This window comes from Pelobates fuscus, chromosome 5 (genome assembly GCF_036172605.1).
Source record: "Pelobates fuscus isolate aPelFus1 chromosome 5, aPelFus1.pri, whole genome shotgun sequence".
Taxonomy (NCBI): domain Eukaryota; kingdom Metazoa; phylum Chordata; class Amphibia; order Anura; family Pelobatidae; genus Pelobates; species Pelobates fuscus.
The window spans coordinates 101,124,637-101,252,602 of NC_086321.1; the positions used below are offsets into that span (position 1 = coordinate 101,124,637).

At 42.3% G+C, this 127,966-nt stretch overlaps 1 protein-coding gene across 2 annotated transcripts; it reads left to right on the top strand.

The window, feature by feature from the left end:
• The first annotated feature begins 479 nt into the window (after positions 1-479).
• AP3S1 (adaptor related protein complex 3 subunit sigma 1) lies at positions 480-54,805 on the top strand. Of its 2 annotated transcripts, XM_063454108.1 has the most exons (7): positions 480-772; positions 5,857-5,948; positions 8,845-8,956; positions 18,283-18,354; positions 31,482-31,589; positions 42,437-42,478; positions 53,779-53,835. In XM_063454108.1, exons 1-6 carry the CDS (start codon positions 704-706, stop codon positions 42,470-42,472), a joined length of 489 nt encoding a protein of 162 aa, XP_063310178.1. In that variant the 5' UTR covers positions 480-703; the 3' UTR covers positions 42,473-42,478; positions 53,779-53,835. The 2 variants fall into 2 exon arrangements, with proteins under 2 accessions (XP_063310178.1, XP_063310177.1); XM_063454107.1 differs by lacking the exon at positions 42,437-42,478 and having other exon boundaries at positions 485-772; positions 53,779-54,805.
• Positions 54,806-127,966: the final 73,161 nt, after the last annotated feature.

Below are 127,966 nucleotides of genomic sequence, written 5' to 3' on the forward strand. Positions count from 1 at the left end.
ATTAGCTGGAGGTATACAGATCCTTTTGCTGGATAGAAACTAGATGTATCACCGTGAGCCCTCTAGTTCCGATCACGGTAAAGGACCATGGCTAGCTGGAGGGGTAAAGGTCATTATGCTGAATGGGAAATAGAGTTCTCACTGTGAGCTGGCTAGTTCCTATCCTTTAAGAGGACCTGAACACTATGGAGCAATAGGTCCTTTATTAGGACAGGAACTAGCTCTCTCAGTGTGAGCTGGATAGTTCCTATCCCTTTACAGGACCTGACCACTAGGGGCAAAAAGGTCCTTCTACTGGATAGCAACTAGACTCAACCGAATGCGAACAGCACCAATAGTCGCACTGCAATGACGCCCAAATCTTCAGAGCTCTAAACGCCTTAATTCTGGAGTTCTTTTGAATCGTGCAATTATGGTTCAATAAGCACTGAGCTTCTTTAGTGTTTAGAACTCTAAAAGACAGAGCAAGGAATGGCCGCTCTAGGCTGCATGACGTCCCAGCAGCTCGCGGATTGGCTAGGGCCGGCGCTGGTCATGTGATCTCCGTGACGTGTCCAGGGAAGTGTCCACTGCAGGTGCTATACTGTGTGAGACCGAAGCGCGCAGACCCCCGGAGGCCGGCATAGTAACAGAGCTCGGACCCGCTGCAAGCTCAGTGAGCGTCGCCGTGTTGGGTCACCAGCTGCGGTCTGGCGGCGTCACCATGATCAAAGCCATACTGATCTTCAATAACCATGGCAAGCCCCGGCTCTGCAAGTTCTACCAGCACTACGTGAGTGACGTCACCATGCACCTTATAGACAGCCCAGCTATCAGTCAGCATCCTATGATACCCAGTATACAGCAACTGGAGTGCCAGAGGTTATCCTGTGATACCCAGTATATAGCAACTGGAGTGCCAGAGGTTATCCTGTGATACCCAGTATATAGCAACTGGAGTGCCAGAGGTTATCCTGTGATACCCAGTATATAGCAACTGGAGTGCCAGAGGTTATCCTGTGATACCCAGTATATAGCAACTGGAGTGCCAGAGGTTATCCTGTGATACCCAGTATATAGCAACTGGAGTGCCAGAGGTTATCCTGTGATACCCAATATACAGTGACTGGAAAGCTAGAGGTTATTCTGGGATACCCAGTACACAGCAGCTGGAGTGTTTGAGGTTGTTCTGGGATGCTCAGGGCACAGTGGCTTTAGTGCCAGAGGTTATCCTGGCATACCTTGTATCTTTGGTGCCCAGTTCATAGCAACTAGAGTACCACTGGCTACACTGTGATGCCTAATATGCAGCAACTGAAGTGCCAGAGGTTTTTCTGTGATACCGTTTACATAGCAGCTAGTAATCCAGAGGTTATCCTGTGATAGCAAATACACAGAAGCGATGCCAGAGGTTGCCATCTCTATATTATGCTAAAGTGACTGGCTAAAATACAGTCACCTGTAAAGTAAAATGAGATTATATTGTGTATATCATAGTAAAATAAAACTCTTTACATTTAAGTAGGGTTCATCTCGTACTGTGCATGTACAGGTATTGTTATTTTATAATCCATTTTCACATGTTCGGTTGAAGCAGTTGGAAATATAGATGTTTATTGTTAGTGGTTCTGTTGATACCAGAGCAAAATGATTCAATCAGGCAACCTACACACATCCAACATTGTGCTAACTTTTTGAAATTGGCAGTAATAAATGTGCATTAACAATTTGTACATTTGTAAGGTTTTCAAAAAAAATCTTGAAGACCATTTTGTTTTCTTCAGCGTTTGTTACTACATTAGCAAAATAGAACATGTATCCGAGCATTTTATACACTGTGCAAGAATCCAACATAGCCCAAAGATATTCATTTTGTTTGCTTCATTCACAAAGTTGTTTTGGGTTCCATGAGCAGTAGTATTATTTCTTCAGTTAAGCTGCATTGACCTAAAATCCAGACTCATTCATTAGAAATGTGTGAAAATCAGTGGTTGAGAATTGAATTTGTACCAAATAATTTCACATTACAGTATATTATTGAGAGTTTTAAGAGTGGAATCATGTGTTAAAGATAATGGTTTCTCCCTGTCTGCTGTTTATCACATGACTGTAATGTGAATCATTAAGTAGGACTCTGTAAGTTCTTTCATGGGCTGAATATGGTTTCTTTCATTTTTCTTCAATTTGTTTTATTTTGAGCTGTAATGACGAGCCACTGTAGGCACTATCATACCTCCCAAGTGTCCGTATTTAGGAGGGACAGTCCCCATTTCCCTCAAATCCCTCTGTCCCCTCTTTTCTATCCTAATGTACCTAATTTCTAGTAGCTCTGTATAGTTGGTGTGTCTGAGTGTATGACAGAGCTCAACATCAATAATACTTGCATTAATGAGTCTTTAAAAACTCCTATAAACATGTTTAGAATCAGTTTGTGTAAATAAGATACTCTATTCTTGTTCTAAATAACATTTTAGTTCCAGAATTATTAGTCGTAACCTACCTAAAGCTTCTCTAAACAGCTCACCCCTGGCTACAACTCTAATATTAAAGTGTCCTTCTTTATCCATTTGACATGTTGTGAGGTAGTCACCATACCCACTTCAACTGACTGAAGTAGTTAAGGTGCCTGCAGTCTATGGGGGCCAGATCCTGCATCACTGCTAAATAGTTTACTCACAGTTTAGTAGAGATGCTCAGTCCCAGGCTCCAATTATGATGCTGAAGGTGGAGCTACGCTGGCCACTTTGTCCATACCAATGTATACCAAGGATTGGGTCGGTGGATGTCCGAGAGTACTTAGTTGACACTCTCAACCTATCACTGCTTGCTACCCTTGGTACGACCTGAAGTAGAGCATAGCTCCGCCTACAATGGAGGTAGCAGAGCTGTAATTGAGAGTGAGTAAAAGTGTTTAGTATGGCTATGATCTTCTAATGATGTATTCCTTACTGCTTGTAAAATTTGCCACTGTTGGATAAAAATATCATAAGCTGTTTTTTTTTTTTTTTTTTTTAGTAGTTCCGTCGCAAACAGTGCACTTAAGTTCAAGAACATCATTTTACTATATCTTTATGGAGTCTATGACCAATACAGAAGATCCCAGTAAACATAATTGCTTGAATACTGTGTGATAACTGTGTGACCGTTATAACTGACCTTTTTGATCAAACCATAAAAGTATGAGCTAAATATTAAAGGAACACTATAGGGTCATGAACACAAACGTGTATTCCTAACCCTATAGTGTTACAATTAGCATAAAGCCCCGCTGGCCCCCCCTTGCCATCCGAAATATAAATATAGTAAAATCTTGCCTTTATTCCCATCTGCTGGTGCTGGCTCTGCCCCTGATCTGCCTCCTTGGCCAACATCATCAGTAGTGGTGATCTCAGCCAATCATAATGCTTTCTTATAGAAAAACATTGGATTGGCTGAGCTTGTCAAGGAGGCAGATCAGAGGCAGAGCCAGCACAGCCATGGTCAGTCTGCATCTCTATGATGAAAGTTCAATGTCTCCATGCAGTGGCCCCAGGAAGCACCTCTAGTAGCTATCCGAGGAGCGGCCAGTGAAGGTATCCCTAGGTTACAATGTAAACACTGCATTTTCTTCTAAAAGTTTTTGCGATGTTGTACATTTGCAACCAGGCCTCTTTTTACACTTTTGTGGTGTTTGTGTTTAGCTGTAATTTTCCGCTCTCTCATTTACTGTTCCTATACAAATTATATATTGTTTTTTTCAGGACAAAAAAGGCTTTCTTTACATACCATTATTTATATAATCTCATGTAATTCAATTTAAAAAAGAAAAAAAAATGACTTTTTTTTTAAAAATACATGTTTTTTGACTTTTACTTGAAAAATCTTTTACTCATCTACAAAAGTGAATAAAAAAAAAACTGCTAAATAGATTCAAATTTTGTCCTGAGTTTTAAAATACCCAGTGATTACATGCTTTTTTGATTATTTTTTTTTTGCAAGTTATAGGGCTATAGGTACAAGTAGGATATTGCGGTTTCAAGACATAACTTTTTTTCAAATTTATCAATAGTGAAATTGTAACACTATTATCTGTCAAAAGTCTCTGAATAACACTCCACATGTACATATTTTTTTTAAAGTAGACAACCCAGGGTATTCAATATAGGGTATGTCCAGTCTTTTTTAGTAGTCACCTAGTCGCAAACACTGGCCAAAGTTAGCGTTCATATTTGTTTGTGTGTGAAAAAAGTAAAAAACTAAATTGAATGCTAATTTTGGCCAGTGTTTGTGACCAAGTGGTTACTAAAAAAGACTGGACATACCCCATTTGCAATACCTTGGGTTGTCTTCTTTTGCAAATGGTATGCCATCATGGGGGTAATTCTCATTCCCGGGCTACCATACGCTCTCAAAGGCAACGTAACCAACCTGGCCATTTTCAATGTAAAAATATTTGACCCATATATTTGACCCTGTAACTTTCAAAAACGCTATAAAATCTGTACATGGGGGGTACTGTTATACTCGGGAGACTTTGCTGAACACAAATATTAGTGTTTCAAAACAGGAAAACTTATCACAACAATTATATCATCATTAAAAGTGCTGTTTGTGTGTGGAAAAATGCGAAATAAAGTCACTTTCACTGACAATATCATCGCTGTGATAGGTTTTACTGTTTTGAATCACTAATATTTGTGTTCAGTGAAGTCTCCCGAGTAAAACGGTACCCACATGTACAGGTTTTAGGGTGTCATAGAAAGTTACAGGGTAAAATACAGTGCTTGCAAATTAAATTCTCTGGAATTTCGGCGTGGGTTGGCAGGCAGGTCCCTCAAATTGCAATTAATAAAATTACTTAATTATGTAAAAATATGACATAAATACACACGTAGAATTTAAATATATATGCATATTTATATATTTGAAGTCTACGTGCATATTTATATAATTATTTATGTAATTTTGTATATATAAAAATATGTATATTTCATATTTTTATTTATTTATATATGCATAGATATATATACAATTTCATTCTAAGTGTATTTTGATATAAATATATATATTTTAATATCAAAATACAGTTAGAATAAAGTTTCATATAGATATGTAATTTCTTTTGAATTTTTATTATGTAACATTTTTTTATTTAATTTACTTATTATTTGTATTTTATAATAATATATATATACAATATATATATTTATTATATATATATATATGTGTGTGTGTGTAATTTAATTATAAATGTATGTACATATTAATATAAAAATACACTTAGCATGACTATATATATATATATATATATATATATATATATATATATATATATATATATATACACACACACACACATATAATTATTTTTTTATTAACATTAACAGTTATTTTTAATTTTTATTTTACACTTGCAGGAAGACTGCCTGCAGGCAGATACTTGGACACCTATTGTGACCATATGACCGCTCTGTTGAGCGATCACATGGCCCCAGGGGTCCTAATCCGCCGCGGGGAGACTGTCTGGGCTGTAGGCAGTCTCCCCACACCTGGAGCACCGCCGATCGCCGCCAGGGGAACAACGGCGATCGGGTAAGTGCATAAGACCGTTATGACGGTTCCAGGACCGTCATTGGTCGGTAATGCAAAAATGCCAATGACGGTCCTGAACCGTCCTCTGTCGCCAAGTGGTTAATGCAAAAAGTCTTCATTGAATGATTATACTCACCAGAACAAATTCAATAAGCTGTAGTTGTTCTAGTGACTTTAGTGTCCCTTTAATCACCAAGTGCACTGGAACCAACACACTGTTGTCAGATCGAAGATACTCCATCTTGGTCTTCTTTTTGTTCTTTTGTCAATGTTGTTTATATATGCATATTTTCTCCTTACTTGCAGAGTGAAGATACACAACAACAAATCATCAGAGAAACATTCCATTTAGTGTCCAAAAGAGATGAAAATGTTTGCAATTTCTTAGAAGGCGGCTTGTAAGTATTTAACTTCAAAGATATAAAGAGATTATAATCCTAAAAGTGACCACTTGAAGCTAGTATATGTCACTTGACTACCCAAATACAAAAGTACTTTGTAGCTCTAAATGGTTAATCTTTTAGAACTAATACTCTCAGTAGCAGTAGAGCATGACTATCAGTAGAGCATCTGCTCAGGTTACTTGCTTCTAGTCTCATAGTCTATATGCTTGTGAGGTTTAGATGCAATCTGCTTGAGGAGTGCTTTGTCTGATGTGTTGTATTTTTTAACATAAAAACCAAAACACATTGAAATAATGTGGTAAAATTTGTCAGAAAATTCATAGGCACACTTATTGTTGATCTGTCAATGACAATATTCGTTAATACCTTGTCAATAAATGGTATGTTATAAGATTATGTAATATTTACAGCCTTTATTAAAGCTTTACTGTCATGGCCGAATCCAGTTACAAAAGGGGGGGGACGGGGGGACCTATTGTCCTCCGGCCCGCACCCATGAGCTGTGGGTGGGGGCCCTAAATTACAATAAGGGGGGGACATATTGTCCTACCCCCCCCCCTCCCCTGCTCATAGGTGGGGGGAGTACAATAGGTCCCTCCCCCTTATTGTAATTTAGGACGGGTGGGGAGGACAATAGGTGTGTGTGTCGTCCCCCCCCCCCTTATTGTAATATAGGGGCCCAATGGGGGCCCCATGTCCCCTGTTTACTTGAATAGCCCCCTCGCTGGGCACGGGTGGGGGCTTGTTGGGGGGACACTGTTACCCCCAGGCTAGTTAAAAGATGCCCCACCATGGGCCCATTTATTTGGGGGGGTGGGGGGGTTATTTATTTTAATTTTGTTTTTACAACCGTGAGCAGCCACTGGCTGGTCACTGTTTACTAGACATGCCCCTACTCGCGATATAGCAAGTAGGGGCTGTATTTACTAATACTAAGTAATTTTTACTTAGTATTAGTAAATTTGGCTGAAAGACCAATTTAGGTCTTTCAGCATTTTGGTAGCTCCCTAATACCGTGGGAATTAGGGAGTTATCTACTAAGCGGCTGCAAGATGCAGCCGCAGCAATGAATAGGATCGGAGTTTCATTCATTCGAATTAAATTCCGATACGAACAAAGTCCCGAATTGCGTCCTAACACGAATGGAGAAACTGTTCTCATTCTGTTAGGACGCAATTCGGTAGTTTTGCCGGCGTTCTGTCTAAGTGACAGGACGTTCGGCAATACTGACAGGAAGCATTGCGAGTACATGGAGGAAAGCGAAGGATTGTGGGAAAATTTCTCTGACCACCAGAAATGAAGCACACTTTGCTCCTCCGCTGGTCAGGCGTAGGAAACCTCCATAAGACAAGTAGTCCCTACTTTGTCTTATGTTATAAAGAAAACTAGAGCAGACAGGAAGAAATGAAGAACAGATCCTGACAGAGGGAGAGAAGAGGAATCGATTAAAGAAAGGTAAGTTCGGCATGACAGTGCCGCTTTAAGCAAGTAATGAGCAATACTAGCTCTTCAGCATTGTATGATATACTCTCGACACTTATTATAATGTAGATAATGATAACCTAGTACACTGGGGCACCAACATATAGGGATTTGTAATCCATACTCCACTTATCCCAAGTATTCGTGCACCCCCTTTTCTCTACCCACAAGTTTTTCCTTTTGTTTTTATTGGTTTTATTTTCACGTTTCAGATTTGTAATGTGTGGTTTTTTTTTTTTTTTGATTTTTTTTTTTTGGTTATACTGTGTACCTTGTATATACAATTGTATACAGTGTATTTTTGTACGATCCAAAACTTAAAATTAAGTAATAATAATAAAGTACAGCAACGAGACAGAAGAGATAAAATGCATCTAGGATAGGTAATTGTCAGTATTTGCTGCTTCATTATTCTCTGTTATAATTGCTTTACAGATGTTCAGCTAATATGTTACATAGTCCTTTTACATAAAAAACTTTAACATTAACACAAAAAAATGCTTTATTGTGAGTATCCATCATTTGCAGCAAATTCCCAGATCCTGGTGCTTTTCTTGTGATCTCTCCATCAATGTACAAGTACCTGTACAGTTTTTAAATAGACACATGCTGTTCAATAATCTGAATAAAGAGTCTGAAATATTTAGTCTTTTTACTTGTGTATTTCAGATTTTGAATCTACAATTTATATTTCTCTAAATAAAGGAACACTGTAGGGACTGTAACTGTGTTATCTCATTTGAAGTGGTTATAGTGTCTGGAGGTGCCTGGCACTGTCCTTCAATGTTAAACTATTTTTAATGCTATCATCCTAAACAAGACTTCACTGCAGCCCATACCTTCTATGCTGTTTGAGCTAATCAGGAAGCATTAGTTTGAGCAGCAATGGGCGGCTGAGAGTGTCTGCTGAACGCTTTCAGCCAGTCACAGTGCCCATTGCTGGTATGAATTGGTATGGCTAGAATGAAGTGTGTAATCTCTGCCTCCAGTAGGGCCAGGGACCCTTATTTAGTGTTAAACTGCTTGAAAATGGTTTCACACTGAATGGAGGGCCAAGGCCAGTCTTTGATGGTCCAATTATTTTGTGAAAATGACGCATATATGCTCTTTGATTTAAAACCACGGAACACTGATGTTCAAAGTAAATTGAAATCATTTTCACATGTTCCGTCGTGAATCTTTCCATGTATCTACCAAGCTTACTTTTTAAGGCTCTAAATATATATATATATATATATATATATATATATAGCAAAACATATAACCGAAAAAAAGTTTTTTTTTTTTTTAATGGTAAAGTTACTTTGCCAACCCTGTACTTTATTGGGAAGGTAGAGTTTTACTGATATCTCATGATGCATCAAACAATCGTATGATAAATATACTAATGTATTCTTCTGTTTCATAGGCTAATAGGGGGCTCTGACAACAAGCTCATATATCGTCATTATGCAACATTATATTTTGTGTTTTGTGTGGATTCGTCAGAGAGTGAGCTTGGCATTTTAGATCTGATACAAGTAAGTCTCACATTTATTTTCATGGTATTCTGTTTTAATATTTTAAGGGTAAAGGTATTCTACAAGTATATATCCTTTATTTGTTTTATCGCAATTTCTGTCTTGCTAGCATAAATATACACAATTAGATTTTTTTAATTTCTTTTTATATATTTTATGGGAAAGTAGAGCTTTGCATTGGTATTCTATATAGCACTTTTAGTATTGGCAAACATGTTTACTGTTTTGTGTGCAACAATTAATGGCATAGATTTTAATATATTTTTGATAAACTTTTTAAATTATTTCATATTTTTGGATAAACTGTTTAAATAACTAATATTTGAAAAAAATATTTAAATATTTTAACTTTTTTTTTATATATAGACTTTTTTTTCTTTTATATGCAATACATAGTGTCATATTTTTAATTTTTTTTTTTTTTTGTTATCCTTTTGTATCACAACCAATTTGAAAGTTTATAAGCAAACATTGTCCAAAAAGGACATTTATATAAATGGACTCAAATTTAATTACCGTATATACTCGAGTATAAGCCGAGTTTTTCAGCACATTTTTTGTGCTGAAAAACCCCAACTCGGCTTATACTCGAGTCAGTCTGTATTATGGCAATTTGCATTGCCATAATACAGACTGGGGCTGTGGGGGCTGCAGAGAGATGTTACTTACCTTTCCTGCAGCTCCTGTCAGCTCTCTCCTCCTCCGCCGGTCCGTTCAGCTCTTCTGTCAGCTCACAGTGTAAATCTCGCGAGAGCCGCGGCTCTCGCGAGATTTACACTGGGAGCTGACCGAGGTGCTGAACGGACCAGCGGAGGAGGAGAGAGCTGACAGGAGCTGCAGGACAGGTAAGTAACATCTCTCTGCAGCCCCCACAGCCCCCTCCTACACAGTGCCCATCCACTGGACCACCAGGGAAGGAGAGCCCCCCTCCCTGGCCAGCTAGCAAGCAGGGAGGGGGGACGAAAAAATGTATTTATAGCAATAATAATAAAAATAAAAATAATAATAAAATAATAATAATAATAATAATAAAATAAAAATAATAATAAAATAAAAAAATAATAATAAAAAAATGTAATGAAGCAAAAAAAATATTAAAATAATAATTAAAAAATAAAAATGCCCACCCCCCACCAAGGCTCTGCATCACACTCTGCATTACACACACACTGCATTCATACACACACACACACTGCATTCATACACACACACACACTGCATTCATACACACACACACACTGCATTCATACACACACACTGCATTCATACACACACACTGCATTCATACACACACACTGCATTCATACACACACACTGCACTCATACACACAGCATTCATATACACACACACTGCATTCATACACACACACTGCATTCATACACACACACTGCATTCATACACACACTGCATTCATACACACACTGCATTCATACACACACTGCATTCATACACACACTGCATTCATACACACACTGCACTCATACACACACTGCACTCATACACACACTGCATTCATACACACACACACACTGCACTCATACACACACACACACTGCACTCATACACACAGCATTCTCATACATACACACACACTGCATTCATACACACACTGCATTCATACACACACTCTGCACTCATACACACACTCTGCACTCATACACACACACTGCACTCATACACACACTGCACTCATACACACACACTGCACTCATACACACACACTGCACTCATACACACACACTGCACTCATACACACACACTGCACTCATACACACACACTGCACTCATACACACACACTGCACTCATACACACACACTGCACTCATACACACACACTGCACTCATACACACACACTGCACTCATACACACACACTGCACTCATACACACACACTGCACTCATACACACACACTGCACTCATACACACACACTGCACTCATACACACACACTGCACTCATATACACACTGCATTCACATACACACACACTGCATTCACATACACACACACTGCATTCATATACACACACTGCACTCTCATACACACACACTGCATTCTCATACACACACACACTGCATTCTCATACACACACTGCATTCATTATATACACACACTGTAAATAAATATTCAATTAATATAATTTTTTTAAGGATCTAATTTTATTTAGAAATTTACCAGCAGCTGCTGCATTTCCCACCCTAGTCTTATACTCGAGTCAATAAGTTTTCCTAGTTTTTTGGGGTAAAATTAGGGGCCTCGGCTTATATTCGGGTCGGCTTATACTCGAGTATATACGGTAGATGGGGTATAAGTTTCAAAGTGCTTGCTTTAAGGGAGATATTTTCTACTCATTTAAAAGAAGCACATGTTGTGTAAATGCCATTCACAAACCTGTAACTGATCCTCACTATCCTGTTACTTCAGTCGGAGCTGTTGAAATATTCATAGAATACGGAAGGCTACCGTGAAATATTCATGTAGTGCTGACCTAGATACTTTTATTTTATCATTGCAGAGTTTCACTTCCTCAATATTAGTGTTACCTAGAATCTAACTAAACTTTAGCAGTAGGTTATGCAATTTTACTTCTTAGATTGTCTATAGATTTTTTTATTTTAACCCATAGGGTGTACTCACAGTGCATGCATTCGGACAGCACAACTGAGTTATATGCCAGGTGTGCCTGATTTGTCCAGGGCTTTTTAACTTGCCTCCACTGTTCTGTTCACCCTAGTAAGTGCTGGAGTAGCATTTTTGGGAGGCAAGGATCAAGGAACTGTCAAAGTGACAGTTCCTCTTTACTAAAGAGTACATTATCTCTAGAATCATTAAAACGAATGTATGCGGAAGATTAAATTATTGTTCGTTTACCTTTATTTTACTATTACTCCATAGCTTAGGGCAATAGCTAAACAAAATAGAAGCATATCTAGCCATGTTCAGGCAAAAATAGAAGGGTGGTGATAGACCATGCTTATGTTATCATAGAATAGCTATGTTTTCATTGAAACGCTACTTTATCTTATTTGGTAATCACCACTTTAAAGGCTGGCGGTGTTTGCTTGCTTTTATAACTTTGTGGATTGGCTGAGCCACTGCCTGGTAAAGACTGGTAATTTGCTGGAAATGCAGGGTCTTCATAGTAAAGTATCCTATTTTTATTTTTTTTAAAAGCACTCTAAGCACCATAACTACTACAGCATATACTTCATTGTCTGAGGTTTGTCAACTGACACACTCGGCATATTAATGCAGTTCAATAAAGAACAGATTTAATAACATATATTGTGGCAGTAGAATTATTCACCATAGCAATATCTTTAACCCCTTAAGGACACATGACATGTGTGACACGTCATGATTCCCTTTTATTCCAGAAGTTTGGTCCTTAAGGGGTTAAAGAGGGGTGTGACGAAACTGAACCTCATCTCGGGTTCTTGGAGAGCCCTGCTGGCCCACCTCTTGCCTCAGGACTATGGGCCCTGCAATGTACCTTGCTCTGTTCATGTGAGTTATGTACTTTTGTACTCCAGACATAGAGACCGACCGTTAGCCCTGATTCCCTGATACTGTTTTGGGCATAGGAACATGTGCACGCTCGGTCAAAAATAAGACTTCCAGGGAATTCCTGAACTAATCTGGGTGATTTTTAGATATGTTGGTCACCCAGATCAGGGCTATCGGGGGATGTAATGTTTGTGTGGGTTTTGTGCGTTTTAACGTATTTTGGGGGGTTTGTAAAAATTTGGGGGGGGTTTCTGTGCTTGGAGATAATTGGATTAGATTAGTACAGTTCCTGATTCAATTATCTCCCAGGCACAGGGGTGGGATTATCTGATTTTGTATGGGAGTGTCCTGGACCTGAGAGCAAATGAGATTGTGTATTTATTTTTACTGTTGTTTACTCTCAGGTCCAGGGGGTGAGTGCCCCTTGCATGAGGACTGTCATAAAAGGACAGTTGTGGCTACCATTAAAGTGAGATTTGTTTTACCCTTCATGAAGTCTAGGCTCACGTTTGGGGGATTGGAGAGCTATATTCACACTCTGGGGATTTCTATAATCACTATACTCCCTTGGATTACAACACTTGTTCTTATAAGAGCAGCCTGCTACGTTCTCTGAATTAGGAGAGGTCTACCCACTGGAAGCTGGATCCTGGTCTTGGGTCCAGGGTGGGTGGAGGAGAGCGAGACCCCAACCAAGCTGCGGCGGTTTGTGGAGTTTACGGTGGTTATGGTGTTCTAGTGCAGTGCTTATGGTGCTAGGAAGCAGCAATTGACGCAGGTACCCGGTTGGGGGGCCAAGCGGTCCTCCACAAGGGGCCAGACCACTGTTGCTTAGGGAACCCAGATAAGCATCCAACCATTTGAAAACGGTTTGACTCTTAAAAGTGGGACAGCACAGAGAAACTCCTGCATAATGACCACAACAGCATGTTGTAGTGGTTATTGTGCTTAGAAATCTACTTTTTTATTTTTATAATGAGTTAAATTGTGGGTCATCTCTACCCTTTTAGAACTACTTGCAGTTCTGAAATTTGATTTTTATAATTTTTAGAACATGAATTTTTATTTATTTATTTATTTATTTATTATTGCCATTTATATAGCGCCAACAGATTCCGTAGCGCTTTACAATATTATGAGAGGGGGATTTAACTATAAATAGGACAATTACAAATAAACTTACAGGAACAATAGGTTGAAGAGGACCCTGCTCAAACGAGCTTACATTCTATAGGAGGTGGGGTGTAAAACACATTAGGACAGGAATTTACAATCAAATAAGGTGGGCTGCCCTTTAGGAGAGGGAAAGAGACAGGTATGTGAGGTAAGGGTTAGTCTTGGAGGCCATAAGCTTTCCTAAAGAGATGGGTTTTAAGGCACTTCTTAAAAGATGCAAGACTAGGGGAGAGTCTGATGGCGGTAGGCAGGCTATTCCATAGGAAGGGAGCCGCCCGTGAGAAGTCCTGCAAGCGCGAGTTGGCCGTACGAGTGCGGACAACGGACAGGAGGTGGTCACGGGCAGAACGGAGAGACCGAGAAGGGACATACCTATGGATCTGTGAGGAGATATAAGAGGGGCTAGAGTTGTTCAGTGCTTTATAGGTGTGAGTTAGTACCTTGAATTGACTCCTATAGCATACAGGAAGCCAATGTAAGGACTGGCAGAGGGGTGAGGTGTGAGAGAAACGACTAGAGAGGAAAATCAATCTAGCAGCAGCATTCATTACGGACTGTAAGGGTGCAGTACGGCTATTGGGGAGACCAATCAGGAGAGGGTTACAATAATCCATGCGGGAAATTACTAGAGCATGGACAAGCTCCTTGGTAGTATCTGGTGCAAGAAAGGGGCGGATGCGGGCTATGTTTTTAAGATGGAATCTACAGGATTTGGCAACATGCTGGATGTGAGGCTCAAAGGTGAGACCAGAGTCAAGTATGACGCCAAGACAGCGTGCTTGCAAGGATGGACTGATGTTGGTACCACAAACTTGGAGGGAGAGCGAAAGAGGAGGATCAGTATTAGGAGGAGGAAAGACAAGGAGCTCAGTTTTTGAGAGATTGAGTTTCAGAAAGCGGGAGGACATCCAGTCAGAGATGGAAGAAAGGCAAGCAGTGACACGTTGCAGGACGGCAGGGGAGAGGTCCGGGGAGGAGAGATATAGTTGGGTGTCATCAGCGTACAGGTGGTAGTGAAATCCAAAAGAGGTAATAAGTTTGCCAAGAGAGGCAGTATAAAGAGAAAATAGAAGGGGACCAAGGACGGAGCCTTGGGGAACTCCAACTGAGACAGGGCAAGGGGAGGAGGTATCATTAGAAAAGGAGACACTGAATGAGCGTTGGGAGAGATAAGAGGAAAACCATGAGAGGACAGAGTCACAGAGACCAAGCGATTGAAGAGTTTGAAGAAGGAGAGCATGATCAACGGTGTCAAAGGCCGTTGAGAGGTCAAGAAGAATTAGTATGGAGTAGTGGCCTTTGGATTTAGCTGCGATTAGGTCGTTAGTAACTTTGATAAGGGCAGTCTCTGTAGAGTGGAGAGGGCGGAAGCCAGATTGAAGAGGGTCAAGGAGGAAATTTTTAATTTATGTATATCCATAACAATCTTGTAGGGCTTTTCTCTTGCCTGCCTTATTATGCGCATCAAGTGTCTTTAATTTTAATATTAGAAGTATATAATTTTTACATTAGATTTATTGCATTTTATTGAAATTTCTTGACCCAATTTTTATATGCTGAGGTTGGAATTTGTAAATGTTGTTTTGCTAAGGACACTTCCATGCTGTGAACAGTAGATGGCACCATACCGCCTCTGCAGAAAATAATCCCTGTAATTTGTCATTAGCAAAACACATCAAACCCATGTTTTTCTTTTTTCTGTGATGGAAAAGCAGGATTTTTGTTGTTGTCAGTCATTACTTATTTGATCTACTGCGTTGATGACATGTACCTTAAGGAATATCTAACACTTCTCAAAAATGTTCTTTATTTCTACTATAATATAGTATAAAAGGGCTTCACAAATGTGTTTAGAATCTAGGAGCCAATTTTTTTTTTAATTTTTTATTTTATTTAAGTTTAAATTTCAACGAGAAAAATGCAGTTCTTAAGGGACACTAAAGACACCAGAACCAGCTTAATGTGGTCTGGTGTCTAAATCCTGTACTTGCAGACCTTTCAATGTAAACACTGCCTTTTCAGAGAAAGGCAGTGTTCATTACTGCCTAGTAATAGTAACTCAGATAGTCACTAGAGAGTCCTTGGTCAATGCTGCATAGAATGCAGCACCTACGTTCAGCGTCTCCACGCTCTGTATGGAGGGTCTAAATGTTCCCCACAGAGTTGCATTGATTCAGTGCATCTCTATGAGGAGATGCTGATTGGCACATTGTTTTGATGCGCATGCGCAATATCCACCCTTAGCTGAGATCATAAAGACTGACCCTTTCAGCCATGGAGGCAGGACCAACCATGGCGAAACTGGCACTGAGGGGGGAAAAAGGTGAGTAAAACCACCTTTCTCGTGCGATTTGGAAGGGGGCAGGTACCTGAACAGACCCACACACCCTGACAGAGACTGCACTCACACAGAGACACACACAAACACATTTTCTCCCTCATAAACTGCGATTTTTATTTTAATTAAAATCTACCCAGCCTTCATACGTTTGGGAGATTTGAGTAGAGCTTTCCCTGGGGTCCAGTGGGCTCTCTCTACCTGTGTGCGAGGGAGCAGTAATCTACCTGCAGCTATGGGAAAGCATTGCGATTGACTGAGATCATCACTTTCGATTATGTCAGCCAAGGAGTTAGATCAGGGGCTGAGCAGCACCAGCAGACTGGAATAATGGTACAATTTTACTATATTTAGGTGGGTCAGGAGCTAGATGGTGTTTTTACATTCTAGGGAGATAAATACATGTTTGTGGTCCTTTAAGGAGAAATATTTTTACACAGCCTTTTGAAATTCTGAGCATTCAATTAATATACTTTAGAAGCATTAGGCAATTGCTTTGTTAGTATATTAAGATATGAATAATGTTATTCTTGCTTGTGCAATATGAGAATGCTGTTCTGTTCTCTTTGTGTTTTCTACGAGATTAATGATGATATTGTCCCAAGTGAGAAGATTCTTACAAGAACAGGGTGTTGTCCATTCTGAAAATAAATCTTTGAAAGAGAGAGAAAAATAAAACTGAATGTTATCTTTTTTTTGCTTAAAACTGCCCAAAATGTAATAAGCATGCATTCTTACAACTGCCAAACACTACTAGAACCATGCCCCTTGATATATGGAAACCCATTATACACTTCAAATCATGGGATTTTTTAACATGTGTTTTTAAAGGGTTATATCGGAGTTATTTGAACTATTTGTAATTCTGTCTGACTGCTATTAGCATGTTTTAAATAATTTGTGTGCACATACTTGTAAACATTGTGAATTGGGACTAGGTAGGGCTCATATTGTACTAGCTATTCCCATTGTGATGTCTCGGAGTTCAACAAGAGTTTGTATGTCGAAAACTATTGCTGCACTCTTCCTATTCGTATGGTGCATCCACAGTGAATGCCTTTGGGGAGGGTATTTACATATGCTCAATAATTATTTTTTTTGACAGGGTTTCTTTTTTTTTTTAAATGGAATATTTAGCCATGTAATATTGAGCTGCGGGTTTTGGTGCCACACGGTGTAATGTAAAAATAGTTTAGCATTATTATTACCATACCACCTAGAAATATTACCTCTAGGAGCGATTTGACAAAAATCAGAGCTCTCTTAGGCACCCAAAGACATCCACATCAGCTGCTTAAATATTGTCCAGGCTCAATGGAATTAATATTGATAATATAGATGTATTAATTCCATGGTATCTCTGCAGGAGGAGGGCATTGTCTGAGTGTGATTAGATATGATTTTTGTATTTTTATTTTTTTTTGGTTTTGTCAGACTGCTTCTAAATGGTTTGACAACCTTGGGGCAGCTCCCAGAGACGGAGACTTTTGGCAACATACTAAGCTGCAGTGGTATTGGAACTTGGAGTACCCCTTTACATATTTATATTTAAATTTTTCGAATTTTAGCTGTAAAGAGTTTGCCTTAAAATCAACAGTATCTGACAATTTAATATTTTAGCTGGTAACACTATTGTACAGAAAATGTATTGACAAATACATAAAATAAAGTGTAGATAGGTAAAATGCATTGCTTGGTGAGTCTGTGTGCACATCCCTACCATAAGTATCTTATTCTGTACTGAGGTGACAGGTCTTATCCACATAAACCTCTGTCCAAAGGGGGTTTATGGGACACGTTGCTTATCAATTCAAGTATACCACACATCATCCGTACTTGATGATCAGTGTCCCGGGCAAGATAATAGACACAGTATGGCCTGCTATCCGTTTATTCCCAGCTCTATTTACTGTTTTGTAACCAGGGCTGTGTTTTTACTATCGATACTCGCAGTCCGGAGCTCTGCTTTCTCCAAGGGAAGTGAGCCTTCAAATTGTGCATGCATACACAGTTTATGGTGCATTACTTATTTACTTGATAAGTGTGATTTAAGTCTAATTTTAACAAACCTGCTCTTTTTAAATTCAGCTAGTAGATTATTTTCCCCTGCCAATTACAAATAAACAGTTTGTAAATAAACTCAGTATTCCTTTGGTCACTTTTCTAGCACTCCTAAAGGTTATTGTACCGTATGTTGTTTGTTGATGTGGTTGTTTTTTTTTCTTTTCTTTTTTTCGCTACAGGACGCTGTTCCTTTTTGTGTTACATATTTATTTTTCACATAACCTGTTTGCTATTTTCACAGGTCTTTGTGGAAACCTTGGACAAGTGCTTTGAAAATGTCTGTGAACTGGATTTAATTTTCCACGTAGACAAGGTACAGTAATTACATAACCTGGGGGGAAAAAAGCATTCGTGTTCAGCCTTTTTCACATCTGCTTCCACTGTTGATGCAAAAGAAGGCAACAAATCTAGTCTGACGTTCTTTCCAATTTTGCGACACACTAGGAAAATATCCTTTTCATCCCCAGAATGGTAGTCAGATCTTTCCTTGGATCAAGAAGCTTTAACACACATTAAATATATCTCTGAATATTGTGCTTTTGCAAGTATTCAGTTGCTATTTAAAAACCTGTACAGGCACTGATCAAGCCATCTCTTCTTGTTCTTACTGTAAAGAACTCTTTCCTTTGTCTTAGACTAAATCTCCTTCTTTCCAGTCTAAATGTGTGACCTTGTGTCCTGTGTATAGTACTGTTTATAAAGATGTTTCCAGACGGTTTATGCGCCCTGAAAATATTTGTATAATGTTATCATATCAACTGTGGTTTTTCTAAACTAAACACATTTAGATTTATTAGCTTCCTCCCCCCTAAAATCTTTGTTTCTTTTAATTTTCTAGCTCCCCTCTGCACTTTTTCTAGTGACTTAAAGGGGCACTATAGTCACCTGAACAACTTTAGCTTAATGAAGCAGTGTTGGTGTATAGAACATGCCCCTGCAGCCTCACTGCTCAATTATCTGCCATTTAGGAGTTAAATCCCTTTGTTTATGAGCCCTAGTCACACCTCCCTGCATGTGACTTGCACAGCCTTCCATAAACACTTCCTGTAAAGAGAGCCCTATTTAGGCTTTCTTTATTGCAAGTTCTGTTTAATTAAGATTTTCTTATCCCCTGCTATGTTAATAGCTTGCTAGACCATGCAAGAGCCTCCTGTATGTGTAAGTTCAATTTAGAGATTGAGATACATTTATTTAAGGTAAATTGAAAGTGAAACCAGTTTTTTTTTCATGCAGGCTCTGTCAATCATAGCCAGGGGAGGTGTGGCTAGGGCTGCATAAACAGAAACAAAGTGATTTAACTCCTAAATGACAGTGAATTGAGCAGTGAAATTGCAGGGGAATGATCTATACACTAAAACTGCTTTATTTAGCTAAAGTAATTTAGCTGACTATAGTGTTCCTTTAACCCCTTAAGGACCAAACTTCTGGAATAAAAGGGAATCATGACATGTCACACATGTCATGTGTCCTTAAGGGGTTAAAGGACCACTATAGGCACCCAGACCACTTCAGCTTAGTGAAGTGGTCTGGGTGCCTGGTCCAGCTAGGGTTAACCCTTTTTTCTATAAACATAGCAGTTTCAGAGAAATGAGACACTAGAGGGCTTCCGCGCTTCTCACTGTGAAAATCACAGTGAGAAGACGCCAACGTCCATAGGAAAGCATTGTGAATGCTTTCCTATGAGACTGGCTGAATGCGCGCGCGGCTCTGGCTGCGCATGCGCATTCAGCCGAAGAGGAGGAGAGCTCCCCGCCCGGCGCTGGAGAAAGAGGTAAGTTTAACCCCTTCCTCTCCATCCAGCCCGGCGGGTGGGGGCACCCTCAGGGCACTATAGTGCCAGGAAAACGAGTGTTTTCCTGGCACTATAGTGGTCCTTTAACATCTTTCCAGAACAGGTGCTCAAATTTGTGTGACATATTTAAGGTGTGGTCTTACCATTGATTTATATATATATATTTTTTTATATATATATATATATATATTGAAAATGAATGCCCTTTTTTATACATGACACTATCTTAATCTCTTAAAATCCCTCTGCAGCAACATAATATCCTGCTCACCATGTATTCCCTCGCCTAGTTTTCTATCAACTGCAAACACTGACACATGACTTTCATTAAAATATTAAATCCTCTGCTTCCCCTCAATTGACTGCTGAATGAAAAGGATTTTCAATAAGGGACAAGGTAATAAATCTCAAAAAGGTGTCTGTGTACACTTTTGTCCAGCTGGAAAATGTACCATTAATGACAACTCTCTGTACTATTAACTTTAAGCCAGTGTTCTGCCGAAGAACATGAGTTTTTGAGTCTATTGTGTGGAACCGTATCGAACACCTTTGCAAAATCCAAGTAGATCACATCTACTGCAAACTTGCATCTGTTTTAATGTGCTATCAGCAGGGGTGTATTAGCCGCGAGGCAAACAAGGCATTTGCCTTGGGCGGCATTTTCCAGAGGGCGGCAAAAAAAGCCGCCCCCCATATGCCCAAGGCAAATGTCTTGTTAGCCTTGCGGCTAACAGACATGCTGGGCAGCTTCTGGGCGGTCGGGCGGCGCTGCTGGGCGGGCGGCGAGGGAGCACTCCCCCTGAGCTGTCTGCTCAGCTCCCTCGCGCGCCGCAGAGTGAGGCTGGGAGCCGGAATATGACGTCATATTCCGGCTCCGCCTCCCAGCCTCACTGTGCGGCGCGCGAGGGAGCTGAGCAGACAGCTCAGGGGGAGTGCTCCCTCGCCGCCCGCCCAGCAGCGCCGCCCGACCGCCCAGCAGCCACTGGACCACCAGGGAGAAAGATGACCCCCCCCAGCATTCCCAAAGGTAAGGAGGCTGGGGGGGTTAAAGTAAAAAAAAAAAAAAAAGAAAAGTGTTAATGTGAGTGTGAGTGTGTGCCTAGGGCAGCACAAAACCAGGATACACCACTGGCTATCAGGATTTCTGCTTTGTAGAGATGGTCGATGTGGATCTGTTTATTAGATATATTTACCTTAAAATGTTCTTCCTACGTGCCACCAAACTGCTTCAGCTTCTTGCAGCTCCCGTCAAAGCCACCTGCCAGGAGCCATCTGTACTCTTTGTGCTGGAGAGTACAAAATAGTCTATGGAGAATCCATATCACAGTATCTTAGATAATTTTGCATATGTGCTGTAAAGAACCATGCGCATTTATTGCATATCCCTTAACATAATGCCTGTTCCTGTAAGCCATTGCATTTGGCGGCTGATGGGAAATGGTAGCAGAAACCCTTCCTTTTTTACCACAAACTGTGACGTGAGTTAAAATAGTACTTGTTTTGTCTCATGTATATATATTTTTGTAACTGTTTTAACAGTGTGACAAAATGTATTCTACAGATGTCACATGGCACAAGAGGCAGAGCCTCTACCCTCCAGCTGGGACCAAAAAGATATTGTGATACAGATTGTCATGCTAAGATATCTGCCTAGACGATCTAGATAGCGCTTTGTTGTCAGGATGGACATGCACAAAGGGGGAAAATAACTAAAATTAATAATATAGTTGTATATTGTGTGCTGAGTATTTAAAAACCCTGGTTCCTGTAAAATAAAGTTGGTGCTGTTGTTTAAACCAAGAAGAAGCTTGTTTGTCTCTTCCTTGAGGTCTCACAGGTATATTGCAATTTATTGTCCTCTACAGAGTAGTTACTCATAGAGTATTAAAAAGTAAAGTGCACTGTGTCTTTAAGACTTTAAATAAATACCCTATACCCAAAGTGCCAGCGTGCACTGTGCTAAAACACCCTAATATGTGTATTATTGTGAAAAAAATATGAATATAATAAAACCACAATAATGATGTAAACGCGTTACTCTATTTTACTCACTGAAGAGTATCCTACTCTGCTTGTCTCAAGGTTCCAATATGATATCTCAGAAAAGAGAAAAAGGACAAGCACATAGGGCAATATGTTATGTAAAAAGGAATAGGTAAAATACACAAACACTCACAAATGTAGAGCAGTAAAGTCTGCTCTGAACTGTGATGGCATCTTTTGCAATTATGGAGACTTGAAGCTGTGGTGAAGGCAAACAATGCTTTATTCACAATCTGGATAAAAACAGGCAGATAAGTCCCCTTTCATGTCCTCTTTCCTCTCCACCAATTTGTGTCTTAACCAGTACTTAGGTTGAGTGCCAGTTTTCTATCATTCTGCTATACCAGTCAGATTTCTATACCCTCGTCACTTCCGGGGAGGGGAATCAGCTGGATCCTGTGCTGCACATGCGTGCTAGCACTCCTGCTACTCACACCGGATTCAGTGGGCTGGATTCGTACCACACTTCTTCTGGGACGTGGGGCTTATGGCCGTCAAGCGTAATGACCTAATGATGTCAGAGACTGACGCGTTTCGCCAATGCACTCGGCTTCATCAGATCGGCCCTTCGATCAGTCTCAATTTAAATCTCAATGGTGGACGTGGCTGCCTAAAAAATCCGCAAATAACACCATGTAATTGGCTAAAATGGAAAACCTTATTTTCATAAGCATATGCAAGCACCCAAATCTTAATGCATACTAAAAGGGAATATTCACTAAAATATTAGGTCCTGTATGAAAAAAGAGTAATAAAAATATCCACAATGCTAATAAAAGCTTCTATGTATAGATAATTCTCATAAAAACATATTGAAATGCAGCATATTGGTAATAGCTCCACAAACAAATAAAAATAAAACCGCATACCATTTTTTTTTTATTATTTTATTATTTTTTTTTTTTTGTATGTTTGTTGAGCTATTTCCAATATGCAGCATTTTGATGTGTGTTTATAAGAATTCTTTATAATTAGAAGCGTTTTTTTTAGCATTGTGGATATTTTTAAAACACTGTTTTTTTCATATAGAACTTTTAACATTTTAGTGAATATTCCCTTTTAGTATGTATTAAGATTTGGGTGCTTACATATGCTTATGAAAATAAGGTTTTCTATTTTAGCCAATTACATAGCGTTATTTGCTGACTTTTTGGGCAGTCACGCCCACCACTGAGATTTAAGCTGAGACTGTGGTCGAAGTTAGGGCGGATCTGATGAAGCCTAGTGCATCGGCGAAACGCGTCATCACGATCTGACATTACGCTCAACGGCGGTAAGCCCCGCCTCACAGAAGTGTGGGACGAATCCGGCCCTCTGAGTCCTGTGAAGCCAGCAGTCGACCCAAGGACTGGTTAAGACACAAATCGGAGGAGACAATAGTACAAGAAAGGGTCCTTACCTGCCTGGAAGCTGTTTTTATCCAGATTGTAAATAAAGCATTGTTTGCCTTCACCGCAGCTTCAAGTCTCCATACTTGCAAAAGATGCCATCACAGTTCAGAGCAGACTTTACTGCTCTACATTTGCGAGTGTTTGTGTATTTTACCTATTCCTTTTTACATAACATTGCCCTATGTGCTTGTGCTTTTTCTCTTTTCTGAGATATCATATTGGAACCTTGAGACAAGCAGAGTAGGATACTCCTCGGCGAGTAAAATAGAGTAAGACGTTTACATCACTATTGTGGTTTTATTATATTCATAATACACATATTAGTGTGTTTTAGAACAGTGCACACTGGCACTTTGGGTATAAGCATACTGTTACACCAATTGTTTTATGTAAAGTTACACTTTAACTATAAGGTATTTATTTAACCCCTTAAGGACCAAACTTCTGGAATAAAAGAGAATCATGACATGTCACACATGTCATGTGTCCTTAAGGGGTTAAAGTCTTAAAATCAAAGCGCGGGGGTGGGGTGGGGCCGGACCGCCAAGCTGGATGGCCGCAAGACAGACCAGCTCCGGCAACTTATCTAAATTTAAGCCCTGCAACCATGATTCCCTAAGGATGTACTAACTAGCAGCGGCGGCCCTCAATGGGCTGGGGGCACTGGGTCCGAGGAGAGGCTGGCTCCTTGAGCTGCAGTCCCTTGGAGGATAGGCATTCATTATCCCAGCAGAGGCCTACTCCGGCGGTGAGTGGGACAGACGGGCGCTGCCCCGCTATCCCGCCTAACTGTGCCCACACAGGTACCTAGGCCCGAGAGGAACTACCCTCCCTGTGCCGGGGGAGTGATCCCGGCCCTCACCCCGGGGCCCCGACCGCTATAAAGCGCCAGTGCCGGTGAAGAGGGACTGCAAACTGTCTCCCCGCACCACTTGTAACCTGCGCTGCTCACAGACATCGCCGGACTTAACACCTGCAACAACCAGCCTAGCACACAAATTACAGTGCCCCCAGCATGAAGCTCACCTTATGACACTCACCATAAGACACTGGCGGAGGAGACAGAGACACAGCCAAGCGACACCACACAAACCAGCCTCCCACGCTAGATGCCGCAAATCACTCTGACTGCCACACAGCATCTCCCGACTAAAGCTGCAGGAACCGAGATATACAGACGGGCTGCGGGGAGCAAAGCTCACAGGGGACATCTGCCATTCAGGGACTGATGTGGACACTCTGATAAAGCGCACCACTGATTTGAAACAGCATAATATTTTTGAACCCAAGGATTCAAGACAGAGCGCAGTCAAGAGGAACCCTGGTTCATGGACCGGAAAACCTTGAGACTCACTGTGGCTGAACTCTCTGCTGTGACCCACCTGTGGCATTGGGTGCCATTCAGATACCATGACTCCTGCTAACACGGGGCAAGACCATCACCAGCAATGTAATGACTTTTGTTATCCTCAGTCTATACATTACTTTTTCCCTAACGTTTTTAGGACCCTGTGGTGTTGATAGTTTATCTACTTTCCTAATACTTGGCAAGCGACTATCTTAACTAATTAACTTAATCTCCTGATGGCCTGACATGTCTCCTAGCACTGTTTTAATTTCTTTTGTTGTTATATGACAAGCATTTAACTTCTCGAGTTCACTTGTTTTCTAGTGCTACATGTTAGGCTGGCAGGTCCAGGTACACAGATCCTAGCCTATAATTTGACACACTCCTGTACCTCACTTGTGATGTATACTAAGCATAGACAGCTAGCATCTCATATTCAATGTGCCCACCAGTTAAATATGCCTGCCTAGCCTGTTCATTAACGTTGAATCCCCGTGCAGTCTGTGCCATTGCTAATCTAGACGCATGTAACCACACTACAACTACACTAGCAAAGTTACTCTAGCAATGTTAAACGTGAATCACCCACGTTTTCGCTGTTTAACCAATCTTGTTATACCTATATAAAAATGTGCAATTTCTCATGCCACTGTCAAACCTAAATACACCTTCAAACACGCTGTTGTGGCGTATGTTGATAACATGTAACTAACTGCACAACAAAAACAAAGAATTAAAAAAAAAAAATCACAGCGCACCTTTTTGGTTAATGTTGATACATGTGATTGGAGCTTTTTTTCACATTATATAGTGCTGCTTTTTTTTCAAATATTTGTATTTATTTGTAATATCATATTTTTAGTGCTATACTGTAATTTATTTATTTCTGTACACTCATAGAGTATTACCAGAGGACTAGATGCAATATTACTTAATATAGTGATCAGCTGTGAAAGTTAACGCACTTACCCACGAACGATATTAGGCCTGAACTGTTGCGCCTTCAGTTACAGAGATGCCAGGGTTGTATCGTTACAAACTGTTAAAGCCATGTGATTAAACACTTTTGGTTTGTCTGGACTGAGTTACAATTCAAATGCAATTATCAAGTTTACATTTAGAAATTGACTTTAATGAACTTGTATTCAGAACTGAAAATAAAAATAGTTTTTTTCCTTAGAATCTAATTTTAAAGGTAAAGCCAATCATTCATATTTTCTGCAGGGCCATTTTTTTTTCTTTTCATCTAACTGCCAAACAGCTAGTTGCAATGCTTCTCGGTTTTTGTATTTTGTCCCATATTTCGCTCTTTGGTTATTGGTTTACAAATGGTCCATTTTAAAGAGACACTACAGGCACCCAAACCTGCAACATGTAGATTCAGTTACACTTCATTATTCATTTGTTTTGATATTAATAATACAGCTGCACGGGGGGCAAGGCCTGACTGCAGTGCAGGGAAGACGTGAACCACGAGAGCTCCTGCAACAAGAGCACTTAAAATCTACTTTCACGCTCCACAAAGCGACTAATCGGGTCACAACGGCCACTAATCGAAAGGGGACGTTCAGCAGCATGGAGTGATACCCCACAAACGGCACCACAAGCTACCCTCACCGATCAGGCAATCGAGGCCTACTCATGTGGCGAGCGCGGGGGGGACGGCCGCTCTCCTACCGCCGCGATTAGCGACCTCGATGGCTAAAGGCCCTTGTCCCCCCCCTATGGACCGGCGTGGGTCATCCCAGTCCAGATTCCACAGGGCTACAGAACCCCGCAAGCCTCCAGGACTGCAGGTGGCACGCACCCAGAGGCCAAGATGGCGGCTGCCGACCGAGCTTCTACACCCCCACACATTCAACCTTTATCGGCGCAGCCAGCAAGCGAGCTCACCCAAGAGGACCGCATAGCGGCAGCCTTTGATCTTTTCTGGACGCGGTGGCAGACCATACTGGCACAGGACCAAGCAGCCACCTGACTGCCCGCCACCTCTCCTGCAAGTATACCTGCGCTGAAACACATGGCAATGCCACCGACCACCACAAAGCGGCAGAAGGCAATAAGAGCTCTACCCAGATTTGAAATTCGCAGACCGAGCACCCGACACCGCAAACCTGGGTCCCGACTGGTTCGGAGAGCCACTAAACGCGGCCCGCCACTTTACATACTAAAATGGCGCACTTAAGGGGCCTATTCCCGGCCTACAACAGGCGAGGCCAAGAAAGTCCGGTCAACGTCTTACACACGTGCAGCAATGCACAGACGCAAACAGCATTCCGAGGGACTGTGCCTCTGCATCAAGAAGGCACACAAAGACCCACACTCACCAAACAGCACGGGGTGCGGAAAAGCTGTCACACCACCAAGTATACCTCCACACCACCCAAGGCGCACACGCAGAACCGGGAGGCAGCAGCGGAGTCCCTCTAACCTTCATGACCTACGACACCGAGGCCCCATGGTACTCTCCGGTATGTGCCCGACGAGTGCCGAATACAGGAGTCGGCTGACTTTCATTTACTCTCACCGCCACACTGAGGCATGGACTGCTGCCACACCACCACGTCCATGCAGTTATGGAGGACTGTGTCCCATAATGTTACTAAGCCTTCTACCCCTGAGCTAGACGAAATTTAGCACAAACACTCAGAAATATGCTGTTTATATATTTGTCATGTTTTGCTTCTTATTGAATACGCAGTATCTCTCCTACTAACTAACTGTTAAACGCTTAGCAGGTACAAATGCTTTAGCCAAGTGTCGTTACTAGCATGTTAAACCTGTACTATGTTGTTGCTACTAACCTAGTTCTTGCATGACCTAATCCTGTTTGAATTACATACCTGCATCTAAAATTGAAGCTCCGACTTAACAATAATTGTACATGATAACATAATCACACACCGGTCGTTGGCCCAGTGAAATATAAATGCAGGCTTTTAGAAAATTCACACAGCCCTAGCCTTGAACACAGCCGTCACTATATGCATTTTGAGCATAGCCACCTTCTTACATAATACTACTGATGCATAATTTAAGCTTGATTACCTTTGGTTGAGGGTATGTCCCCCTTATTGTCTTGAAACATGCCTACACAAACACCATAAGCCTCTGTGTGTACAACTGTCAAAAAAACATTAGACCTAGCATGTCTACTACCTTTATGTTATATTATATAAAAAAAAAAAAAAGTGCTGTTTACATGCCACACTGTGCGATGCAATGAATACGCCTGCAGATGCTCTTGTGGCACTGCTAATCTGTTGTTACCTCTAGCACAAATAAAATAAAGATTTAAAAAAAAAAAAAAATTATAATCATACAGCTGCACATGACCTTACTTACAGCTGTATTATCCTGCGGGTGATACAGCTAAGGTTTATGAGAGTTCAGCTGTGTGCTTTCTGCAATTTAAAACGGACAATTGAACTACTAGTGCTGCTAATGCTCTGCTCTGTGAGGGTTTGTGGGATAGCTCAGCAGTACAATATAAAAGAGGCTACAAAGCATGGTTAATTACTATTTGAAATTCATGTATTTTCTGGTAATATATGTCAACGCATTATTTTTATAATTCTTTAAAAAAAAATTCCTTTTAAAAATTATAGAATGTGTATCTGAAATTTCATCCTTGCTACGTTTGTGTTGTAATATTGAATATTTAAAAAAAAAAAAAAGGGGGGACACTCCAGCATGTCCTTAAGCATTATTTATTTATTTATTTAAAACCTTGAAATACACCATTAGAGCAGCTAAATAAAAAAATCTCCCACTTTCTTTTCCCCTACATCCATTTAGTATATGCCCCTTGTGTATAGTTTTTATAAACATTTCGGCAGAGTAGAATAGCACTATGCGATGTATACCTATCAGTCTTTCTTTCCTATTAACACTATGAGAGTAGAAATGCAAATCCAACTCAGGGAATGTTTTTTTTGTTTTTTTTTGTGCGCAACATTTTTTGACTCGCTGGGAATTGGTGGTTGCTGAAAGGTACTGTAAAGAGACTGGTTTTGTTCCTGATTGCATGTTACAGGCATCATGTAATTCATTCTTAAGGGATGTATTGTCTGGTGTGTCACTTATCACAAAAGGGTGTTGGAAAAATGTTGCCCTCCGTAGCATTTCCCTGAGCATTTCTATCACTGAGAAACAAATGTGCGCTCGTGACATCGTTAACACTTGTACACACACCTGTCTTACCGTTTTCATTATGTTTGAGGTCACATTACACATTTTATCCAGTTTCTGGGTTGTGGGCTTTTTGTTGTTTTGTTTGTTTTTGAGTTTTATTTGTTTTGTTTTTTTCCCCTTGAGATTCAGAGGAGGCATATTAAATCCATAGGATAGAGAAGTTAAGTATCTTATTTGTTGTTAAATTTCTTTGAAAAAAAAATAAATGAATTATGTCTAAAATTCATTCAGAATTGTAAATCCTCCCCAGAATGTGCCTTTAAAGAGACATGGTAACAAGAAGCTGCTGGCTTGTGTCGATTTCTTCCGTTCAGTATTGAATAATGCAGACAGCTCTTCTAAATTTATCATTGCTACACACAACCAATAATATGCATTACTTTCCTAGTGTGTTAAGTGTATTAGAAATAGCAAATAATTCTTTAAATGCAGCAAATGCAGATCGTAATAGCTACAAAATGTTTGCTTGGAAAGTAGAAAAAGAAAGAGCCCCTGCGATGAAGTTTCATCTAAGCGGTTTAAGAAAGATTGCTTTGGTTTTCTGAAAGGTCAGGAGTAGACTACTTTCTTAAATGGCATAAATAAGATCAGTGGGAATTATGTTTGCTCCATAAGTGGTTTTACTCTTTAAATGCCAGGCAAGATTATGCCTGGCACAATCCTTTGGTACTCCGCAATGCAACAGTGTTTTTATATATGGATAAAGATTGAGAAAGAGAAAACCTATTGACTTTTGCATGGTATTGTGTGAATATATATATTGTGTGTGTATATATTCCACAGTGGTTTAAAATGGAAACTGATGACCATATTACAGCTTTTTTAACATATTGGGGGGGGGGGGACAGCGACCCTCATCTATTTTATATATCCTGCTGTTTTTTTCTATGCTTCCCCACTCCCCCAGGGTGTTCAGTTTATATGTGATTTAATCAATAGATAGGTAGACTTGGCTGATTGGTATTAAGAAAGGAATTACCTAGGAAGATACTGGACTTCCCAAGAGAGAGAAGGCTTTAGGTACTTTTTGTAAGGAGAAGAGAAAGGTTGATAGGGCAATTCCTGACATTCCTTAAAATGAGGCTGCCCTTGTGAACTCATGTGGATGGTGTAAATAAAAGACAAGGAAAAATTGGCAGAATGAAGTGAAGGGTTGTTCTTGTGAGCTAGGGACTAAATGTTAATGGGGGATTATTTTTGAGAGTTTTGTATGTTCGTGTGGATATTTAAAATTAAGGGATCAATCTGGTGTCCTCTCTAAAAACAATTTTAGATCATTTGTTCTGCATTCTATGAGAGAGAAAATGCCACGGTACTTCTGGCACCATAAACACAGCTTTAAATATGCATTAAATATTTTTAATGATGAGTTGTTTAGACCATATCATGACTTTGTAATACAAAAGCAAATAAAAACATAGACATAAGCCCTGCACCCAAACTCCCACTACTATTGAGTGGCAGCAGTGGTTATGATGTTCATTTGTATGTATGTATGTATATATATATATATATATATATATATATATATATATATATATATGCGTGTGTGTGTGGATTTACCATACAGTTCATATATTTTCATTAAATATGGCTATTTGTATGTGTGCTTCTTTTATTAGCAGTTTGGCATAACACTTTTTTTTGGACACTTGCCTTAATGTGTACAGAGTCTGTTATTCTTCCATTCTGAGTATATTAGATAAAGCAGACGTTCATACATCCACATTATCATACCAGCTCATTGTAAGTTGAAACATTATTTATTGTCTGAGAGTATCAGCTGACAGCCATTTGTTACTGTTTAAATCTGTAGGAGTTCTAGAAGATGATGCGGAAGTATGAACTTCCAGAAAGCCGCTAGAGGCGCTTCCAGGATTTTATTGGACTTTGGGTCACTTGACGCTCGACATCCTCATGCTCTGCATGAGAACATACAGTTTCAGTTAAACCCCCATAGGAAACCATTACATCAATGCTTTTCTTACGGGAATGGCCTAATGCGCTTGCAGCACGTGCTGCGCATGCACACTAGGGTCCTCGACGGAGGAGGTAGAGCGCAGACTCGGGCTGAGGGACATCTGCGCTGGAATCTGATAAGTGACTAAACGACCGCTAAGGAGTGGGCCCAGAGGGCTCTATTGCGCTCGGAATACAGTTATGTAGATCTGATCCTTGCAGGTATACCACATTGGCAGCCATGGCACACCTCAGGGTGCCTGCTAGAGAGGTGTGGTATGCTGGTTGCAATATCAAACTGCATGAACAGCCACAAATGCTGCCTAATGTTTGGAATTTAATGTGTGACTTCTGACACAAGCAGGGTTTTTAACTGAAGTGAGAATTGTTGGGAATTCAAAGTGAAATTACAATTTAAGTCCAAAATAGCTGAACTGGAAACATTCTCCAAGTCTTAAGTGCTTCCAGTTTGGCTACATTGGCCTTAAATTACATATTCAATTTGAATTGCTGGCAATTCTCAGGCGCTATCTGACTTATGATGTATCATGGTGTTTGTCAGAAGAGAATATGGAGTCTAGGAGGAAGGATTGTGTTTTGGAGGAGAGGCATATCCTGACATGTATACTGGAAATGTTTTTTCTTATGATGGCATGAACTATTATATTTGACATGTCAGCATGAACAGACGGTTGTGTTTTGTGTTTCCTCAGGTCCATAACATTCTTGCAGAAATGGTGATGGGAGGTATGGTACTAGAAACAAACATGAATGAAATTGTTACTCAGATTGATGCTCAAACCAAACTGGAAAAATCTGAGGTAAGAATCTGTGTCACAGAGCGAGGTGCTGCTCGGCTTTCTACATGACCTGTTTTTATGCTCATAACAGTTTGTGTAACATTCACCTTCAAAAAGTTCACATGCCATTGGTAACGGTAACATTGCCCTCTTGTGCATATTCTCAAAGCAAATCTTTATTATTATTATTATATTATCTTGCAAGCAGCCCATTTTCACTTCATGATGTCCACAAAAAGTGTCAAAGGGATTTTCTTCAGGGCATGTGCCTCATTTGGAAAAAAAAATATTAACTCGTGGTCAATTTCAGTTCTTTTCAACAAACTGAATTCTTGAGCTTACACCAACTACGCCATGACATGCACGCAAATCTAAGTCAACATGTTAAAGACTGAATCTTTAAAATATTACCATAGATATTTTGATTCTTTCCAACAGGAGCTGTTTCTTCAGGTGGTGGTGATTTGTATTTATTTTACTATCTCTAACAGTTAAAGGCTGCCACAATGTTGGCATGCCTTCACAGATATATACCGGTAGGAAAAATTGTGTGTGTGTGTGTGTGTGTGTGTGAGAGAAGCATTTGATTGGACAAATGTTGATGATCTCACATTATCATTGTCTATATTCTCCAACATAGACTATGGTGGTTAGCGGAGAGCAGGTTAGCCTAATGCTTTATTCCAATACTGGTTATCCAGGTTGGGCAAGATAAGTGTTAATTTTTCCTTATAGATATGGAAGAGATTAGGTGATACCTAGGCCCCTAAAATAACCCTAGTTTATGTAAAAGCATTTTTGAAAGGTTTCATATTAAACTGGGAAAGTGCTATTCTGGACAGTGGTTATACTGTTTAGCGTGTTTCTTTTAAAGTTATGTGAGACAAACTTCTGAAATCCCTTCTATATCATTATGCATGAACGTTGTCCAGAAACATGCATTTCATTTTGAAAATGCTCTAATCTGCTAAATAAAACGGAATATAAGGGAATGCCAAATGAGTTAAAAAAACACCAAAAAAACCGACCTTTTAAGACTCCGTGTTAATACCATTTTACCATGAAAAATGTGCTTCTACAAAACATTTTATATTATTGAAAAAACTACTTTTGTTGATTAAGCTTCTTTTGGCGAACTTGCTGTTGTCCTAGGAGGGGATGTCTTCTGCTCATGCTGAGTTTTATGTTAGCAGACCACATTGCCTCTACTAATCGGCCAACTTCAAGGTCACGCCTGAACTTTTTAAATTTATTTTTAATACTGTAATTTATCAGACCAAAATCTTGGCAACCACTGAAAGTTGTGTGTGTGTGTATATATATATATATATATATATATATATATATATATATATATATATATATATATATATATATATATATATATAATCATTGTGAGTTCTTCAACTCTTATTTGAACCTGTACCCACAAAAAGCCCAAGATTTGAAGGTTCATATGTGTTACAATGACTGTCCCCAAACCGTTTATTAATGGAACACTCTTGCACAGCAGATTTGTTTTAATAGCAATGTGGTGTTGAGTGTCTTGGGCCTGGCATGAGCACGCAGTTTTTGCTGAAGCCAGGCAAAAAGTTGGATGGATAGTGCCTTTCTAAGTCCATAATTACCACATTAAGCTGTAGTGGTTCTAGTGCCTAGAGCAGGGGTAGGCAACCTTTTAGCAGCACTGTGCCGATATAGGATTGTGATGTCCCGTAGCGTGCCGATCCTCAGGCCCGTCGCTACCAGGCAAGCTAACCAAGCAATTGCTTGGGGCCACGAGCTGGCCTGGGCCCCCAAGCAGGGCCGGCGCTTCCTATAAGGCTTCATCCGCCTGAGTGCTCTATAGAGAGCCTCAGGCGGCTGCAGCACTGCCTCTCTCGTCACCTCCCCTTCCCTGTCAGTCCGGCCGGGTACCACACGGTACAGAAGATTCAGTTTCCTGTTCCCGGCCGGACTGACAGGAAGTGCACCCTGAGCTTGGCCACGCTACAGGGAAGGGGAGGTGAGAAGAACATAGGGAGGGGGAGTAAGAAGGATACAGGGGGAGGGGGAGTAAGAAGGATACAGGGGGAGGGGAGTAAGAAGGATACGGGGGGAGGGGAGTAAGAAGGATACGGGGGGAGGGGAGTAAGAAGGATACGGGGGGAGGGGAGTAAAAAGGATACGGGGGGAGGGGAGTAAAAAGGATACGGGGGGAGGGGAGTAAAAAGGACGCAGGGGAGTAAAAAGGACGCAGGGGAGGGGAGTAAAAAGGACGCAGGGGAGGGGAGTAAAAAGGACGCAGGGGAGGGGAGTAAAAAGGACGCAGGGGAGGGGAGTAAGAAGGACGCAGGGGAGGGGAGTAAGAAGGACGCAGGGGAGGGGAGTAAAAAGGACGCAGGGGAGGGGAGTAAAAAGGACGCAGGGGAGGGGAGTAAAAAGGACGCAGGGGAGGGGAGTAAAAAGGACGCAGGGGAGGGGAGTAAAAAGGACGCAGGGGAGGGGAGTAAAAAGGACGCAGGGGAGGGGAGTAAAAAGGACGCAGGGGAGGGGAGTAAAAAGGACGCAGGGGAGGGGAGTAAAAAGGACGCAGGGGAGGGGAGTAAAAAGGACGCAGGGGAGGGGAGTAAAAAGGACGCAGGGGAGGGGAGTAAAAAGGACGCAGGGGAGGGGAGTAAAAAGGACGCAGGGGAGGGGAGTAAAAAGGACGCAGGGGAGGGGAGTAAAAAGGACGCAGGGGAGGGGAGTAAAAAGGACGCAGGGGAGGGGAGTAAAAAGGACGCAGGGGAGGGGAGTAAAAAGGACGCAGGGGAGGGGAGTAAAAAGGACGCAGGGGAGGGGAGTAAAAAGGACGCAGGGGAGGGGAGTAAAAAGGACGCAGGGGAGGGGAGTAAAAAGGACGCAGGGGAGGGGAGTAAAAAGGACGCAGGGGAGGGGAGTAAAAAGGACGCAGGGGAGGGGAGTAAAAAGGACGCAGGGGAGGGGAGTAAAAAGGACGCAGGGGAGGGGAGTAAAAAGGACGCAGGGGAGGGGAGTAAAAAGGACGCAGGGGAGGGGAGTAAAAAGGACGCAGGGGAGGGGAGTAAAAAGGACGCAGGGGAGGGGAGTAAAAAGGACGCAGGGGAGGGGAGTAAAAAGGACGCAGGGGAGGGGAGTAAAAAGGACGCAGGGGAGGGGAGTAAAAAGGACGCAGGGGAGGGGAGTAAAAAGGACGCAGGGGAGGGGAGTAAAAAGGACGCAGGGGAGGGGAGTAAAAAGGACGCAGGGGAGGGGAGTAAAAAGGACGCAGGGGAGGGGAGTAAAAAGGACGCAGGGGAGGGGAGTAAAAAGGACGCAGGGGAGGGGAGTAAAAAGGACGCAGGGGAGGGGAGTAAAAAGGACGCAGGGGAGGGGAGTAAAAAGGACGCAGGGGAGGGGAGTAAAAAGGACGCAGGGGAGGGGAGTAAAAAGGACGCAGGGGAGGGGAGTAAAAAGGACGCAGGGGAGGGGAGTAAAAAGGACGCAGGGGAGGGGAGTAAAAAGGACGCAGGGGAGGGGAGTAAAAAGGACGCAGGGGAGGGGAGTAAAAAGGACGCAGGGGAGGGGAGTAAAAAGGACGCAGGGGAGGGGAGTAAAAAGGACGCAGGGGAGGGGAGTAAAAAGGACGCAAGGGGAGGGGAGTAAAAAGGACGCAGGGGAGGGGAGTAAAAAGGACGCAGGGGAGGGGAGTAAAAAGGACGCAGGGGAGGGGAGTAAAAAGGACGCAGGGGAGGGGAGTAAAAAGGACGCAGGGGAGGGGAGTAAAAAGGACACAGGGGAGGGGAGTAAAAAGGACACAGGGGAGGGGAGTAAAAAGGACACAGGGGAGGGGAGTAAAAAGGACACAGGGGAGGGGAGTAAAAAGGACACAGGGAGGGGAGTAAAAAGGACACAGGGGAGGGGAGTAAAAAGGACACAGGGGAGGGGAGTAAAAAGGACACAGGGGAGGGGAGTAAAAAGGACACAGGGGAGGGGAGTAAAAAGGACACAGGGGAGGGGAGTAAAAAGGACACAGGGGAGGGGAGTAAAAAGGACACAGGGGAGGGGAGTAAAAAGGACACAGGGGAGGGGAGTAAAAAGGACACAGGGGAGGGGAGTAAAAAGGACACAGGGGAGGGGAGTAAAAAGGACACGGGGAGGGTGGGAGAGGAGTAAGAAGGACACGGGGAGGGTGGGAGGGGAGTAAGAAGGACACGGGGAGGGTGGGAGGGGAGTAAGAAGAACACGGGGAGGGTGGGAGGGGAGTAAGAAGAACACGGGGAGGGGGAGAGTAGTAAGAAGAACATGGGGAGGGGGAGAGTAGTAAGAAGAACATGGGGAGGGGGAGAGTAGTAAGAAGAACATGGGGAGGGGGAGAGTAGTAAGAAGAACATGGGGAGGGGGAGAGTAGTAAGAAGAACATGGGGAGGGGGAGAGTAGTAAGAAGAACATGGGGAGGGGGAGAGTAGTAAGAAGAACATGGGGAGGGGGAGAGTAGTAAGAAGAACATGGGGAGGGGGAGAGTAGTAAGAAGAACATGGGGAGGGGGAGAGTAGTAAGAAGAACATGGGGAGGGGGAGAGTAGTAAGAAGAACATGGGGAGGGGGAGAGTAGTAAGAAGAACATGGGGAGGGGGAGAGTAGTAAGAAGAACATGGGGAGGGGGAGAGTAGTAAGAAGAACATCGGGAGGGGGAGAGTAGTAAGAAGAACATCGGGAGGGGGAGAGTAGTAAGAAGAACATGGGGAGGGGGAGAGTAGTAAGAAGAACATGGGGAGGGGGGAAGGAGTAGGAAGAATACAGGGGCGTGAGGAGATTAGGAGAACACAGGGAGGGGGTGAGGAGAGGAGAAGGGGAGATGAGGAGAACACGGGGGGTGAGGAGAAGGATAGATGAGGAGAACACAGGGAGGGGGTGGAGAAGGGGAGATGAGAACACAGGGAGGGGGGGGTGAGGAGAAGGGGAGATGAGAACACAGGGAGGGGGGGGTGAGGAGAAGGGGAGATGAGAACACAGGGAGGGGGGGGTGAGGAGAAGGGGAGATGAGGAGAACACAGGGAGGGGGGGTGAGGAGAAGGGGAGATGAGGAGAACACAGGGAGGGGGGGTGAGGAGAAGGGGAGATGAGGAGAACACAGGGAGGGGGGGTGAGGAGAAGGGGAGATGAGGAGAACACAGGGAGGGGGGGTGAGGAGAAGGGGAGATGAGGAGAACACAGGGAGGGGGGGTGAGGAGAAGGGGAGATGAGGAGAACACAGGGAGGGGGCTGAGGAGAAGGGGAGATGATGAGCGCCTCCATGTTCATTTTGCTTGGGGCCCCCAAATTCCTTCAAACGGCCCTGCCGATCCTATTTTTTTAAATTGAGGTGTGTGTGCTGCCGTTTTCTGCTTGTTATTTATACTGTAATTGGTTTGTATCGTTGTATTTGTGCGTATATGAGCTATTATATTGTATATGTTCATTAGTAGTTTATGGTATCGTGTATGATACATATGATGTGGGCTGTGTATGAGGGCTGCTTGTGGAATTGTGTGTGGGTGGATATGTCACATTGTGTGTTAGGTAGTGTATGGGGGCTGTTTGGGGTTTTGCATGTGAGAGGCTGCATGTGAAATTGTGTGCATGTATGTAGATTGTTAGTGGAGTTGCGTTTGTGGGGATTGTATGTATGTTTGTGTGTGGGCTGTTCGTATTATTTGTATGAGGGGAGGCTTATTCTGCAGGTCTGTGTTTATCTAGCAGTGCGGGTGGCTTCCCTGGGTTCCAGTGGGGACCAGCCTGGGCAGGTACAGGTCAAGGACAGGAGCTGCAACATCAGCTGTGGGCTGCTCTACTACAGTGTGGATTTCCATTCACAAGTGCTGGGAGGAAGTGATCTGAGATCACTTCCTCTACGCGCTGCAATGCATAAATTGAGGATTGTCCTTCACTACCTCTTTGTATTAGCAGATATCTGAAGTTTCACTGAGACTCCTTATAGGCCAGACCCTGTTTGGCTCTAGCAGCCTTGAGTGCCGTGGAAAGACACCTCGAGTGCCGTGCATGGCACCAGTGCCGTAGGTTGCCTACCCCTGGCCTAGAGTATATATTTAACTTCACTATGTTAAAACATGGATGTGGTGCAGTTTTGAACTATACTTTATTCACTGGAGAGGTTTGAAAAAACACTGCTCCAATCACATCTACTCTAGTTAGGATTGAGGCCATCCATAAATAGAAAAAGGCTTTTGGGCATCTTTGTAGTCCAAGTTATAGTAACAAAAACGTTGTATTGTCAACTATGGTTTAACAAATTCAATTATACTTTCACATTAAATTTTGATGTTTTACTCTGACAATAGCCATGAAATGACACTGACTGAATTCATTTAGGTAATGTAAAAGAGCAAGTCTGTGGAAAATAGAAGCCGATATAACATTTAATTGAAATCATTGGCAAAAGGAAAGTTTCTGACAGAAGGCTATCTTGGAGATCTGCTTGGGTGACATGTATTTTGATGAGGGAGTTGAAAAGGTCTTAGCATTTCCACAAGCCTCTTGTCAGGGAAGCAATGGCTAATATTGGAATTTCAAAGCTGCAAACTGTAAACCCTAATAAGTCATAAGGGACTAGTGAACTTGTAAAAGCTGAGGACATCTAAATAGTATAATGTGAAATGGTAAATGTCTCACACTGGAATAGGCCTCCTCAAGGATTCTTTTGTGAGGCTTAAAGACGGGTACTTGAACATACACTCTGGTCAGAAACACTTTACTGAGTGAGCAACACTGTTTCCATCTTAAATTTGATTCTGTCCTAAAAGCAGGTCAACAATCTTGGGTCTATAATGGCACACACCTTCCTGGAAGTCTGGGACTGAAGAATTGATTCCCTTATCTTGTACTTGCAGAGGAAATGGAACTAAAGCCTTCTTGAGCATGCGTTCCTAGATTATAAATTACATGAGGAGAACTGTACAAGATAACTTTTGGAACATTTGATATCCTAAGCATAGGAAGAAAGGGAATTAAAGGGTCACTCCAGACTCCCAAGGGCACTTCAGCTTGCGGAAGTGCTTTATGGGTGAGGAGTATCCTAGTTTAACCCCAGTTTATAAAAGTGCCATTTATAAATTGAAGGGCCACTATTGTCATTTTTCAGTGTTAAGGCAGTGTTTACATTGCCCCTAAGCAGGGCTGCCCAGGACGCTGAATTTTCCTTATAGAGATGCATTGATTCCGTGCATCTTTATGAGGAGGTGCTGATTGGCCAAAAAAGCATTAGGCCCCGCCTCCTTGCCCTATGGGAAAGCATTGGATTTGGCTAAACATCGATAATGTCACCAAGCCACTAGAGGCGTTTCCTGGAGTTTAACATACTAGAGTTCCCTTAATTGACACTGAAAGTTCTTGTATTCCTCCTTCAGACTCAGACCCGGTGCTGAAATTAGGTAAGTAAATAAAGGATTTTTTTTTCACCCTTTATGTACAGCAAGGGGGAGGCCACGAGGGAAGGTGGGACCAGAGATCACTGTAGTGTTAGGATTAGATCTTTGTATTCCTAACAGTGGAAAATCCCTGAAATTAAAGTGATTAAAATAATCAATTATTTTGTTGTAACCCAAAATGGATCATAGAGGTTTACTGATATTATTTCCAAGTTAAAAGAATAAAAAAATATCTTTGTTTAAGATTTTGATAAATCTCAGCAAAATGAAATCATATTTGAGCAAAGTGCAATATACTCACACAAAACAGTTTTTTTTTTTAGACTGTTTGTTTTGAAATATTGTGTTTGTTTTGTTTTTTTTAACCAAATGTTCTAATTTCAGTGCCAAATGTAAACAGCTACTCAGATCTGTTTTAACCATATGTGGCCATAGTAATAAGTATTTTGAAACCAATCTTAACATACTTAAATTACAAGAAAAATAAATATTACACTTTGAAATTGTTCATTAAACACACTTAAACTGTCTGGGTAAAGAACAGCTCAAGACACCAATTACATCGAACTGCTTCTAAAATACTCTTAAGTGGTGAAATCAAACCATTAGATAAATATTGATAAAATTATAGAAGCAGTAATTTTCGAAGATTTAAATGGTAAATGTTTTAAAGTTAAAATTACTAGCTTGCGTAGTTACAAAATATTACAGGACGTACGTTCAGGGATTTATTTACTAAGTACCATATTGCAGTGAACTCGAAACTGAATTGCAATATTTAGGCAGTAATAAAAAAAATATCACTAACTCATACAGGGGTGTTCACGAAAGTGAGAATTTCTTGAAATGCAACATAAATTTGTAAATTATGGCAAAAATAGCCAAATATTAAATAAGTCAAAATTTATAGTTTGGCTATTTGTGCCATAAATGTGAAATTCACTTTGAATTCCAAGCAAGCTTTACTTTAAGGAATAACCCTGACAGTTTTTTAGCTTATAATTTAAAAACAAACCATTAAAATAAGCGATTTTGTTTTAAAATTTGAAATTCCCTAGTGAATTCTTAACCTTGATTGACTAGGGTTAGGGCAACAAATTTTAATATATGCATCTAGTATGCCTTAGCTGGTTGAAAAAAGAAAACATTTGACGTCTGCCATGTACAAAAACAAAAAACATTGGAATTTAGAAGGTTATTAAGAAAGTATGATAGTAATTTTCTACCACATCCTGTTCATCTTAATGATGTCTTCCTTGCTGTGCCAAGTTCCAAATGGCTTTAGTAATGTTGCCAAATACCAAACTGCATTCACATTGCTTCAAAGGTGGAGAGGATTCAAACGCCAAGTCGCAGTCATCTTCTGTATTTAGTTTGTTTTCTAGTGCTACCAGTTGTAAGCTGCTGATGCATGTGAAAGCTCCTGAAACTAAACTACAGTAGCACAGAGTGACGCCATGCAGGGGTGCTGCTGATTGGCTAGTGAAGTCAGCTGACATTCTAAGCCAATCAGTAGCTACCCAGTCAGAAAAAAATGTACGTAATGGGGCCTATAGCTTGGCGCTGGAGGAAGCCTTTGCGGTTCAATTGTTCAAGAACCGATTAACCCCATTAGATAAGAGAGTGCAAGAGGGCCTCTTCTCACCATAACAACTTCATCTTCATCTTTAAAGGTTAACTAGACACCATAACCACTTTATCTCATAACCAGTCACGTTTGCATGTGTGATGGCACAAGATAGAAAAAGGGACATATACATACATTAAAGGGTCACTATATTCACCAGAACAACTACAGCTTATTGAATTTGTTCTGGTGAGTAGAATCACCTTCAGGCTTTCTGCTGTAAACACTGTCTTGTCAGAGAAAATGCAGTGTTTACATTACAGCCTAGTGATAACTTCACTGGCCACTCCTCAGATGGCTGCTAGAGATCCTTCCTGGGTCATGGCTGCCTAAAATGCATCCAAACATTCAGTGTCTCCTCCCTCTGCATGAATTCACTGAACTTTCCTCATAGAGATTAATTGATTCAATTTATCTCTATGGGGAGATGCTGATTGGCCAGGGCTGTGTTTGAATCATGCTGGCTCTGCCCCTGATCTGCCTCCTTGTCAGTCTCAGCCAATCCTATGGGGAAGCATTGTGATTGGATCAGGCCACCACTTCTGATGATGTCAGCAGACTGCTTGTTTTTGTTTGTTTTTTTGAGGCAAACAGCATGCATTGTTACAGCTTCTGGTTTGTATACACTAATATTTTGCTATATTTATGGAGGCATGAGAGGGCCCATGGGTGCTAGATCGTGGTTTTAACACTATAGGGTCAGGAATACATGTTTGTGTTCCTGACCCTATAGTGATCCTTTAAACTCTTCTCACTTCCACCATATTCTTCTTCATTTAGCTCTACAGCTCCTAATGGCTTTTTCCTGCAAATAAAAGAAAGAGTACATAACTGTGGTTTATAGAATATCTAGCAAATAGGCAGATAATTCATAGATCTCTTTTTGTTATGTCTTAAGATGCACCGTCCTATCAGGCATTGTGTGTAGAATGCTAGTAGTGTTTGAAACTACCAACATTGTTACAACAATTCAACTGTTACATATGCCACAGCAGGTGAGGGGCTGTTAGGAGGGTGGGATAGGAGAAACCCACAAAGGGGTTAGGGAGATAAAGAGACAGCCAAGGATTATGGGTGAGTTGGAGAAAGACAAGAGGTAAGGAAGCTTAAGAGGCACACAAGATGATCAGGGGACATTAAGTGACACGCAAGGGAGTTAGGAGAGACACAAGGGTTTACGAGAGTGACTAATTGGAGGAAGAGGCATTAGGAGTTACACACAAGAAGTTGCAAAGAGAAACGGGTTGTTGAGCATTACACACAAAAAATACAATTCCTGGGAGGGGGGCAACAGACAATTCCACTCGGGGTGCAAACTAACCTGGAAACGTGACTGCTTCACATCTTGTTTCTTGGTGATCTTCATTTTTGGCTGTGTTACAGTAGTCCCCTTTTTACATTGCTATACTTTATAATATAGTTACATGAAAAAGTATTAAATTCCAGAGAGTTAAATGTGTATTACAATTCTCTCTTTGTGTCTAGACTTACATGTAGAAATTCATCCTAACAACAAACAAATAACTTGTTAGGCATGTTGACAGGTGTTTTATTATCCTATCAACGTCATCTGTACCGTATAATCCAGAGTAGTACAATGGCCTCTTTAATTATGTTTTAAAGGTAAGTAAGAGTTATACAAGCAGAACCTGTACACACCTTGAACGATAACCTCTCCATGATCCTAATTGATTGAGATTGTTTAATTCCTGTGGATTTCATCATTGTACCTGGTTTCTCATTACGGATTTGATCTGTAACTGTCCCCGAGGAAGGATTATCTATATAAATGTTTTACTAATTCGATTTAGCTTCTTCCGTTCTTCTCTCTTACAGAACTTTATCTTTCAGTCTCCCAGGCAGGACAGGTAGACAAAGGTACTAACAAACCAAATGTACTTTGTGTACTCTTGAGAATGGGAAAGCAAAATGATGTCACTGACATTATATTTTAGGCCAGACATTCAAGAACAATTTCATACCTTTTTATATCTGCCAGCCCACACAAGCTTTGCTAGTGCTGATTTTTTTTTCTTTGTTTAGTTACATTTTTATTAACCTTACTAGTGCTTTACTCACGCATTTTCTGTTCATTAATGTGAAACAACTCTTATTTTTCTTTTGTTTTCTAACCCAGTCTGTACCTTGGTTAAATTAACATGAAATGGCGTATAACGAAGGAGAATGCTGGATGACTGGTGCTGTAGCTTGGTTATTTCTCCGACTGGATGGGTGATTTCACACTCTAGCTGAATGTTACTAATGGAATGTCTATTCAAGAATTTAAAATTGCATTTTCATTACTGGTTTGAATCTCACAATCCATAACTCAACTGAGAGACATTAACTAGCGCTGGACTAACTCTAATCCACTCTCCTGATCTAGAAAATAGACTGTGCTTCAGCAGGTAGCACATTGTTTTTTTTTCACTATCGCCTAGATATTTTGGATAATATCAAAGCCAAGATTTATAGTTTCTATTAATTATACATTTCCTCAAACAAAATACCATTAATGTACATCTATATCCTCAGGTTTCTACGGATCTACCTTGACCCTACTATCCGTACAAGTTATTTTTTGGGGGAGCGAAGGTGTATTTTTTTTTTTTTTCTATTTGAAATTTCTCTAAAAACGATAAACTATGCATATCATTCAGAACGGCATTTACAACTATTACATTCTAATCCAGTAGGTCATCCTTGACTTTTCATCCTCTTAGTAACACTCTGTAGAACAAGTCAAGTGCAGTTTTGTAAACATAGACATAGCCATGTGATGGACTTTGGCTAAAACACACATTTCTGGAATTCATAATATGTTTATTGCTGTGAATTCCAGTACTTTGTTTTTACTTGTGGTCGCCACATTTACAAAATATCCTTTAGTTTAGAGCAGGGGTATTAACTAATAGTATTTTCCACCCCCTCCCATAGTGTTCCACCCCTCATCCCATAGTGTTCTCCCCCCCTCCCCTTGTCCCATAGTGCACTTTCCCTCCCCTTGTCCCATAATTACTTACCTGTCTTGAAGCGTGGGCCGGCTTCACAGCGCGCACCGCGGTACAGGAACTTAAATTTCAGGTTCCGGTTTCTGGCGGGACTGAAAGGAAGTGTGCACACTGAGTGCGCACTTCCTTTCAGTTCCGCCTGAAACCGGAACCTGAAATTGAAGTTCCAGTACCGCGGTGCGCGCTGAACACCGGCCCACGCTTTAAGACAGGTAAGTAAACCTTCGCATTCGCTCCATAAGACGCACAGACATTCCCCCTCACTTTTGAGGGGAAAAAAAGTGCGTCTTATGGAGCAAAAAAAATGTATATCGGCGTATAACACGCACACATCATTTGCCCCCTATTTTCAGAGAGAAAAAGTGCGTGTTATACGCCAATAAATACGGTAATTTAAAAAAAAATCTTTTTAAAACATTTTACTCCACCCAGCCCTCCTACCATTAGGAGTGCTGGCATGGATTCCCTGTGGTTCAGGGGGGCTGCTGGCATGAAGTCCCTATGGGGCTGCTGGGTGGCTGGAGAGCAGTCCCTGGGGTCCAGTGGGGCTGCTGATTAGCGATCCCTGGGGTCCAGTGGGGCTGCAGAGCGGCTGGCGTGCGGGCGGCGATATCCCTGCTCAGCTCCCTCGCGTGCCTCTTAGTGACGCCGTAGCTGGAGTGACGTCATCACTGCTCCCTCGCCACCCGCGGCCATTTTGTTTTCACATTTTTGGGCGGAACCCAAATTAGTGTTCCGCGGAACACCAATTGGGAAGCGCTGGTTTAGAGCAGCCAATTGGAAAAGGCATTAAACTATTTTATGTAAATCATTTTCTTGAGCCGTGACATATACCTAAAGGGGGTTACCTGTTTATATTTCTCACTACGGTCATACAAACGTGTATAAATCCACCACAGCCATGGTTGTTGTGTCAAGTGTTTGTGTGTTTGCATGATCTTCAAGTTTTTATTCCTTGTCAGAATTCATGTTTGCCATATAACTACATTTGGTTTGATTTGTATTTTGTTTTAGATAAACATTTTTATAAATATATCAGATTTCAAATATTAAAAACATATTGTTTACACAAGGAGGATCCTCTTTGACTTCTATCAGAGGTAGAGTTTGACAGCTGGAAACCGCCTTCCCTGTTTAGGTCCTGCCTGTAACTTGCTCAGTTTTTTGGTAGAGAAAGCATAACTGAGAAGGCCCATGAGACAGGCTACTTTCGAAAGAAAGTATCTTTGAACTCAATCTCATTTGTGCTCAGGTCAGAAATAGTTTTCCCGGATTATTTTAAAAGTGGTCCTGTACTACTTAATATATATGGGTTACCAGATGCACACTTATATCAAGTAGGACGCCATAGCATTGCGGGATACCGTTTGTGGAGATATAGTGGTATTCATAGATGTAATCTGCACAGCTTTGCCTACTTTGTAGAAGTTTAGGCTGGAAAAGAAAAATTACAAATATAACCATATCTATGTAGTGCTACATATTAAATGTCACCGTGCCACTTTTGCCTGATGTGTTTATACTGAGATACAAAAAAAGGTTCACGAAAAGATACTTTTTAAAATAATTGATCGTATCCTTTTAGGATATGAGAACCCTATTTTAGAATGTATAGTTCACATTGAAATAGTCCTTTAACTCTTGGTCTGTCCTCTCCACCAAGGTCTCATACCTTTCAATCCCTGTTCTCATTTCCTTTCTCTCAGCTCCATTTTTATGCAGTTTTCTGCTTAGTCTTGTAGAGCTGTAAATCAGATAACCGAACCTTACAAATCACCTTGTGCAAAGGAGTCCTAACATGAGCACAGACTTCTCTGGAAGGGTCTGGATCACAAGGTCAAAGAAACACAGGCAAAAATAATGAATTAAGGCTAGGGCTCCAAAATGTTTGTGAAAAGAGTTCCATTCATATAACACCAAGCAGTCTTCAGTGATCAAATCAGGAACAAAAGCCAGGACATTTGCTGTTCATTCACACTTGTAGAATTACATGCCGTGGTCCGAAATCCCAAAGTCTGTTCTAGCACAAGTGCAGGATATGGGTACAACATGAAAGGGAAACAACAGAGCTCTATCCTACAGATATAGTGGCTCCAGATTGAGACAGCATCAGCTGGGCTGGCGCTTATAGTTCATGACATATGAAACCCATTCAGATCACATTATGTAATTGCAGATTTTTAAGATTTTTATGACCCATGTTAGAATAAGTTTATATTAGTATACATCCACATCCCACAACAGAGCATTATTGTTACAATATTTCTAAACTGTTAATAACATTCGGAGCACAGATAGTCATAAAATTTAATTTTGGGACATGTTACTTTACTGTGATGCTTTTTCAACATTGTTGGACATATTGTATCCATTTCTGGTACAGACCACCCTTTATGCAGTCAACAAAAAATACACTCTGCAATTTATAGTGCAGAGTGTGTAACTTTAAAAAGTACTGTGTATGGAAAGAACGCTGCCTGCTGTGTTTACATGTTCTTATAGATTAAGATTTTTTAGTTTTTTTTTAAACTGCTCTTTATTATGTTATGTGACCATAACGCCGTATTTAATAAATCTCATGGCATTCTACTTTTTACAATGACTGCTTTAGAAAACTGTTCTGTAATAACTTAATGTGCCAGTAGCTTGTGGTGATAGCTATCCTTTCAGGGACTTCAGATAATGTTAAAAAAAAAACCAAAAAAAAAACATAAGACACAAAATGATGCATTCAAACTTAGAGATGCTAAAGCATTTTAAATGAACATCTTATTAAAGGTGGTTGGTGAATCTTAATAGTTTAAACAAACGAAAAAACATCTAATGCTAACATTGCACATCTTATCTAATTTATGCTTTTTTAACCTTTCATCTGGAATCGTAAGTGGTCCAGGATCTAGGCCTTCCCTATAATGTGTTATGATGCTGATAACGTTACAATGGACAATTAATGGTGTTTGAGAAGCACTGATATGTTTGTCTCTTTTCAAACACACATTTATTACCAGCTTCATGCTGCTGTCTGTGAAATTCAGGATTTCAATTGGAATTAACTTTATCTACAATAAATTGTCTACTGTTGTCATACTCTTTATTTTGGAGTACCGATCTTGATTAACGTATCAATGTCAGGTCATTGTTGTACTGTCAGTTCATCTAATTAAAAAATATATACAAATATATTTATTATTAGGTGTTTTATTATCTACAAATTGGTTGGTATTTAGGCAAGTTTTCTTTAACACTTTACTGTTCCTGTAGGAATTTCATATAGATTTCAAAACTGTGACTTGACCGCATGATATACACATTTTTGATGTTCATCATCTTTAAGTTATGCTTGTAGTTCTGTGAATTTATTTTCTTTTTCTTTTTTTTCCTTTTGGTTTTCATTTTATTATTTTGTGGACCTGGCAAATGAATTCAATGAAATATGTTCTCATTCCTTTGCATTACTATCCTTGTGATTCCATATATTGAAATTAAACAAGTGTCTGTACAAGCCTCCGAGCAGTTTGGCCCCTTTTGGATATACTTGCAGACTTCATTTTGTTTTCTTTCTCTTGATCCTTTCATTTGTATAACCTCATTGAAGTAGATTGATCATATTGTTTACCCTGTGACGAATCATCTCAGCATCATTGCATTTCTGCTGTTGACGTGTGTTATATGTAAGAAAGGCATAAAACTAAACCCTTTTTGGTTTGAACAAACGTGTTTACATCTACAGTTTGACAGTTTGCGTATACAGCATGCAGTGTCCGTTGATTAACTACTTGCATTTGTTAAATAACAAATGAAATTGCTTCTTGTTATGTTCCTCATAAAATTGGTTGCCTTCTAAAAGTTTATTAATTGAAACGGTTATACAGCTAGGTTCAAGAAATTAGATGGGTAATTAAGGTTTTCAGAATCCTCCGTGAGAATTCTCATATAGTAGAGCTAACAAAAAAGCAAAAAAGGTTCTTAGGATCTAAACTTGGACAAATATTGTATATCCTATTGGAAAAATAGAGGATGAAACCATAAACATTTTGTCTTCTCTTGTATGAGGTTATTGCAGAGAAGATATTTAAAGGTAGGTACTATGTTTGTTTGACCTTGTGTATCTACCTTGTGACCTGTAATCAAATAAAAATAAAATTTTCTTTGGTAAGTCATCATATTTTGTTTGTATTTGTAGGCTTTTTCTTTGCAGAACTCTTACAGGTAAACAGATTTGTTAAGTTATTAACATGTTTAGCTTAACAAGCATAACTCTTTGTTGTAGTTAGAATATTATCTTTGGAATCATTATGCCATGCCGTTTTGTCTTGTCGAGGAATGGAAGTTTTACACAAGTATACATGTAAGGATATCCTTAAGTTAGCACCTCACATTAAGATGCTTACATAAAGGGACACTGACCACCAAAACTACAACAGTTTATTAAAGGTGGTGCAGTTACACCTGTTTTTGTCAACCAGTTTTTGAGCAAAAACAAAGCGAACGTTACCTGCGCTCTGGCCTAAATCCCCATGTGCATTTAAACAAAATGGAGGCTCTTTAGTTTTATTCCAATGGCCATTTGAATATATACGCTCACCAGCCACGTCAAGGCAAGCCTCAATAGGTGAGTTCCTACACTAGCCATTAGATATGCTGATATCAGCCAAGAATCTCCAGTGAGACAGGAAGGGGTATTTTATAAACCCTTTCACATTTAAACCTTTATAGGGCTTCTAAACATTCAATAAACTTTGCTGGTATCAGACAAAGTTTAAACGTCTCTAATGAAGGGGCAGTTTTTGAGCAGTTTGACTGAAAACATGGTTCTCCCTCTCATGCTATACACAGGTGAGGAGTTTTACTTATTACATGTCCAAATTTAGATGGCAAACATAGACTGCAAGCAATAGGATACGTTGTGCTTACTGTTTACAGCCTATTATTGCTGTCCTAATTTACCTAGAATGTTAATGGTGCGTAGCGTGTCCCTTTAAAGTACTCGAGATGACATTTCAAAATATTGTTTTCTTCTTGGATGTTGTGAGCCCACGAGTTGTGTTTATATTTGAGAACGGCCCTCCCACCCATAGGCGGTAGAAACATCCATTATACCATGCTTCAGCACGCTTCTCCCCTCTTTATCCCCTTTTTTTAGAGTCCATGGTTCTGTTTTTACCATGATGGAAGGCATGTTAGATGAAACCCTATGGTAAAGATTTATTTTCTGATACATATATTTTACAAGCCTGAAATTGAGGCTGTGTCTGCAATGGAGGGTCACCTGGTCCACCTACTAAGTCCTAAATGGCTCAGGGGTTGAACGATGAATGCACAGGATTGTCAGTGTTGCACTAGTGGGTTTTACTGTACCCTGAATGGAAACATGCAGTGTTTGCTACTTTCCTGGGTCGTTCAATTATCCCGATTTATGAAAGTCTATTGGGTTTACACCCTTTGTAGATGGCCAGGCTTGAGATCCAGATGGGGCATAGGCTTTCTGTTGGAAGTGTCAAGGTGCACCTTAGGTAAGTGCCAGTTTCAGTGCCATCCTGCCCTCAGGCCACCCTTTCCAACCCTGTATGACCCTAGGGTGTAAAGGAGTGACTTTAACTCTACCTCCACTTTACCAAGTCTGTAATTTGAGGAATGTTATTGGGACACAACTTGTTTAAAAGGAATGCACTTACTGGGACAGTAGCTATGTTTGTATGTTTGCCTGTCAGTTCAGTTCATCTCTTAGTATTTTGAAAAAAACTTTGTGCAATGGAATGGAATTTTTTGATCACATTCCCACCTGCTCTAAAGTCTCTACATAGTTAAGTACTAAACAGTGTCTTTTTGTGTTCAGAAGGAAAGCAGAGAAGGCTCTCTAACTGTGCTGTACCAAATTAAACGATCTGGCACCATTCATGTTTACCCTTATTGCTACTCTATAAGGGTTAATAATTATTCTAATCATTGTCTGCAGGGTGTTGCTTACGTGGCTTGCCTTAGGACAGGTTAGGCAACCTTTGACATTCCAGTTGTTGTGAACTACATCTCCACTGATGCCTTTCCAGCATTGTGGCTGTATGACATTATGGGAGATGCAGTTCACAGCATCTGGATTGCCAAAGTTGCCTCCCAGTGTCTGTGTCCCACTTTTGAGATGGAGACACTGATTTCTTCTGCCTTTGGTGCAGGAAGGTCTTACTTGTCTAGTAATCCAGTGCAAACAAAGGTGGCTGGTGCCTTACAAGCTAGCTCTATTCCTTAAAGTGGCACTTTCACCCCCTCACCACCCCTCCTGCAAAATGAGTATTTTATAAATAGAAAAACTTAATGAAATACTCAAATTGCCTGTTTTGGAATTTACTGGAACCCCTACCCAGTCAAAACATATACTAAGACAAAGTAGGGATTACTTTGTATCCGTGCTTTTCCTTTCCTACACCTTAAACCACTTGACACTGGGCAGAGTTTTGGCTATATCTATCTCCGCGCGCTTTTGGGATGCTCCATAATACTGTACTTTTGCGCATGCAGTAGTGACGTCTGCTCCTGGCACTTCAGAAGAGGAACGGCTGGAAGGTTATGCCCACGAGGGTCAGGATCAGGTTAGTAAATCTCACCTTTGCCTACCCCGACTGGACCCCTAGTGGCAATGTCACTATTAAAGGTCTTTGCAAATTATGGTAAGTCCCCAGGTGGTGACAGTTCCACTTTAAATTAATTTTGGTCTTTATGAAAATTAAGCTTTTCCATTCCAGTTGTTCTACTTGAACCTACTTCTTGAGTTCCATTTCTGCCTACTGGATTGGAAATCCAAGGGCCTCTTGCAGCAGCTACATTTGGATCACCTGAGGGAGTGCTACATGGATTGGTGGATTTTCTATCCATTGGTTGTCCAATCGTGTTCCTTTAAGAACTGTTTATGTGGGAGTCACAAAGAGCACAGTGAACTTGTTCACCTCATAAGCCGAGGCATTGGAGGAGGTGTGGAACTCTGTTGGAAAACTTATGTCTGCCTTGCATCTGATAACAGCACTGTGGTGGCCTGTGTCAACTGCCATGAGGGTGGTCTCCACGATAGTCTAGAGTCTGAAGCTATAGCTGATTCCAATTCCATTTGTAGACAATTGAGAGGACAACTGTGCCAGGCCTTGCACTTAAGGCAGGGGAATCTCCATCCTGAGGTCTTCATCCAGCTTATTCGATGCTGGAATTTCCAAAATTTCTACAAGCCTCTTTTTTGAATGTGTATAGTGCCAGGAGGAAGGCATGTTGTGACCCTGGTAAATGCACGGAAGTTATGTTATAACTTACACTAGATCTGCTTCTGATAGCTTTTGTTTGCATGACCATATGTTATAACTTACACTAGATCTGCTTCTGATAGCTTTTGTTTGCATGACCAGAGTGCAAGTCTGGTAGAGATGCCCACAGCCTTTATGGCAGAACTTTCTTCTCCAAAGTCCCTTTTACAATCCAGACCTTTGGGGTCTGTCTATGATGGCATGGAAATTGAACATGTTATTTGACATTCCAGATGTTTATTGGATACGTTTATTGAAACCTTGCTTCCGACTTTCAAGTCTCTTAATACCTGCATTTATACCTTGCTGTGTGTTATTCGTATAGGAACAGGTGGGAGCCTTTTTAAATCTTCTTATTTTGGATTACTCCAGGATAGCTTAGACAAGGGTTTGGCCACAAGTACATTTGGTAAGATTTTATCTGTTTTGGTGCTTTTGCACCATAAGCTGGTTTCTCTTCCAGACATCCAGACTTTTTTGCAGTCACTGTCTGTCAGTATTGGGGTAACCCCTACAAGGATGTTGGCCAAGGATGTTGGCCAAAAAAGAAGCAAAAACAGGATACATATACCAGACTTTAGGGTGGCCGGACTTGACGTATGCCTAAAAAGGCAAGAAATCGTAGTAAAAAAGGAGGCTTAGGTCAAGGAATACAGAGGTACACAAGAATGAGAAAAGAAGCTAAGGTCAAAAGGGATACAGAGAGTCAGAATAGTCAAAATACAAAACCAGGTCAGCAACAGGAAAAACATAATAATAATAAAAGCACTCTCAAGCTAACAAGAACCACAACAGGGAAATAATTCACAGCAAGGGGGGAACTTATATAGGGCTAGAAAGAATACTATTGGACACCACCATCACCCTACACCAGGACACACAAAGAGGTGTGATCTGTGCAAGCCGTCCAACAAATATGACCTCACTAACAGGGAAGTATAAAGTGTAACACCCACAGGGTCCTGTAATTTCAAAGGAAGCCTGTAGGTTGCGTGCGGTTGCAATGGAAATCTGGAAGTCTCGCGGATAGTGCAGATAACGTGGTGTTCACCCCAGTGAGAGCAGCATGGAAATGGGATATTCGTGGCTGCCGCGAGGCACCCCCCGGTATGACACTGGCAGGGATTAAACCTGTGGTATGGCATAACCTGGCTTTGGAGTCTCAACCTGGTGCTCCGGGTGCTGCGATATGTTTCTTTTGAGCGTATACATTCAGTAGATTTGAAGTTATCTTGGAGGAGACTTTTTTTTCTGTCAGTTTGCCCTGCAAGGAGGGTTTCTAAATGTTAAGCTCTTTCTTGCAAGTCCTCTGCTGTTTTAATAAGGTTTTTGCACGTATTCCTTTTTTCCAAAGGTTATCTCCGCTAATATTAACCAAGAGATTGCTCCCTCCTTTTGTCCTCCACCAGTGAATGACGAGGAGAAATCATTGCATAGTATTGTTTGTGCCTTGTTAGTATGTTGAGGCCATTAGACTTTTTAGTAAATTCTATTTCTTGTTTGTTTTTGTTTTTCTAGACATCATTTGAGTTTGACTGGCACATACATTATTTATATAGCTCCAACATATTTCACAGTGCCTTGCAATATTATAAAGGGGAATATTTTGCAACAAACTAGTCACTATTACACATAGTGACAGGGATTAATAGGTTGATGAGGACACTGTTTGAACGAGTTTACCCACGAAATCCATGATTCAAAAGGCCTCCCTTGAACAGGGTCACTGCTCGTAGGAGGCTATCTAGTGAGACTTTCACCATGAGACTTCTGTTTACCAAAACTGAAAGGCAGCCAGTTGGTCTTCCTTGAATACATTATCTAAATGTTATAGTTTTGGTGGTTTTCAGTTGGTTGACACTGCCTTTGGCAGACCGTTGTGACCTTTTTGTCACCATCATTGCTCATTTTATACGTGGCCTCATATCCTGCTCTGTTTCATGAATTGTGGGTTCTCACTATCCAAAGAAGGAAACAAAGTTTGAGTCTTACTTGTCAAATGAATTTCCTTTTGCATTGCGAGACACTAGAAGTCCCTGCCCTTCATTGATTGTTGATGCCTCATGTATGTGCTTCACTTGCCCTGCTTGCTTTGTTGGTTCTTACTGCTTTCCTTTCTCCTCCTCTTGGCCATATGGAGAAGTGAAGATTCTAGAAGAGGAATTAGTGAGGAAGGAGTGTGCTGAAGCCTTGCATTTCTCTTCTGGTTTGGTGGGACTTTATCCTATATATTTGATTTGTGGGCTCTCACCAACTAGAAGGAAATGTGGTCTGGTAAATGTAGTTATTTTAATCTATGAAAGAATCTGTGTTTAGTCACTAAAGATATTAAAGAGGCTCTGTGACACCCCCACTTTGGTTGTGACTGTCCATTGTTGATGCTAAAGGCAGTAATAATGACCTGAAACTCTCTCCTTCACAGGCACTGTCATTTTTCTTCATCTGCCAGGAGTCAATATCACTTCTGCACAAGTTTAGACTGTGACTTGAACGTACACAAGCATGTTTTTCAGTTAATACACAAAAACCTCAATTTACTAGGGTGATTTAAAAGAAAAACTTGATGTTCAGCTTTAAGCTAACATGAAATACCATGCAGGCCTTATTATATAAATGAAAACAAAAAAATAAACTAATTCACAGCTCAACACCCCATGTGAAGTATTTTAATCGTGTAGACCTTTAAGTCAGCGTTTTATGTGTCTCTGTATTTGTGACCTGTCTAACCCCTAATTCATATTAATTCATTTCATGCAAACATTCAGATATCATGCACCTGCTGTGACCTTTAGGATCAAGCTATGTTTACCATCACTCAATAACTTTTTTGCTTCTAATTTCATTATTTATTTATTTTTGTTCTTTCTTTATATCCTATACACAGACTGGTTTAGCAGGAGCTCCAGCGAGGGCTGTGTCTGCCGTAAAGAATATGAACCTTCCGGAGATGCCGCGGAATATTAACATTGGGGACATCAGTATAAAAGTGCCAAACTTGCCCTCGTTTAAATGACCTGACCCTTCACTGTTAATATAATAATCTGATATGTTTACTAAATAAAATTTAAAAAAATGAAAAAAATACCTTTTATTGAGTGAAAAGTGTAGGAATTCTGTAGATTATATGTGGAAATGTATAACTGATATAGTTTTACTCAGCATTGCAAACACTAGGAAAAGTATGATTTCCATATTGCATTCCTATGCCTCTTTGAGTGCCAGAAGTACTAGCAAACTGAATAACAATGTCCTGTATCTTGTAGTAGATTGTAATGGCACTTAAACAGTTAAGGCGTGTCTTGGCTTTTGACCTATCCTGGAAAAAATATTTAATATGTATTGTTGTTGTTAAAGCCACAGTGTTATCTTTTCTATCCACTTAACTTCTATAATTAGATGCTGAGCATTCCATGTTGATCTAGATTACTTGAGAATGTGTAGTGTACCACGCACGAGAACAGTTAGATAAAGATTTTTTTTTTTTTTTTTAATTTCCAACTTAATTAACTGGTTCTGGACTCCTTTGTGTTTGAAAAAATATACTACAACTTTTTTATTATTATTATTTTTATTGGTTTCTTGCTCCTTGGCATGGATGGAAATAAAATCTAAAATAATATTTGAAAACTGTAATAAACCTGCTGAGGTTGTAGTGTCTTGGATTTGATGTTCTGTAAAATAAATATTTTATGAATGTATCGGTTGTCTATTTCCGCCGCATGTAAAGGTAAAGGTGGGTTTATTTTTGCTTGTTTTGTTTTTGGTTTCTGTGTTTTTGTTTTTTATAAGCTGAATGTATTGTGAGCCAAGTTACCATTAAGTTCAAACCATAATCACTCTGTGTTCTGACCGTTCCCATTTCCATGTTCGTGTATCAAAGGGTCATGGAATAAAAATGAATATTCATTAAACGCACTGTCTGATATCAAAACCACCTACTGAAAGGGACAAATTGATGTTTTCTGAAGCATAATGTGCATAAAAAGCATTCTATACTTTATTCATGTATATAGGTTGAGAGAATAGCTGTGTGTCTTTTTACATGGTTTCCTGAAGTTTTTCACTGTGATGTAGTGCGACTCTTGATGATCCAGTATGTGACATGTGAATATAAAAACATATAAACTGCCATGACTTGCATAGGGATATATACAAAAATGCTTGATTTTTATGTAATTTTGCTGAGGTTGCTGACCACACTCTCCTCCAGCCCAATCTGCAAATCCATTTTAGAAAGCTTGAGGGACATCCTCAGGACCATGTAAGCACTTTCCCTAGCTGTAAATGATGTGCCTGTTCAATACATTTTCTGCTCTGCAGCATGGCTTAAAGGGACACTCACTCCCTTGCCCAAATAATAAATATATATATATTTTTTTTAAATTACTGTTCTTATACATACACCCCAATGAACACATGCATGCATGTAATTATGTGTTTTTCATTGGGGGCATATCTATAAACTGTCTGCAAAAGCTGCATCTCTTTCATATCTGAAGCCTTTTCCAGCCCTCCCCTTCTAAACCTGCTGAGACTTTCTGTGGCTGTCCAATCACAGACTTCCCAATGCAGCTCAATGAGAAGTCTTTGCCAGGATGGTGCTTTGAGCTATTGCTGCCTCTTGAGTTAACCTCCGCTAAACTACCAGAAAGTAACAGGTCCAGTGGTTTGATTGACTGACCGCCACAGAGTGTAACAAGGTTCTTCTATAAAAGTGCAGATTTCAATTGAAATCTGTACTTTTTGTAAAATAAAATAAAAAAAAGAGGACACCCTCTACACACTTAAAACACTTCTTAAAGTTCTTTAGTATCCCCTCATGGTCTTAGGTTAGTGAAACCGCTACTTCCTGGCCCCATCTACTTCAGAAGTCACACTTACACAAGATATCTGAAACCTAGTCGGTTATTTTTTTTTAAATCTGATCTGATTTACTGTTTAAATTGGAAACTGTGGAAGCATCAGCCTCTTATACTTTTACTTTTTTTTTTTCCCTTCTTCTTCTTCTTCTACGTTAGATATGGGATGTTTATATACCTCAGTCAGACATGATGAGGGACGTAGCGCTGTGGAACTAGCGCTAGAGAACCTGTGATTTTCTTTGGGAAGGTTTTAGTTGAACCCCCTGCTATATATGGAGGCCATTGAAACTGCCACATTGATGAATGTAGAACCCACTTATGTCAATTTGTTCATTGATAATGTAAAGGAAAAGTAGATTTGCTCACATCTACAAAGGCCCAGTGGACAGTTTACTCATACTTGTTGATTGTCTTATCATCTGTGCCCCTCATTTGAAATTTGCCCTTACATTTAACGTTCAAGAAATAGAATTTCTGGTTGCAAACATTTGCAAAAACGGTATACTGATTGATTAGAATAATATTTTACTCTTTGGGAGTGCCCATCTTTCCAGTCTATTACAAAATTGAGAGAGGAATTGTTTTGGATGATACTTTATTTGCTGAAAGATTAAATAAGATTGTTAAATAGAAGTATCTCTCATAGGGTTTACAAATCGAATTAAATGCTGGTAAAAGCTTAAAGGGACACTATAGTCCCAGAACAACTACAGCTTAATGTAGAAAAGGCAGCATTTACATTGCTCCCTAGGGACACCTCCAGTGGCAGTCACTCAAATGGCCATTAGAGGTGCTTCGCGGGTTGTGCAGCACTGACATTCAGCAACTCCATGCAGAGATCCAATGTATCTCTATGAGGAGAAGCAGATTGACCACTGTGGCATTTGGTTCTGGCCCGCTTCCTTGGCTGAGATAATCAGAATTCTGAAGCTCTCAGCAAAGGTGGTGGAGCAACCCTATAATACTATAGGGTTGGGAACACACATTTGTATTCTTGACTCTATAGAGTTCCTTTAGAGGGGACTGAAACGTGTTTCTCAGCAAAGGCCAAAAAATTAAGAGACTGATTTATAGTATCCAATTTAGTACACATAACCAAGAGATCTTTATATTTATAGAAATATATATATATATTTTTTTTTTTTTTAAAGCGGCATATCCTGACATAAAGCCCTAAAGTGATTGGCCAAAGCAACAAGGGACAGCCTCTAGGGCACCTTACATCCACAGTGAGCAGAGGTGTTTGCCATGTTACCACATTTGAACCATTGCAATAACTTGATAGATTAAATCATGTGAATTTGGTTAAAACCTGACAAGTTAAAACCATCATAAACCTAATTGAGCAAAAATATTTTTTCTATGATTTTATATTAGATCTTTTGCATACCCAAGATATGATGCTTAACCCCTTAGTGACCAGACCGTTTTTCAATATTCTTACCGTTAAGGACCAGGGCTGTTTTTACATTCCTGCAGTGTTTGTGTATAGCTTTTTTTCCCCCTCTTACTCATTTACTGTACCCACACAATACTGTTTTTCTTGCCATTAAATAGTCTTTCGAAAGATATCATTATTTACATCATATCATATGTAATTTACTATAACTTTTTTTTTCATAAAATATGATGAAAAACAAAGACTTTTTCTAATTACAAACGCCAATAAAACACCCATGCTAAATAGTTTATAAATTTTGTCCTGAGTTTAAAAATACCCAGTGTTAACATGTTCTTAGCTTTTTTGTTTTTGCAAGTTATAGGGCTATAAGTACAAGTAGGACATTGCTGTTTCAAAATATATATTTTTTAAAATGTATCAATAGTGACGTAACACTGTTATCTGTCATAAATCTCTGAATCACACCTCACATGTACATATTTTTTTTAAAGTAGACAACCCAAGGTATTGCAAATGGGGTATGTTCAGTCTTTTTTAGTAGCCACTTAATCACAAACACTGGCCAAAGTTAGCATTTATATTTGTTGGTGTGTTAAAAATGCAAAAAAAATATTATGAACGCTAACTTTGGCCAGTGTTTGTGACTAAGTGGCGATTAAAAAAGACTGAACATACCCCATTTGCAATACCTTGGGTTGTCTTCTTTTGCAAATGGTATGCCATCATAGGGTTAACTCTCATTCCTAGGCTACCATACGCTCTCAATAGCAACAAAAATTAAGCCTTATATTTGAACCTGTAACTTTCAAAAACACCATAAAACCTGTGTATGGGGGATACTACTGTTATACTCGGGAGACTTCGCTGAACACAAATATTAGTGTTTCAAAACAGTAAAACGTATCACAACAATGAAATCATTAGTGAAAGTGCCCCTTGTGTGTGAAAAATCATTTACATTGACAATATCATCGCTGTGATATGTTTTACTGTTTTGAAACACTAATTAAAGTTACAGGGTTAAATACAGTGCTAGCAAATTAAATTCAATGGACTTTCTGAATGGATTGTCAGGCAGGTCCCTCAAATTGCAATCAATAAAATCAGGGCCGGCTTTAGGCGCCCAGTGTGAAAAATCTTCACAGCGCCTCACCTTGCACCCGTCCATGTATATTGTGTGCGCATAGGAGTGTAGTGATTGTATAGGGGATTTATTAAATTAATAATGATTTTAAAAAATATATTCATTCCTCCTTTCCTGTTCTTACCTATTTGCGAGAGGAGCATGCTAATCTGAAGTACAGACCATGCGTAACTGTCTTGCAAGCTCAGGGACTTGCAGCAGTGTCCTGTAATCTGCGGCAGTGCTCTGATTATCCCGAGCTGAAAGATGGCTACTTTTGGTCTGCAGCCCATAGAAGGGCAGGCCAGAAGTGCCAGACTGCCTCCTCTACATTACAGAGGAGCAGACTAAGTATGTCACATAATACTGTGAGCGGTTTTGCTTTAGAGCTCTGGATTATACTTATTTACCTTGACCTCTTTGGAATAAACATTTGTAGTAATGTACTCCTTCTCCATTTATCACAGAGCTCCACAACAATAAAACTCCCATTAATGTGGAGCTTTGTGACAAGATCATACACTACACAACAATACAACTCTAAGTAATGTGTGTATTAGTGTATCACCGAGCTCCCTAACTATAAAACAGAGTAATGTGCATTTTATATACCAGAGCTCCACTGTAATGCAACTCACTATAATATGATGTAATGTTTGTGTTGTCTATGTATGTGATAGGTGTGATGACTGTGTGTGATATTTGTAATGGGTGTATTAACTGTGTGTGATATGCGTGTATTGGTTGTATGTGATATTTGTGCTGTGTGTGATGGATATTTAATTCAGATAAAAATATGCGTTTAGGCCTATGTGCGAATGCAGGTGTATATTTTTGCAGGGTTATGTGCACACAGTCCCACAGTCAGATGCACACCGTTATACATATACACTGTCAAATCCACCACATGCACACAGGCAGAAACACACAGTTACAGGCAGATAAACACACACACACAATTACAGGCATACATACAGTCTTACACACACACACACACACACACACTCACTTACATGCAGTCACACACACACAGGCAGACAGTCAAACACACAGACAGACAATAACACATAGTTACCTCTGTTCATTATAGAGGAGTGGAGGCAGTGCAGCTCCTGGAGACTGGTTGTTGGGGAAGCAGGCTCCCCCTGCAGCAGTTACCCGGCACTTTTAGCTCCACCCCTGCTGCATGGCAAGCTCCATCCCCGCCACAATATTGGGGTTTTGTTTTTTATAATCCCGGTCGTCCATGTGTGGGCTGTGTCGGCCGCATGACTCCCATGGCGCCCTGTGCAGATATATATTTATATTTTTAACAAATATATTTTTATTTTATTTTACAATGCAGGGAGACTGCATGTCAGTTCAGACAGCACTATGGATGCCTATTGCAGCCATGTGACGGCTCTTTCAGAGCGATCACATGGCCCGCAGCGGCCTAATTTGCCGAGGTGGGACTGTCTGGGCTGTCAGGCAGTCCCCCCAGACTGGGAGCAACACGGATCACCGGCAGGGGAACGTCGGTAATCGGGTAAGTACTAAGGAATACCTAGTACGCCTGTGGTCCTTAAGGAGTTAAAGGGACACTGTAGTCACCAGAACAACTACAGCTTATTATATTTATTCTGGTGAATATAATCATTCCCTTCAGGCTTTTTGCAGTAAACACTGTGTTTTCAGAGAAAATGCAGTGTGTACATTACAGCCTAAGGATATCCTCACTGGCCACTTCTCAGATTGCTACTAGAGGTGTGCAGCACTGCTATTCAGTGTCTTCACTCTCTGCATGGAGACACTGAACTTTCCTCATAGAGATGCATTGATTCAATGCATTTCTAAGAGGAGATGTTGATTGGCCAGAGTTTAACTTGTGCTGGCTCTGCCCTGATCTGCCTCCTTGAGGAGCTCAGCCAGGCCCGGACTGGCCATCGGGCACACCGGGCAAATGCCCGGTGGGCCGCGATGGCCGTGGGGCCGAGGCTGGCAGGGGAGATCACAGGATCTCCCCTGCCAGCCCCAGCAGGGCCAGCGCGCTACCCGAGCGCCGGCCCTGCTCTGAGCCTCCATGGGCCGGTGGGGAGATCAAAGATCTCCCTCACCGGCCCAGAGACACTGACAGGCGGCCGCCGGCTGTGGGGTGTGAGGGAGGCAGCAGAGAGGACCGGCGGAGCTCAATCCAGCAGCTCCGCCGGGTCCTCTCGCGAGGTCTGAGCGTTGCCGCGGTTACCGCGGCAACGCTCAGATCTCGCGAGAGTGAACTCTAGCCGGCAGGTTAGAGTTCACTCTCACCACTGGACCACCAGGGAAGGAAGCTGCAGAAAGGATCCCCCCCAGGCAGAACGGCTCCTCGCAGGCAGAACGGCTCCCCCCCTCCCATGCTAAAGGTAAGAAGGGAGGGGGGGATATAACTTTCTTTTTTTTTTTAATTATTAATAATATATTTAAATTTTAAAAAAATAATTAATTATTAATAATATATTTAAATTAAAATATTGAAATAAAAAAAATATCACACCAACAGCCGCCCCCTCACACACACACATCACCCCCAGAACACACAGCCCCCCCAGACACACACATCACCCCCAGACACACACAGCCCCCCCCAGACACACACAGCCCCCCCCAGACACACACAGCCCCCCCAGACACACACAGCCCCCCCAGACACACACAGCACCCCCAGACACACACAGCACCCCCAGACACACACAGCTCCCCCAGACACACACAGCACCCCCAGACACACACAGCACCCAAACACTCACAGCACCCAAACACTCACAGCGCACCCAGACACACAGCGCACCCAGACACACAGCGCACCCAGACACACAGCACCCTCAGACACTCAGCACACATCACCTTCAGACACACACATCACCTTCAGACACACACAGCACCCTCACTCACAGACAGCACCCTCAGACAGACAGCACCCTCAGACAGACAGCACCCTCAGACAGACAGCACCCTCGCTCACACACATACACATATATAAAATAACCCTCAGTGAGTTAACAGACAAAGAAAATTAGAAACCTAGAATGTGACGGCAGATAAAAACACCCTCACACACAGCACCCCTCTTAAATACACACACACTGCGCCCCTCACACATACAATACGTCCAAATATATATATATATATACAAACACACACACACACACACACTACAGCACCCCTCACACTGCACCACCACACACATTACGCTCCAGATACACACTAGATCCCTTACCCTATATGCACTCTTAATCCTCTATATATATACACACAAACACACACACACACACACACAATCTCCTATACACACTCTGGGTCCTTTACACACTAGATCTCCTACACACCCTCTCTACAACCCCCTACACACACTACGTCACCTATACACACACACACACTACAGCCTGTATGCACACACTCGCTACATCCCCTATAACACTATGCCCCCTATACACACACTATATACAGCCCCTAGCCACACATATTACACCACAAACACAAATGAAATTGACCTATTTACACAATACCACACCACACTCTACACACACGTAATTTCACAAGCAGGCTCCAAACACATGCACCATACACTTTCCTGGCCCAATTGTCCTCTGGTATCCCACTTGTGGAGACACCAGAGACAATTTAAAAGCAAACACAGCGCAAGCCTTTTTCTAATGCCAGAGCTCTTCAGCGCGGCTCTGCGCATTGAACCAACTTGCTCACTTTGAGAGGGGGTGTGCTTGTCATTAGTGATGACAAAACACACCCTCTCTGGCCCCGCCCCCTTCTTAGGGGGCCGCTCTGATTGAAAAATGCCCGGGCCTAATTTTTTTCCCAGTCCGGCCCTGAGCTCAGCCTATGTGAAAGCATTGGATTCGCTTTGAATAACGCTTCTGATGATGTCAGCCAAGCAGGCAGATCAGGTGCAGAGCCAGCAGCAGCAATGCTGCAGAGTGAAAAGTAAGATTTTGCTATATTTAGGGGGGCTAGATGGTGGTTTTAACACTATAGATTCAGGAACACATGTTTGTGTGCCTGATACTATAGTGTTCCTTTAAAGTAAAAAGATTAAAATTTTATTCTCTGTAGTTTTTGCATTGCTGAATTATTAAAGTGCACTGGCTGCCGGCCCGAATGACTATTATTGCTTATAATGCCAAACTGGGTTACAAAATGTGCAGCTGTTTTTGAGAATTTAAAACATTGAGACATTTTTGTTAGTTTTAATATTGTCTAAGCAATATGAAAACCCTGGACAAGTGTTTAGCCTATTGAACTTATAGTCTCACGGGACTCCTTTTCTCATGGTGTCCACAGTTTTCCTAGCTGATAAATGTCTAATAATGGAATCTGATCTAGCACCGCTAAAGAAAGCCGTACTATGAGCTTGTCTTAAAGGAACACTCCAAACACCATACAGCTTCCGTGCACTTTCCCGGAGTCAAACCATTTAAGCAGTTCGACAATTTTTCTAGGTTCCCTGGGCACTTACACTGCATCAAGCGCTCCTGCAGAAGAAGCTAAGCACAGCCCTATACAGCAATCTTGCTTAGATGACCTAACCAAGTTCTCCTTGGAAAGAATCCAGGAGCAGCCAGTGGAACACAAGTACATTTTTTTAAACCATTCTTAGATTAATTTTTTTAGATTTAGTAAAGCTGGTTCCAGCTGTTTTCTTGGGCGAAGAGTTCTGGCAAGGAATGTATCCATCCTGTATGCCTTTTCAAAGAAGACTCTGCACAAACAGGCCAGCTCCCTTACAACTTAGTCTACAGGGGTGCGTTACAGAGCCATTCTGACCACCCTGAGTGTGTCCAGGGACTGTGGGTTAGGGGCAGTCTTGTGCCCTTCTTCAGCTGTATTTAAAATTTTTGTAAGTCTACAAACTTTTTAGTTTTGATCTATCGTAATTAGATGTCCTCTAAGAATTGCGTTGTGAGCAGGACAGACGGTGGAGGGGGCTAACATCTGGGGTAACATTAATGTGGAAGTATTACTGCAGTTTGGCGGTTCGGCCTCCATGACCATGGGGATGGTGCTCAAAAGCTTTCAGTGGCAAGTGCTTTATCTGCATGACCTGACTAAGATTTGTTGTAAATGTCTGCTCTTTGAACTATATGCACAGTTTTCCAGGATATCAAAAACATATCCATATGGGAGTAAGCTCTGTGTGAGAGGAGTAGAAAGTATAGTCCCCTGTGTCGGGGATCTAAGTTCTCCAGATGTCAATTAGATCGCAGGAGTCTATGAAACTCCTGAGAAGTTTGTCTGGCCCACCTTCCCCAAGAGAGTGTCAGCTTCCAAACATGGTACTGTATTACAGTCTCCAACCACAATTGGTATCCTGTGTTGAGACGCCTCATTAAACTGTAGCTTTTGACTTGTAGTATGAAGTAATAGTCCTACCCCATTGTGCTTGTGAAATGATCTGGAGGCGAATTATCTATCCAAAGTCCAGTCTTTATGTGTTATATTAAAGGATTTAGCAAAGTGAGATTCCTGAATAAAGACTACATCTGCGTTCCATCTCTTTAATTCTCTGAACAGTAAAAAAAAATGTTTGGGGGCGTCTTAATAATTTAAGTGAATTATTTTAAGTGTCATATTGGGGAGATATTTTATGGATATAACTTCCATATGATGAAGTATGAGACCACCTATGCATGGCTTCAGAGCATTTCCTGCTGCAGTGGAGGAGAAGGAATGATAATGGGAGGGAGTAAAGCAACAGATAAACAAACAAACAAAACGATTTACATAACAAGAACCCTGGACTAACTCTTTGTGATGACAGCCCTGTGGCAATCGAACATCTATCACCAATACCAATCTAGTGAGCGTGAAAAATTAGCCGTGCAGGGGGGAGTTAGTGGAGAGAAAATAAACTAAAGGCTGATTATATTATGGAAGCATTGAGTTTGCTAAAGCACACTCTGTTGGGGAGTAACCTTGTATGGAATATCTAGGTCTCTTCTCATACAAGCATCTGGCAAAGAGTTAGATTGTGTTTCTGCGACACAACAAACACCAGCAAAGTACATAGATAATACATTAACTTGCGCAAGCAATGATATGTTCCAACACTGCAGATCCCTGCACTAGCCTTGAATATCCTGACTAACAGTGGTGTTTCTGGCGGGGTGACACATATGGGGCATCAAATTGCTGTGCCCTGTCATTGCCTCTAGAAAGCCTGGAAACCATAGAAACATTACATTTCATAGAAACATTTTACATTACATTTCCTGTATGTATTTTTTCGCTCTATTACAGGCTGAGACGAATTGTGATCCCGTAAGGACCACTATAGGCACCCAGACCACTTCAGCTTAATGAAGTGGTCTGGGTGCCAGGTCCCTCTTGGGTTAACCCTGCCTGCTGTAAACATAGCAGTTTCAGAGAAACTGCTATGTTTACATATGGGTTAATCCAGCCTCCAGTGGCTGTCTCATTGACAGCCGCTAGAGGTGCGTCCGTGCTTCTCACTGTGATTTTCACAGTGGAATGACGCCAGCATCCATAGGAAAGCATTGAGAATGCTTTCCTATGGACTGGCTGAATGCGTGCGCGGCTCTTGCCGCGCATGCGCATTCAGCCGATGATGACCGAAGGAGGAGGAGAGTCCCCAGCGCCGAGGAAGCCCGGCGCTGGAGAAAGGTGAGTCTTTAAACCCCTTCCTCCCCCTTTAGCTCGGCAGGAGTGGGACCCTGAGGGTGGGGGCACCCGCAGGGCACTATAGTGCAAGGAAAACAAGTTTGTTTTCCTGGCACTATTGTGGTCCTTTAAGTCAAGGGGTAAGTTCACCTTCAACTATGGGGATGGAAGGAGGCAGAATTATATTTTAAAATGATTATTTAAGGTTTATTTTTTTTAAATTTGGTTATGATTCTATTTTATATAATTTACATTATATTCATTTACACACTCACTGTGTATTATTGTATGCATCTTTATTTTCATTTTATGTTGTTTCATTTTAAGTTTCTTATATATTGTCCATGCACTGGACATGCTTTTATTCCTTAATAACAAGGGGCTGGACAAATCCTTTGATTTTATGAGTACACTGAAATGTTAATTATTTTATAAGAGAAAGAGGCTGCCAAAAAAAAATCACGTAAAGCCCGTAGGGCAAGAAACCATAACACAGAATATAGGCATGCTACGTAAATGTAATCACAATAGTAAATTGATGGAAGATATATAAAAAATATATGGTTCACGAAACAATATCCATCTTTTTTGGATCTGTAAAATCTAAAAAATATAGGCAGTTTTTGATGGAAGTTTAATGGAACAACTAGCTAACCCCTTAAGGACCAAACTTCTGGAATAAAAGGGAATCATGACATGTAACACATGCCATGTGTCCTTAAGGGGTTAAAGAGAGGACACAGCTGATTCTCTTATGTGATTCTCTTTTGAACAAATAAAGTAGTTATTTTTTTGCTAATTGGAATATTTTCTGTGTTGCTTTGCACATCTGCATTTAATTTCATAGATAAAACATCCAATTGTGAGTTTCTTCTGAGTGTTATATGGCAGAGGAACACCTTTGATTTATCTCATGGGTGAAATGTATTACATTCTGTACTGAAGACGTACTGGTTGTTGTTGTGGCCATAATTTTGTTTAGAAAAGCTTGTTTTTATGTAATCTGCAGAGCCTGTGGAATCACATTTAACTCATACTTGTGCCAATACACAGAGAACATACTTATGTTGTCGTTTAAGTAAAAAAAATCCAAAAGGTGAGTACCATTCTGATGAAATAAAAATCACGGAATATTTTTTCTAATCTATTTAATGAGCAGAGTTTCCAGAGATATACATATTATATGAGATAAATAGATTTCAGACTCATTCGTAAAAAGACAATAGTGTGTAGAGCCCTGGTCACTTGAGTTACAAAAATACCGAAAAGAGAAACTATGATCACGAGCTTACAAAAAAATGTTTTTGTGATAATGGGGTCTTCCCAATACACCACACCAAAAATTACAAAATAATCACACAATGAAGTGGTGGCCAACCAAAACATGAAGTTAGGTGTTTATATGTTAGACCTTTTACCTTTCTACAGGTGCTCACTATGCATAAATAAATACATAAATAAATAAATAAATAGGATGAGATAGAGGCACAACACATGCCTACACAGTCACAGTAAAAGGTAAAAAGGTTTCGACCTGAGCTGCAGCAGCTCCACACTGTAGTCCCAGCAGTGTAGTACAGCAAACAAAGAAAAAACGGAGTCCCGCACATCCAGTGTAGTTGTGCACACCCAGGTGCTACTGCAATTTATTAGAGGACACAGTACAGATAGCAGACGTTTTGGGCACAAGCCCTTTCTCAATGCTAATGTTCTAAGGTGTACAAGTAATACCAGCAGTATATATACATAAAACAAGGGCCTACATAAACCAAAGTGCCGCCCCCCAGTAATTACACATAGAAAGAGAACAAGAAAAACTAAATTAATAAATACGTTAATAAAAAAATAAAACACCCGTTGAAGTGGTCTGGGTACAGTGTCCCAGCACCCGTAACCATGCAATGGTAATTATTGCAGTTTTTTTTATAAACTGCAACAATTATCTTTATGGGTTAACTCCACCTCTAGTGGCTGTCTGGTAGACTTTTGGTCACCTAACTGATGCTGGATGTCTTCATGCTATGCAGCGTCACTGGAATCCCCATAGGAAAGCATAGAACAATGCTTTCCTATATTGAAATCCTAATGCTGATGTCGACATGAAAAGAGAAATGGCTGATTATTGTGTTTTAGGATGTGCATTTACAGGCTATAAGCTCCAGTAACGCCATCACTATTCACACGGCACTTTACAACAATTCAGGCTGTTTATAGTGACCAGTCTCCTAGTTACCTACCTTACACGCTCAGAGCTACTAGACTTGACCCTATGTACTGTTTATTAAAGTCTCTAGTCAGTCGCTATTTATGAGCCTAGTAAGCAAGGGTATATTACTAGGATACTTTGGAGGTGAGCCATTAAGGCTTGATTGCACTATATATTTTTTTCTATTACATTTCTATGCTATCTAACTATTAATTACACTGACTGTAGAACATTTATGTTTATATCTACATTTATATCTATTTATTAACCTTATACTCCAGTTCATACTCTGCTAGGTTGGATCTTTCCAACTTTTTGAGAATTTTTGTTTTCCGTTATAAATTATCATGCCCATGTGGTTTATCATATATAGGGAAGACAGAGACAGCGTTATGGGAGCGCATCAGAGGACACCGGTCCAGTATTCGATTAGCATATAGAGACTTGACATCAGATAAACCCGTAGCAAAACACTTTTTGGAATACCAGCATCCATTGATGACTTTGAAGTTCGTAGGGATTGACCATGTCCCAGTACCTAGGAGAGATGGTGATCGTGGCAAATTATTGCTACAAAGGGAAGCCTTTTGGATACATGAATTGGAGATTCAAATTACATGCTTTCCTATAACCTTGCTATTCTGTAATTATGTTATTAATTTTCAATACTTGCTATTTTGCAATTGTTAAGTCAGAATGTAGCATAATGGTAACATTAATTTGGACTTTAATGTCATACAATAGTATCCATTATTTTTATTATCGTAGTTATATTAAGTAACTATAGGGCTATTTATATATATGTATGTACATTTTTACACAAGTGAATAGCAACTAATATTATCTCGTATAGTTCATAGGATGCCACATAATATTGGCAATTTTTTTTTTTTTTACTCAATCTTTTTTGCTATATTTGCCAAATGCGGCATCTTTATTTATTTAGTAAGCTATGAATTTGTTTTTACAAGTCCAGTTTCATTGTTTAGTATACATTTTGTGTACTATTAGCTAACGGCTAATATATAATATATTGTTGTTGCGGACCGTTTTGCACACAAGGGGATAAAACCCAGCTTAGGCGATAATCCCCTTTCAGATAGACCAGCAGCTACTGCAATCACCAACCTCCCGAACTCCAAACTGCACGTATTCACCAACTCTCGAACAGCAGACACACGAACCCTGGAAGCAGCCGAACAGGAAAAGCAATACGAACAGCTTACACTCCTGGCAATCGGCATACAGTCAAATTCCCCCCAAGAATGAGACAACACTTCAGCTTCAGGGTTAAACAGCAACAACACTGATTTATTCACACAACAGGCTTATAAAGGATTCTCCCATGCAAGGGAGGGATTAACAGTACACCAAACATACATGTGTTACCTCCCACACATCTCACAATCCCTCCCCTCTGGCCTGGAGATAATTGGGGAAGGAATCTAATTATCTCCAAGGACAGAGGCAAAACTCCATTACCCACATGGCAGACAAAAAGACAGTAAAAGACATAAAATTACATACTGATACATTTAACACATAAAACACATATTTCTACATATCCCCAGATAGCTTAGAACTGAGCGCACATTATTAGGTGAATGGCACTCAGATCACACAAATACAGTTTAATTGCCATGGAGCCAAAGTCTATAACTACACGAATGGGCTCCATGGCATGGCTATCTGGGTTAACACATTCACATAAAGTTGGGTCCATAGTCCAAGGCAAGAGGCGGGCAAGCAGCCCCCTCCAAGGACACATGGCGAGGTCGGTTTCGCCACACTTCTCCCCTTTACCCCCCAGACTTACAGGGTATCTGACCTCCTGCCGGTCAGTGCCCTGGTTAGTCCAGCAACCCACCCACGAAGCACAAACAGCAGTACCTCCCACCCACAATAAATGTTTACTCCACCTGGATAAAGTAGCAGCTTGTCCAGGTTCCTCACCACGGCTGTGCGGGGAGCTGGTAGACTGCCTTGGTGGGTTGCTGAGTGGGCAGAGACCAGCGGTACTCTGCCCTGGTGCCAGAGCTACCACTGAAGTAGCCTGATTGGAGCCTGGTTGTGGGAGGGGGAGACCCCTCTGGGTACACAGCTCTGGGGCTGGGGGACAGGACCGACCATCCCTACCCCTTGTGCTGCAAGTGCAGAGACTACGGTCCCATCTGCACTGTTGGGGGGGTGACATCTCCCCTTGGTGGGTTAGGCTGCCGCTGGAGAGAGGGTGTAACAAGCTCCTCTCTCTGAACTGTAACCTGCCGCTGGGGAGAGGGGGTAGCAGGCTCATCTCCCTGACACTCTCTCTGCTGGTGGAGAGGGGGACCAGCTGTCTCCCCTTTCAATATTTTGTCCTGCTGCTGGGGTGCGAGACTGACGGTCTCTGCTCCCTGCAGGACACTCTGCCGCTGGGGAGGAAGGACGGCACCTTCTGCTCCCTGGGGTACACACTGCAGCTGGGGAGGAAGGACGGCACCTTCTGCTCCCTGGGACACACACTGCCGCTGGGGAGGAAGGACAACACCTTCAGCTCCCTGTAACACACACTGCCGCTGGGGAGGAAGGACAACACCTTCAGCTCCCTGTAACACACACTGCCGCTGGGGAGGAAGGACGGCACCTTCAGCTCCCTGTAACACACACTGCCGCTGGGGAGGAAGGACGGCACCTTCAGCTCCCTGTAACACACACTGCCGCTGGGGAGGAAGGACGATACCTTCTGCTCCCTGGAGTACACACTGCCGCTGGGGAGGAAGGACAACACCTTCAGCTCCCTGTAACACACTCTGCCGCTGGGGAGGAAGGACAACACCTTCAGCTCCCTGTAACACACACTGCCGCTGGGGAGGAAGGACGGCACCTTCAGCTCCCTGTAACACACACTGCCGCTGGGGAGGAAGGACGGCACCTTCAGCTCCCTGTAACACACACTGCCGCTGGGGAGGAAGGACGGCACCTTCAGCTCCCTGTAACACACACTGCCGCTGGGGAGGAAGGACTATACCTTCTGCTCCCTGGAGTACACACTGCCGCTGGGGAGGAAGGACTGCACCTTCAGCTCCCTGGGATACAATCTGCTGCTGGGGAGGAAGGACTGCACCTTCAGCTCCCTGGGACTTACTCTGCCACTGGGGAGGAAAGACGACACCTTCTGCTCCCTGGGGTACCCTTTTGAATCCCCGTAATGCACTCTGCCACCGTATAGGGCGACCGATACCTTTGGCTGGATCTGCCATGAACCGCAGGTACTCGTCTACCTGGCTCCTTACCAACTCCATGAATTTCTCAGAGGGGACAAATGTAACGAGAGCCATCCGCGAGGCATACTCTTTGTCAAACGCCTCCTGAGTGTAGCTGGGTGCCATGCTTGCTCTGCTGAAGTTGGTTTCCTTTGAAGATCGGGTCGCTGTACGGGTACTAGCGTTGCCCTCAATTTGTAATCCAGGAATGGTGTTGTCTGTAGCTGTCCCTCTGGTTGTAGGAACGATCCCGCCGCTTGCCACCAATTGTTGCGGACCGTTTTGCACACAAGGGGATAAAACCCAGCTTAGGCGATAATCCCCTTTCAGATAGACCAGCAGCTACTGCAATCACCAACCTCCCGAACTCCAAACTGCACGTATTCACCAACTCTCGAACAGCAGACACACGAACCCTGGAAGCATTATTAACATAATAATCATATCCCGGCTCCCAGCCTCACTCTGCGGCGCGCGAGGGAGCTGAGCAGACAGCTCAGGGGGAGCTCTCTCTCACCAGCCGCCCGCCAGCAATCAACCCAGCAGCCACTGGACCACCAGGGAGAAAGAGACCCCCCCCCCAGCAATCCCAAAGGTAAGGAGGCTGGGGGGAGGTTACGTTTAAAAAAACAATGTGTGTGTGTGCCTCTGACTGTGTGTGTGTTTGCCTGTTAGTGTGAGTGTGTGTGTCTGTTAGTGACTGTGTGTGTGTCTCTGACTGTGTGAGTCTGTTAGTGAGTGTGTGTGTCTCTGACTGTGTGAGTCTGTTAGTGAGTGTGTGTGTGTCTCTGACTGTGTGAGTGTGTGTGTCTGTTAGTGAGTGTGTGTGTGTCTCTGACTGTGTGAGTGTGTGTGTTAGTGAGTGTGTGTGTGTCTCTGAGTGTGTGTGTCTGTTAGTGAGTGTGTGTGTGTCTCTGACTGTGTGAGTCTGTTAGTGAGTGTGTGTGTGTCTCTGACTGTGTGAGTGTGTGTCTGTTAGTGAGTGTGTGTGTGTCTCTGACTGTGTGAGTGTGTGTGTCTGTTAGTGAGTGTGTGTCTCTGACTGTGTGAGTGTGTGTGTCTGTTAGTGAGTGTGTGTGTGTGTCTGACTGCGTTTGTCTCTGACTGTGTGTGTGTGTCTGTTAGTGAGTGTGTCTGTTAGTGAGTGTGTGTTTGTGTGTGTGTCTGCTAGTGAGTAAGTGTCTGCTAGTGAGTGAGTGTGTCTGTTAGTGTGTGTGTCTGTTAGTGTGTGTGTGTCTGTTAGTGTGTGTCCATGTGTGTCTGTTAGTGGGTGTGTGTGTCTGTTAGTGAGTGTGTGTGTCTGCTAGTGAGTGAGTGTGTCTGTTAGTGTGTGTGTGTTTGCCTGTTAGTGTGAGTGTGTGTGTCTGTTAGTGAGTGTGTGTGTATCTGTAAGTGTGAGTGTGTTTGCCTGTGAGTGGGTTGTGTGTCTGTTAGTGAGTGTGTTTTTGTTAGCTAGTGTATGCGTATCTGTCAGTGAATGTGTGTGTGTGTGTATTTAGAAGGCAGGGCGGGGGGGGGGGGGGCGCCTGGGTTTTGTCCTGCCTAGGGCAGCACAAAACCAGGATACACCACTGTCTGCAGTACAATACAAACTGCCTCTATCTATATACAGGTATCAGACTCCAAACTTTATTCTATTCTACTTTGCTATACAAGGTGCCCACAAAGGCACTATTCTTACTACTTTATTCTTTATCATTTATTTCTATTTTATAGCCTTATGGCTATACACTATACACATGTGGGTCACTTACTTTGCGTAACTTCAGCTCCCACTATTAATGTATATAAGGAGTAAGCCTGCAGTTTCAGGATTTGGAATCTGCCAGTAGGACGAATCTCACAACGATCAGGCAGTTGAGTATTTTCAGGCAGCCAAGTCTACTTTTATGCGGATAACAGCATTAGTAGGGCAAATATCACTTGCTGGCAATTAGTCTGTGCTTTCTTGTTTACCATATTGCCCTTTAGCAACCTGCAACCTGATTAGCACTCTATTCTATTATTTCGCCATATGTGTTCCATGCACTCTTGATACATCGGTATACACTGTCTCCGTTAGCTGCATGGAACATAATAAATGCTACAACATTCAGTATCAGACACATGTCTTATACACTGTTGCACTGAATTGTTGCCCAGACAGTTACTGTCTCATAGGGCTCTTTTGATACCTTCTGTTAATTCATCTTTTCTTATTTATACTGGGCTGGGGATGACCCAGCGGTCATGGTCCATGTTGGTACCAATGACAAAGTAAGAGGAAGATGGAAGGTCCTAAAGAATGATTTCAGGGAATTAGGTAGCAAACTCAAGAAAAGGACCTCCAAGGTGGTATTCTCTGAGATATTACCTGTGCCACGTGCTACCGTGGAAAGGCAGCGGGAGATTAGAGAGGTTAATGCGTGGCTGAAGTCTTGGTGCAGGAAGGAGGGTTTTGGGTTTTTAGAGCACTGGGCCGACTTTGCGATTGGGTACAACCTATATAGTAGTGATGGATTGCACCTAAACGGAAGGGGGTCTGCAGTGCTGGGGGATAGGATGGCTAGAAGGTTGGAGGAGATTTTAAACTAGTAGTAGGGGGGGAGGATCATAGCAATCTACAAAATGGAGATAGGACAGAAAGGAGATGGGCTTTAGAACAGTATAAGGAGGGTGGAGACGGGGGGAGGGGCAAGCTCAGAACAGAGAAGCTATGTAATGTTGGTAATTCACAAAATAAACAAGAGACGCATGATATTAAATGTATGCTTACTAATGCAAGGAGCCTAAATAACAAAATGGGGGAACTAGAGGCATTAGCATACACTAAACAATATGATATAATAGGCATAACTGAAACATGGTGGGATGAGACACATGACTGTGCAGTTAACTTAAATGGGTACACATTATTTAGGAAGGATAGGAAAAACAAGAAGGGTGGTGGGGTATGTTTGTATGTCAACCATGATTTAAAGCCAAATCTTAAGCAAATTGAATGCGATGAGGAAAATGTGGAAGCTTTATGGGTAAATATCTGCTTGGGGGAAAAGAAGGGAAACCAACTATTGGTTGGGATATGTTATAAACCACCTAATGTTAATATTGACGAGGAACAACAGCTGTTTGAGCAAATTGAGAAAGCTGCAAATCTTGGTAACACTTTAATTATTGGAGATTTTAATTACCCAGACATAAATTGGGACATAGGGACTAGTAGCTCAGCAAAGGGAATTAGGTTTTTAAACTTGTTAAATGACAACTTCATGTCACAACTTGTACAAGCACCAACTAGAATGGACGCTTGTCTGGACCTGGTTTTAACAAACAACGTTGATCTTTTGACCAACATTCAAGTAGGTGAGCACTTGGGAAATAGTGATCACAATATAGTGTCCTTTGAAATAAACTCAAAAAAACAAAAGCACATGGGGTATACTAAAACATATAATTTTAATAAGGCCAATTTCAATAAGATAAGGGAAGCTTTACAATATATTGACTGGCATAAACTCTTTAGTGAAAAGAACACTGAGGATAAATGGATCATCTTCCAACAAATATTAGAAAGGTACATTTCTCAGTATGTACCATTGGGAAATAAGTATAAAAGAAACAAATTAAAACCAATGTGGCTTAGTAGAGAAGTAAAACAAGAGATTAAAAATAAGAAAAGGGCATTTAAAGCTTTTAAATCAGAAAAATCAGATGCATCTTATAAAAGATATAAGAAAGCAAATAATGCGTGCAAAAAGGCAATTAAACTTGCTAAACTTCAAAATGAAAAAATGATAGCTAAAGAGAGCAAAACCAACCCCAAAGCATTTTTTAAGTACATAAATTCCAAAAAAACCCAAAAATGAAAGTATAGGTACACTTAAAACTGAAACGGGGTTGTTAGTTAATGAAGACCAAGAAAAGGCAGGAATTCTAAATAACTATTTCTCCTCCGTATATATTAAAGAAGAACCCATGGCAATAGATGTGCAAATGATTGCTACTAAAAACTTGCAGAATAATTGTAATTGGTTAACTCAAGACAATGTGCTGCAGCAACTAAAGAAAGTTAATATAAACAAAGCTCCAGGGCCTGACGGTATCCATCCACGTGTACTTAAGGAACTAAGTGTAGAAATAAGTGAACCTCTGTTTTTAATCTTTCAAGATTCTTTTCTTTCAGGAAGTGTTCCGGAGGATTGGAGGAAGGCAGATGTGGTTCCTATATTCAAAAAGGGTTCAAAATCCTTGCCTGGAAATTATAGACCTGTGAGCTTAATTTCTGTGGCTGGTAAAATATTTGAAAGGTTATTAAGGGATAATATTCAAGAATTCCTTGAGAAGAATATGGTTATCAGCAAAAATCAGCACGGTTTTATGAAGCACAGGTCATGTCAAACTAACTTGATTGCGTTCTACGAAGAAGTAAGTAGAAGTATAGATCAGGGTGTTGCAGTGGATGTGATCTATTTGGATTTTGCCAAGGCATTTGATACAGTTCCACACAAAAGATTAGTGTTCAAACTCAAGGAAATCGGTCTCGATGAAAATGCTTGTTCTTGGGTAGAACATTGGCTTAAAAACAGAATACAAAGAGTTGTCGTTAATGGTAAATTTTCAAGCTGGACAGAGGTGGCAAGTGGTGTCCCTCAGGGGTCTGTTCTGGGACCCCTTCTATTTAACATTTTTATAAATGATCTTGAAGACAGCATTGAAAGTCATGTTTCAGTGTTTGCAGATGACACAAAACTTTGTAAAATAATACAATGTGAGCAAGATATTACTTTGCTGCAGAAGGATTTAGATAGACTGGAGGACTGGGCACTCAAATGGCAGATGAAATTTAATGTTGAAAAATGCAAAGTTATGCACTTCGGCGTAAAGAATACACAAGCAACGTATACCCTTAATGGAAGTGAATTAGGGATAACAACACACGAAAAGGACTTGGGAATTGTTATAGACAACAAACTAAGCAACAATGTGCAATGTCAATCAGCAGTGGCCAAGGCCAGTAAGGTATTGTCATGCATGAAAAAGGGCATTCATTCTCGGGACGAGAATATCATTTTGCCTCTCTATAAATCACTGGTAAGACCACATATTGAATATGCTGTGCAATTTTGGGCACCTGTTCTAAAGAAGGATATCATGGCACTAGAAAAAGTGCAGAGGCGGGCTACAAAATTAATAAAAGGAATGGAACATATCAGCTATGAAGAAAGGTTAACAAATTTAAACCTATTTAGTTTAGAAAAACGTCGCCTGAGAGGGGATATGATAACATTATACAAATATATTCGGGGCCAATACAAACCATTGTGTGGAAATCTATTCACAAACCGGACTTTACATAGGACACGAGGCCATGCGTTTAGACTGGAAGAAAGAAGATTTCGTCTAAGGCAAAGGAAAGGTTTTTTTACTGTAAGAACAATCAGGATGTGGAATTCTCTGCCTGAAGAAGTGGTTTTATCAGAGTCCATACAGATGTTCAAACAGCTACTAGATGCATACTTGCAAAGACAGAATATTCAAGGATATAATCTTTCAATGTAGGGTAATAACTGCTTGATTCAAGGATAAATCTGACTGCCATTCTGGGGTCAAGAAGGAATTTTTTGTCCTAGCTTGTTGCAAAATTGTGCTTCAAACTGGGTTTTTTTTTATTTTTTTATTTTTTTTTTGCCTTTTGGATCAACAGCAAAAAACAGGTGTGAGGAAGGCAGAACTTGATGGACGCAAGTCTCTTTTCAGCTATCTAACTATGTAACTATGTAACTATGTAACTAATATACGATTAGTCTATACCAAGCTCTGGCTGATTGTATGACTGAGGATACTAGTTTTCCACTAAGTTAGGATAATCTCCAGTGGACTAGATTTGAATGATCTATTACCACACATTGATATACATTTATCTGTGTGCCAGCTCAGTCTGTGTTCTCTTCATTATCTACACGTGTATGTGTCATTTCTCACTCCCTTTCCTTGTATTTATGTTCCTTATGTAGTTTGCCGTCACTGACTCGTATTTTTGTGTCTGGTAGCTACAGTTAGGGTTTGTCTTGTTTATTATATGTGAGTCTTTTTTTATTTAATAAAGTGTTTTCGAGATTTTAAAGTAATAATCTTTATTTCATATTATTGGAGGGACAGATCTTCTCCTTTTCCTTTTGTTAATGATCCTCACAGTATTAAGACTTTGGGATAGTATGCATTACCTTTGGAACGCATGAATATAACGATTGGCTGTCTGTGGAACGCATAGAACCCGGAAGTGAAGCATGAAACTCCGAAATCGGAAGAAAATGTCCGTGGCTCCATAGGACCAAAGAAGGACGAAATATTTCACCGCCGATTGGCTGTTAGGCAAAGGGGGCGGGTTGGAAGTAACTGTTTCCCGCGCCAATTTTTGTATTTAAGTGTGTTTGAAGCTTGTTGTTAACTATTGCACCTGAGGAAGACGAGTGAATTCGTTGAAACGCGCTGTGCTTATGGTATTTACCTGTGAACGGCATTACTACAACTTTTATGTAAGACTTTTATATTTTTTTAAAATAAATGTGAATACTTGTCTTTTAATTTGTGTGCCTGTTCTGCATCACTTACTCTGAGGAACAAACTTCATACAGAGGAATACCCCTTGGACCATTCTCTACATACGTTATTACCCGAGACAGGCTCTCAAAAATGGAATGTATTACTGAACTTTCCAGCATTTGACTTTTGGCTACCATCTGATCCTGTCAACAATTGGGGTATATTTTTGTATCTTTGATTGGGTATATACACCTCCACTGTGCATGCATTGCATCTCATTTGTGGTATTACGTATCTGCGCTGTACACTATTTTGTTGTTTGTATTAACATGTTTCATATACTGGAATCTTCCTCAGGGATGTAAACTCCACAGAAAATGTACCTTGTATTTATATAGTGCCAGTTTCTTGATTTGGCACTTGATTTTTGCTGTTTTGTTATTTTTTGTTCTCTTTCATTGTTAAATCAAGTCACATAGTAATATGTAACATAACAGGGTGCAGATACCAGAATCAAATACTCTTAAAACCACTCTCTCTTACAGTTGTCCGTATAGTGGCTGTCTTAGAGTCCTTAAGCTATCAGCCAATTTTAACTCTATTTTGTGTCCTAAATCTTTTTTCGCACAGTGTTTGATGTGGCATCTTACCGTTACACTGCTTGTAAGAGTTATTGATGAAACAGGATGTTTTGCAAGGTAGGCAACATCAAAACTGAAATAAAGTAAGGCATTCCTTTTTGCATTCAGCCATATTGTGGTGGTCTCTGAAGATAGTGATTGTGGGACAACAACTCTAGGGGAAAAGGAACCAATAAAAAGAATAATATGGGATAGACACCAGCTAAATTCATTAATTTGACCCTTGTGGGAAATGTAGAAAGCTTTTAAAATGCTTCTATTAAATTGGCAGCTGTCTAGTTATCATTATGTGAGTGTTTGCATGAATATTCAATTAGTATATCAACTGTTGTGTTGCATATTGGCAGTCTGCAATTCGGTCTATATTCGCTGTAATTCAGAGCTTGTATTGCAGGATCCAGACATTGGTACATTTTGAGAACAATGTTTGGCTTGTGCAGTCTGAACTTTGACTGCCTCCAGGATCAAAGATTGATTTCTGAAAAACAACAGCCAATTAAATCATTCAACTCAACAATCCTGGTATACAAAAGAGGGTTACTATCTGTCTGAATTTCGATTTAATCTCTATACAGGTAGTAATTAACTTTGTCTGTAAAGTTAAACATTTCCGTTTTTTTATGGAAAAGATACCACTAAAAGGAAAACTCTGATTGATGTGAGACACAAGTGTTAATCAAGTAAACTATGAATCTCCCTAACCAATGCAAAGTTTAAAGGAGTAAATAGTATGTGGACACCTTAATTAATAGCTTGAGTTAATTATTATGCAAGTTCAAAGTAAAACGCTTAACCACTATTTAGTCAAATGTTCAATTTAAGCAAAGTTCTTTAAAACAACATTTATATCATCCATCTAAAAATCTACTTTTCCAGGGAAACAACAAACTAAGCTTTCACTTAGCATTTTAATCATTGTTTGCCTCCACAATGTACATCTCTTCAATACTAGCTCTGATATAGACTTACAAAATAAATGGCAGGAAGTTCATGTTTTTTTTGGTTTCGATGATTGTGAAGCATAAAACATGTGTACCAGTGAGCCAGGGTTTATAGTTCTTATTATACTATTGCTAATCACATGTACACAATGTGATAACACGTGTTTGTTATGTAACAAAGTTAAAGGGACACTATAGTTACTAGAACAACGACAGCTTTATTGTATTTGTTCTTGTGAGTAGAATCATTCCTTTATGGCTTTTTGCAGTAAACACCGTCTTTTCAAAGAAAATGCAGTTTTTACATTACAGCCTCAGGATAGTCCTCAGATGGCTTCTAAAAGTTGCTTCCTGGAACAGTGCTGTGAGGAACTGCCATTCAGAGTCCACTCCCTCTGTACCGAGACACTGACCTTTCCTCATAGAGATGCTTTGATTCAATGCATTTTTATGAGGGGATGCTGATTGGCCAGGGCTGTGTTTGGCTTGTGCCGGCTCTGCCCCTGATCTTTCTCCTTGACAATCTCAGCCAATCCAATATGAAAGCATTGTGATTGGCTGAGATCACCACTTCTGATGATGTCAGCCAAGCAGGCACATTGGGGCAGAGCCAGCACCAGCATGCTGGAACTAAGGTAAGATTTTACTATATTTAGCGGGGGAAGGGAGAGGGAGAGGGGGGAGTACATAGTGTTTTTAACAATATAGGGTCATGAATACATGTTTGTGTGCTGAGTGTTCAAGTTGCTTCATCCAGTGACTATCAGCTTCCCGGTGGTAAATATAGCTAACTGTTAGGAATTATTCCTCCAGGGTACATAATGGACTTTGTATCTACTGACATTACTTTTGAGAACACTGTATGTTACCAAATTATCACTCACTATCTGAGGATTGGTAGATATTATATCTTTTTTGGGGGTTTTGTGCAACTAGCTTGCATCATGCATTACAAATTTTTTTCCTAAATATCTTTTAGAAAATCTGCTTGATGCATGTTTGCATGTGAATATATACATATATATTTATCAAAATATAATGAACATATTTTATTTTACATAGCAATAAAATGAATCTGCTTTTTAACATAGAAAACACGTTATATAAATAACGATGGGTACCTTGATTTCCTTCAGATTAACTGAATGCTAATTATTTTTTTACTAGAGAAGTTTGAAAATGAATTGCAGGATAAACAAGTTTCCTTGTAAGACGAAACCTGAACCTGTCATTGCGTCAGTAAATTGTAACCTTCTTTCATGTACCAAATTTAAACCTTTTATATTTCAATAAAATAAATTAAATCCTCTTTTAATAGTGTGTGCTTTTCAACACAAGGTGATTTTACCCATTGATCGTTTTCATTTACTTTAATTAAAAGTCAAAGAGATCCCCATGTATCTTCCTTTGTCTTAGTTACATGTACAATCATTTCCTTTAGCTCTTTTCTGTTATCACCACTTTCTTTGTGCTTCTTGGTATTTTTTCTAGTGTTTTTTTACTGCAGCTTGAGTGATGTTTAGACCCCGTCACCTGGCTTGATTGCTGAAAAAACCAAGCAGAAAGAGTTCTAAAAAATGAGTGCACTCACTGGACTTCTTCACAATCAATCAGTGCTGACTTTATTCACATTGATGGCAAGAACATACAGTCAACGTTCCAGTCCTAATCTTGGACTTCTTTTATCAAGATCAGAGGGGTATATTAGTGAAAGAGCCTTGGTAGCTACCTTATGATGTCATACATACCCAGCAGTTGCTACAGATATTCTACCCCAACAGTATCACCAATTACATTGTATGCCATTAAAGCCACAGTTTCAGCATACTATATAATCTGTCTGCATTAAGGGTCAAGTTGCAAGACTGCAATGTCACCTAAAACCTCACACACAGTGTTTGAGTCCTCCTAAGGGAATATAACACATGCAAACATGATATGATACAGTATATTGGTTGGAAAAAGTGCACAAATTAAAAAGCACATCATGATACATAGGCAACTCAATTGAGATGAGGAGGACTAATAGACTCTGAGTGTGACCTTCTCGAGGTATTAAAATGTTTTGATAGATATTGAAGTCTTGCAACCTCCGAGCAGCACTGCCATTCAGTGTATCCACCCTCTGCATGCAGACACTGAACTTTCCTCCTAGAGATTCATTGATTCAATTCATCTCTATGAGGATATGCTGATTGGCCAGGGCTGTGTTTGAATTGTGCAGGCTCTGCCCCTGATCTGCCTCTTTGTCAGTCTCAGCCAATCCTATGGGGAAGCATTGTGATTGGTTGAGAGAAAAACATCTGATATCAGCCAAGCAGGCAGATCAGGGGCAGAGCCAGTATTGCAGACTTGAATATAAGTAAGATTTTACTATATTTAGGAGGGTAAGGGGGATCAGGGGGGCTAGATGGTGGATTTAACGCTATAGAGTCCGGAATACATGTTTGTGTTCCTGATCTTATAGTGTTCATTTAAGGATTAATTTGGATTTCTTCCTAAGGACAGCAATTCAGAGGTATGCTATAAAACTTGTAAAATGGTACATTTGTTTGATTTCTTTAAAATCGGTGCTTCCCGGTTGCCGCATATATAATGCTTGTATTTTTTTTTTTAATTAGTTCCTAAAATTTGAGCTTTGTAAATTACCTCATGAGTATATATTTCATATCCTGGCTCCCCCAAATACTGTTTCTTAATGTCATGTAATGAATATTACAGGCAATGATGCTGCCCAATGGAGGTTTGTGGAAATAAAGACCCCAAAATATCACTCTTTTTAAAATTCATATAAGGTTTTCTCCTTTAGTATTAAATGAAGTAGTATTTCAGCCACCATTCTAGTTGTACAAATCCATCTGTTACTCATAATGCCTTTTAAAATCCAGAAACCATATATGAAATATTTTCTTACTATACACAAGCCTTAGATATATACCATGTATGACAGACAGGAGAGAAACACAATCCCAGAGTCTTTGCAGCTGGAAGAGAAGTGGCTTAAATTAACTAGAAATGTTTTGAGGAAAAAAAATGTGCTTTCAACCTATCCCAAAGTAAGCACTCATAGCATAATAAACACAGTTACAAAATGTAACAGGAATTCTGGGACTATCCATCCAAGATACCACAGCAAGCAACTTGTTAAAGTTAAATTATTAAAGCAACTTCCTCTGTCTGACTGCAGAATCAACGGCAGTTCACGACTTCTAATACACTGGAATTGGGGGCACATGCGGAACATGCATCTTGTAGGAATCAGTGCCGGATCCAGAGCCTGATCTCGGGAGGGGCACTTGTAGATTATTTAAAGCAAAAAATCCAGACACAATAACCACTACAGCTCAGTGTAGCGGTTATGGTGTCAATAGTGCCGGGACCCCCTCCCAGAATAAGTAGTAAAACCGTTTAAGAACAGTTTGACAACTTACCTGAGGTCTGCTGGGAAATGGGGCTGTAGTAGGGCATACGAGCAGTGGTGTGTGAGTGGTGCAATGTGTAAGGGGGCCAGTGTGTGAGGGGGTCAGTGTGTGAGCAGTGTGTGTGTGTGTGAAGGTTGCAGTGTGTGATTGAGGGAGGCAGTTTATGTCAGGGGTGCAGTGTGTGTGTGTTAGGGGGGCAGTGTATGTGTGGGTCAGTATTTGTGTGTGACATTTGCAGTATGTGTGTGTGAGGATTGCAGTGTATGTGTGAGTGTGGGGCAATGTGTGTGTATGGAGGGGCAGTGTATGTGTAGGGCAATGTGTGTATGGGGGGCAGTGTGTGTATGGGGCAGTGTGTGTGTAAAGGGGTAGTGTGTGTATGGGGGCAGTGTGTGTGTGTTTGTGTGTATGGGGGCAGTGTGTGTTTATGGGGCAGTGTATGTGTATGTGGGGCAGTGTGTGTGTATGGGGGCAGTGTATGTGGGGCAGTGTGTGCGTATGGGGCAGTGTATGTGTATGTGGGGCAGTGTGTGTATGGGGGGCAGTGTATGTGTGTGTGTGTGTGGGGGGAGGGAGGTGCAATGTGTGTGTGATTATAAACATTGCCCCCCACACACACATACACTGCCCCCATGCATACATATTAATTAACTTTAGAAAAAACAACAACACATATTATATTAAAATATTAAAAGCCCCCCTCTACCCTTCTTATATGTGTTTTTTTAATTTAAATTTAATTAAAACAAATATTCTTTATGTCCCCCCTCCTTCTTACCTTTATTGAGGAGGAGGGGGGACATTTCTCCAACCCTGGTGGTCCGGTGGGGAATCCCTGGTGGTTCCAGTGGTCAGAGTGAACTCTAGCCCGTAGCTCAAGGGCTAGCGCGAGATTTGGAGTGTTGCCGTGGTAACCGCGGCAACGCTTCGTGCTCTTGAGAGAAGGACCCGGAGGAGCTGCAGGCTGAGCTCCCAGGTCCACTTTCCCTCCCTCCCCTGCCGGCTGCCAGCACGGTGCCTGCTCTCCTCTCCGGTCCTTGAAGGCACATTGCAGGGCTGGCGCTTAAAGCCCTGCATTAGCCGGCAGGGGAGAGGGAGACCCTCAGTATTCTTGGGGGGGGGAGGGGTGAGACAATTGCCCCGTTGCCTCCCCCTGGATCCGCCACTGGTAGGAATGGTGCTGCCATAGTGACCAAAATGAATACATAATACAGATTTAGGAACAGCGCAAACATAAAAATGAAAATTTAAATCTTATAAGGCTTCTCAAAGTCAACAAACAAATATGGGGATTCATTTCCACCATATGGCCATATTGTGTTAAGCCCACCACTACTTCACGACTTCTCATACACTAGCTTTTCCTTGTTCAAGGTCTTCTTTCCCCCTGTTGTGTTAAAGGGAGACATCAAATGCCTAAGGAGCAAGAAAGCACCTGAGTTCTAATCACTTGCCAAAATATAATTCTGAAAAGTGAAAACAATTTGCATCTGAGTTCTAAAACCACTTGTTTCCCTCTTGCAATGAGCGTTGAGAGCCAAATTAGGAAATGTAAAGTTTTTTTTACTTTTCATAAGAAAGCATCAACCTCCATACACTTGTGTGAGTGCTTCTTTTTGGAGCCTAATATTCATTCACAGGTTGACAGAAAGGGTTAACATACAGATACAAAACATGAATTATTCACTTGGACACAGCTGATTTTTCACAGACAAAAATGCTGAAAGACAAACCAATTTCCCTAAACACAAGTACCGTATATAGTGTATCCTAAAATTGAATTAAAATGTCTAGAAATGCTGTTTGTTCAGGGTTGGCCAATTATCAAGGGTATAACAAAACAAAAGGAGATGGGAGGAGAAAATATTCTGTTTTTGTGAATCTAATCATATTTGCAAACAAACTAGCTTGGAGAATATTATCTTACGGTTTTCTACAATTGGACCAACTGAACTGATCAAAATCTTTTTTTTTTAAAATAAATTCTTAACACCATACACGTTTAATGAGTATTTTCTGATGCATTTATTACAGTAGATTGAAAACTATTCATTATAAATATACTCTGATGGAAGTACAATAATAAACTCTCCAGATGCTTAGTGATGACAGTTCCTATTATTAAACAGCACATCGTTGACATATACAGCTGAAAATTCAACTATTAGGTATTGATACCCACCAGCTTGCCTCGGTATCCTATAAGCCAGATTTCTTTAGATCAGAAATCCGTAAAATCAATATTGTACCTTAGTAAGGAAATTGTCAACGATTTTTAGGTAGGAAATATATAAAAAGAAGTGTTCACACATTCCAGAGCAGTCGAAATTATGCTGAATCCTGACTATGTATGAATTCTAAATCTGTGAATCCCTTTCATGGCTTTTTGTATGCCTTGCTGTAAATCTGTTATTTTTACTGTGTGCTAGTCTTGTGCATTCGGTTTCAAACGAATTGCGATTCATTAGAATTTTGAGGTTTGTCCAAAATCCTGAACTCCAAGATGCTATATGGACGAATCACGAAACAAACAAATCGTTTGATTCGCGATTCAGAGTTCCATCCCTGGCGCCAAAAGAAAAGGATGTTCGATGAGAAAAAAGATGATCGATAGTTCGAAGACAACCACTAAATGTTGATTTTATGCGCTTATCATGAGGGAAGTGACCATTAAAGAGATGAAAAGGAGGGGGGGAAATCTATATTTATATAAGAAATTGATTTAGTATATGCTACATGAATATGAATGTTTTACAGCTCCTACTCTCTTCTCTCTATTGGTTACTTTTTCTCACTTGATCTGTGAGCCAAATGGTCTGAAAATATACATGTAAGTGTACAGCAAAAAATTTACATAATTTTTATATTTGGAACTAGGAGACTTAACTGGATATATTTTCCTTGATTTTGCCAAGGCCTTTGACACAGTAGACCATGGCATTCTTTTGCAAAAACTTAAAACTCAGGCATTGGTGATCGTCCACTAACCTGGTTTCAAACATATTGGTCAGACCGATTGCAATATGTGTCCATTTCTGATAGCGCCTCCCTCCCTCTTCCAGTCATGTGTGGTTTTCCCCAAGGCTCCATACTCGGCCCCCTGCTATTCGCATTATTTATAAATGATCTGCCTAACGTCTGCAAATCCTCAACCGTACACATGCATGGAGACAGGGGCGGACTGAGCACTCGGGCAAATCGGTCATGGACCGAGGGCCCGAGGCTCTAGGGGGCCCGCCCGCCTGCCTGTCATGCAGTAAAGTAAAAGCTGGGCTGGGGATTTCCCCAGCCAGCCTGCAGTCAGTCAGGGGCCCCGCACTGCACTCCGCGGGCCCCTGTTACAAAATACATATCCCCCATGTTCGGGCAGGCACAGTAAGAGACAGCTAAAGGGCCCTCCTAAAGACCCACTATGCTGTCTCTCACTGTGCCTGACTGGTGAGCAGAGCAGGAGAGCTGTCTGTAGTGCTGATCAGGCAGCTCCGTGCGGCTCCTGATAGAGGAAATGACATCATGTGTCAAAAGGTCAGGGAGCCATGCGGAGCTGCCTGATCTGTGTTAGAGGCAGCACTTTAGTGAGAGACAGCATGCTCCAGTGCTGCTGGGAGAAGGATTAACCCCTCTGGCCAAAGGTAAGGCTCTTCATCCTCTTCATCCAGCAGCTCCTCTTCCTTCTACCCCCTACTGCCCCTACCCCTACAGCCCCTCTGCCCCCCCCTTTGCCCCCTACTCCCTGCTGCCCCTCTACCCCCAGTAGACCCTCTGCTGCTTCTCACCCCTTACTGCCCCCTACCCCCTGCTGCCTTCCTACTGCCCCTCTACCCCCAGTAGACCCTATGCTGTCCCCCTGCTGCTCCTCACCCCATACTGCCCTACTACCCCCCACCCCTCTACCTCCTGTTGCCTCCCTACTGCCTCTCTACCCCCAGTAGACCCTCTGCTGCCCCCCACCCCTCTACCCCCTGTTGCCTCCCTACTGCCCCTCTACCCCCAGTAGACCCTCTGCTGTCCCCATGCTGCTGCTCCTCACCCCATACTGCCCCTCTACCCTCTGCTGCCCCCCAACCCTCTACCTCCTGCTGCCTACCTACTGCCCCTCTACCCCCTGCTACTCCTCTACCCCCAGCAGCCCACTACAACCCCTATACCTACCACAGCCCCTACCCCTACAGCCCCTATACCCTCTACTGCCCCTTTGCCCCATACTCCCTGCTGTCCCTCTAGCTCCTGCTGGCCCCCCTATCCCCTGCTGCCTCTCTACCCCCTGCTACTCATCTACCCCAGCAGCCCCTTTGCCCCCTGCTGCCCCTCCACCTCATGCTGGCCCCCCTGCCCCCTGCTGCCCCTCTACCTTATACTGGCACCCCTACTCCCTGCTACCCCTCTACCCCCTGCTGCCCCTATGCCTACTACTCCCTGCTGGCCCCCTTACCTCCTGCTGGCCCCTTTGCCCCCTACTCCCTGCTGGCTGCCCCTACTCCCTGCTGCCCCTTACCCCCTCTGGCACCCCCCTGCTGGCACCCCCTACCCCCTGCTGTCCCCTCTACCTCCTTCTGCCCCTTTTCCCACTTACTCCCTGCTGCCCTTCTACTCCCTGCTGCCCTTCTACTCCCTGCTGCCCCTCTACTCCCCGCTGCCCCTCAACCCCCTGCTGCTCCTCTACCCCCAGCAGCCCTTTTACCTACTACAACCCCTATACCCATCCCAGCCCCTACCCCTTACAGCCCCTCTACACTCTGCTGCCCCAGCAGACCCCCTGTCGACCCTCTAGCCCCAGAAGACCCCCGCTGTCCCTCTACCCCCTGCTGCCCCTCTAGCCCCAGCACACCCGCTACTCCCTGCTACCCCTTCTGCCCCTTTGCTCCCTACTCCCTGCTGTCCCCCTTACCTGGTGCTGCCCACCCTACCTCCTGTTTGTCCCCCTACCTCCTGCTGGCCCCTCTACCCACCTACTCTCTGCTGGCCCCCTTCTCCCTGCTGCCCCCCATACTCCCTGGTACTCCTCTACCCCCAGCAGCCCTTACCCCTGCACCCTTTTACCTACTACAACCCCTATACCCACCACAGCCCCTATCCTTTACAGCCCCTCTACCACCCCAGCAGACCCCCTGCTGACCCTCTAGCCCCAGCAGACCCCCCGCTGTCCCCCTACCCCCTGCTGCCCCTCTAGCCCAAGCAAGCCCCCTGAGACCCCCTACTCCCTGCTGGCCCCCTTACACCCTGCTGCCCCTTTGCCCCCTACTCCCTGCTGGCCCACCTCCCTCCTGCTGGCCCCTTTGCCCCCTACTCCCTGCTGGCCCCTTTGCCCCCTACCCCCTTCTGCCCCTCTACCCACTTACTCCCTGCTGGCCCCCTACTCCCTGCTGCCCCCCTACACCCTGCTACTCCTCTACCCCCAGCAGCCCTTACCCCTGCGGCCCTTCTACCTACTACAACCCCTATACCCACCACAGCCCCTCTACCCTCTGCTGCACCAGCAGACCCCCTGCCGACCCTCTAGCCCCAGCAGACCCCCTGCTGTCCCCCTACCCCCTGCTGCCCCTCTAGCCCCAGCAAACCCCCTGCTGCTCTCCTACACCAAGCTGCCCCTCTACTGCCCTGCTGCCCCCCTACTCCCTTCTTCCCCCTACTCCCTGCAAACTCTACAGACCCTGTACCCCATGCAGTCCCTATACCCACTACAGCCCCTTTACCGCATGCACAAACCGCATTATTATATTATTTATATTATTTATATAGCGCCATCAGATTCCGTAGCGCTGTACAATACCCCACTACACCTCCTATAGTCCCTATACCCACTACAGTCTCTATATACCATGCACCCACTACATCCCATAAAACCACTAGAACCCCTGCAGCCTCTACACCCACTACAGCTGATATACCAACTACAGCCCCTAAACACCTGCATCCACTACAACCCTATATCCATGAAAGCTCCACTGCCCACTACTGCCCTTTTCCCCTGCACCCACTACTGCCTTTATTGCTGTCTGCACTTACTACAGCCCCTATCCCCCTGAAACAACCACAGTCCCTATGCCTCCCCTGCAACTACCACAGTCCCTATCACTCCCCTGCACCCACTGTAGCTTCTATTACCCCTTGTCCTCACTATAGCTTCTATTACCCCCTGCCCCCTCTATAGTCACTATTTCGCCTTACCCCCACTATAGCCCCTATTATTCGCTGCCCCCACTATAGCCTCTATACCCAATAAAGCCTCTGCCCCCACTACAGCCCCTATAACCACTACAGTTTCTATGCCCCAGCACCCACTTCAGCCTTTATTCCCCTGCCCCCACGGCAGCCCCATGTCCCCTACACCCACTGCAACACCCCACAGTTTTTATCTACTTAAAGGGAAACTATAGTGCCAGGAAACATTTTTTATTTTTCCCTGGCATTATAGCTTCCTAATGTGCCCCCCTCTTTTACAGGGTTAAGGGACCTGGGACACTGTACCTAGACCACTTCAATGATACTCTGTATTTCGTGTTAGGATATGAGGATTCAAAGGCATACATATATTCACTTACAGTAAATATACACAGAAACATACATTCACTTTACATGCACATACAATCAAATATATTTTGAATCCTAATATCCCAACACGACTTACAGTAAGTATACACAGAAACATACATCCACTTTACATGCACATACAATCAAATATATTTTGAATCCTAATACCTCACACAAAGGCATACATATATTCACTTACAGTAAATATACACAGAAACATACATTCACTTTACATGCAAATACAAGGTACATCTACAACAGTGTGTATATATATATATATATATATATATATCTGGAGGGGGCCCAGGTCCTAATTTTGCCCGAGGGCCCAGGACTCTCTCAGTCCGCCCCTGCATGGAGACGACACTCTAATCTACGCTAGTAAACCCAAGCTACCGCAGCTGGAGGCTGTGCTCCAAAATCAATTCACAGAGGTAGAAAAGTGGATAGCGGATAACAAACTCTTCCTAAACACTGGCAAATCAGTTACAATGATCATTGGAACTGTAAATTACGTAAACTACAAAATCAACAACTGTGTATCAGAACAAATTCAATTACACACTGACAACAGTCTGTTCTTTCAAATATCTAGGTATGTTGCTAGACCCCAATCTATCCTTTGTCCTTCACAATGAAAACAATCTCTTCAAAACTTTACCCAAAACAAGGTGCCCTGTACAGCAACAAATTCTGCCTAAGCCCTACAGTAAGGAAACAGATAGTGCCGGTCATTAATAACGGGAATGTTGTGTATGCACCTGCATCGCAAACCCACCTTAATAAACTCAATACGTTATATAACTCGTTCTGCTGCTTTGTAATAGAATGTAATTACTTTACCCACCATTGTGACATGCTAAAAGAGTTAAACTGGCCATCGCTGGAATCCCGACGCACTCTTCATCTTTCCAGCTTTGTGTATAAGAGCACTTCTGGGAATATCCCACCCTACCTGAGTAGAATGCTCTCCCCAGCTGTTCCCACCTCGTATAACCTCTGATCCAGTACTAGCACGATATTTAGCACACCGCAATACAAAAATAAAGTGGATCGATGCTCATTTTCCTACAGAGCACCAAAATTATGGAATAACCTCAGGGACACAGTCAAACCTCAGCACAGAATGCACCTTCCATGGTTAAATATATTTATTACCTGTTATGTGTTACATTTATATATGTGTGTATATATATATATATATTGTTTGTATATTGTATTTTTTGTACCCTATTGTGTTATGGTACTTTTTCAGTAAACCAAAATGTTTAAGTGTCTATCTGTTCCTGTCCAAATTAAAGAGAATTGAATTGCGTATATACGCTGAAGTAATTCAGTCTGACACACGGAGTTCAGGTTAAAATAACTTCGAGGAAATTTATTGGCAAGTCCAGAATCAGAGGGCGCGCAGGCCCTTTTAAGAGACATTTTCGTCATCATTGATTATCAAGATATCAGTGAATAAACATCATTAATTGGATTAATTGTTAAGTGTCTGGATTAGTGTCCACCTATCAATATAATTAATTGGATCAAAAACTAAGTGGTTAGTTCCGTGTCCACCCACCAAGAGGTGGTACTTTTTTGGACACGGGTGGGGGACAAGGGGTCTTGAGCGTCATTTTACTCGGTCGGTGATGTCAAATCTCGTGGTTAGGTGCAAGGTCTCTTATGAATAGAACATTTCATTACTACTGTGTTCTCATGGCCTTTAAATTATACTATGTTGCGAGTTAGGGGAAATTCAGCAGTTCCTGGGTTAGTCATATCTTTATGGAGAATACAGTCTTTGTCTATTGTGTTAGATGTGCTGAGAAATTCTGTCATGTAATGTAGTTTTCATATGGAGAAGTCAGGTTATGAGGACAAAATGGAGGATTTGTCACAGTATCAGGTTAAAATGGAGTTAGTGCAGTAATTCAATACAAGTATAATAAAGATTTTTTTAATAATTCTACATCAGTCCCCCCTATGAAATGTTAAATTCTAAGAGATAAAAACTTTATTTTGTTAGTATCAGAAGAAGTGTTAGCCCAAAGGCACAGAAACCCCGTGGCCGCTAGCTAGGTGTTAATGCAAAGTGCAAGTCTGTCCCTAATTCTGACCCTAACAGGCTAACTCATCTGTCAGTATGGCTCTCGAACACTTCACACCCATGGGTGGCCCATGGCGGCTAACCCACCACTTCTCCACACGGGGCCTTTACCATTCACTAACAGATGCTGTCCCTAAGGTGGTCCCTTCCTAGAACTCTCGCACTTTATCATCAAAAGGGATAGATTGCAGCGGCAAACAGGGTGAGTTGAGATCCTGGAAGTCTTGGTCATCAACTTCAAGATGTGTGAAAGTGGGTGCCGCTTGGTCGATAGTCTTCGTGAGGGCTTTTCTCAGGCAGGGGAAGACACAACAAAAGAGAAGAGCAAAGATAAAAAGAAAAATTAGAATTGCCATACCAATATGCATTAAAGCCTTTTGCCAACCCGTCATCCAACCAAACCATCTGTCCCAGGGATCTTTTATCCCAGAATTTCTTTTTAACTCTTCAGAGAGGTCATTTAATTTTTCTATGGCTAAAGTTACTTTACCATTAGGGCCTGTGTTTTCTGGGATGTAGGTACAACATGTCATGGTGTCGGGCAAAATTTTACATACCCCTCCTTTTTCGGCTAGGATCATATCTAGGGCTATTCTATTCTGGAAGGCCATTTGGGATGTGGCCTGTAACTGTTCGGCTAATCCCTGGAGGGCGTCTCTGGTGTAATTAACAAAACGCTGTTGATTGTAATAAATATAATTTATCCAGTTTAAATTCTTGTTTGCGGTAACTATGGTAAAAATTGATTCAAATCCTGCAGCAACCTCATCTCTTGCTTTAAACTCATTGGGTACCCCCCTAGGCACCCCAATGGCATCAATGTAAATGTGAGGGTCAAAACTTCCTTTTACTGGGGCTTCACGCTTAACCTTAGTGTGGCTGGGCTCATGGGTGTTGAGGTGTGTGTCAGAGATAATGTGAATAGGCATAATGGCCTTAGTCAAAGTACACTCCCCCCACCACTCTGTGTCCATTCTGGATCTTAGCTGTAAATCCCCACACAACCAGTAAATATCTCCTAATGACCTAGTGTGATGCTGCAGTAAACGTACAGGAACAGTTCTATATGTAGCACAATATCCTTCGGGAAAGTTACCTACAAATTTACCAATCCCATCGTGCATGGCATAGCAAGTGTAATTACCTTTATATATTGTAATACCATTAGGAGGTCTGATATTTTTGGCTAGAAGAGGATACTACGCTGTCCATGCTTGACATAGAGACCTGTTGAAATCATATTGGTAGGCAAAAAGACTTAAAACACAATTTTCTGCATCTACTGGCAAGGTTAAAGGTACAGTGCCCAGATGAGGCCGGGCACCACCACACACATAGCATGCGGTTCTGTTATGCTTGTTGGCATTATATTTCATCCATTCTAACCATAGGTTAACATCATTAAAACCTGTTTCAGCGGCCATGGTATCTTCAAAGGTGGGGTTAGCAATGGCCATCATGTCCTTAAAGGACTGGATGTGTGGTTTTAATGGATTTATGACCATGTGAGTAGCTCCTCGCCACTCAGGGGAATTACACATATCTTTAAGGTAGAAATGCCCTAATTTAGTGTAGGAACCCTTTTTCCAATACATCCCCATTACATATCGGTCTGCATCCGTTGGGCTTGGATGTTCAATATTAAGAATTAATTTCATTGGTGTGCCTCCTCCAGGCTTTCTTAGAGTCATTCTTTGAAGGAGGGACCTACCATGATCATCTACTTTAGATAAGGCACTTTTTGGCTTGTAACCCCAGGAAGGCCCGGCATTCCATCCCGCCGCCCCCCAACGGCCACAATTGTGCCCCCATTGTTTGTCAACTACACAAACATATGGGTCTTTCGCATGAGGGATATCTCTATAGATATTCTGGATTTGTAGTGTAGAGAATGGGCATTCTACGATGTCACAATAATCAAAGGTATAGGTAGCCACACGGGTGCATGATGAATTATACCAGAAGGTGTACCCACTAACATCTTTAGTGATGGCTACCTGCTGGGCCTTAATTAAACTAATTAAGGGGACAATGTACCAGAGGTACATGGTTGTGCGGTATCTGCTTCCTCTGGGGCAGGAGACTTCTTGCAGTGGGAAGCGTGGATCCAATGTGGCCTGCCGGCCAATTTGACGGAAGTTGCGGTGATCAGGAGAACTTGGAATGGCCCGTCAAATCTTGGTTCCAGGGTACTTTTCCGCACGAACTTCTTAACCAGAACCCAATCTCCGGGGAGCAGGTTATGGGTACCTGTGTCCAAATCAGGATCTGGAATTGAAGAGAAAACTTGGGCATGTATTTTGTTCAAGGCACTTGCAAGTTCAGTTACATAGTCTACTAAAACATCTGATTGAAGCTGTAACTGCTGTGGATAATAACAACCTAGCCTGGGTGCTGTCCCAAATAGAATTTCATATGGGGATAACGAATGTTTCCCTCTAGGTGTGTGCCTAACGCTGAACAAAGCTATTGACAGGCTTTCTGGCCAGGGCATTTTTGTTTCTTGTGACATTTTTAACATTCTGGCTTTTAGAGTGCCATTCATGCGCTCTACTTTACCACTACTTTGTGGGTGGTAAGGGGTGTGGAAGGCTAGGGTCACCCCCAGAGCAGTCCAAATTTCTTTAGTCACTGTTGCTGTAAAGGCTGGGCCTTGATCGCTTTCAATGACTTCTGGAAGTCCAAATCTACATACAATGTCTGTAAGTAGGCGTCTTGCGGTCGTTTTTGCAGTGATATTCGCGACAGGGTAGGCTTCTGGCCAGCCTGAGAACATGTCCACCATTACTAGTGCATATTCATGAGACCCACTCTTGGGCATTTGGATGTGATCAATTTGAATTCTCTGGAATGGGTACATGGGTTTTGCTAGGTGCTTTGCAGGCACCTTGATTGGTCTTCCTGGATTACATTTTGCACAAATGACACAGGCCTTGCAGAAGCTGTTGATCAGGGTTGTGATTCCAGGTGCTTCATAATATTTTTGAATGAGGGCGGCCATTAGGTCTTTTGACAGATGTGCAGGCCCATGTGCCCATTGGACAACTGCTGGGTATAAGTTTCTTGGAAGGCAAAATTTAGAATTGTTGTAGTAAATTCCGTCCTTTAGGACAGCTCCTTTCTTCTTCCATCTCTGGATTTCTTCAGGGGTAATTGTAGCTTGTTGTTCTCGCAGAATTCTTAGGTCAGTAGGAAGAGTTTGCAAGGTAAAGATAGGAACTTCTTCTTCTTGACCGGACACTTCTTCATCCACTTCCTGCAAATCTCTGGCCGCTTGCTTAGCAGCCTGATCAGCCAAATGGTTGCCCTTAGCTTCATCTGAATCCAATTTCCCATGTGCCTTTACTTTCAAAACGGCCACTTCTTCAGGGAGTAGGAGGGCATCCATTAGTTCCTTGATTGCAGAGCTGTGTTTGACTGGTGTACCGGCAGTGGTAAGAAATCCTCTTGTCTTCCAAATGAGGCCGAAGTCATGTGCCACACCCAGAGCATATCTTGAATCTGTATAGATGTTGGCACGTTTTCCTTCGTAAATCTTGCATGCTGAAGTCAGGGCTTGCAATTCAGCTTCTTGCGCAGACATTGCTGGCGGTAAAGGTGATGACTTGAGAACTTCCTCTGTTGTGGTTACGGCATATCCTGTGTGGTATTTTCCTTCTTCATCAGCATACCTTGAACCATCCACAAACAGAGTAAAATCCGGATCCGGTAATGGATTCTCATGCACGGTTGGTAAGTGCACTGTTTCCATTTTCATCTGTTCGAAACAGTCATGAGGAGTTTCTGGGTTATAGTCATTTGTTATAACTAGGTCTTTAAATTCTTTTTCTAGGAAATGGCGTGGCCATGCTTCAAGAAGGTCAGTTGCTGGGTATTTGGCAATGCCATTTTCCTGTAGTTGTGATTCATCCATGGTGGCCCATAATTTTGCCATGGGCCCAAGGTCATTCCATGATCTTGTCTTCAACTTGGTAACAGGAATATGTGGAATAGCAGTATCCCAATGTCGGTATAGGTAATTGAGTTCTGGAGGCAGTTGGATCAGGACCACGCTGTTGCCTTCCGAGTCACAATAGAAATCTTGGGCAGTGAGCTTTACTTCAAACCAGTGGTAGAGCTCATCTTCATAGCAAGGTTCAGGAGTAATGTCCGGCTTGTACCACATGGTACAGAAGGCATAATCCGGACCTTCACACAGAGGTGTCTTGTCTTTGTGAAAAGTTAAATGTGGATGCATTTTCTTGATACATCCACAGAGAAGGTAGATGTAGGTTTCATCTGTGACAAACCCATAGTAGATACCCCCCTCAGGGAGTGGAAGAAGAGTGGATGGGTTAAGAACTTGACATCTTTGTATAGAAATGTTGTCAGGCAGAAGAAGATGACATTGCAGACGCAGGTGTCTAGCGGGAGACACGTGCTTGAGCTGGACTTGGTTGATAATGGCAGAGATGTCATGAGGGGCCAAAACAACCAAAGGGTGGCCAAGGACCAGGTCTGAGGTTCTTTCAATGAGTTCTCTTGCAGCAAAAACAGCCCTAAGGCAGGAAGGGGTCCCTCTAGCCACAATGTCCAGTTGGCATGAAAAGTATCCAATGGGCCTCTGGCGGCCTTTTAAGTCATTAGTTTGGGTAAGAACTCCTGTAGCATGGCCTAGTCTTTCAGAGACGAATAATTTGAAAGGTTTGGTGTAGTCTGGTAGGCCCAAGGCAGGAGCAGAGACAATGGCTCGTTTGAGAGATTTGAAATTGTCCAAAGCTTCGTTGGTCAGGCCGAATGGGTCTGACTTGAGTGCATCATAGAGAGGTTGCATAAGCAGAGAGGCTTCTGGGATCCATGCTCTGCAATAGGAAATGAGGCCTAAGAAGGCATGGAGAGATTTTGAAGTCCTTGGGGGTGGAATGTCCAGAATTGCTCTGACTCGGTCCCGAGTGAGATGTCTGGTACCTTGAGATAGGCAATGTCCAAGGAAAATCACTGAAGGTTGACAGAACTGCATTTTGAGAAGTGAAGCTTTGCATCCTTGTTCTGCCAAATAGCAAAGCAGACTAATTGAACTCTTTTCAGTAGTGGGTATATCATCTCCACAGAGCAGTAAATCATCCACATACTGGAGTAGAACAACTTCTGGGTGTTCAGCTTGCCATGGGTCCAGGATGGTACACATGGCCTTTGCAAATTGACTTGGAGAATTTTGAGCCCCTTGGGGCATGACAGTCCAGGTATACTGTTGCATTTCATGGGTGAAAGCAAACAGGTATTGACAGGATGGATCCAGTGGAACACTGAAAAAAGCATTAGCTAGGTCAATGACTGTAAAGTACTTTGCAGAAGGTGGGACGCCAGAGAGCAGAGTGTGGGGGTTTGGTACAAGAGGGGTGTCCAGGACAGTGGCTTCATTAACAGCACGTAGATCCTGAACCATTCTGTATTTTACTGGTTCACCTTTTAGAGTCTTTTTCTTTACAGGAAATAATGGAGTGTTACATTCTGATTTACACTTCACCAGAGCACCCTTTTCCAGGAGTGCTTTGATGTGAATAGAAATGGCTGCAGCCTGTGCTGGTTTTAGAGGATATTGTGGCTTCCTTGGTAACTTAGCTCCTGGAATAAGCTTAACCACCACAGGTGGGACATTTAGGTGACCTATATCCTCTGGGCCCGAGGACCATAACTTAGCAGGCACCTGAGTTTTTAACTCATCTGGGAAATTGGACCTAGGTTCTGCTGCTTCCTTATTGGGTTTTTCTAATTGCAGCATCAAAGGTAAGGAGCACAGGGCTGAAGTGTCAGAAACAGATAGAGGTGTAAACATTTCTACCTGTCCATCTGGAGTGAAGGTTATAGATGCCTGCAGGCGTGAGAGGACATCAGCGCCTAACAGGTTAATTGGGCATGTGGAGGAAACTACAAAACGAGCAAGTAAGCTTGTGCCAACCCGCAGAGGGGTTGTTAGAGGACTGTGTCTCGGTTGGCCATCCACTCCAACACAGGAGACATCAATACTTGACAAGAAAGATGGGTCTGGCAGGTCTTGTTCTCTAAGAACACTTCGGGCTGCGCCTGTGTCAATAAGAAATGTGGTAGGTTGGCCTTCAATGGGTAAAGTCACTGTGGCAAGTGCCCCCCCCCCTTTATCCCCTGTAGACACTGCCATGACAGGGGTTAATGACACAGGTTTGCCAATTTCCTAATCATCATCTGGTTCCTCAACAATTGGAACCGTTTTCTCGGCCTTAGGGGCCGGGGCAGGCTTGGGAAACTTTTTGGGCTCCCCTGTGGGAAACTTTTTGGGCTCCCCCGGTTCCCTTTTGGGTTCTGGACAGTCACTTCTGTAGTGTCTCTTAGCCCCACAATTAAAACATGTTACATCCTCTAACTTGACACCCTTGGTGCCAGGGGTGATGGGGGCGGCACGGGCCACCATGAGAGGAGCTGGATTGGGTCTTCTGGGGGTTTGGGCAGATTCCAAACCTCTAGCAACTAGGAGTAACGTATCTAGGGGAACAACCTTATATTCAGGGCGTGCAGCAATGATTCCCTTGCGTATGGAGTCTTTAACACCTTGAACAAACGCACCTGATAGCATTTGTGAATGAATTTTGTCAGTGAGATCAAATCCCAAATCTGTAAACATTTGATATAGTCTTGCATGAAACCTTTCCACTGATTCTCCTTTGTCTTGCACAACATCAGTAAGGCCAGCAGCTTGATCTGCAAGTTTATCTTTAGCCCAATCTCTTAATTGATTGCAAAAAGTTACTCCGGAGGGGTAATCAACATCACTTGTAAGTAGATCTGTACTGAGGTGGCGGGCCATGCTGGGCCAATATGCATCCCCTGCTTTAATAGCACAAATGCTCAGTAGGTCACGCCAGGCGGCGGAATAAGTCTTTTGTATCTGAACAATCCCTCGGTAAAAAGGCATAGGCTGTTTCTCTGGGTCAGGGAGAGATTTCATTAAAGCACTAGCTTGTGTGGGATTGAAAGCAACATATTTAGGAGGGGCCGAAGGGATCTTCAATAGAACGGTGGGTCGAGACTCTTGCAGCCTCTAATGAATCCTGGGACAGCCTGTCATCCCTGTCATCCTCTTCCTCATCTAATTCTATGATCTGGGCCCTTCTGCGTGAGGGGATCACCTGAGGTGACAGGGCCGGGGGATGAGAGGGAGTCCCGGAGGCGGGAGACGCCATTGGGTCATAATCATGGGACCGGTAGTCACCGGGAAGCACCGGCATCAGGGGTGCTGAATGACTGGGGGCCGCCATATTGGAGGCGGGGAAGGAAGTTGCATTGGGGTTAAGGGAAGAAGTGGCGGCCATGTTGGATGTGGGCACATCCGGGGCAGACGGTATCGGACTGGGCATGACCAGAACCTGGGGAGTGGCTTGGGGAAAGGGGTATGGATAGGGCATGGACATGGGGTATGGGAAGGGGTATGGCCAAGCCATCTGGGTGGGGGTTGGGGCGGAACCTGGAGTGGGCAGGAAGGTTGGGTAGGGGTTGGCAAAGGGGGTGGGAACTTGGGTTGTGGTAGGGACGGACAAGGGAGAGGAGGGAGAAGAATCAGTAGAGGCGGGTGAAGAAGGAGGAGCCGGAGTGGGATCAGCAAGATTGACAGTGGCAGGAGAGGAGGGGTTAGCTAACTGGGCAGATGCAGATGGGAGGGTAGGATTATCAACGGAGAGAAAGTGCGGGGAAGGGATGGCAGATGAAATGTTAGGATTAGACACAGAAGGTAGCTTAGGGATGGATGAGGATGATGGGAGTGTTAGAGAAGGAGAAGGGGAAAAGTAGGATCCATCAGAATTTAGGACCGGACAAACGGGAGAGGTGACGGGATGGGGGCTGGGAGGATTGGGAGTGGGATACCTAGTCAGCTGGCAATCTCCCATTGCTGACTGAACCTTGGGGATAGACATCCCCTGGGCGCCATTTTGGGGCGCTGGCTGAGGACAGGCCCCAGCAACACAATTATTATGGTACACAAACATTTTCACACCCTTGTGAATTATTTCTTCCTCAACCCAACCTTCTTGCTGAATAGCCTTCGCTACTCTGTACCATGCTTCAGCTGTTTTTAATAAATCATTATTTGCAAGCTTGCCTCTCTTTTCCATCAATAATCTACGCCAACTTTCTGGTTGCAATCTGCCACATGTCGGCACAGCAATTTTACATACTTTTGCAATCTTTTCAACACCTTTAACCATCTCCTCACCCTCTCTGTCATCAACTAAATCACATGCTAACCAGCCCTTACTGGGCTTACTTAAATCCTGCCCCATAATCCCTTTCCCCCTACACCAGCGTCCTAGATATAGGGAAAGACAAGGAAAATTGAACCGGAACGTCTACAATGCTCGACTGCCACCTGAGAATCGTGGGTCTTTCTCAAGTGCGTCTTCCCAAAACGTAGACTAGTCACTGAATCCGCCTATCCGGGGTGGTAGACACGGATTGGAGCGAGGTGAGAAGTGTGTGACCAATCACTTCTCTATTAAGAGGAATGGGAGTGGATAGTATAATAGTACAGGAAGTGTAGAAAAGGTAAAGAGTAAGGAAAAAAATCCTTAGAGACAGACACAGGAGTTTAAATGACTCCACATTAAACAAACAAGACAACAGTACAGTTGAAATACAGTGCATGCATCACAGTTCAAATGAAATCAACAGTAATCCCTTTCCTTTAATCATGTGCTTACTCCAAAGTCACCTTTCTCAACCTCGTAGTGTCCCCGCTCGGAGAATGACTTCCTCAAGTCTCACTACCAGCGGCCAAGGATAACAGCTAACACCGGTCCGAAATCCTTTCTAGCCTCCCTCGTTACAGCAGTCCACTTAAAGTGGCCGCGCCACCCTCACTCCCGTAGTGCCCCAATAAAACCCACTTTATAAGTCTCACTACCACGTGATGCGAAAGACAAGCAATGCCTGCTTGAATCCCCCCAGGAAACAGAGTCCCCTGCCACAAGGCTAAGTCTCCTACCACAATTAAATAATCAGTGGACCTTCAACTCAACTAGAGCCGAAGGGTCCGGGTCAGGACGTCCCCAACTCAACTAGAGCTGGATGGTCCGGGTCAGGACGTCCCCAACTCAACTAGAGCTGGATGGTCCGGGTCAGGACGTCCCCAACTCAACTAGAGCTGGATGGTCCGAAAGCGCACAGTGAAGCTAGCTAGGCTATCAAAGTGACACAAAATTGGATCACAGGAAACTATGATTCTACACAGATCCCACAGTTCCACAAACTTCTTTTTCCATACAGCCACAAACACGTGGCTCCTAAAAGAAGTAAACAGGCAAAGAAGACCCCCAGGAAACTTCCACAGGTCAACCCCCCTTTTTCCCTACAGCCACAAACACGTGGCTCCTAAAAGGAGTAAAACAGGCAACAGGACTCCAGGCAAATCCCCCGGGTCCACCCCCCCTTTATCCCAAAAAAGGGGAAAACAGACAAACACAGGACCCTCAGGCAAACTACCACGGGTCCACCCCCCCTTTATCCCAAAAAGGGGAAACAAATAAACATTCAGCCCGGGCAACCAAACTAGACACACCCAGGCAACAGATAGACTAAATGCAGGTAATAAATGGGTAATGAGACTCCGGGCAAGATATTACCTGTCTTTGATGTCCTCCCGGGAAGCAGTCACAGACACGTGGACGGGTCAATCAAAGGGGCCGGAACATACCGGTGGCTCTGCAGAAGTCTCTACCGTGTACCTGGAGGTGATCAATCTCCTTTCCTTCCCCCCGGATTCCTCCGTCCAACTGCGTCTTCCTTAGGACGGCTCACCGGCCAGACATAGCCCGGAGTCCCTGTTCGGGCGCCAAAGTTGTTATGGTACTTTTTCAGTAAACCAAAATGTTTAAGTGTCTATCTGTTCCTGTCCAAATTAAAGAGAATTGAATTGCGTATATACGCTGAAGTAATTCAGTCTGACACACGGAGTTCAGGTTAAAATAACTTCGAGGAAATTTATTGGCAAGTCCAGAATCAGAGGGCGCGCAGGCCCTTTTAAGAGACATTTTCGTCATCATTGATTATCAAGATATCAGTGAATAAACATCATTAATTGGATTAATTGTTAAGTGTCTGGATTAGTGTCCACCTATCAATATAATTAATTGGATCAAAAACTAAGTGGTTAGTTCCGTGTCCACCCACCAAGAGGTGGTACTTTTTTGGACACGGGTGGGGGACAAGGGGTCTTGAGCGTCATTTTACTCGGTCGGTGATGTCAAATCTCGTGGTTAGGTGCAAGGTCTCTTATGAATAGAACATTTCATTACTACTGTGTTCTCATGGCCTTTAAATTATACTATGTTGCGAGTTAGGGGAAATTCAGCAGTTCCTGGGTTAGTCATATCTTTATGGAGAATACAGTCTTTGTCTATTGTGTTAGATGTGCTGAGAAATTCTGTCATGTAATGTAGTTTTCATATGGAGAAGTCAGGTTATGAGGACAAAATGGAGGATTTGTCACAGTATCAGGTTAAAATGGAGTTAGTGCAGTAATTCAATACAAGTATAATAAAGATTTTTTTAATAATTCTACATCAGTTGTATCAATGCAATGTTTTGTGGACCCGGCCAGGACATACTTGAAAACAAGAGCAATCTCACATGTTCTATACCCATTAACCCTTTAAGACCGGAGGGCGTACTATTACGTCCTTTTAAAAGCGGCTCTAAACGCCGCAGGGCGTAATAGTACGCCCTCCGGTTTTTAGTAACTTACCCGGTCGCCGGCGGTCCCACGCCGGCGATCGCGGTTGGGGGGACTCCCAGGGAGCCCCCCCGCGGCAGATCTTCCTCCTCCGGTCCCTCCCGGTCATGTGAGAGTGAGGTCCTTGCGAGGACCTCACAATCACATGGCCGGGATAGCTGGCTTCTGTATTGCCAGCAGGGGGACTAACTGTAATGACATTTGGTCCCCCTGCTGGCTGGAAATAAAATTTAAATAAGTTAAACAAGTGTAAAAAAAATATATATACTTAGATCATATATATATATATTATATATATATGATCTAAGTATATATATACACATATACATACACACACATACACTGTCTAGGTGTATTTTAATATTAATATGTATATAATTATATATATATTAATATCAAATTACACGTAGACTGATACTGATCAAATATATATATAATTAGTGTTATATATATATATTTATAAATAATATAAAAAAATATGTAAATACGTAAAAAATAAAATAAAAAAATAATTAAAAATAAAATATTAAAAAATATATAGATGTGTTTTATTTCGTTCTAACTGTATTGTGATATTAATATATATATTTATATCAAAATACACGTAGAACGAAATTATATATATATATCTATATACATAAATATATACGTATATATCACTATATATATACCTATATATAAATACAAATATTAAAAAAAATATATATATATATATACGTATAAATACTTTTTACTGTTTTGAAACACAAATATTTGTGTTCAGCGAAGTCTCTCGAGTACAACAGTACCCCTCATGTACAGGTTTTATGGTGTTTTCAAAAATTACAGCGTCAAATATAAGGCTTGTGTTTCATTTTTTTCACATTAAAATTCGCCAGATTGCTTACGTTGCCTTTATGACCCTATGGTAGCCCAAGAATGACAATTACCCCTATGATGGCATACCATTTGCAATAGTAGACAACCAAAGGTATTGCAAATGGGGTATGTCCAGTCTTTTTTAGTAGCCACTTAGTCACAAACACTGGCCAAAATTGGCGTTTTTTGCATTTTTCACACACAAACAAATACTAACGCTAACTTTGGCCAGTGTTTGTGACCAAATGGCTACTAAAAAAGACTGGACATCCCTTATTTGCAATACCTTGGGTCGTCTACTATTGCAAATGGTATGCCATTATGGGTGTAAATTTATTTCCTGGGCCACTATACAGTCTCAAAGGCAACGTAACCAATCTGGCGAATTTCAATTTCAAATGTAACACGCTATATTTGACCCTGTAACTTCCCAAAACACCATAAAACCTGTACATAGGGGGTACTGTTTTACACGTAAGACTTTGCTGAATACAAATATGTGTATTTTATTGCAGTAAAAGCAAACAGTATTATGACATTGACAGTTAAAATGTCATGTAGAACTAAAAAAATAAAAAAAAATCTTATTTTCTTCCATTTTTTTCATATTAAATTATGTTTCATAGCTAAATATTTGATATTAAATGAAAGCCCTGTTTCCCCTGAATAAAATGATATATAATAAGGGGGGGGTGCATTTAATATGAAAGAGGTGAATTACGGTTGGACAGACATATAGCGCAAATGCCAGGTTTTGTTTATGTTTTGTTTCGTTCACAACTTGTACATTTGGCTGCGGTGTTAAGGGGTTAAAACAAGGCTTTACCCAGATAACGTATCTGGATACATTGCACCGCCGCAGTACTCCATCCCCCTACCCCCCCCCCCTCTCTCCGCCCCCCACTTCCCCCTACTCTTCCTCTACTCAACTTTTTCTTCTGCCCTTTACTCATATACTTTACTTCCCACTCTTCTTAATTCTATTTCTATATACTCTTGGTGACAACATAAATTATAATATGCTAAGCAGAAGTAGGATATAAACCTACCTAGACACTGTACACTATATAAAGCCCACTTTCGAGGTCGACAAATGTGACACCATTATTGATTTTTTCACTGTTTATTATACATATTAATGGTAACGCACTTACAAGCTATGTATGATATTATTCAGTTACTGTTTATATAAAAAAAAAAAACTATTGACACAGAGACAAGAGGACCTACGGCTACACAGCTTAATGTTTATATTCAGGAAAGCACATGTTAGCCAGAACCGTGATTACATGGGCTTCTGCGTAAGCCGTGATGCAACTGTGTTTATTCATGTCGGTGAAAGCCGTAATGCAACTGTGTTCACCTAAGCTCTGTCAAGTGAAAAATAAAGAAAAAAAAAACAAAAAAAAAAAACAAGGCTTTATATTAAAGCCTTCCATGGCCATTACAGAATTCCATATTCATCCTTTGCAGTCAAATGTCAATTTCTCTCCCATATTTCTCTGCTCTCCATCAGGATAGCACCCTGAACCTTACCTGTCACCTCAAACTAGCTCTTCTATTAAAGGAACACTATAGTTACCTAAATTACTTTAGCTAAATAAAGCAGTTTTAGTGTATAGATCATTCCCCTGCAATTTCACTGCTCAATTCACTGTCATTTAGGAGTTAAATCACTTTGTTTCTGTTTATGCAGCCCTAGCCACACCTCCCCTGGCTATGATTGACAGAGCCTGCATGGGGAAAAAAACTGGTTTCACTTTCAAACAGATGTAATTTACCTTAAATAATTGTATCTCAATCTCTAAATTTAACTTTAATCATATACAGGAGGCTCTTGCAGGGTCTAGCAAGCTATTAACATAGCAGGGGATAAGACAATCTTAATTAAACAGAACTTGCAATAAAGAAAGCCTAAATAGGGCTCTCTTTACAGGAAGTGTTTATGGAAGGCTGTGCAAGTCACATGCAGGGAGGTGTGACTAGGGTTCATAAACAAAGGGATTTAACTCCTAAATGGCAGAGGATTGAGCAGTGAGGCTGCAGGGGCATGTTCTATACACCAAAACTGCTTCATTAAGCTAAAGTTGTTCAGTTGACTATAGTGTCCCTTTAACCCCTTAAGGACCAAACTTCTGGAATAAAATGGAATTATGACGTGTCAGACATGTCATGTGTCCTTAAGGGGTTAATATTCAAACTGACTCTGTACACATAACCTAGCTAGGAATGCAGAGTGCATACCTCCTAGCCTCCCTCATCTACATACATGGAACATGCAGTGCATATTTACCTCACAAACCCCCCTTATCTACCTCCCTTATATTTCTTTATCTTATGTTCACTGTAAACTTTCTTAACCAGGGGTCAGCTGCTTCTCTGCTTGATATATTATTTCTATTCTATCAAATGTATTTTCTTCTTGCTACTTTTTGTTTCAGTGTGCGATATCAGTTTAGATTGCACTGCACTTATAGGATGTATTTGATTTGATGTCCACTGACAGGGTTTCTAAGCCTTTTGTTTCAAATGCCGGATAACATTTACATTAGAGAAAACATGCCTGTGATTTTTTTTACAGATTTATAAAATTCCCTGGTTGAGAGCAAAATATGGGTAGAAAGGTAAATAAAAAAGCAAACAGATTGTGCATGACTGAGTTATTGTACTCCCAATTTATTGTTACATAAATGGGCTCTAGGTGGCGCCAAACAGTGTACAGTATGTAACTGCAGACACACAAATGAGGGACATTAAGAATTCGGTTTACTTCTCACATGGCCTATGACACACTAATAATGATGGTCTTTGGCTCAAATAAACAAACGCAAAGGAGCTAACAATTAACAAAACATTTAAAACTAATGTAAACCTTTTTTTTTCATGTGATGTTTTGTTGTGATTTACATTTATATTAAAAATGTAACAAATAGCATTGCAATCCATCTCAATCCAGGCACAATCAGGGTTCACTGGGCAAACGAGGTGTGCAAATGGAAACATTGGGTGAGATTTATCAAAGTGTTCTGTTCCTAAAGTGGTGCAAAATGTATAACTTACCAATGAAATGTGGCTGACCCCATTTTGTAATAAATGACACTTCTTAAAACAGAGCATTTAAATAAATCCCCCTTTTGCTTGTCTCTGTACTTTCTTATTCCTGACGGCAAATGGCAGCGTTTATTCAGTAATTCGGTGACAGGAAACCAAGATGGACGTGCTCAATTGCAGGATTAAGTTGTATAGAATTCTAGATGTAATTTTTTTTCACACCTCACAATATATATATTTGTTAATTTCAATGGATAAGAAAATATAATATTACAAATCATGGAAAAGGACAGTATCCCTTTAAAGAATCAAAAAATCTCATATATGTTTTAAATATACACACAGTTAATCACGGCATTGCATACCCAAGTGAATGCAAAGACATAACAATACGAAGCAATAACAGACATGTCATCCATTCCTGTCAGGCATAAACAGTGCAAGAGATAAATGGCATGTGCAGTCATAAGCAAAAACATTATTTAGGGGTGCTTATCTTAAAAATAATAACATTGCATAGTTGTGACAGTAGTAATAAAATTCAAAGAGATATATTTCACTGGCTTAAGGTTAAATTAAAAACTGCTGCAATGTTTTATATGTGTTATATGTTAGTCATGTAATACAATGTCCCTTTAAAGGTTTCCTATTGGCCGTGCTCCGTACAAGGAAATGTCATTCTACAAATTTCTTCAGGGATAGATAGCTAGTAGTTTTCATTTTCCTGAGTGTGCACAGAATTGTGACACACAGGATTATTTACTAAAGTGAGAAATCAAAGTGAAGTTAAAATTTAAGTTTAAAATAGCTGAAATGGAAACATTCTCAAAGTTTTCACTTTGAATTCCCAGCAATATTCACTTTTTTGAATAACCCTATTAGTTAAAGTGGCACTGTCACCGACTGGGGACTTTGCATAATTTGAAAGACCTCTGACAGTAATATAATCGCTGGTGGTGTGGTGGTTGGGGGGGCAAAGAAATGTGAGATTTGCTTACCTGAACCTGTCTCTCACGGGCGCCACCATCTTCTTCCAGCCGGTCCTTCCATACGTGAGAGTACAGCATTGAAGTCTATGGAGGATCCCGTGAGACTGTGGGATCCTTCATAGATACTGCTATCTCTGTAGCCGGGATGGGGAGGAAGGTCTATCACTTCATTTATAGAAACGTATCAAAAATAAATTTTGGGGGGCGTGGCTTGGAGCTCGACGGGACCGGTCGCACGCATGTGAAGCTCGCGCGGCTCGAGTCTTAAGGGGCCAAAATAATCGGTATTACAAGCACCCTATCACGGTGGGTGAACGTCCCTACCTCCACCATGTCACAAAGGAGCAAACAAAAGTCCCTTAGAACGGAGAAAGCCTCCTTCTTCTTGGCAAGAGCTCCAGCGGGAAAAGGAAGGGAAGTCCCTATCCAAGATGGCGGCGAGCACCGCTCAGATGAAAATGCATCCTCCCTCTCTCCTTCCCCAAGCTCAGCCTCAGAGGAGGGACCTCTCACAGCCACAGGTATGAGAACCCTGATGGCAGAACTGTCTGACAAGCTTTAAGCAAGCATTACAGCACAGATCCATACACTCACCACTGACCTCCGCAAAGAACTCCTGGAAATAGGGAGCAGGACGGCCCATGTGGAGAAATCGCTTGACGACTTCGCAGTGGCACACAACAGCCTGGCGGACAAGTTACAGGAGCTGGAGACCTCTCTAGAAGCGCAAAAGCGCAAGGTAGCGGACCTGGAGGATAGATCCAGAAGGAACAACCTCCGCTTCAGGGGCATACCAGAATCCGTTCAGAATACAGACCTGAACAAGTACCTGACCGACCTGTTCCAAGATTTAACCCCATCTACGCATCCTGACCTCCTGGTGATCGACAGAGCCCACCGCCTGCGCAGGCCAAACCACCTGCCCCCCACAACCGCGAGGGATGTTATAGCTCGCATACACTTCTTCCACGTGAAGGAGCGCATCACAAAGGCCTGCAGAAACACAGCCCTTCCCGAAACATATTCCAACATCAAAATCTGTCTGACGCCACGCTGCAATTCCGAAAATCGTTGGCCCAAGTTACAACCACCCTCAGATCCAGTGACATCTGATACCGATGGGGATACCCGGCGAAATTGCTGATACAGAACCAAGGAGTAATACACGCAGTGACGACTGAAGTAGAAAGCCTGAGAAAGCTGCAGGACTGGGGTATACCGATACCAAGCTCTCAAACATCCTCCCAGGCTAAGGTCCCAAGACTGACACAGAACTGGACTCAAGCCTAAGGCCTGACTGCCCTCTTCTGTAGTGTATCGTATACAAGTGCTCGCATCTGCCTATGTGATGTTCAGACTCTATGTTTTAATTGTTGTTCATATGTTTCAAACTGATAACTTCTATATACAGCCTCTATGGTTAGAATATGACACTGCCTAACTTACTGAAATAGCCAGAGCTTAGTACATAATAGAGCGCAGAGACGACTTCAATTTAAAAAAAAAAATAATAATAATAATAAAAAAAAAAATTGGAACCCCTATAATACCCATTACCTAGGTCACGGTGCATGTACGGTAATTCGCTACAGATGCTGTAAGCATATTGGTACTGCATCCACCTGACTGTGTACTCACCCTTCAGCTTCCCAGAAGCCCCAACTGGGCCCTAAGACCTGAGTGCCTCCAGACTATGGAGACACTGGAAGCCACGCATATAGCAGTCTACTGTGGAGACAGTCAGCACTCCCTAACAGCCGAGAGGACAGGGAATCCTCACTCCCCCCCTTTAGAGATCTTACAAGCCACCGTTTATGAAAATTACGACCTTAAATGTTAAGGGGCTTAATACCCCTGGTAAACGGAGCCTACTACTTAGTGACCTGAAGAAAGAGCGGGTAGATGTTGCATGTGTGCAAGAGACCCACTTTAAGAGAGACCACACTCCGACCACATACAACAGGCACTACCCGACCCAATTCCACGCGCTCTCTGAATCAAAAACCAAGGGAGTCTCCATCCTCCTCCATAAAGACACATCCCTAATGCTCCATAAGAAACTCATAGACCCTCGAGGCAGGTTTATTATCCTGGTGGGCCTATTTAACAATGCCCCATATACCCTTGTAGCAACTTACTTCCCCAACACTGATACTACACAATTCCTGTGAACCCTTCTCCTGACCGTGGATGAGGCTAGAATAGGGGGTCTTATTCTGTGCGGAGACTTTAATTTTATCCAGCACCCGTCGCTAGACACCACAGCCCGCCCCACGGGACGGAGAAAAACGCATATGGCTGACACATTCAAGCCTATCACTAAACTGCTCGTACAGTATGGCCTATACGACGCATGGCACACCTTACACCCTACACAGATTGACTACACGTTTCACTCCAAAGTACACAACACGTACACCAGAATTGACACTTTCTTCTGTGACACTGCCACCCTAGCGCAACTACAGGACTGCAGGATAGGGGATATCACCTGGTCAGACCACAGTCCGGTACACCTCCAACTACATGATACATTTCAGTTCAGAGGCCGAGTGCAGTGGCGCCTTAACGAATCCCTATTGGCGGACGAGATCTTCCGGGATCTAATCCAGACCACACTAACAGACTACTTTCGGAGGATGTGGTTTGGTGTGCCCATAAGGCAGTGGTTCGAGGGCTCTTTATTAAGCGGTCCTCCTATCTCAAGAAATGCAGCCAAAACACACTGACGGAGGCATACGCACAACTAGCCGCACTTAACGCAAAAAACAAAGCCCAACAGTGACTCCCAGCCTCACTCTGCGGCGCGCGAGGGAGCTGAGCAGACAGCTCAGGGGAAAGTGCTCCCTCGCCAGCCGCCCGCCCGCCCAGCAGCCACTGGACCAGGGAGAAAGAGAACCCCCCCCCTCCCCAGCATTCCCAAAGGTAAGGAGGCTGGGGGGAGGTTAAAAAAAATAAATAAAAAATGTGTTAATGTGAGTGAGTGTGTGTGTGTGTGTCTGTTAATGTGTGTGTCTGTTAGTGTGTGTCTGTTAATGTGTGTGTGTCTGTGTTAGTGTGTGTGTGTCTCTGACTGTGTGTGTGTGTGTCTGTTACTGTTTGTGTGTGTCTGTTTGTGTGTGTCTGTTAATGTGTGGGTGTGTGTCTGGTAGTGTGTGTCTGTTAATGTGTCTGTTAGTGTGTGTTTGTCTGTTAGTGAGTGTGTGTGTCTGTTAGCAAGTGTGTGTGTCTGCTAGTGAGTGTGTGTGTCTGTTAGTGTGTGGGTGTGTGTCTGTTAGTGTGTGGGTGTTAATGTGTGTGTGTCTGTTAATGTGTGTATGTGTGTGTGTCTGTAAGTGTGTGTCTGTTAGTGTGTGTGTGTCTGACTGTGTGTGTGTGTCTGACTGTGTGTGTGTTTGCCTGTTAGTGTGAGTGTGTGTGTCTGTTAGTGAGTGTGTGTCTGCTAGTGAGTGAGTGTGTGTATGTTAGTGTGTGTGTCTGACTGTATGTGTGTCTGTTAGTGTGAGTGTGTTTGCCTGTGAGTGTGTGTGTCTGTTAGCTAGTGTATGCATATCTGTCAGTGAATGTGTGCGTGTGTATATTTAGAAGGCAGGGCAGGGGGAAGGGTTGGGTGGGATTGGCGCGGGGGGAAGGGTGTCTGAGTTTTGTCCTGCCTAGGGCAGCACAAAACCAGGATACACCACTGCTCAGCTCCATAGCTAACTATGATCACCTCTCCACCACCAAATATGCCCGACAATGGGAAAATTACCTAAATTGTCCAGGGCCACTTAAATATTGGGATACAATCCTCACCGACCCACTCAAATTACTAAAGTCGTCAGCCCACATAGAACAACATCGCAAAATATTATACCGATGGTACTTAGTGCCAATTAGGCTACAAAAAATCTTCCCCTCAACTTCCTCACTATATTGGAGATGCCATATGCAGGAGGGCTCGATGTACCATGTCTGATGGAGCTGCCCGCGGCTACTAAGCTACTGGACCGAGGTCCATGCATTAATCCAAGACGTTACCCAACACTCCCTCCCTTTCTCCCCGCTAACATGCCTAGTGCTTGATCTCCCCAGAGGGATGCCCCAGCACGCCAAGAAAATGATGTTACACATTGCCTTAACGGCGCAACAACTGATAGCAAGGAGGTGGAAATCCACAACCCTTCCCAAAAAGGAGACTCTGATAGAAGAACTACACAAGCAATGGATCTATGAGATATCCTACAAGTCCCTGTTCCCCCCTTCTGGACTCTACCAAAAAACCTGGAGCTCTGGCAAACATGGAGATCTGGTAATGTACCAAGCGCTGTACCCAACTAACTGACCCGATGGGCCCCCCCCACCCCTTACATGGCGACTACCAATATGTGCTGCATACCAAGACAGGACCGACGGGGAAACTGACCCTGCCTGACCTCACTTGGCTTAGCACAGGTTCAATCCTACCACAACTTACAATCTCAAACCCAGTCTATGGGGTAGCCTACCGGAAAATGTGTTGATATGTTGACATGTTCATATGTTGATGTGTTGTTCTGTCGACACAGTTATATGTGATTCGTGATTATCGCTACTATGTTGCTAGAAGGTCGATACAATGCTTGACTGTTCTTTATAGTGATGCCACCCCTCCCCGATTTCTGCTTTCTGAAATGTTACAGTTATGTATAACGTGCTATTGAACGACATTCCCTTTCTCTTTTGTACCCTGTTTGAGATGGTTAATGACAAAATAAAAATTGTAAAATTGAAAAAAAATAAAAAAATTTTGAAGGGTGTGTAATGCAGCTCTGAATTATATATTTTCACCAGGGTCCCTGGTAGAACCTGGTTGTCATTTAAGGGTTTATTAATAAAACAGGGAGATTAAATCAAAATACTTAAAAGCATAGATTAATTGGACAATTTTGCCTATTTGGATGCATTTAAAATTTGGTTTAAAATTCCACACTTTAGTGAATAACCAAGTTATTCCCTAAATCCAAGGGTAAACATTTCCTTAATGACAGGTTTAAGATTGTGTACAAGTAAATTCAAACTCCATTTTATATATTAGAAATCTACAGAAGAAAAATGTAACATGCTTTAATCATGCTTACAAATATATAATAATTATTATTTGAGTGCATTTTATTGGATAGTGTACCAATATTTATTTATTTATTTATAAAATATTTTACCAGGAAAGATACATTGAGATTTCTCTCATTTTCAAGTATGTCCTGGGTCTATAAAACATTGCATTGATACATTAGGGTACTATAAAATACAAAAACAATATATACAAAATTTAACATAGAACAGGTTTGAAATATATAATCAACCATAACATGTGCATTCTGTTTTGAGGTATGTAGAGAGGGATCTCTTAAAGGACTTTAGGCTATATCAAATAGGGCAGTTTTATCTGCTTTGACAGTAATAGGGTGGAGTTATACTTGTCATGGTACACCCCAAGCCCTGCAGACAGCAAGACGTTGCCACCCCCTTAAGAGACCTGGCTGGCTTTAAACTCACAGCTCCAGCATCCCAATCAGGTTCTCTACCTTTCTGTCCATTAGGTGGGTTCAGTATCTGCTCTGATTCGTCTGCTACCTGATTTCTTTAACTGTATTCCCTGCCACTCCGCAGCGGCGTGCCGCAAGTGCCAGGCGTGCCATCACCGCTGCAGTTTCCCTAAACGCCGTGACCACACCATGTGGGTCACGGCATGTAGAAGTGTTCCCACAGACCTCACCTGTCCACCAGTGTGCTTCCCCTCCGGTGGACGGATCATGTGACGTGTACCATGACCCTCACGCTGCTCCAGGATTCTATTAAAACTCTTACAATCCTGTGCACTCTAGTATGAATTACCTGGAAGCAGTGTGGAGGTCAGTGGGCATACAAGTGGACATAGCATCCCACCCAATAGAGGATTTGTCTCACCTGACCACTGGTTACCCTGTCTCCTTATATAGTTCCTTGTCCCCCTATAAAAGCACAGAACACCCTTGGTTCTGTGCTCAGTTGTTTTGTTCATCCCTAGGAGTAAAGAGCCATCTCCTAAGGCATATTTCTTACCTTTGTTTATGGAAAACCCTTGCTGTGTATCATGTTTCCTGCTGATTCCCCTTTTTATTAGGACTTTTGCATATTTGACCTCGCATTGGATTAACCCTTGCTACACAGATTCTCCTTTGGTCTGCCTTACCTAGCGAAGTAACTCTGGTAAAGGACTCTATTTTCTTTAAAGACATTTATTTGCACATTGAAATAATTACTCTATTGTTCCTTTATTTTCTGCATATTAAACATGCGTTAACGTTACAAATAAAAGACCTGTTAATTTGGTGACTGTGCTCGCCTCCATCTCTGCATCCTGAGCCCATTCGCCCAAACCTGTGACAATATTCTGCATGTTTGGGTTTGATATCATACATTTCCGTTGTAGGGGATTGCACATCCAAATGGATTTAAATATAAAAAAAAGATTTGACAAAACTTATGTATACTCCAATCTACTGAGGTTATCATGCTATTATAAGTTCAAACTAAAAGTATTAAAGAGCCTAAAGAAGACACTGCATGCACACTCTGGAATGTTAATAAATGCACGTGGAATTACAAGCTCTCTTGGAGCCCGTTCCCATGTCCTAAAATTCCTCGGGAGTGATTCGCAAGGATGTGTTGTCTTTCAGCAATGAAGTTCCAGTTCTCTAAACTAAGGGTCCACCGCTAACAGAGAATTATCTTCAAACAGCAGAATTAATAGTCAAAAGCAACTAAACAATCACTTCATGCGTTTTCTTCCTGGACTCTTAATGCTTTGTAATTTTAGCAGAGGCATCATTGTTTAAACCAGATATCCAGCAGAGGCTCCCGAGCTTCAGATTAGGAAAATGGCAGACTTATGCTTTTTGGTGCATCATTACGATTTAGCTTATAGCTGCTATCACACCGCAAAGAAGGATTTCTTGGGCGATCAAGCAATGCTTTATGCTGCAGGTGCATTGGTAAGGATTGGTTAATTTCTGGGGTTTGAGGGGTTTTCATGCAAAGTGTAAAACTTTTTTCTTTTGTACATTTTCTTTAGTGCATAATAGATAAACATTATAGCAGAATTTTTTTTTGTGACCAGGGTAGATAAAAAAAATTAAATAAATAAATGCTGTGATTTTTTGATGAAGCAAAAGCTATATATATCTCAGATATTGCTATTATTTGTCATATTTTACATTACATTGGCCAACTCACGCTTGCAGGACTTCTCACGGGCGGCTCCTCTCCTATGGAATAACTTGCCTACTGCCATCAGACTCTCCCCTAGTCTTCAATCATTTAAGAAGGGCCTTAAATCCCATCTCTTCAGGAAAGCGTATGGCCTCCCAGAGTAATCTCTCCCTTACATACCTGTCTCTTGCTCTCCTATGGGATAGTGCTTTGCTCTCTCCTCCAGCTCTGCTTCACTCCTACCTGATATTTCCTATCCTAATGTTTCTAATACCCCACCTCCTATAGACTGTAAGCTCATTTGAGCAGGGTCCTCTTCAACCTATTATTCCTGTAAGTTTTCTTGTAATTGTCTTATTTATTGTTACATCCCCCCCTCTCAAAATATTGTAAAGCGCTACGGAATCTGTTGGCGCTATATAAATGGCAATAATAATAATAATAATAATAGAGGTTACTGTACCTTTAATCTGTCGGTATTGAGTCTAACTGTTCAACAGAACAGGAAGATGTGGGAATTCTGTAACTTTCTCTGATATGATCAAAGTAAGAACATTGTGTTACTTATTCTTGGGAAAAATAAATATACATTTGAACAATACACTTACTAAACACAGCACGATAGTACCTGCAAGTTCTCAGAATTCAAAATAATGAATCCATTTGATTCAAAGAAGCTTAATTTTATATTTAGAAATATGCTTTCATTAATCTTTTGCTGCTTTTTAAGTTATACATGCGTGAAAGAATAGTGTATTAAAAATATCTCTAATAAATATACAAAAATAATAATAAATCTAAATATTATTGGAAAGGAAATAAGAATATTTAATCTAAAAAATCAGAAAGTACACATGTTCAAAGGTAACATAAACAAAAAACAACAAACACTATAGTTCAGTGTAGCAGTTATATTGGCCCCAGTTGGATATAGTTTGTTAAAAAATTAGGGCTCTCCCTGGCACCTGCAATGTACCAGTAGACTTGTTGCTATTAGTAAATCCAAAAATGTAGGTTTTAATGAGGTGCAAAAAGGAGGAACAGTAGACAGGTAAAGTGAGCCACTCAATTTATAAAAAAAAACATAAAAACTTCAAGCCTGCGTAATATTTGCGTCAGCCCATAAGTAACAGGTTGCAGTTATTTTTTCGATCATCTCTTTTGAAAGGTTTGCAATTCTCAGTTCAGTGAATGACATTACAGGTCACAGAACCAGTCTTGGACTCCATAACCAGAACCTTTTCATACCATAACATTTAGTTGCTACTCTATCCAATATTTTGTTTTACATTTCTGAAGAGACATGTCTTTATGGATATGAAGGTCATACAGAATGAGTAGCTAAAATATCCCCTTTAATTGCTGCCCAACATTTTTATGGGATGAATTCTTCAGGGTCCAGCGGTCTTTTGTATCTGAAGGCACATTCCAAGATAAACCTCAACAGGAAATGTGGTTAGAGAATAAATAATATTTTAATGAAACCTGATTTTGTCTGGAAATGCCATATTTGATTACAATCTACAGAGAATAAATAGATTTATTTTACAAGTCCAATTTGTGGGTTTGTGACAGGGTCTTCAGCCTCAGCTCTGTGGTGATTCGGATGGTGCCCCCCAAATCTCTGCGTATCGGTACCCTCCACAGCCAGTGCCTCACGCTTCAGGTTCGGACCTCTTTCACCAGTAAAAGGGTGAGTCCCTAGGTTCCTTAGGCAGTGCTTGCACCGCATACACAGTGGTGCCTCCCCTATTTGATGATGGTGGCGTAATGAAGGGAAGTGGTGCCTTCCCTATTTATTACTCTCTGAAGCTCACCCCAGTATTCAGTTGTGTGCCCATAGTTCTCCAGTCTGATGGTACCTGTTGCACTTATTCTGACTCCCTGACCTTTGACCTCTTGCCCTTTAATTGCCTAAGAACCTACGCTGCCTGGACTGATGTCTTTAGATTCTCCCTTCCTGTACCTTGCTATTCGTGTAATTTTTGCATATTGGTTCCTCCCACTCCAAACCCATGACAATCTTTTTTCAGATTCAGATTTTTATTTTATTTATATTTTTGCAGTGCATAAGAAAGGTACATACAGGCCTGAGGTACCCCAACGGCAATGCTCTGGCATCATTTCAAGCTTTACAATTGGGGTAGTAGAGTGAACATGCACAATTTTCTATTATAAAAACATGCGTAAAGATAAGAAACATGCTGAACTTTTGCGTGAACATATGTAGAGTTGAATCAAGCAGATTTTGTTTGCAACAGTTATTTAACCATGGTCTATCATAGCCTATATATGTAATGTGAAACTCGCTAGTGCTGAGATACCTGCTACTATATTAAAGTCATATACTGTTGCTTCAAGCCTATGAACAAGGGTATGTCTCAACATTCTAGATTGTGTTAGCATAAATATCTTAGACCAGGTATATCAGGTGTGGGATTCGTTAGGTTAGGCTGCTGCCTGTTAGGTGAAGTAGACACAATGCTTATAGGTAGAGCTTGCAAAATATAAAACCTGAACCCACTGTTTACAACGATGCACAAATGAACTCTATATAGAGTTCATTTGTGCATCGTTGTAAACAGTGGGTTCAGGTTTTATTTTTATTTTTTATTTTTATTATCCTATTACTGTATGTTTTGATTGATTTATTTATATGGATTTATTTTTATAAAGTGATTTTATATGAGTTATTACTCAATAAATTTATTACGCATTTCATATTGTATTTACTCTGAGCGCACATACTATTTTTGACTTTTGAGCTTCCATTCAGTTTCAGACGCTTGTTATATGTATGTAGCTGCCCCCCCCTTTTAAAATAGTTGTATCTACAGAGCTTACAAAATACTGTAACATGCTAATGTATATATATATATATATATATATAGCTGAGGTATACACAGCATGTGGAAAACATAGGAAAAGCATTTGCACTGGGTGTTAGGTGTTAGCTACTGGATTGTAGTAATAGAAGTAAGAGTCAGAGCCAAAATATAGTGCTGATAGAATCTTATCCAGTAAGACCATCAGGTCTGTGGAAGACCCGCAGTCTATCGACAGGGCCACTTAACCGATGTCTGCAGAGGGGAATGTGTCGACACCTAGATAGAGCAGTCTAATGCATCAATAAACATGGTGTGTATAAAAATATCGCCAAGTCTGCACATTTTATAGGATAGGGTAATAACAAGAGGTCGTAATATCCTTAGGCAAACATGCAGCTTCAGATTTGACATAATATGGCATATCAGTTCCATCAACATCACATGTTTTATAGTATTAGAAAAGAACGGATGGGGGGGGGGGGGAGGTGAGGGGGGTTAAATGGATATATGAGCTGTAGTATAATAAAATATAAATATGCTATATAACAAGCATGGCCACATGCACACTTGGGAATTAAGAATCTTTTCATTCCCCACAGGGGCCTCAGAGGAGGTTAAAGAGAGCGATTGTATAAATTACCTAGACATCTGCAGATGGAATATATCACCTAAGGATAGGTTTGCCAGTCAGACTTGGTATATCACTACTACTCTACTGGCTAATCATATTCCTTTGTATCTTAATAATCTATTGTTTTATTGACAACTCCCATTATGGAATTTTCGAATCTTAAACAAAATACATATAGTTCTCTCTTTCTGATGTAATTTGATCACCATTATGACATTCAGCAGCATATGCTGAAGAGTGTGTTATTATTTGAATAATAGTCCTCTGATCCAAACATCTAGTTTTTAACCTCTTGCCTCCCAACTCCATGTATACATGGGTTAAATTATGTTCTTTATTGAATAGTAAAATTCTAAACAGTCTGGTTATAACAGAGGTCTCACTGTCACCAGCCATAAGTCTTAAATGTACTTGCATATTATCCTAATACAACAACGAATGTGCATAAATGTTATACACAGATTAATAGGTGCAAAATGGACATACTTCACAATATGGAGGACTTTGCCAGGAACTTCCCTAGATCAGCTTCCACAAATAGGACATATATGAGGAAACAGGAAATAACACAATTATTATATTATTATATTTATATAGCGCCAACAAATTCCGCAGCGCTTTACAATGAGTGGACTAACAAACATGTAATTTTAACCAGACAAGTTTGACGCACAGAAACAGAGGGGTTGAGGGCATGGGCATCCGCAGAAATTTTTCCAGGGGGGGGGGGGGGGCATAATTGTAATGACATCCATGCTGGGCCCCTTTTTGACAGTGTCATGAAGGGGAGGAGCATAGTCATTATCACATAAAGCCAGGGTGAATAGCGTTTTCACAACTATGGTGTCAGGAATACATGTTTGTATTCCTGACACTATAGTGTTCCTTTAAGCAAATTAAAGGAACATTCTGGTCACCATAACAACTTCATCTAAATGAAAATGCTATGATGCCAGGAAGCCCCTGGGTGCTCTTTTCTTTAAGGGGTTAAACCGCTCTCAAAAATATTTAACCCCAAAAGCTTCCTCCAGCTCTAGGTCCCTCAGTGGTATTCGGCATCTGAAACGGAGTGTCAGGAAGTGCAGACTTACGTCAGGCATGGGTGCCGCTGATTGGCTAGAGTTGACAGTTGACGCTCTAAGCCAATTGCTAGTTCCCGGTTCATATTTTTTTTAAACTTTTTTATGAACAGGGAGCTACTGATTGGCTTAGAGTGCTAGCTGACCGCTCTAGCCAATCAGCAACACCCCTACCCAGCGGCACTCTGTGCTTCCTGACACTCAGTAAATAAAAGTGAACACATTAACACTAATATTTTTTTTACCTGTGGAGATGAGAAGGTCCAGAGTTTCCATGCCAGGCCCAAGTACCAAAGCCTTATGATGTGGTATAAAGTGGAGGGTTCACTTCTATATTTGGCTCCTTCTGCTCCTTTACCTTTCTGCTTATTTTGCGCCCTTCTGCTCCTTTCTCATTCTGATTCCTTTCTGCTCCTTGCAGGCCCTTTCTGCTCCTTGCAGACCCTTTCTGCTCCTTCTCCTACTTTAGCTTTGTGCTCCTTGCTGTCCCTTTCTGCTCCTTCTTCAACTTTACCTTTGTGCTCCTTCTGATTCTTTCTGCTCCTTTACCTTTGTGCTCCTTCTGTCCCTTTCTGCCCCTGCTCCTTGCATACCCTTCCTGCTCCTTGCTGCCCCTGCTCCTTGCAGACCCTTCCTGCTCCTTGCAGACCCTTCCGGCTCCTTGCTAACTCTTAATTTAGCCACCCCCCACCCCCATGCCTCACTTGCCTAATCTATAGGCTGCCCCTCCCACCATGCCTCACTTGCCCCCATGCCTCACTTGCCTAATCTATAGCCTCCCCCCCATGCCTCACTGGCCTAATCTATAGGCTGCCCCCCCCATGCCTCACTGGCCTAATCTATAGCCTCCCCCCATGCCTCACTGGCCTAATCTATGGGCTGCCCCCCATGCCTCACTGGCCTACTCTTTAGGCTGTCCCCCAATGCCTTACTCCCCTAATATATAGGCTGCCCCTCATGCCTTACTCCCCTAATATATAGGCTGCCCCCCATGCCTTACTCCCCTAACATATAGGCGGCCCCCCATGCCTTACTCCCCTAATATATAGGCTGCCCCCATGCCTTACTCCCCTAATATATAGGCTGCCCCCCATGCCTTACTCCCCTAATATATAGGCTGCTGCCCCCCCATGCCTTACTCCCCTAATATATAGGCTGCCCCCCATGCCTTACTCCCCTAATATATAGGCTGCCTCCCCATGCCTCACTCCCCTAATATATAGGCTGCCCCCCCATGCCTTACTCCCCTAATATATAGGCTGCCCCCCATGCCTTACTCCCCTAATATATAGGCGCCCCCCCCATGCCTTACTCCCCTAATATATAGGCTGCCCCCCATGCCTTACTCCCCTAATATATAGGCACCCCCATGCCTTACTCCCCTAATATATAGGCTGCCCCCCATGCTTTACTCCCCTAATATATAGGCTGCTGCCCCCCATGCCTTACTCCCATAATATATAGGCTGCCCACCATGCCTTACTCCCCTAATATATAGGCTGCCCCCCATGCCTTACTCCCCTAATATAAAGGCTGCACCCCCCATGCCTCACTCCCCTAATATATAGGCTGCCCCCCATGCTTTACTCCCCCAATATATAGGCGGCCCCTCCATGCCTTACTCCCCTAATATATAGGCTGCCCCCCCATGCCTTACTCCCCTAATATATAGGCGCCCCCCATGCCTTACTCCCCTAATATATAGGCTGCCCCCCATGCTTTACTCCCCTAATATATAGGCTGCTGCCCCCCATGCCTTACTCCCATAATATATAGGCTGCCCCCCATGCCTTACTCCCCTAATATATAGGCTGCCCCCCATGCCTCACTCCCCTAATATATAGGCTGTCCCCCCATGCCTTACTCCCCTAATATATAGGCTACCCCCCATGCCATACTTTCCTAATCTATAGGCTGCCCCCCATGCCTTACTCCCCTAATATATAGGCTGCCCCCCCATGCCTTACTCCCCCAATATATAGGCTGCCCCCCCATGCCTTACTCCCCTAATATATATACTGCCCCCCATGACTTACTCTCCTAATATATAGGCTGCCCCCCATGCCTTACTCCCCTAATATATAGGCTGCCCCCCCATGCCTTACTCCCCTAATAGATAGGCTGCCCCCCATGCCTTACTCCCCTAATATATAGGCTGACCCCCATGCCTTACTCCCCTAATATATAGGCTGTCCCCCCATGCCTTACTCCCCTAATATATAGGCTACCCCCCATGCCATACTTTCCTAATCTATAGGCTGCCCCCCATGCCTTACTCCCCTAATATATAGGCTGCCCCCCCATGCCTTACTCCCCTAATATTTAGGCTGCCCCCATGCCTTACTCCCCTAATATATATACTGCCCCCCATGCCTTACTCTCCTAATATATAGGCTGCCCCCCATGCCTTACTCCCCTAATATATAGGCTGCCCCCCCATGCCTCACTCCCCTAATATATAGGCTGCCCCCCCATTCCTTACTCCCCTAATATATAGGCTGCCCCCCATGCCTTACTCCCCTAATATATAGGCGCCCCTCCATGCCTTACTCCCCTAATATATAGGCTGCTGCCCCCCCATGCCTTACTCCCCTAATATATAGGCTGCCCCCCCATCGCTCACTCCCCTAATATATAGGCTTCCCCCCCATCCCTCACTGCCCTAATATATAGGCTGCCCCCCATGCCTTACTCCCCTAATAAATAGGCTGCCCCATCCCTCACTCCCCTAATTTATAGGCTACCCCCTATGCCTTACTCCCCTAATATATAGGCTGCCCCCCCATGCCTTACTCCCCTAATATATAGGCTGCTGCCCCCCATGCCTTACTCCCTTAATATATAGGCTGCCCCCCATGCCTTACTCCCCTAATATATAGGCTGCCCCCCATGCCTTACTCCCCTAATATATAGGCTGCCCCCCATGCCTTACTCCCCTAATATATAGGGTGCCCCCCCATGCCTTACTCCCCTAATATATAGGCTGCCCCCCATGCCTTACTCCCCTAATATATAGGCTGCTGCCCCCCATGCCTTACTCCCTTAATATATAGGCTGCCCCCCATGCCTTACTCCCCTAATATATAGGCTGCTCCCCATGCCTTACTCCCCTAATATATAGGATGCCCCCCCATGCCTTACTCCCCTAATATATAGGCTGCCCCTCCATGCCATACTCCCCTAATATATAGGCTGCCCCCCATGCCTTACCCCCCTAATATATAGGCTGCCCCCCCATCCCTCACTCCCCTAATTTGTAGGCTATTTTAACCCCCCACCCCACCCCATCCCTCGCTTACCTGATCTGTAGGCTGTCTCTGGTTGCATGTGTTGCTCCCCTGCGGTTAAACTCAGCAGAGAGAAGCAGGGATAGATGCAGCTTCCTGTCCCTGTCTCTCTCCATACACATGAAGGGGAGGAGCATAGTCATTATCACATAAAGCCAGGGTGAATAGCGTTTTCACAACTATGGTGTCAGGAATACATGTTTGTATTCCTGACACTATAGTGTTCCTTTAAGCAAATTAAAGGAACATTCTGGTCACCATAACAACTTCATCTAAATGAAAATGCTATGATGCCAGGAAGCCCCTGGGTGCTCTTTTCTTTAAGGGGTTAAACCGCTCTCAAATGGTTTAACCCCAAAAGCTTCCTCCAGCTCTAGGTCCCTCAGTGGTATTCGGCATCTGAAACGGAGTGTCAGGAAGTGCAGACTTACGTCAGGCATGGGTGCCGCTGATTGGCTAGAGTTGACAGTTGACGCTCTAAGCCAATTGCTAGTTCCCGGTTCATATTTTTTTTAAACTTTTTTATGAACAGGGAGCTACTGATTGGCTTAGAGTGCTAGCTGACCGCTCTAGCCAATCAGCAACACCCCTACCCAGCGGCACTCTGTGCTTCCTGACACTCAGTAAATAAAAGTGAACACATTAACACTAATATTTTTTTTACCTGGGGAGATGAGAAGGTCCAGAGTTTCCATGCCAGGCCCAAGTACCAAAGCCTTATGATGTGGTATAAAGTGGAGGGTTCACTTCTATATTTGGCTCCTTCTGCTCCTTTACCTTTCTGCTTATTTTGCGCCCTTCTGCTCCTTTCTCATTCTGATTCCTTTCTGCTCCTTGCAGGCCCTTTCTGCTCCTTGCAGACCCTTTCTGCTCCTTCTCCTACTTTAGCTTTGTGCTCCTTGCTGTCCCTTTCTGCTCCTTCTTCAACTTTACCTTTGTGCTCCTTCTGATTCTTTCTGCTCCTTTACCTTTGTGCTCCTTCTGTCCCTTTCTGCCCCTGCTCCTTGCATACCCTTCCTGCTCCTTGCTGCCCCTGCTCCTTGCAGACCCTTCCTGCTCCTTGCAGACCCTTCCGGCTCCTTGCTAACTCTTAATTTAGCCACCCCCCACCCCCATGCCTCACTTGCCTAATCTATAGGCTGCCCCTCCCACCATGCCTCACTTGCCCCCATGCCTCACTTGCCTAATCTATAGCCTCCCCCCCATGCCTCACTGGCCTAATTTATAGGCTGCCCCCCCCCATGCCTCACTGGCCTAATCTATAGCCTCCCCCCATGCCTCACTGGCCTAATCTATGGGCTGCCCCCCATGCCTTACTCCCCTAATATATAGGCTGCCCCCCCATGCCTTACTCCCCTAATAGATAGGCTGCCCCCATGCCTTACTCCCCTAATATATAGGCTGCTGCCCCCCCATGCCTTACTCCCCTAATATATAGGCTGCCCCCCCATCGCTCACTCCCCTAATATATAGGCTTCCCCCCCATCCCTCACTGCCCTAATATATAGGCTGCCCCCCATGCCTTACTCCCCTAATAAATAGGCTGCCCCATCCCTCACTCCCCTAATTTATAGGCTACCCTCTATGCCTTACTCCCCTAATATATAGGCTGCCCCCCCATGCCTTACTCCCCTAATATATAGGCTGCTGCCCCCCATGCCTTACTCCCTTAATATATAGGCTGCCCCCCATGCCTTACTCCCCTAATATATAGGCTGCCCCCCATGCCTTACTCCCCTAATATATAGGCTGCCCCCCATGCCTTACTCCCCTAATATATAGGGTGCCCCCCCATGCCTTACTCCCCTAATATATAGGCTGCCCCCCATGCCTTACTCCCCTAATATATAGGCTGCTGCCCCCCATGCCTTACTCCCTTAATATATAGGCTGCCCCCATGCCTTACTCCCCTAATATATAGGCTGCTCCCCATGCCTTACTCCCCTAATATATAGGATGCCCCCCCATGCCTTACTCCCCTAATATATAGGCTGCCCCTCCATGCCATACTCCCCTAATATATAGGCTGCCCCCCATGCCTTACCCCCCTAATATATAGGCTGCACCCCCATCCCTCACTCCCCTAATTTGTAGGCTATTTTAACCCCCCACCCCACCCCATCCCTCGCTTACCTGATCTGTAGGCTGTCTCTGGTTGCATGTGTTGCTCCCCTGCGGTTAAACTCAGCAGAGAGAAGCAGGGATAGATGCAGCTTCCTGTCCCTGTCTCTCTCCATACACAGCGCCACCTACTGGCTGGCGCCGGTATTGCAGTCATTTTAAATCTCACACGAAAATTAGCAGAACAAGCTGAAAAATCCAGGGGGGGGGGGGCAAGTGCCCCCCCTTACCCCCCCCTGCGGACGCCCATGGTTGAGGGCCCTGCTCAATGAGCTAACATGCTAGAGGGAGTGGGGTAAAGTGACACAAAAGGTAAGGGAAGTATTAGGAAAGTAGATTGGTAGAATACAACTCAATGAAGACTTTGTGTGGGTTTTTGGAGCCAATAACAGTTTAATTGATATGCTTTTGTGAAAAAGTGAGCTTTTAATGATTTTTTGAAGGAGTGGAGACTGGGTGCGCGTCTAACTGAGAAGGGAAGGGAGTTCCACAGGAATGGTGCAGCCCTAGAGAAATCTTAAATGCGACTAAACTAACTAAAAGGTGGCAGAGGGGGGTGATTGAATGTTGGGCAGGGACCCTGATATCTCCCCACTTAAGCAATATTGAGAGGTTAGAACGGATGGCCACAGGTCCCTTCTGTCCCTTCCCGCAGTTCATGTCAGCCTATGCCAACCGGGGGTATAACAGTGCTGCAACATGGGAGAATACATATCAGCTAGGCAGACTGTGTCACAGTCGGGGTTTTCCCCAGTACCCCAGAAGAGGTAAGAATCTCAGTGCTAGGTCGCAGCTTTTCTCACCTTTTGTTGAAACATTGGATGCTTCCATTTTCCATTTTGGGGCCTTTTATACTGCTGTAGCCTTGGGATTCTGCTGTGGGATTTGCTTCAACTTGCGAGGTGAGTGGCCACTCGGCCGTGGCAGCACTGCCCGACTCATCTTACTTTCCAGCTTCTTGCAGAATTTTTCAAAAATCTCATCCAGCTTAGACAGGGTATCACGCTTTTGTTTGGCGTTGCCGGGGTTCCACGTGGCGTCCACCATGTCAGGCTGTAATTGGCTGAATTGGAGAATTTTTCCAAATCAATTATTTTAGCTTTCGTTTTGCAATCTTGGTTTTAATTGTATGCCAATATGAATGCCGAAAGCTTTCAGCTCTGGTCTAAGCCCAGTGGAGTGGACCTGCACAGCTTGATTTAGAACATGAAAGCTAATGGAAGTTCAGAGCAGGAGATTCCTGCTCTTCCTGGCAGAAGTGATCGATGCCAAAATGTTTGGCTATGTACACTGGAGGAGGAGGGAGTTGTGTGCCAAGAACCTCCAAGCACCATCATCACTGCAGCATTCTGAAGTGGTTATGGTGTTTAGACTGCTCCTGTTGAGGGACACTATAGGCATCCAGATTACTTCATCTCATTGAAGTGGTCTGGGTGCAGTGTCCCTGTCCCCCTTAGTCCTTAGCTTTTGAGAAACTGCAATGCATACATTGTAGAACTGAACTTCAGGTCCCTTAACTGTTGCTGGACAACCTCACGCTCTACATGAGGACATCCAGCGTCAGTGAAATCCCCTAGAAAAGCACTGAGGCAGAGCTTTCCTATGGGGAGGGCTTAATGCCTATGGGGAGGGCTTAATTCCCGCCTATGGGGAGGGCTTAATGCCCACCATCAGATGACATTGCAGGACGTGGAGCGCTGGGTAAATATTTTTTTTAAAACTCTTTCTGTGCCAGGTAGGGGTGTGCGAGGGGGGGATGGACAAGAGGGCACTATAATGTTAGGAATACAACTTTGCCTTCCTAACACTATAGAATTACTTTAAGAATCTTCCTTCCTTGTCTGTCTTATGTTCGTGAAATGTTGCTGCTATTCAAGATTTTTTTTAAAGTTTATCTGAACATTAAACGATTTAGCATGAACAACAGACAGTTTGCATATTGTATACATATGTAGAATTCCTCACAGGGGATGCAGGCTATGTTTTCTTTTCTCAGAGATTTATTGCTTGTAGTAACTACTTTTTTAAAATTGCAATTTCCGGTCACAGATTACTTTGAATTATACTTAATCTCTAAAGCAGAGATAGCCCATAAGTAGTTCTCCACATTTTCCTGGACTTTGTAATATTTTACCTTTAATGTTATTTTAAAAAGTCATCATCATTTTAGAAAGACTTTCATAACAGTGGTTGAAAAGGTTATATTGTAGCTCCATTTATAAATACTGGGGTTATTGCAGCACTGGGTATATTGTTATACCCCGGTTAGGGGAGCAAGGGTTTAATCTTAGGGATACGGAAGGTTAAGGGAGATATAACAACATATAGATACACTTAATTTATTTCCATATTTTACCTTTACAATTTAAGGTTGTCACTAGTCTGCTGTCACCACCAAGACTTTTTATTGGGCACCTTGGGTTACCCTGTGAGATTATATTAACCCCCTCAGGTACCACATTATCTAATAACACTACCAAGAACAGCTTACAATTTAATAACATGATAATACAATTATTATAGGTTCACTAGAGTCTTATATTTTTTTTTAAATGGAAAATAACCAACAGTTGTGGAATAAACAAAAATTAACTAGTTGGAAAGAAAAACAGAAACTCTGGACCAATGTTAGCAATAAATACCCTGAAACTGGAACTCCTCCTGCTGCTACCACAGTTCTGTCTTAACAGTGTTTGCTCTGAATATGTCCTGCTATGTAGAATTACTGACTAATTTTAACAGTTTGGCTGCACCAAATCTCAGGAGCCCTACAGTTTGTCTGCACGGCTGAACTGAGGCCTACTTGGCACTGAATCCTGAGAGCATAAGCCATGGACCACTCAGGACTTGTTTTTGTTTGTCATTTGGTGTGTTTTGTTATATTGCAAATATAAGCATACTCATGCCACAGAATTATGAACACTATCCCAATATATAAGATATAATTCCCTTGTCTCAGCGAGGCCCTCCCATCGTCTAATCACAAGGCAAAGATCTCACATATCCAGAACTGACAATACACCAAATGTAGACATAACATTGTTATATTCTCAGTCATCATGATTCTACAAGTTCAGAGACACAAAGCAAATGTAACATTCTCCTTTATCACAATATCACAATTAAGAATACATCAAGCAGGATTAATGTCTTAAATTGCATATTTTATATCTGGAATATTCTATTAAACCCCTGTTTGACCTCAATAGTAAAAAAAAAATGGACTACAGTTTCCTTATCACTGCCATCAGGACTGCCATCCCCTGAGGCTGCCCAGATTGCCCATACCAAGTCCACCCACAAGGATGCAGTGTGTATGTGTGTAGAGTTAATCAGAGCTGGTGCAAGGATTTTTTGCTACATAGGCAAAGATACATTTTGCCCCTCTGTGTGTCTCTTCCCCTCCAAGCCCTTCTGTGTGTCTCTATCTCTCCCCGGCTCTTCTGTGTGTCTCTTTCTCTCACAGACCCTTCGACACTTCGGACCTTTGGAATTTCGGAACTACGGCATTTCGGAATTTCGGGACTTTGGCACTTCGGGACTTCACTTGCAGCCACTTAGTAGATAACTCCCTAATTCCCACAGTATTAGGGAGTTATCTACCAAAAGGCTGAAAGACCTAAATTGGTCTTTCAGCCAAATTTACTAATACTAAATAAGTAAGTACTAAGTAAACAAAAACCTGAGCGGCGGGTGGGGGCCCTAAAGTAAAAAAAGGGGGGACCTATTGTTCTCCCCATGGCCCCCACCCCTGAGCATCAGGTGGGGGCCCTAAATTAGAATAAGGGGGGTAACCTATTGTCCTCCCCCCTGGCCCCCACCCCTGAGCGGTGGGTGGGGGCCCTAAAAACAATTAGGGGGGGGGACCTATTGTCCTCCCCTCTGGCCCCTACCCCTGAGCGGTGGGTGGGGGCCCTAAAAAATAATTATGGGGAGGTCCTAATGTCCTTCCTCCTGGCCCCCACCCCTGGGCAGTGGGTGGGGGCCCTAAATTATAATAAGGGGGGGGGGACCTATTGACCTCCCCCATGGCCCCCACCCCTGAGCGGTTGGTGGGGACCCTAAAAACCAATTAGGGGGGGACCTAATGTCCTCCCCCCTGGCCCCCACCTGTGAGTGGTGGGTGGGGGCCCAAAATACAAATTAAGGGGGGCACCTAATGTCCTTCCCCCTGGCTCCCACCCCTGAGCGATGGGTGGGGGCCCTAAATACCAATAATGGGGTGAATCTAATCCCTCTTCACCAATGGAGGGCTCCGCGCAGACTGAGCTCTGCAGGGTGGGGGAAGGCTTAGAAAGCCTTGCCCCGTCCTGCAATTAGGCTCAGAGCACTCTCATTGGTGGGTTTAAGCCATCCAGTCAGAGTGCTCTGACAGGTCAATGAAGAGACTGACAGGTAAGTCTCTACATTTGCCTGTCACAGCACTCTGGTTGGTTAGAATAAAATCCAGCGTGCTCTGTGTCATTTTACACAGCGTGGGAAAGTTCTTTGGAATTTTCCCATGCTGTGTAATTTGACTCATAGCTCTCTGATTGGTTACTTTCAATCCACCAATCAGAGTGTTGTTATGAGTCAAAAGTGCTTCGGATATTATGGATTTTTATTTAGCCTTTTTTGGGGGGCTGAAAAAATAAGATTTT

Bases quoted from the DNA above. Each gene is read 5' to 3' on its own strand.
- AP3S1 (XM_063454107.1), top strand. From the start codon at position 704: ATGATCAAAGCCATACTGATCTTCAATAACCATGGCAAGCCCCGGCTC. The intron at 773-5,856 runs GTGAGTGACGTC...CCTTACTTGCAG, and splicing joins GCAAGTTCTACCAGCACTAC to AGTGAAGATACACAACAACA. The intron at 18,355-31,481 runs GTACAGTAATTA...GTGTTTCCTCAG, and splicing joins TAATTTTCCACGTAGACAAG to GTCCATAACATTCTTGCAGA.